The 144,179-nt window shown below is 32.0% G+C and overlaps 3 protein-coding genes and 1 long non-coding RNA gene across 5 annotated transcripts in view; 1 reads left to right on the forward strand and 3 right to left on the reverse strand.

Moving 5' to 3' along the window:
- Nucleotides 1–17,657: 17,657 nt before the first annotated feature.
- LOC139487862 (UPAR/Ly6 domain-containing protein bou-like) lies at nucleotides 17,658–69,052 on the reverse strand. Its single transcript, XM_071273030.1, has 4 exons — nucleotides 68,916–69,052; nucleotides 68,592–68,782; nucleotides 43,672–43,833; nucleotides 17,658–20,587 (listed from the first exon to the last, which is right to left on the reverse strand). The coding sequence occupies exons 2-4, from the start codon at nucleotides 68,647–68,649 to the stop codon at nucleotides 20,364–20,366; spliced, it is 444 nt and encodes a 147-aa protein (XP_071129131.1). The 5' UTR covers nucleotides 68,650–68,782; nucleotides 68,916–69,052; the 3' UTR covers nucleotides 17,658–20,363.
- Nucleotides 69,053–99,789: 30,737 nt separating this feature from the next.
- Nucleotides 99,790–100,296, reverse strand: LOC139489883 (myb/SANT-like DNA-binding domain-containing protein 4). The gene has a single exon (XM_071276727.1). It carries the CDS (start codon nucleotides 100,294–100,296, stop codon nucleotides 99,790–99,792), a length of 507 nt encoding a protein of 168 aa, XP_071132828.1.
- A 13,681-nt stretch (nucleotides 100,297–113,977) lies between these two features.
- LOC139487863 (uncharacterized) overlaps nucleotides 113,978–144,179 on the reverse strand; it is a 39,887-nt gene continuing 9,685 nt past the window's right edge. Inside the window, exons 2-13 of one of the 2 annotated variants that reach the window (XM_071273031.1) lie at nucleotides 141,839–141,924; nucleotides 141,311–141,461; nucleotides 140,115–140,263; nucleotides 137,778–137,878; nucleotides 136,234–136,371; nucleotides 131,408–134,863; nucleotides 130,331–130,366; nucleotides 126,674–127,024; nucleotides 120,640–125,340; nucleotides 119,500–119,738; nucleotides 118,060–118,826; nucleotides 113,978–115,760 (exon numbers count right to left, since the gene is read on the reverse strand). In XM_071273031.1, coding sequence (XP_071129132.1) covers nucleotides 115,753–115,760; nucleotides 118,060–118,826; nucleotides 119,500–119,738; nucleotides 120,640–125,340; nucleotides 126,674–127,024; nucleotides 130,331–130,366; nucleotides 131,408–134,863; nucleotides 136,234–136,371; nucleotides 137,778–137,878; nucleotides 140,115–140,263; nucleotides 141,311–141,461; nucleotides 141,839–141,887 — 10,146 coding nt within the window. In that variant the 5' untranslated portion in view covers nucleotides 141,888–141,924 and the 3' untranslated portion in view covers nucleotides 113,978–115,752. The remainder of the gene's footprint in view (nucleotides 115,761–118,059; nucleotides 118,827–119,499; nucleotides 119,739–120,639; nucleotides 125,341–126,673; nucleotides 127,025–130,330; nucleotides 130,367–131,407; nucleotides 134,864–136,233; nucleotides 136,372–137,777; nucleotides 137,879–140,114; nucleotides 140,264–141,310; nucleotides 141,462–141,838; nucleotides 141,925–144,179) is intronic. The other variant, XM_071273032.1, reaches the window with a different exon arrangement.
- On the forward strand, nucleotides 138,554–140,122 carry LOC139487864 (uncharacterized). Its single transcript, XR_011655890.1, has 2 exons — nucleotides 138,554–138,702; nucleotides 139,349–140,122. It is a non-coding gene; the product is annotated as an uncharacterized lncRNA (long non-coding RNA).

Consider the following 144,179-nt stretch of genomic DNA (forward strand, 5'->3'; position numbering starts at 1 on the left):
ACTCAGATTAGGTGTTTACTTTATATGGTTGTTTAACCTTGTCTGACTGTCTACTCAGATTAGGTGGTTACTTTATTTGGTGGTTTAACCTTGTCTGACAGTCTACTCAGATTAGTTGTTTACTTTATATGGTGGTTTAATCTTGTCTGACTGTCTACTCAGATTAGGTGGTTACTTTAAATGGTGGTTTGACCTTGTCTGACAGTCTACTCAGATTAGTTGTTTACTTTATATGGTTGTTTAACCTTGTCTGACTGTCTACTCAGATTAGTTGTTTACTTTATATGGTGGTTTAACCTTGTTTGACTGTCTACTCAGATTAGGTGGTTACTTTATATGGTGGTTTAACCTTGTCTGACTGTCTACTCAGATTAGGTGTTTTCTTTATATGGTGGTTTAACCTTGTCTGACTGTCTACTCAGATTAGGTGGTTACTTTAGATTGTGGTTTAACCTTTTCTGACTGTCTACTCAGATTAGTTGTTTACATTATATGGTGGTTTAACCTTGTCTGTCTGTCTACTCAGATTAGGTGGTTACTTTATATGGTGGTTTAACCTTGTCTGACTGTCTACTCAGATTAGGTGGTTACTTTATATTGTGGTTTAACCTTTTCTGACTGTCTACTCAGATTAGTTGTTTACATTATATGGTGGTTTAACCTTGTCTTTCTGTCTACTCAGATTAGGTGGTTACTTTAAATGGTTGTTTAACCTTGTCTGACTGTCTACTCAGATTAGGTGGTTACTTTATATGGTGGTTTAACCTTGTCTGACAGTCTACTCAGATTAGTTGTTTACTTTATATGGTGGTTTAATCTTGTCTGATTGTCTACTCAGATTAGGTGGTTACTTTAAATGGTGGTTTGACCTTGTCTGACAGTCTACTCAGATTAGTTGTTTACTTTATATGGTTGTTTAACCTTGTCTGACAGTCTACTCAGATTAGGTGGTTACTTTATATTGTGGTTTAACCTTGTCTGACAGTCTACTCAGATTAGTTGTTTACTTTATATGGTTGTTTAACCTTGTCTGACAGTCTACTCAGATTAGTTGTTTACTTTATATGGTGGTTTAACCTTGTCTGACTGTCTACTCAGATTAGGTGGTTACTTTATATTGTGGTTTAACCTTGTCTGACTGTCTACTCAGATAAGTTGTTTACATTATATGGTGGTTTAACCTTGTCTGTCTGTCTACTCAGATTAGGTGGTTACTTTATATGGTGGTTTAACCTTGTCTGACTGTCTACTCAGATTAGGTGGTTACTTTATATGGTGGTTAAACCTTGTCTGACTGTCTACTCAGATTAGGTGTTTACTTTATATGGTGGTTTAACCTTGTCTGACTGTCTACTCAGATTAGGTGTTTACTTTATTTGGTGGTTTAACCTTGTCTGACTGTCTTCTCAGATTAGGTGGTTACTTTAAATGGTGGTTTGACCTTGTCTGACAGTCTACTCAGATTAGTTGTTTACTTTATATGGTGGTTTAACCTTATCTGACTGTCTACTCAGATTAGGTGGTTACTTCAAATGGTGGTTTGACCTTGTCTGACAGTCTACTCAGATTAGTTGTTTACTTTACATGGTTGTTTTACCTTGTCTGACAGTCTACTCAGATTAGTTGTTTACATTATATGGTGGTTTAACCTTGTCTGACTGTCTACTCAGATTAGGTGGTTATTTTATATGGTGGTTTAACCTTTTCTGACTGTCTACTCAGATTAGTTGTTTACATTATATGGTGGTTTAACCTTGTCTGACTGTCTACTCAGATTAGGTGGTTACTTTATATGGTGGTTTAACCTTGTCTGACTGTCTACTTAGATTAGGTGGTTACTTTATATGGTGGTTTAACCTTGTCTGACTGTCTACTCAGATTAGGTGTTTACTTTATATGGTGGTTTAACCTTGTCTGACTGTCTACTCAGATAAGTTGGTTACTTTATATGGTGGTTTAACCTTGTCTGACTGTCTACTCAGATTATATGTTTACTTTATATGGTTGTTTAACCTTGTCTGACAGTCTACTCAGATTAGTTGTTTACATTATATGGTGGTTTAACCTTGTCTGACTGTCTACTCAGATTATGTGGTTACTTTATATGGTGGGTTAACCTTGTCTGACTGTCTACTCAGATTAGGTGGTTACTTTATATGGTGGTTTAACCTTGTCTAACAGTCTACTCAGATTAGTTGTTTACATTATATGGTGGTTTAACCTTGTCTGACTGTCTACTCAGATTAGGTGGTTACTTTATATGGTGGTTTAACCTTGTCTGAATGTCTACTCAGATTAGGTGTTTACTTTATATGGTGGTTTAACCTTGTCTGACTGTCTACTCAGATAAGTTGGTTACCTTATATGGTGGTTTAACCTTGTCTGACTGTCTACTCAGATTAGGTGGTTACTTTATATGGTGCTTATTGATATCTTTAAATTATGGATTTCATACAATTCTTTTAATGTCAAAACATGTCTTCCTGACAAAACTGACATTTCTACATGATGGATTATATTTCATCAACATTGGTATTTTTAGCCGAATTGCGATCTTGTCCAACGTTTTTTGTACATAAACATTTCAGTTTCCAGACAAATTCTGTTGAGTCATGAAAAGTAGAATAACAAAATTACTGAACCCCAAGGAAAATTCAAACGGAAAATCTCTTTATCAAATGGCAAAATCGAAAGCTCAAACACACCAAACGAATAGATAACAACTGTTGTATTCCTGATTTAGTACTAGCATTTCTTTTTGTAGAAAACGGTGAATTAAACCTGATTTTAAAATATATATATATATATATAACATATTATTCACTGTGTTATACCTCAATCAGTTATAAGAATGTGTACAGGATGTAGTCATACTTTTAATGACAAATTAACTTTGAGTTGTGTCCCTGTTGGACAAATTTTATGCAGTTGTGGATTTTGAAAACATTTACTAGAAAATATGTGATCTTTATCAATCCTCTTCGAATTAATATTGACCTGAAGCAGGGATATTATATATTTTGAGGTCACTTGGTCAGACGAGCAATTGATAGACCGAATTCGTGGTAACTTTTTGGGTTTTTATACGCCCGGGACGGGACGTATTATGGTATACCATTAACCGTCCGTCCGTCCGTCCGTCCGTCTGTCCGTCCGTCGTCCACACTTCGGACAATAACTCAAAAACACTTTTACCAATTTCCAAGAAACTTTGGTGAATTGTTTATATCTATTGACGTAAGCTCCCTTTCGTTTTTTTTTAATTTCAGATTTTAAGTTTTGGATTTATGGGGCTTTATTTATAAAAACGGGGGGAATTTCAACACTTCGGACAATAACTCAAAAAGGCTTTCACCAATGTCCATGAAACTTTGGTGAATTGTTTATATCTATTGACGTAAGCTACCTTTCGTTTTTTTTTAATTTCAGATTTTAAGTTTTGGATTTATGGGGCTTTATTCATAAAAAAGGAGGGATTTTCAACACTTCGGACAATAACTCAAAAAGGCTTTCACCAATGTCCATGAAACTTTGGTGAATTGTTTATATCTATTGATGTAAGCTCCCTTTCGGTTTTTTTTAATTTCAGATTTTAAGTTTTGGATTTATGGGGCTTTATTCATAAAAAAAGGGGGATTTTTAACACTTCGGACAATAACTCAAAAAGGCTTTCACCAATGTCCATGAAACTTTGGTGAATTGTTTATATCTATTGATGTAAGCTCCCTTTCAATTTTTATTAATTTCAGATTTTAAGTTTTGGATTTATGGGGCTTTATTCATAAAACAAGGGGGATTTTTAACACTTCGGACAATAACTCAAAAAGGCTTTCACCAATGTCCATGAAACTTTGGTGAATTGTTTATATCTGTTGATGTAAGCTCCCTTTCAACTTTTATAAATTTCAGATTTTACATTTCCGTGTTATGAATTTTTATGCTTAAAAAAGGGGGGATTTTCCAATTTTGGGACAATACATTTAAAGCATAAAAGACAAGTTAAAAGAGCAACGGGCGTATCATGCGCTAAAGCGCAGCCCTTTATTCAATATTTGGCTGATAGTCTACTCTCTTCATCATCAAAACAAACACAGATACAAAAAAAAACAATCCACTACAAAATCCATTAAGGCTTAGACTCGGATAATGCGCCCATTTTTCGTGCATGTTTGATTACATTGTGACTTGGTTTGAGAGTTTTCTCATTGGTACTCACACCACATATTCTTATTTTTATGTATATTGCTTTTTTATCTGAAATTGTCTTCGAGCTGGGCTAAAAAGATAGTCTATAAATTTCAATTTGTTTTGAGCCCATCTACAGATTATATTACTTTTGTCTGCGTACACGAAGCTTTGAAATAAAAATAGAGAATATTAGAACAAATATGAATTAAGTATGAAGCAAAATAGCTAATATCTAAGGACGTTTCTCATTCCTTTGAACTAGAAATCAATATAAGTTCAGGTACAATTGAAAGATCGAAATATTATATTAGACTACGGTTATTTGAACACACACTGAAATTGATCATTTTTTATGACGAACATAAGACCGATCTGTAAACAGAAGCATGATCAAAGACTTATTTTTTGGAATCAATATCCGACTAAAAGAAAACAAAAGTATCGTTGTATATTACAAAAACCGATAAACACTGGACATAAAATATCCATAAAAAGAAGTGTGTTGCTAAAATTAAACACGATTATAACTCGTTGACATTTCGTTTAATCAATTTTAGAAGTCTAAGCAGGAAAACAAATTATATTTATCCTATTTAAACGTTAAATTAATGTAGGGTTCGTGTTATCTTCCTATTTTCTTAAAAGAAAATATAAAACCGATGGTCTTACATCCTGTCGATACAATTTACTTGTTTTTTTTCAGTAATGACCAAGGTCATGTTTTTCTGTGCCTTTTTTTTTTAAGTCTTTTTAATAAATTCGTTGGATGTGCACTGCTTGAATTGATTCTTTAGACTTGGAGAACATATTGAATTTATTAGTTGAAATTTGATTTTAACTATCTTAAGTAACAGCTAGTACTCTTCGAACGGTATGCTATGTTTTTGCTTTTATTTGTATTTTTGCTAAGAATTATAGTGGTAAAATGTCGTAAGTTAGATTAAACACAGCCACATCGTATAGATTAACCAATTAGTGATGGTGTCCATAAATTTACGGAGTGTCGTGTTTAAGGTAGCACAATACAAAGATTTTTTAACTTCCAATCACTAACCTTTGAAATGCTGTAACTTTCTTATGAATGCATAGAAAATAATAAAAGAGGTATATATAGATAGATAAAAGATTAATCTTTTAAATGAATGCAATATTTTTATTATGTAATCAATTATTATGTAATTAGTGGCAAAATCTGGGTAAGTTCACTTGAATGAATTTAGCTCTATCATCTCTTTAACTATACAGAAAATTTTAACGAAATCTTAATCAACACATTTTGGGCTTCAAAAGGGTGTCTCAGATTGTCTCTATGGTATTCCATTCTCTCATAAATCTCTAATTAGTGTAAACATCCTAACCACATTAAAGAAGATAATGTTTATTAGGTGTAAAATTTGTTCTATACATTCTATCAAAAATCTGAGACATCCTTTTGTAGATAATGGCCATAGGAACAGCATATAATAAAATCAACCCTCTAGGGATACCTATGCAGAAGCTAATTTCATTGAAAGTGGAAATTTGGGGGAAAATATTTTAGACACAGTTAACATTATAATTGGTTACATAATTTTTGCATAATACCAACATTGCATTTATTTGAAAGGTTAATCTGTTAGCTATCCAAAACTACCACTTTTATAAATTTTCAAGCTTTATTAAGAAAGTTACAGCATTTTAAAACTTTGGAGTTGGAGCTATAAAATTTTTGTATTGTGCTACCTTAATCTCTCCTTCTAATAACTCGGTTGGTGCAGTTTCTGTGTAATGAGCACAATTGAGATATGTAAACACCATTATATGGAACAGAATGTGTGTTAATCCTGAGAAATGGAAAAGTGATGATTGAGAATTTGAAATTATCCTTTGTCATATGAAGTGAAATCGAAAATTTGAAATATGAATAGACTGCCTGAAATTGCCTTATAAAATACGCATGGTATTCATCCTAAGGTTGAAAATCCAAATCTCCAGATTGCTTATTTTCGTCTTCTTCATTCACATATAGTCATGCTTTTCATGCTATTACCATATACCTCGATATTGTAACCAATGCAGAATTTAGAGAGTTTGTTCCAGAATGTTAGAAGTATCAAATTCCCAAGTATATTAACTTCAGGTTATTGTGTTGTTTATTCTTTAGTTTTCTATGTTGTGTCATGTTTACTATTGTTTTTCTGTTTGTCTTTTTCATTTTTAGACATGGCGTTGTCAGTTTGTTTTAGATTTATGAGTTTGACTTATATTGATTTACTTTTATAAATAGCTACTTGGATGGAGAGTTGCCTCATTGGTACGCATACCGCATCTTCCTTTATCTATGTAAAACAAATAATCTTCCCAAGTTCTTTAATTACTCTATGAGAAATATTGATGATATCCTGTTACTCAACCACCTACATTATAGGTGTAAAATTTTACTAAAATTTACTAAAATTTGTCCGTTTACTAAAATTTACTAAAATTTGTCCGTTTATAAATTTATAAATTATTTAGAAACTAAGGTTTCAACTCCCTCAGGCAAAGTTGGCTTTAGATGAATTTGGCTATATATTTTAGGTATTTTTGACATACAGCTCTTCAACGGTTTCGGTACTTATACATCTTCGGATTTCAAATGTTTGGCTTTGAGCGTTCCTGATGAAGGTATATCCAGAAAAGCGCTTCGGACGCAAGAAATTAATAACGTGTTGTTTTCAATATTTTACATCACTGGGTCGATACCTCTGCTGGTGGACTATCAGTCCCCGAGGGTATCATCAGCTCAGTAGTCAGTATTTCGGTACTGACATGATATAACAAACTTTACTAAAATTTGTCCGTTTATAAATTTATAAATTATTTAGAAACTAAGGTTTTAACTCCCTCAGGCAAAGTTGGCTTTAGATGAATTTGGCTATATATTTTAGGTATTTTTGACATACAGCTCTTCAACGGTTTCGGTACTTATACATCTTCGGATTTCAAATGTTTGGCTTTGAGCGTTCCTGATGAAGGTATATCCAGAAAAGCGCTTCGGACGCAAGAAATTAATAACGTGTTGTTTTCAATATTGTACATCACTGGGTCGATACCTCTGCTGGTGGACTATCAGTCCCCGAGGGTATCATCAGCTCAGTAGTCAGTATTTCGGTACTGACATGATATAACAAACTTTACTAAAATTTGTCCGTTGATAAATTTATAAATTATTTAGAAACTAAGGTTTCAACTCCCTCAGGCAAAGTTGGCTTTAGATGAATTTGGCTATATATTTTAGGTATTTTTGACATACAGCTCTTCAACGGTTTCGGTACTTATACATCTTCGGATTTCAAATGTTTGGCTTTGAGCGTTCCTGATGAAGGTATATCCAGAAAAGCGCTTCGGACGCAAGAAATTAATAACGTGTTGTTTTCAATATTTTACATCACTGGGTCGATACCTCTGCTGGTGGACTATCAGTCCCCGAGGGTATCATCAGCTCAGTAGTCAGTATTTCGGTACTGACATGATATAACAAAATTTACTAAAATTTGTCCGTTTATAAATTTATAAATTATTTAGAAACTAAGGTTTCAACTCCCTCAGGCAAAGTTGGCTTTAGATGAATTTGGCTATATATTTTAGGTATTTTTGACATACAGCTCTTCAACGGTTTCGGTACTTATACATCTTCGGATTTCAAATGTTTGGCTTTGAGCGTTCCTGATGAAGGTATATCCAGAAAAGCGCTTCGGACGCAAGAAATTAATAACGTGTTGTTTTCAATATTTTACATCACTGGGTCGATACCTCTGCTGGTGGACTATCAGTCCCCGAGGGTATCATCAGCTCAGTAGTCAGTATTTCGGTACTGACATGATATAACAAACTTTACTAAAATTTGTCCGTTTATAAATTTATAAATTATTTAGAAACTAAGGTTTCAACTCCCTCAGGCAAAGTTGGCTTTAGATGAATTTGGCTATATATTTTAGGTATTTTTGACATACAGCTCTTCAACGGTTTCGGTACTTATACATCTTCGGATTTCAAATGTTTGGCTTTGAGCGTTCCTGATGAAGGTATATCCAGAAAAGCGCTTCGGACGCAAGAAATTAATAACGTGTTGTTTTCAATATTTTACATCACTGGGTCGATACCTCTGCTGGTGGACTATCAGTCCCCGAGGGTATCATCAGCTCAGTAGTCAGTATTTCGGTACTGACATGATATAACAAAATTTACTAAAATTTGTCCGTTTATAAATTTATAAATTATTTAGAAACTAAGGTTTCAACTCCCTCAGGCAAAGTTGGCTTTAGATGAATTTGGCTATATATTTTAGGTATTTTTGACATACAGCTCTTCAACGGTTTCGGTACTTATACATCTTCGGATTTCAAATGTTTGGCTTTGAGCGTTCCTGATGAAGGTATATCCAGAAAAGCGCTTCGGACGCAAGAAATTAATAACGTGTTGTTTTCAATATTTTACATCACTGGGTCGATACCTCTGCTGGTGGACTATCAGTCCCCGAGGGTATCATCAGCTCAGTAGTCAGTATTTCGGTACTGACATGATATAACAAACTTTACTAAAATTTGTCCGTTTATAAATTTATAAATTATTTAGAAACTAAGGTTTCAACTCCCTCAGGCAAAGTTGGCTTTAGATGAATTTGGCTATATATTTTAGGTATTTTTGACATACAGCTCTTCAACGGTTTCGGTACTTATACATCTTCGGATTTCAAATGTTTGGCTTTGAGCGTTCCTGATGAAGGTATATCCAGAAAAGCGCTTCGGACGCAAGAAATTAATAACGTGTTGTTTTCAATATTTTATAGTGAGTGATTGCATCTCATATATCCTAGTGAACCGTAAAGATACTTCTAAACTAGCAGGTCTGCTTAATATCGTGTTGTGTATACTGTGATATTGACACATATGACAACAAACCATAACTTATGACAAACCTGATGATTTCACATTATCCACATACCATTTCCCTGTAGTTACACGCCATCTTTGTGGTGTTAACATATCCTGATTGTTACGTTATGTGAATGTAAATAAAGGTTATTCCAGAAAAAGCACTAAGAACGCACAAAAGTTTCATTTTCAGATAGAAAATCTGCATTACTGGTCTGAAGTTTGTATTGCATGGGAGTATAAAAGAAAAGTTATAGATTTTTTTATACTCTGCCAAAATATGGTCAACATTGTGATATTCTCAAAAAGATATGAAAAATAGGGTCACCGTACGTAGGTTTTTCCTGCAACAAAATAGAATTAAAAAAATAGTTTAGATTCTTTTAGTTATTACACTATTTTTTCAGTTACTTCCCCTTTATATCATTATTTTAAAACAAATGAAATCAAACGAATATAATCATCTTTAGTTTATGAATCAAAATTCCCGAATAGTTTTTATTGAAATGAAAAATTACAATACTTAATTGCGTTTCTACAATTAATTTAACTGAGTGTTCGAATATCTGGACCTCTGTGTTCTGCTATTTCACGATCCAAAATAGCGAAACACTACTATACTGCCTTAATTTATAACATGTTAAATTGTGAAAATAACCAGTGTGTGGTAATAAGTATTAAAACATGCCCGTCTTAGTGGGAACAAGTGAATATAAGTTGGCTAAAGAAATATAACTCTATGGTTACAGTCGTGTTTATCTATCTCGCTAGGATGGCTTGACTATATATTACATCCATGGCGTTGTCAGTTTGTTTTAGATTTATGAGTTTGACTGTCCCTTTGGTATCTTTCGTCGTCCCCTTTTAAGGGTAAACAGTTTGCATGTCTACAGTTAACCGAAACAAGAATTCAATAGTTTAAATACCGATAGAAATATTGATCTATACCTCCCCCTCCCCCTAAAAAAATGAAAAATAAAAAACACTCACCTTTTTAATATATTTTTTGTTACAATGTACAACAAAACATTCTGAAGCAAAATATACGAAAAAATTTCTGTTTGCTTAGAAATAAATATATAAATAAGGACCTATATAGTCTGCTATTTGGGATATCATCAAAGTAATAATGTTGAAATTTTTTTTAAGTGATTTCCGATAATAAATGGGAAACCATGTTTTCCAATAAAAATTCTCATCACCAGTCACAAAATTGACAGTTTGCACATTAAAAACCAAACATGAAGACAAAATAATATACGGTTGACCTACTAGAAGATGTCCGATGAAAGTTCAGAACGAAAAGTCCGAAATCAAATGGCAAAATCAAAAGCTCAAATACCTCAAACCAATGTATAACAACTGTTATATTCCTGACTTGGTAAAGGCATTTTCTTATATAGAAAATGATGGATTAAACCTGGTTTTATAACTAGCTTAACTTCTGACTCTAAATTGTATATCTAGAGACCGAAGATAGCACAATCTAATTATGAAAGCTTTTGGCAGGAAGGAACCGCCACACATTGTGAGAAGACTTTTGCAAGATTTAATGCAAGACAAGGAAGAGGAATTTGAAGAAAGAGCTGGCTACAAATAGCTATCCAGACACACCGGATATGTTTGTACAAACTTTGGTTAGAGATGCTTTTCTTCAAGGTTGTGTAGAAAAGCGTGCAGCGTTGACTGTTATGGACAAAAATTCAGATTCTCTAGATTGAGTGGTACAACATGTCCGAAGTGCAGTGGCAAATCAAAAGGTAATAATGGGTACAAGAATAACAGAAGTTAAACAGGTTCCTGTATGGAACAAAATGTTGAAAATGAAGATACACATGAAACATCAGTACGTGCAATGATGAAGTCTGAAGAAGGAACAAATACATGTATGATGATTATTTTCGAGAAAAGATACCAGAAGACGCGCGTTCGTCTATAAAAGACTCATCAGTGACGCTCGAATCCAAAAAAGTTAAGGAGCCAAATAAGGTACGAAGATTGATGACCAAAATTCCTAAAAGTTTTGCCAAGTTCAGCTATGGTAATCTATTCCTGCAGTAGAAACGTCTTAGTATTTCAAAATTTCCCCCAAGAGAATTTGTTCTTTGAGCATGTTGAGACGAAAGTTTTAGGGAATTTTTTTATAGCTGTAGAAGATAGTGTTGCTCACATATCTGTTTTGAGTACTTCAATATTAACATTTTTGCAGTCAGCAATTAATTTTACGAGGAGCCAGAAAGAACACTTAGATTGACGCTAAATATACAGAAGAGATACCTATCAAAATAGGGAAGTGAAAATCAAATGGAGGTTTGTTACTGCTTACATAAATGATATTATTCTGGGTATTGATTTCTGACAGAAATTTTGTGCAGTTATTGATATGGCAAACTACACAGTCTGTTTGGTTGGAACGAAGGAGAAGAAATATATTTATACAGAATTAGTATAAACTTTAAGGTAAAACAGTTGTTCCACCTCATAGTTTAAAAATAGTAGATATGGAAATTGATCACTCCCTAACAGATGATATAACCATTATGGAAATATACAATTTTGTAACTGATCATGATGATTTATCTGAAGATTCCATAATACATAGTGACAGGGTTTCTGTCGATTTCGAAAATCTGTATAAGTACAAAGCACCAAAAATGTAAGGGACAGAATTTCTGTCAATTCGAAATCTTGTTATTTCGAGACATTGTAAAAGGTAGGTCACAGATTTTCTGTAAGTCCGCCCATAGGTGACAGATTTTCTGCCAGTCCGTCCACAAAATATAATGTACATGGTAAAAATATTCTGGAATATTATTTTCAATGGAATAAATATTACAGTAAATGTTCCGCACGGAATAAATGGTATATACTATTTATTCCAACAGGAACAGGTATTATGGCATTGTTTATAACCAAGTTTCCAGTGGAACTTCTGTTCCCCGACGGTATCACCAACCCAGTAGTCAACACCTCGGTGTTCACATCAATATCAATAATATGGTCATTTTTATAAATTCCCTGTTTACAAAACTTTGATTTTTTCGAAAAACTAAGGATTTTCTTATCCTAGGTATAGATTACTTTAGACGTATTTGACACAAGTGTTTTGAATTTTGGATCCTCAATGCTCTTCAACTTTGTACTTGTTTGGCTTTATAAATGTTTTTATATGAGCGTCACTGATGAGTCTTATGTAGACAAAACGCGCGTCTGGCGTACTAAATTATAATCCTGGTACCTTGGATAAATATATACTGTTCGGCGGAACACATAATCGTTGACACCTTCGTGTGCTTTGCAAAATGGAAATTCTGTAAATAAAGTTGAAAAAAAACTCAATTCTAAAGTTCCAGAACACCTACAAGATTTGTCTACTCGAACAATAAAAGATTTTGACATCGATCGTAGTATCAAGATTGTTGGAGTACTAAAACTTATATTGAACTAAAAAACATTTTTGCTAAAGAAGACATGGATCTATGATTGTTTAATGGAGACATCAAACATCAAATACACACAAAAGAAGCAGCAGTAATTAAACAACAAATGCGTAGAACTCCACTGAAATTTGAAAAATAAGAAAAAAACATCTTACTAAAATTCTGGATAAGGGGGTTATCAAACCTTCTATCTCAGATTGGTGTTCCTGTCCTAATTTCGTCAGAAAGAAAGATGACAGTCTGTGATACTGTTGATTTTCGCCCGTTTAATAAAGTACCGACTAAAGACGTTTTTCATTTGTCAAATATTGAGTCCTGCATGGATACATAGACAGGAAGTGCTACCTCGGTAGTATCATTTTTCTCAAATTCATTGAAATATTTGAGATGTAAGCACTTTTTGAAATGTGGGTTATTTAGTGACAGAACATTATCAATTTATATCATAAAGGGAAGTTACAAACCGTTGCAAGATTCTTTTACGGTTTGTCTTTTAGAAACTTCTGTATGGATTCTGGTTTGTCAGAAGGGGTGCACAATTAGTATCCATACAAATACATATTGCCTGCTGATATATCAATTAAAACCAATTTCTGTTAATCTGCGGGTCTTCAAAAAGAAATTTTTACATGACCCAAAACAAGGAATTGTATTTAAGTTTCTCATTTTTGTAGAAATTCCTTTGTTTGATGAAACTATCTGCCATTTTATTTACATGGTCTACTTTTACACATGATCATCTTAAAGGTACTTTTTAATTAGTTGCAGTCAGATACAACTGAGACTAAAAGAAATTATTACCTTGTATCTCCGAAATCAATCAGCCATGGTTGAAGAGGATGGGACTTGGTCGTAACCCTTGGCTAGCAAAGATGAAGGAGACAAGGACTGTTTGTTATTTTACTAAATAACAATTTTAGTGAATGATGTAGGAATATATATGTCTGCCTGGCAGTAAACTAACAGATGGATTGTCGAAAGTGCTAATATTTTTTGAACAACTTATTAACCTTAGATGGTTTGAAGTTGGACGTTGATTTATGATCATTAAGAATTGTGACATTGTTGCAGCATAATGAAACTACAGTTGCCAAATATCCGTTGAGCAAAAAAAGGCAAAAAAAAATTACAATGGGGTTAAAAGTAAGTTGCGTAATCCAATTCAGTCAACATGATAAGTTTATACAATATCCACAAATCAGATAACTTTTTTAAATCTACACCTCCGAAGCTAATAAGTGGTCCGATTGAAATATGTAGCCACAATCATCTTTAGTATATGTAGTTTTAAAAATGATTTAGAATGTCTCCTGCTAGCGCCACAATTTTTGTGTCCGGACTATTTATAAAATATATGTAAAAGCCAGGTTTTATCCCTCGTGGTTTCTATAAATATTCATAAGGTTTTTATCACACTATTGAAATTTGGACGTAAACCAGTATGCAACTTAAGTTATCTTTCTTTTGCCTTAGTGCACTCAGTTGTCTGGATTACATTGCAAAACCAAACAACTTTGAAGTAAGTCGTGGCTGTGGAGACGATAGTGTGCATAGCATGTGTATGGGATTTTCTTTTATTAATGACCATTTGTAAAGAGCAAGAAAAACATTGCAATATTAAATAACACCAAGAACTGCACATGAAAAACATTGCAATATTAAATAAAACCAAGAACTGCAGAGAAAAATATAAAACGAAGACATACAAAGTTGAGAAAACTAATCCTACATAAAAACCAGAGATGAACCCTGAATAGCAGTTCTTGCCCCACTATTGTTAAAAGCCGTGTTGGTAGAGGGGTGTAAAAAAACAGTTTTGAGTCAGGTTGAAAGGTAATTGCCAATATTTGCTTTAAGTAGATGTGATGTTTACCAATTTTTGCCTTATTATAAATTGTAGAAAGTCATTTACTATTTGTCGAAACACCTTGAAATGTAAATTATATATATGACCATAACTGCGTTCAAACTATAACGTTTTTCGTGGCCTCTATAAAACATCATCAACAACAATTTTGTCCTTTCAATCATTCGTTCTGTTGGTTTATAAAGTCTTTCGTTTGCCTTAAATTTTGGTATTTCTGTCATACTCTTGGACATAATATTCAAATACTGAAGTGTTCTTTTTGTATACGCAGATGTTGCGAATATAGTATAGTTAGTTTTGGAATTATTTTGTTATGGTAGGAAAACAAATTTTGGGATCTAACGAAAAGAGTAATGAAATAGTGGAATACATTTGTATTGTTGTTGATGTCTGCTCTCTTTTTCTAGCCAGTATTCTGTTTCACCGATATATTCACACACGCAAAAGTAACATTCTAATTTAACTACGGAAAGGTTGCACTCTAATCTGTAAACAATAAAAGCTAATTACCAAGACAAATGATCGGAACCACTTGTGAAGTGAGACGTTCTTGTATATATCGCTGCAATGATCATTTATAATTAACAGATCTGTTTCGAATCATTTAAAAAGTATCCTGAAACAGAATAGTACACAGTCGCGTCCAATGATTACTATAATAGTGCGTCGGATGAAAATTTGAAATTCGACTTATTTGCATTAACTTTTCCCGCTTCAACAATTGTACAGACACCATATTGTACGTTATTTGATACCTGTTACTTACCAGGATTATGTTATATTTGTCGAAGTTATAATCTTGTCCTTCTTTCTGTTAGTTTTCTTTCCTCAAACTATTTGGAAGGGATATATTTACGATACTGTTGTCAGGTCATTTAAAATTGCATATTTTGGTTTTAATATTGATTCACTTATAGGGTCTTTACATCGGAACTAAACACATTTATTTTAAAATAAACCAGTTGTTGGCATGATACGGGTTTTTTCCTCTCATATATTTTATGAAAGTATGATACTAAACCCCTAACGGGAGGGATTGTGCCTGATATTCATATGATGAAGACATCATCTTTCAATCAGTTTAATTGAGGTCTGGAGCTGGCATGTCAGTTAACTGCTAGTAGTCTGTTGTTAATTTTGTATAATTGTCATTTTATTTATTTTCTTTTGTTACATCTCCTGACATCGGACTCGGACTGAATTTTAATGTGCGTATTGTTATTCGTTTACTTTTCTACATTGGCTAGAGGTAAAGGGGAGGGTTGAGATCTCATAAACATGTTTAAACCCGCCGCAATTTTGCGCCTGTCCCAAGTCAGGAGCCTTTGTCCGTTGTTAATCTTGTATGATTTTTAATTTTAGCTTCTTGTGTATAATTCGAGTTTAGTATGACGTCCATTATCACAGTACTAGTATATATATTATTTAAGGGGCCAGCCGAAGGACGCCTACGGGTGTGGAAGTTTCTCGCTACATTGAAGACCCATTGGTGGCCTTCGGCTGTTGTCTGCTCTATGGTTGGGCTGTTGTCGATTTGACACGTTCCCTATTTCCTTTCATTTACGACGTTTTGTTTGCCATGAAGAGTGGGACAGGGTTCATAAGAAGAGCTTTATTTGCTCACTCTTGCAAAGATCACTGAATTTTACATTTCAGTTTGTTGTTTTTTGCTTTTGATTTCAAATTTCTATTTTCTATGGGCCAGTTCATTTGTATCGGTTTGGATCTTGTTTATATTCCATGCAACAAATATTCGTATTTACCTTTCAAATCTTTTTGTATAATTAGTTACATAATGTGTTAGTTATCTTATACGATATATCTGGCGTCAGTAAATTCCATATGGGGTACGAGAGCAAAGCTTAAATCCCAATATTGAATATACTAACCCCATATATATCGTATAAGGTCACCAGGAACGCTCTTGAAAACCTACCCATTAGCTAGTAGTGATGTGTCAATACGAAGATACATCAGGAGCCGTATGACCGAAAGGAACCTTAAAAAAATAAACAAATTCATCCAAGATCTAGTATATTGCATATTGTATGGTGTTGATAAATAATTCAAATATAGTTAATTGGTACGATATGATAAAGGGGTTTATCTTTTTCAATTTGTGTTTGTCATAACGCAAAAAAATACAAAAATAAGACCACTTATTCCAATAGTCATTGCTACATTTTGAGATCTAATCGAGTTTGGTCTTGTGACGTCACCTGTCATTTAGATACTATCAACACTGAACTATACTGCTAACATCCACTTCATTTGAACTATGGTTGAAAGTTATCTCATTGCAATCATACTACATCTCCTTATTTTCCTATTTATGCTATTTACCACATCATTGCTGATCGCAGAATCGGTGTTGAAAATATGTATTCATACGATAACAAAAAGCAAAGAATGTTAGTTCCTGAAAGCTGAAAAGGTGTTAACACGCGAATTTCTCTCAAGAAGAAATTTATGCACATACATTTTCTGTCAGTATAACGGTGTGTACATTGCACATGTTCATTGAAACTTTGTTTAAAATATATAGATGTTAGGATAAATCAATAATCGTGTATTTTGGTCATAAACCACAACTTTGTAATGCGTTATAATGAGTAACAAATTTTGTTATTGCGGAATTTTTAAAAACTTTCTTTGTGGTCTAGATTTTACTCATTGCTAAAAGTCGTACGATAGCAGGCATATCTATAAATCATTGTGATGGTCTTTTGTGGACAGTTGTCTCATTGGCAGTCATATAACATCCTCGTGTAGATCATACACTGAAAATGTATAAAGGTTTTATTGATGAAACAAAAGAGGACACGTAGTGGATTCACATATTCGACAACAACCGCGTGAAGCACTACTTATATAAAATGATGTTGTCATTAAGAAGCACTGCGACCACAGATCAGACATCAACAGCAATGTTAATGCCATGTCTCTTCGTTAGATCGGTTACCATAACAATATAATACGAAAATTTACAACACTGGCAACTCTTGTGTAGATAAATGGAACAGTCATGTATTTAGGATTTGTAAATTGTGGCTCTGTATGTTTGTGATAACACTGCTGGTGCATCCTGATATGATTTTAACTTACTTTTTACATTCTCAATTGATCAGTTTTGATAGTAATTAGGAACTCAATTTCCAACTCCCTCAAAGCCTTAGATTTTTTTAGTCAAGTTTTATTTTCATTAGTAAATAATCATTGTTTCTGTGTAACAGGTGCGCGTTTGCAATAATAATAAACTGTAACAAATTTAAAACCTTGACGCAATTTAATATCATAATAAGAATAACGGCAAGCAACAAGTGATATTTGACAAACAACTGGTGATAAAATATATTGATGATACATACAAAACAAATCTATCCATTACATATCATAAAGTGTCAACCTTATTCAAGTATGGCACTCCTTTAACATTGTCATAACTTTAAGCATGTAATTCAACAAAAACTAAAATGTAACATATAACAAGATATGCAAACAACAGGAAAACATAGGGGTTACACACAGTGCTATGGCCTATTCAGTAGGAATAAAGTATGTAAATCATTTATTAGACAAAAATGTAAAAACATTCGTATATTCATTACTAACCGTTGGATCACAGTCTCACCTATATGCTGCTTATTCCGTAACTTGGACCCCAAACATATTAACCCATCTGACTTGTATCTCACAATTTCACATAAATGACAAGTATCAGGTTCGGTTGAAAGTAATGAATAATTTCTCAGTGCACCAAGTAAAATATCACTATGAGGAGTGGATTAGTCCTTCAAAATATGCAAGTACTTCGCATTATTGAAGGAAGTACCAGGTGCCATGATTGGACAACCACAGAAAAATGAGCTAAACAATAATGGGGCGCATTTACAATGAATTATACCGACGTTTAAAATCAACCATTGTTTTGATAAGGGTTTGTATGAATATCAAAAGTACATAGATTTCGATTTCGATTTTCGTAGTCATATGTTGTTTGATCGTTGTCTCGTGGATATTTAAGTATTTTCCCTTACATGTGCATGGAGAACAATAACATGAAAAGGTTAGGTAATAACTATTTAACCTCTTTCAAAATTTATTGGAAAATCTTTGACCTTAAAAACAAATACAACAAACATATGTTAGTTGTATGTTTTCTCCCCACGCAAATTGCAGAAGCACATGTCAAAATTGGACTTCAAGAGATTAAAAGATTTTCAGAATTCAACTAGTAAAGAAATAAACAGGCCATGGCCATATATGCATATAAGAATGTGCACATCTTTACTATTCATTGCTTTTGCTTTGAAGAAAAGAACTCAAATAGGCGTCATAAGAACGAAACAGTAGGAGTCATCAATTACCCATTTTACTTTACGTAAGAGTACACGTTAACAGAAAAGCAGCCAAACTACAATCCGATTACAAGACACAGTCTCCAACAAAAGACAGGTGTCCGCATGACGTGGCAAGTTCACTATCGCCTCAATAATATAAATTGTGAATATATTACACAGACACCCGTCAAAGATCTGCAATGAACACACATCCTCCGAAATCAAAACACATCAAGATATGGCGGCATACGACAATAACTGATGAGGTAGTGCAGCATTATGCAGAATAGATTAATATCTAACAGTATACAAAAGTAGATAATCTCAATATAAGCTTCAATCATTCCGCGTCTTATCTCAACTTACATCGGAAACCTGTGTGAACATCAATATTAAAAGAGTTCTGTGTATGCTAGCCCTAGTTTAATCACTCATATTTATTGATTAAAATACCCGGTTCACAGCATTTATCCTTCATAACACAATGTCAAAGCACATTGCTGACAATCCATAATTAAAACAGTTTCAACGAAGTGGTTCAAGTAAATTATAATTTTTATATGTAACAAAGCTCACAAATGCATATCCTTGGACCACTCTTCCGTCTATAAGTCTACGTTCGTGTCTTTCTTTGGGAAATCTTTTTGTATGACAATAGAAGGTTCACGATATCATTGCCGTACAAAAAAAGTCTTGGAAATATCATTGGAATCAAATCTTGTAACCTAAGGTAGCATATCCCTCTAGTTTTTAAGTACCAAAGTCATTGTTTGCAAGAGATTCACTAGAATAATGTAAACCAACATTTTAAGTAGTGGCGTCGTGGTTTAAACACCAAACACCAGATACTGACGCCCTTCATTTGATCAGGCAATTAATGTATTTCTTTTGCTAATAGAAACCTAAAATTATTTGAATTTACAATGTGATAAAGGAGGAACACCGTTTCATTAGGTACTTAAGATGTTTTTTGTCGTTCTGTCAAATTATAAAACATTTGTAGGAGGATTTGCAAATGTTAGAAGTTTGCAGATAGATATGCACTATACACATGCTTTTATAAGCTAAGGGAGAGTTATACAGTATTGAACTTACGTCACATCCCTTACTCTAAGCACAGGGGAAGTAATAAGGCTATTACACATAGAGCGTCATATCCCCTACTCTAAAATGGTGGCCGGTAATAAATATGTTTACACTGAGCTCTCTTTTTAAAGCTAATCGTTAAACAGGCATTATTCAGCTTGCAATCTCTATTAGTAAAGGGAGTAAATAATTACAAATTACAAGGACGACAAATTTGTGTCAATGACAGTACACAACAACAAAATGCATAGATTATAAATATGATACATTTGAAAATTTCGGAAGATAAAAAAGTAAATTTCTCATTCTGTTTCTGGCTTTTGACGTCTCTTCGATGTTTCGTTGTTTTTGCTGTCGACCTTCATCATACTTCGAATGGTAGAATTATTTTTACAAATCTCTTTGTTAATGACATTTTATAGATACTCTAATCCATTTTTATAATACTGAGTTCAATCCTTGGATTATCTCCGAAACGTAAACCTGAAACAATTGTCTTATTGTGACAAGATTCTCCTGTGGTTTTTTTTAAATGCACCAATAATTATCACAACCGAAATATGCCAAACATTAATGAAGGAAGTAAAGTGAATATACATGTTTGAAATGTAAACATTTGGTTTGCAGTATTGCATCCATCATGGTCACATGTTTCTAAACATCCATTAATTCGCTCTGTACCCGAGTCTCCATTTGTATACATGATGTCACCACAATGGCTTCCCCAATCATTGTCACCACACTGCCGAACTAATATTTCTGTTCCATCCTCTACAAAAGAAAATGTAAGATAGATTTACAGATTTATAAGAAAACATTATGAACGAAACAACATACAAGTGAATTTTAATGTGCGTATTGTAATGCGTTTACTTTTCTACATTGGCTAGGGGTATATGGGAGGGTTTATATCTCATAAACATGTTTAACCCCGTCGCATTTTTGTACCTGTCCCAAGTCAGGAGCATCTGGCGTTTGTAAGTCTTGTATTATTTTTAATTTTGGTTTCTTGTGTATAATTTGGAGTTTAGTATGACGTCCATTATCACTGAACTAGTATATATATGTGTTCAATTTCCTTTTTATTGTTTTTAGAATTAATGAAGTTTGTATATAACAGAGAATCTACATTAGAGACATGAAAAGAGCTTCTGCATGTAGATTCATTCGTTTCTATCTATGTTGCATTGTCGTTTTTTTTTGTTGAACTTAAGTGTTCTGTTGTTTCGTTCTTTTCTTCTTATAGTTGATGTATTTCCATCGGTTTTAGTTTGTAAACCGGATTTGTTTTCTCTCAATCGATTTATGACTTTTGAGTAGTGGTATCCTACTGTTGCTTTTAACTAAAAAGAATAACACATGTTTACTTGCTTTTAACACAAGGTAAATTGTTCAAAATAAAGTACACAACTAAATATGTCATGATGGGAAGATTGAGGAATTTTCGAAATATGGTCATTGCGTGAAATGTAAACATGTAAATTTAGGGTGTTATAGCCCTTATTCTTGCCTTAAAGAGTTCTTTTTTCCATTAGTTTTTTTGCAGGATGAACTTAAATCTCTTTGGTTATTAAAAAATATAGAATAAGTGAAACGATACTGGGAATATAACAGTTCATCGTCGATATGGGCAGCAAATAAACTCATCATAAATACCAGGACTAAATTTTGTATGTACGCCAGTTGCGCGTTTCGTCTACAAAAGACTCATCAGTGAAGCTCCAATCCAAAAAAGTTAAAAGGGCCAAATAAAGTACGAACTTGAAGAGCATTTAGGACCAAAATTCCTAAAGGTTTTGCCAAATACAGCTAAGGTAATCTATACCTGTGGAAGAAAAGCCTTAGTATTTCAAAAATTCAAACTTTTGTGAACAGTAAATTTATAAATATAACCATATCAATGATAATTCATGTCAGCACAAAAGTGCTGACTACTGGGCTGGTGGTACCCTCGGGGAAATAAATCTCCACCAGCAGTGGCATCGACCCAGTGGTAGTAAATAAACTCATCATAGATACCAGGACTAAATTAATGATATAACTGAAATGGAATTAAGGTAAATGTGGACAATGATAAGCGCAGAGAAAAATACATTCAGTCATATTCATATATGCATATCTATTTATTTGCCTTTTATGCATATGCATTTACGTCCTTGATAACATGGAAGTAAGTAAAAACAATAAAGAAATCTAGCGGCACAAAATAAACACAGCATACTCAGACTCTGGATAGAATATTGTGTTCACCATACGCGCGTTTCGTCTACCGAAGACTCGTAAGTGACGCTCGAGAAACAAAAAAGTAAAAATACCAAATAATGTACAAAGTTAAAGAGAAATGAGGACCTAAATTTCAGGAAGGTTTACCACATACAGCTAAGGTATTTTACTCCTGGGGTAGAAAGTATTTATACATTTTGTTTACACATATGACAATTTGAATGATAAATCATGTCAACACAGAATTGCTGATTACTGGGCTATTGATAACCTCGGAGTTAAACATCAACCAGCAGTGATATCGGCCCAGTCGTTGTAAATAAACTTATCATATATACCAAACAAACAATGTTGCACCCCAGACGCGCGTTTCGTCAACAAAAGACTGATTAGTGACGCTAGAATCGAAAGTGTAAAAAATGCCAGATGAAGTAAAATAACAAAAATACTACACTCCGAGGAAAATGGAAAGTTCCTTATCAAATGGCAAAAAGAAGTTGAACTTTCATTGGGGATCCACAATTCTGAAAAAAAATAACTTTTCAAATAGGCTTGGGTTTTTTCAGTGTATTTTGTTATATTTTGTTATCTTCTTCTTTGACAAAATTCTTAGTGTCTGCCTATGTCAAATATATTTGAACTATCTTGATAAGAAAATATATCAGCAACATGTTTCAATGCAATGTACTGACACCGAGCCTAACACTATTGTTATTAATGATATATTAGTAAATTGACAATCCATCATTTATATTTTGTGCTCCATATTAGGATTCTAATCGATCAATGGAATTGCCAAATTCTAACAGTAAAACATTGAATTATGTAACATGTATTAATAATATAAGTTCTGACTCAGCTTTTATTCATGCAAAATTAACAGTTTCTGAAAGAGATTTAAAAAATAGATAATCTTTCATTGTCATCGAAATGATCATTTGTTAATGGTGCTGACATGAGAATTATCCTAGGGAAAAGATAGACTGGTGCAAATTGTTTATAAAGATGATCCATTTCCTGGATGAATATCAAAATTTAAGATCCATTATATCAATAACAATAGGTGCTTTTGTTATTCTCTTTCCGATTTTTAGACGCCTACTATATTTATTTCTAGAAAATGACAACTGGAAATTGAGGCCTGTAATTGTCAATTTTCTAAGTAGCTTAAACATAAGAATCAATGGAGTTGACGTTTTAAAATTGAAAGCAGTTGGAGTTAAATTGAGATAAAAATTTAGTTAAAAAGTGTCCTGTGGATGAACGTAATTATTTTTAAAAAGAGGTCGTTGTTCCACACCGTAATTTTCAAAACGAAAGTTGCCATCATAAAATAGATCCAATTTTATCAAAAAGCATTCATTTACTTTAATCACGAGTGTCCCGATATTTTCGCAATAAAATTCATTCAATATAAGGTATTTGTGTATATAGATCTAGACATCCAACTTTTCTAAAGTAAAAAGCGCCATCTGGCCTGCCAAAGTCTTGGACAATACAAAATACTTTCGTCAAAATTAAGTCGTATTAACTACTTCGTGAAACGCACAACAGGTTTTCATAAGATAGTAATTGAATCTCATTTAACAACATATAAAAGTGTAAAGAAAATTATCATAAATTTATTTATGATGCATCGAAACGTTTTGGAATTTATATTTGCTGTAAAAAAAAAAAAATAATTGTCCTTCTACTGTTATCAAGACTTTTGAATACATTAAAGGAATTGTATTTCAAAATGTCGATTTTGGAATCGTAATTTTGCAAAATGGATTATTTTTTTTGTTTCTTTCTTTCCCTTTCGGGGGGAAGGGGTTGATGACAGGTGTTAAACGCACATCTTCCGAGTACACATAATTTATCATCTCGACTACGCTATGCCTTTTCAAGAATATGCCAAACGTGTACACGTACGAATCATTACTACTATCATTTAAAATTTAAGTAAGATTTTGGGACTTTTTAAAAATTACACTGATGATACATTCAACGAAATTAGTCCGACCTATTGATTAAGATATACTGATTTGTTTGCGATATGTTTAATTACTTTGTACTCCGGGATTCCATCAAGCAACTGTAGGTTCAATGTTAATTAAGTGTTAAGATAAAACCCTTTGTATGTACTTTTGGAACATAAAAACCTTATTTCTACTTGACAAACGATTACAAATTTATACCCTTAAGTTCAAGACCAAACATCAAAGCATTCCTAAATACGGAAGCTCAGAATCTGATAATATTTATTGACAACTCTTCCTAATTGAAAGAAAATAACCTAAAATTGGGTTCAGCTCTATAAAAATAGGTTAAGAAAATGTACCAAGTAAATTATTTATGTTCAAAATACAATGTCCAAATTTGACTAGGAACAGTTATTTTCGAAAACTTAAACCTTTTAGAAACAAGACAATTAACAAAATAAAATGTTCCACTCTTGATGACGTATAATTCTTTTGTTCTTGGCTAGATATTTGGTAAAGGTTAAACAATTAAACAATTAGGGCATATTGTTTCCCGGAGCTTTTGTCTGCTATGCTAAAATTCCGTAGCAAATCTTCATTAAAATCTATATCATTGGACTTTTTATCTGTTTATTATTAAGCAACACATTTTTATGATATATAAATAAAATTAAGTAGACATTTCTCTCAATAAGTACATATGTAATGTTTCATCTTATATGTAGATATTGGCAACACAGTGGTCCCCAAAGGAACAGTAGTTACACAATGTTACTGTTAAGTATAAATGTAAACAGCAGAAATACATTTTACGATGCCCAAGGGTCGTCTTAAAAATACTGTATATGTTACGTGCCGAATCTAATAATATTAACAATTAAAGAACACATTAAAAACCATGAATGCATTATATGAGTAAGAATGTTTAAAGAACATATCATATAATCCAAAGGCATTTCGAGTAAAAAAAGGTCAAAAGATTGATTAGTTTGTTTAGCACTTAATCCACCAAAATTTTCATTTCGACCAATGAAATGACCATCAACTGAATAAACAGAAAACAAAGAAAGGTGAGCGATTGGATAAAAAGAAATATATTTTTCGGTAAAAGATATCAGTATTGTCACGATTTTGTTAAACTTGACCGTAATGATAATAGCAAACGATTCTAACATTGTTGTCGACAATTTGTATCAATGATTAGATGATAATGTTTTGCTTAATAATAAATGATGCACAGCAGGTCGAAGAGTTGTAAAGATCATACATAAACATCGGTGGCCAAATTAACTAAGTTGTTCAACTAATGTAATCACTAGCCAGTCAACAATAAGGTTGATTAAGAATCCAAAATTTAATTGACGTTAAAATTTGTGTTATAAATCATCTTCATTCGGATATGCGACGAAAGCGTTTGCGTCTTACCATTACATATAGTTATCAATGGCATGTCATCCCGTTTCTCAACCCGTTTACTTCAAGTTGTTATGATATATAATTGTTGAATATTTTATTTTACATCAATTTCACATGCACTTGTCTGTGAAAGTTTCAGAAACAAGTATATGTGCTCATGTTCAGAATTGATATGATATTACCTCCAGATTATGGGTAATTAAATATTCAATATCAGTAAGTAATAATAATGACGGCTTTATGCATATGCTCTTATCGGAATGCGTCGGTATTTTTTTTTAAAGATAGTACTTGTATATTTCCTCTCTCTCGCACAGCAAATATGCGGTTAAAATATACATCCGTCTGGAGTTCACGTTTGCTTTGGGAAAAAAAGGAATTTTGTTTATTATTAGGAATGACGTTAAGAGTTAATACTGCCAGTATTTATCAGTTATTATTAGCAGTAATTCTTCAATTTAATTAATCGATCTATCTTATTTTCTTTGCAGAAAAAATGTTGGATGTTTGGGGCAGTCATGAAGGCAAAATTAATTCCGGGTTAATGAGAATATCCGTATTCGGTGTAGTTATTACTAGAATAGTTTTTGTCAATACAACGGCATTGATTGACTGATTTAGTTTTGGCTCGCGTGCATATACGCTTAACGTCTATAGAAGGTAATTTGAAGGGCTCGACAAGTGAAGTATTCAAACTAAAGTGCATAGATGCCAACCATTACGATTTTGCCGTAGTTTTTCCGATTTTGCGATACAAACTACGCTATTACGGTCAAAGTCGAATAGTTACGGATTCCCAATCATCGCCGTTCAATTTTGTAAATCGCGGGTTTTTATCATTACTTTTCCGTCCTGGTCCGGTATTTAGAAAACGACAATGTAATGTTTCCGGTTTCTCGGGAGTTATCAACCTATTGATGGGAACTAACTGACTTCCAAAGAGGAAAACTTGCATTTTATGAAGTAGCTTTCCCCCTTTCTCTACTTCTCCTTGACAAAACGAAAATGTACGAGTCGAGAACATCTGAACAATTAATGAATGGAATTCATACTACAGACAACATGTTGAACAACAAATTTTAGTGCACATCATTTTGCAACCACTCGTCAGTAATTTTTATTGGTAAATGCAAGTTTTTGAATGATTACTGAAAACGTTTCAAAAATACGGAAAATTCGATAGTTTGTTACTGATTGTCTCAAAAGGGGTTGGCATCTATGTAAAGTGCCGCGTTCAAATGAATAAGGTCGTCTACAAACTGTTTGTAATGAGCTTTGCTAAATTGAGGAAATGTCGATTCTTTATACTTTATGAATCGCTAAAATGTGATATAAGTAAACGTCTCGTCTTCGTTTTATATAGGAATTACTTTTGTTATTGAATATCAAAAGCAAAATAAAATGAACACTTATTTGACAATAAATTTAAGCGAACAATTACAATATACAGATGAAACTAGTATGGACTGCGAACTTCCTCGTTGGGGTGAAAGGATGTACATCTATCACGAAAGTCATTTCAGTAATGCATTTCATTTTCACCACCTACTAACGATACCCAAGAGGTTTCTGAGTTCCTGTCGAGTCGTATATCTAATTTGACAAATATGAATACGATTACAGACAGATATGAAAGAGAATTCTGGACATGGTTAACAAAGCGTAATTAAGTACAGCCATTGACGAATAACAGCGCATTCTATTTATCTTTACAACATGTATTGACATAGGAGTGTGAAATGAAAGAGGTGATTGGGGATTTGGAATTCATTTAATCGAAATCATAACTCTTGTTACTGCAATAATATAATAAATAATCACCAGCTTGGTGACAGTATTATATTAACCATTATCTATCTGAAAAAAGGATTCCATTTTTCCTTATTACTTTGCGAAAGGAAGACTCATTTTTCACTTTCCTAAGCTATAGAATAAAATAGACAAGAAGAAAGAACTGTCACGCTAGCTATGGAAAATATGGTTGTCTAACATAGAATTGTAGGTTCTAATGAAAATATGTCTTTCTATCATATAACTGTATGATTCAATGAAAATAATATGGCTTTCTATCAAATAAAAACAGGTATAACAAAAATACGGATCTTCAATGCAAATTCAAAAAGGGAAAGTCCCAAAAAAACTGACAAAATCATTCAGCACAGAAAGCATCTGTCTTTCTAGCATAGAACTGTACATTCCAAGAAAGCTTTGGAGAACGAAAGAAGTACGCAAATGTTAATATTCATTCGATATGAAACAGAGAACAAAACTTAATTGTATAAGGTAGATGAAGATAAAGAATCTGTCATATTTTGCAGATTTTTGTGTAGATTTATGATTTCGTCTGAATGTAAAAATGTTTTTGGCGTTCTTCTATTTTAAGAAATATGTATGATTTGTAAATTAATATTAACAAGTAGTTTTAATAGTAGATATATGTATATCTCAATTTGCTTGCCGTGTGGATTTAAGGAAAGCATTTTGTTTCTCTCACTGATCTCTTTGGAAAGATATGATGGAATGGCTTTGTTGTACATCACTAAACTAATTAAAAAACGATGCATTAAGAGGTCAATATATTCATAATTTTCATACACAAAGAAATGTCCATATAATCAACCATAGTCTAGAAAAGTCTTCTATTTAAGGAACTTAACCTTGAGCGTTCATGATGAAAGTTATACTAGCAAAGAACTTCGGAAGCACTCATTTCATTAAGGGTTATTATCGTATTTATTAGCGAATACCACAGATCAAAAATACCAGCGATTATCAAAGATCTGCAATAATAACAAGATTTTAAATGGACTTTTTCACGAAGATATAATAACGACAAAAACTGAACATTGGATATGAATTACCTGTGCTTTGTAAATTTTGCACTGGTCAGAACTATTGTACCGAATGAATGCAAAAAAATGGTGATAATATTCTGACCAAGTTTTTAATTTCATAACTTTTTTTATGAAAGCTTTTATAGCAATGAAATCATAACACTAACCCGGATTTGTTCTTTCAATCAATGTATGTTTTTTGAACAGCAGTATGACGTCATGCAAAAAGTTGACGGCAACTGTTAAATGCGCTTTTAAAAGTAGCTTTATACAACCGTGTTAAACATATATTTTAAATGGGAACTTTTTTTTATGATTAATTGATTAACAAGCCATTTAAATCCTCACAATTAAAAAGGTTATTATAATATTAAAGTATGAAACGAACATGGAGAAAACGACAAAAAATATGTGAAACTTGTAACATTGAATAAGCATAAAATAGATTTTTTTTACCTGCAATTTGTACAAATGAAACGCATTTTCCTGCATTTTCGTACAATAGAATTTTTCGGATTCGGACTATGACATCATACATGTACGAACTTCACCAAAAATAAAATTAAAAACGGACATGGTTGATTCGTTTGGAGTGTTATTCGTTATGTGTATGAATTAGTAAACTAATTTGGAATGTTTAATATCATAAAAGGAAAGAATCGGTAAAAACAATATGTGCTTGCTATTTTCTTATTTCGAAATGACTTGATATTCAAAATGTGCATTACATAAGGTTTTTAAAAATCTGCAAAATATGAATGATTTGATAGTACAGGCTGAACACCTGAATTTGTCCAGCTATTATGTTACAGTTTAAAAAAATGATGTTTTAACGCTATTTTCTGAATAGGGTCCACGATATAGTCGCTTATTATTTCCATTACACTGCTCTTAGCATATATTTTGTTTTGTTTTCCACAATGTGCATTTGCTATGCTTTGTTATTCGCAAAAAAAAATAAGTTGAATGTTTATGTTTAAAATTATATTATAAAGTAAGTGTCAGTGTTTTTGTTACGCTTACGTTTTCTCGGAGGGAATGCCGACGTCGTAAATAATTTTAGTAATTTGAAGACGTTACGTTTGTGGACTCAGCTTTATGCACGCCGTCTATACTACTGTTGCCTTTATTTGATCTTTTGATTTTGCCATTTGATTTGGAAATTTCCGTTTGAAATATTCCTTGTTATTTTTGTTATTTTTCTTTTAAATTTTGTTGTGTTGCTTTTTATAGGTATAGGAAGATGTGGTATGAGTGCCAATGAGACAACTCTCCATCCAAACAACAATTTATAAAAGTAAACAATTATAGGTCAAGGTATGGCCTTCAACACGGAGCCTGGGCTCACATCGAACAACATGCTATAAAGGGTCCCAAAATTACAAGTGTAAAACCATTCAAACGGGAAAACCAACGGTCTTATCTATGTAAAAAAAACGAGAAACGAGAAACATGTATAAATTACATAAGCAAACGATAACTACTGTCTGTCAGATTCCTGACTAAGGACAGGTGCAAACATTTGCAGCGGGATTAAACGTGTTAATGGTAACAAACCTTCTCCCTTTTACTGAGACAATAGTATAACATAACAACATAGCAAAACACACGATAAATATCAATTGGAAGGCTTAACTCATTCAAAAAATATAGATTAACAAATTATCAATCATGTTGTTTTGTCTGACTGTATGTGTAGGATTTAATTTATACTTCCTCGTTAAGTTGAGTTCTGGAGAATGATTTCTTTTTTGGTTGGAGTGTATGATTAAGTATGTCTTAATTTTGTATAGGTAAATTATAGTTATAATCGACAAACAGTTATAGGAAAAAAATGTTTGAGAGTTAAAAAGGTATTGACACAGAGGTTTTACTGTCGAAGTGAAACACTATAGATACTGTACAAGTGAAACAACATTGTGGTTTTCTTTTGTATTTACGATATTTAGCACAGACTAAAATGATAAGTTTACCTTAACTTTATTCTAGTATTCTTTATTATTGCGCATTTTTATTCTGTATTGCATAGCATTGTTACAGTCAAAGCCAATATGTATCGTCTATAGAATCGATATAAAATCGAAATTAAGTGTTTTTTTTCTGCTCTAGGTTTCATTTTCTGTTCTTTTATGTGGCTTTTATTATTCCTCTGATGGAGGTTAAAAAGGAAAATGATTGAATCTCGCGATTGATCGTCTTTGATTATACCTTAGTATCCTTTAACAAATTTGAATTTAAAGACATATATTTGGTAGTCTCTATTAAATTTATTCTCAACATGTGAATCGTACTGATTTAGAACTAAAAATCAAAAACTATACTGTTCTTATGCTGAAACAGTTTTAATTTCTTTGTTACCTTTTAGTGTTTCTGTTGTTTTGTTATTATCCTCTTATAGTTTATGTATTTCCCTCGATTTTAGTTTGTAATCTGAATCTGTTGTTTTTTTTCTCAATCGATTTATGACATTTTAACAACGGTATACTACTGTTGCCTTTAGTTATGGGTTTTTGTTGTTAGGCTTTTAATTGTATAATTGACCTATACCCCGTATCTCTTTTGCTTTATATCCAAATAGTTGAGTGATTAGATTAATACTTGTTTAAGAACTGACATTGAAGCCTGACAGACTTGTCTCATCTTCAATCCTTACCTAAACACTTTGACTGTCCTGTTTTATTAGACGAACAGTAAACCTAAATTATTCTTTTGTCAGCTTTACATATTAATAAAATATCTTTCAGGAAAACAATTGAAGTCGGCAACCACAATCTCGTTTAGATTAGTCTGATTGCTTTATACTGTTAACCTATTCAACTTCTATAAAATAATCTTCTTTTTTCCATATTGGAAAATGTCCATTATACGACTGCAATTCATCAAATGTTTACCATCCTGCCTTAATTCCTACTAAAGGATATTTCCTGAAGATATATAGCAGACCAGTGACACGTGCTACAACCTTTCAATTTCTAATCAACCAATATTTGGCTGCCTTATAATATTGTAAAGAAATCTCATTATTTATGAAGAAAAGCCATTGTTATATGTAATTGCGGTAGATTTAGGAAAAATAAAGCACAAAAATCGATATCAAAATTATTTTCTATCATCTCTGGCACAATGTAGATTTATTATGTGACCCGACAGCGTTAGTAAGCATCAGACCTGAAAGATCGCTACATTTGCAGTGTTATATTGCTTGATGATTTATTTATACAGATATAGCGATGATGCACTTGCATGGACGGTACATGTATTATTCAAATGAAGTGAATGATACATATAAAAAGAATCTACGAGTGCAAAGAAAACACGAATATTTTAAGTTGTTTTTTTCGATTAATATGTAACTAACGTATATCAAATTGTTCATTGTTTTTGTTTTTGTTTTTGTTTGTGTTTCACATTGTTTTTTATCCTGTGCCATTTTGATACCAACTAAACGATACATCATTCAATCAATCAGAGAACCCATTAACTTAGTAATTGTTTAATGGTTCATTTCGGGAAAATGAGCAATACTTAGGTTATCAGGAATACGTGTTTAATGAATATGTGTTAATAATTATATTTTCTTGTGTATATATTTCCCCGGATATTCTGATTATTCGTCAAAGATTTGCCAGAGTAACAACCAAGAAATACGGTACGAGTGTGCTATATGTCGAAGCAGTACGATAAGCTATTGTCGCTTATAGTAGTATATGATGGATAGTTGTTTTATTGGCAAGCAAACCACATCTTCTGTATGTTAAAAAATAAAATAAAAATGAAGATTTGGTATGATTGCCAATGAAAAAACTCTTCACAAGAGGCCAAATGACACAGAAATTAACAACTATAGGTCACCGCATGGCCTTCAACAATGAGCAATGTCCATATCTGATTTTTGGTGTGATTATTTTTGGTGGTTTTAATATTTCGTTGCAATATAACGTTGACTTACCTTTAAATCGATACAAGTAGCAATTACTGTTCTACAGTTAGAGTTACTAACGATGTCTATTCATTCTCGAAATTTAAAGGAACCACTTTTTCTTTTAAGAAGTTATAGATTCAGAGACAATAATTAACCAACTACGTGGCTTCTTGAATATTTTTTTCAAATTAACTCCTATGTACGAATTATCTGCTACTTGAATAGGAAGTGAACAGAGTAATATATATGAAATTTGAAACTTTACCTTTATAAAGATTCTTTAAAAATAAAATGTATCAAATATTATTTTACACTTACACGAAATAAAACGGCAACCTCATAGAACAATGTAATACAATAAAATTTTAGAGCGATCAGTGTTTTGTTTCACAATTCATCAACGTTTCATGTTTCCTCGGATGGTGATTAAATGTTTAATCATTAAAAAATAATAAATGCAAAATTTGTAACAACGTTTTTTAAAAGATCGTTAGAAAACATATTGTCAGTTTTCATCTTATAAATTAGTATTTATAAAGTGAAATGACACTTTTGAGATTTGAAAGCCGTGAAAAGAACGATTTCTATTGCGGATAAAGCTTTTGTATGGTTTCTCGAAACCCACATAAAAATTTTGCAGTGTTTATAACATTATTGAACAGTTTTCTATAGTTAAAATCAATACTATAGTCAGTAACTGATACATTGAAATAAATTGCGTATAAAACATAATTTGGCTCAATTTGCTGATTTATTCCACAGAAGTGAAATTACAGTTGATTGTTTTCCTGATAAAAAATGTCTAAAACTGTTTTAGAATCAATTCTTGGGTATATCTGCCAAAATCTGTTCTAGATTATCTGACAGATCATTCTTCAAGGTAGAAATTTCAAAACTATTTTAGGGCAAAGTTGTCAGATGTTTTTTGAAGGTAAATTTTAATTGTTGATAACTAAAGTACTTGTACGTAGCTTTATTATCCAATTTTCTATCATGAAGATATTATTACAAAGTTTAATAATGCAGATTCTTAAAATAATTGCTTATACGCTACAATTTTCTGTCTTTCGTCAATTTGGGTAACAAGATAAGTGTATACGAAGACTGGATCATTATATCAGACGTCACGTTTGAACTTAATAGAAAGGCTCACTTTAGTTAAAAGGTTTTCCCTATAAACCTATTGCAGTAGGTATATTATAAATGATCTATTAACTAGTGCCATATATATAGACTATTTAGAGAAAGGTCAAAGGTGAAGAAGTAACTCCTACATTCATTAAGAATTTTTAGGATGTTTTTGATAATTCAAATAGTGATTGAGTTTTTAAAAAATATCGTTTAAAAGCATTTCTGTGGTGTATGTTTTATGTCATAGATGAAAAAATCAATCGAGTAACATTTTTATCAAAACCTTATTTTCCTTCTGTAATATAACGTCGAGTTAAGTTTTTCCAAAAGAACAAGTTGAATTTGATCATACATTAGAGTTCTTGGCATATTTTCAAATCTTTTGATATAGTGTTCTATTCCGTTACATGAAGATGTCATTAAAAATAGAAATATGTATATAAACCGTCTATGAACTCGTCATTGCACCAGCACTAAAATATTGTATGCCAGCCGAACGTATTGTCTACAAAAGGCTCATCACCGTCATCAGTAACGTGACACTCGAATCAAAAAAGTTGAAACGGGTTAATAAAGTACAAACTTGAAAAATGTAGAGAACCTACAATTCCGGAAGGATTTGCCAAAAACAATTAAGTTTAACTATTCTAAGGGTAGAAAATCATTAGTATTTTCAAAAAGGTAAATTTTCAGTTAATTCATGATAATGACTATATCAGTTATAATTCATATCAACACAGAAGGGTTGAAACGGGTTAATAAACTACTTGGCTTTATGATACTTTCAGGGATGGACCCTTCGCTAGCAGTGGCATCCACTTGTAAAATAAACTCATCGCAGATATAAGAACTAGAATCGCTTACGCCAGATGCGAGTTTCGTTCACAAAAAAAATCAACAAAGGCCAAAGGTTTTAGAGTTTATGAGAGTGTTAGCCCGATTAGCAACACTTAAAAGAAACCTAGATATTAAGGATAGTTCAATAGGATATCTTTCAATAATAGTCAATTCGGCAATTTAAACTTATTTTATGATAAACGGTGAAAAATGTTGGATATTAAATTTCCTGTAATGACACCTTGGTGTAAATAATAAGATTTGTTTCTTATATACAAAGTTCAACATGTCTAATATGAAAAAAATAAATGTCCATGAATTTGTATAATATTGAATGAAGTACTAAATGCTGATTACACTCAAAGTATCCTTTAACTAAATGTATAGAAAAGTGATACTACTAAAAAATCCATCTGTCATTTCTATTCGAGAAAAGAAGTTATCTATAGCAGCTATATTGCATCTGGAGTATAAATTGTTTTAGTAATTTCAGTAATTTTGCATTGGACTTTAAAACCGTTACACTAGTGTGCAAGAACGAAATTCAAACACATGTTATCTTGTTGTATATTTTATTTTTTATCAAGTCATGATAAAATTTTCCTTTATATATTTTTGACTGCGGTACATTATGTTATATAATAGTTATAATAGCTGTATTTGTCCCACTGTATAAAAGCAACTTCTTTCCATACCCGTGACAATAATTATATTTTTAATATGCTTTATCAGGCTTAGACAGAATGCATCGCTGAGGCATAATTGTTTATTTCTAAACTAGTGAAGCAGTCTTAAAAGTAAGTTCCAAAGTTTCAATTCAAGTTAATTGTGAAAAACGACTGCACACGACTAATTAATATTGCACATTTAAAAATCGTTCATTCCAACCTTATTAGGTATAGAAAGTTTCCTATGGCAGTCAGACTACTACAACAATTACCTTTTTAGTTATTTTAGTTTGTTATTTTGGATTACTTTATTATCCGAGTTAAAACAGTTATACTTTTAATGACAAGGTCAATGCTAATAGTATTACCACACATCAAAATGATTGCACCATCTTAATATGAAATAAGTTGATAGCTTCATGTCTCTTTCATTCAGATTACTTCCTAGAAATCGCGTTTACTGTTGCTAACAATTACTAAAGTTATTTGTTTGGTCAGTATAATCCATGAAATAAGAACAATGTAAAAAGTATATAAAAATACTGAAAGATAAAAAAACAAAAAACAAGAGGAAGTCCATAAAAACTCCAATCAACTATCAGAATGGATGTAATACAACTGTTATGTTCCTAACTCAGTACAAGCGTGAATTAATATATAATGTTAAAGGATAATCATTTAGTACAATCAATTTGGAGTTCAGTAGAGTTTTTTTTACCAAGATTTTCTAATTTTAGATTACAATAAATAACATATTTATAGTATCTCGGATCTCGTCACCACTTTTGACAGCAGAAATAATTCTGATTTTAAACAACCACTCCTCGTTATATTTATTAGAGTGTTAGGTCACATTAATTTACTGATCCATACAAATGGGAGGTCAGCTTATAAAATAAGATTTTTCTAAGTCTCTATGGAAGCGTTTCGGGAAAAATGAGGACAAATATACCGTCAGCCACTTACTGAAACACTTAAATGTATTTCAATTATAGAAGACGGCAGCAATAGTATAATCTAATTGATAAAACCCAACAAACAGTTCATACGTCGAAAATATCGTTATTCTTAACTAGAAGAATGAGGACACATCTGAAAAAAACTAAATTTGCACAGAATAGCTTCAAAATTTAGTCAGACTACTTTAGCGCATTCATTTGCTCTCAATCAAATATTTGTTATTATCATTTTCAATTTTAGCATTGCTAATAAAATTACTGTTATTGTGTTTGTCTTTTAGAATATGAACAACGGATGTATGAATTACGTATATTAAAAGCTAAAGATAAAAAACTGCAATTGGGAGATATATTCTTAACATCCAGGCGCTGCGGCAATGTTGCTACACAGAAATGTTAATTTCACATTGTGGGTCTTCAATGCTCTACAACTTCGCGTATTACTAGTATGTTTAGCCTTTTGAACCCTTTTGCGAGCGTCACTTGTGAGTCTTTTGTTCACGAAACACCCGACTGGCGTATAAAACGTCGAGTCTGGTATCTATGGTGAGTTTATCATAAAGTGTATTATTTGTCAGTAAACCCACCAAAATGTTAGCGGCTGTAATCTCAGTTTTAAACCATATGAATGACAAACGACGATAATGTGTTGCAAATATAAAACATTCGAGTTTTTTCTGAAAATTTTCAATTGTCAGGATTCGACGTCATTTCCCCTACGTACAATTTTATCGCATGTTCGTAAATCAAGTTCACCTTGATTATGCCCCAAGCCCGACTAGATCTCAAAATATAATATTGGTAGACTGAAGACATTTATATACAAATATATGTTTGCAATAGACTCTCCAGTATTAATTATTTGACCACTTGACAACCGAGACCTTTCACTTGATTAGGATTGGGCAATTTTATAGATTATTACTTTTGACGTGTTCATTCTAGTGATCAGTCTTTTTTTTTTGTATTATAATCTCAACAAATGAATTGAATTACAGAAAGTTGGGATAAAATTTTAATCTGCCTAAAAACTGTTTTAATGAAAACCTACACTTTCACAATTCTTTTGCACCCCCTATCCAATGTATCATTGACTGACATTTAACGGTATTTTTGAAGCTTTAAAAAATCGGCACAAGTGTGACTGACAACGCTAAAGGGATTTTTCAAAAGTGTTGACTTTAAATCCAGAAAAATAATTATATTCTAAAACCTAAAGATTCTACGAATCCATACTTCAAACAGGATAACCGTTTATACTTCTCAACTGAAAAAGAAGATTTCATGTGTGCATGACTTAATTCAAAATGTTTGGCTGAAAGTATCATACTTAAAAGTGCATAAATGTACAATTAGCAACAGGTGATTATGAAATATCTTAACAAAAATGTGAACTCAGTAAAATCAAAGAGAATGAAATGGGCAAAATGTCATCTACAAGTAATGTAGCGGACACACTATAGAGACGTTTTAAACCGCTTAAACAAGTAAACCATAAGCTCATGTTTTGGACAAATTAAGTTAGGAATAACAGGTCATTGACAATTTATATGAAACCCTGCAACTACTACAATGACACTAAACAAAGCAAAATCCATATCAATCAAAGGTCTGATTTCAGTTCCCCCACGATTTCATACACATATGAATAACATAGTATGTCTTTGTTCCACTGGATACCATAAACTGTCCTTACAAGCAACGTTGTACTGCTTGTTTTGCTAATCTCTCTTAGAAACCTCTATTTGATATACTAACACATATTTAATAAGCATTTTAACGTTGAAAGTTAAGAAGATACTATAGTGGTGTCTACAAAATTGATGTGATTAGAACACATAAAATCTTTTATGTCCTGAATCTTGTGTATCTTCGAGCTTTTTCATCGTTGATATAAATATTCTGCATCCAAATTATGTAGTATTTTTTTATTATTAGAGCTGCTGGGTTGCTGTCTCATTGACGTTTATCCGACATCCATCTGTTATTCATTTTAAAAACTGATTGAGAAATGAATTCTTATTTTGTTAAGGGCATACGATTCAGTTTCGATCCAATATTGAATTTTGTAAGAAAATATGCATACAAGCTATTTTTTACCTAAGCAATTAATCAGATTATGTAATAAAAAATATACCTTCATGTACACCTTTAAGAGATAAAAATGGGTCGACTTTGAAATATTTATTCAAAATTTGTTGATTAGATAAGAAAATAGTGGTTCGTTTAAAATTTACGTTCCTGCGTTCTACTGATGACGTCACAAACAGTACTTATTTCTACTTTCTACGAAAAATCAATGAAAATTGGTATATTTTGCATAGATTATTTGACAGGAAACATAGAGTGTATATGTCGACAAAAAAAATCTTTTAACACAATGTTTGTAATGACATTTGACATATTTTGCTCGAATATTTAGTTTGTCGACGCCTGCGCTCTATGTTACCTGGTCCTAAGTTTGGTTGAAATCCTGTCAATTTTGTATATTTTTGTTAAAATCTCGTATTTTAACCTATTTTGGATGTAGAAATTAACGCTTTAGAATAACACTTTGACAAACATTGTTCAATTTTACTTTTTAACATGTCTTTTAGACAACTTAAAACATACTTCATCTTGTACCATTCAATTCTATAGTCGGGGCCAAAAATGACCCTTACCGAACTTACTCCTTTCCAATGTTGACTTTTTCATTAAAATTGGTACTAATAATCTACATGTGTAATCAACTCTAATGATATTTAAAAAAGAAGGGTCAATGTACTCGTTTTATCAATTAAATCAGTTAAAATCATGAAAAATAGCCGAAACATGCATCTTTTCCAGATATGTCACAGTTTGACGTCGCAAAATTAACATCTAACGTTAGCAACCTCATAACCTTCCCTGTAACTGTATCGTATGCCCTTTGAGTAGAGGCTTTTTCAACTTTAAATTGTCATTGGAAAGGGACACATCTTACTAGTACTTTTTTTAAAAATTGACTAGAACAATTAATACTCTCACGCCGTTATCATCAAAGTTTCTTGATTTTTTTTTGTTTATCATATACATGTTCTGTTTAGAGAACGTGTTTTCAGTATCCATTAGACGAGATTATGGGTAAACATTCTTCGTCTGCTCAATGATGTTCCCTATTCTTATGACTCATACTTTGTACAAGGAAAGCCCACAGAAAGTTAAAAATAATCAGTTGTTTTACTTAAATAATCATTCACAATATAGTGGAAGCCCTCTCACTTAATAATTCAGAGTATTGTACTTTGTTGTTAGCATGTTTAACTATACTTCAAATAAATAAATACCAAAGATACACTGAAATATATTATTCAAGATATCGAATACATTGCCATATGCTGTTAAAACATTAAAAAAAAGATGAGTTCTGACAGGCTACGAGAGAGTTGGTGTATTTATATGAAGAATGAATACCTTAAGGGGGTTAAGCTGATAAAAAAAGACTTTCGTTTTTCATGTAAAGTAAAAATTATGGAAATGTTTAAATGGAGATTAATTGCACGAAATCAATCTTTGTATAAAACAACAAGCCTATTGCAATTCAAAAACTACCTCATTGCATAACATCTAGTTCAAATATATCGGATATAGAATAATCTGTTCTAATGGAGTGGTATATATCATGCATACTGGAAATAATCAAATTACTAGATCTCATAAACATGTTTAACCCCGCCGCAATTTTGCGCCTGTCCCAAGTCAGGAGCCTCTGGCCTTTGTTCGTCTGTATGATTTTTAATTTTAGTTTCTTGTGTATAATTCGGAGGCGTCCATTATCACTGTACTAGTATACATATTTTTAGGGGCCAGCTGATGGACACCGACGGGTGCGGGAATTCTCGCTACATTGAACACCCATTGGTGGCCTTCGGCTGTTGTCTGCTCTATGGTCGGGTTGTTGTCGCTTTGACACATTCCCCATTTCCTTTCTCAATTCTATTTAGTTTTTCACCGAGATATCAAAACAGATATATTTGATAAGACATTTAACACATTTTTTGGCATTACTGATTAATCTTATACCAATGAAAATTATGACATCAATTAATTCACAATTTATTAATCAAATGTCAAAAGTTTTTAGACTCTAAATAAGTAAGACTGTCGTTCCCTTTTTCGCAAAAGACTGCTTTTATATGGGTGGATGTCTTTATCATGCATGCACGAAAGTCAAGATGATAATTTTGGTATATTCCATCTTCTTTTTGGTTCCCGAGCTCTGTCAATATGGAGATCATGGCAAGAGTCTATCTGATTTGAGTGTTAAAATATGATATTAAATATAAGATCTGTTTCTGAACCTACACAAGGAATCTTATTAAACGCTATTAAAAGCTCAACAGGCATTTACCCGTTTACCAAATAAGGCCCTAATACAGCGAAAAATATTTTTTTTTACCACAGTTTGTAAAAGCAATTATTTAATATTTGGGAAAACAAAATAATTGTATAACAGTACCCTTACATTGACTGTAGCTTTACACATACTCATACATGTACATTTTGTGTTATATATTTGGTCTTATTCTATTTAAATGTTAAGGTCTTACTTTAAACCAAATGTTTATATCATTTAAATGGAAACCTGTAGAGATTTTTTCTCAATCTGATAATGCACCTGTATGACAACATCTGTGAATCAATATTTCTGGATTAACCATTTTTCCTGACACTGAACGGTGATGCGATATAACAGCACACCGCTTCATTGAAATCAAGTGATCGGATTCAAATTAAATGAGATTACTTTAACATACAGGCTGCCGTAAGACGTAATGCTCTAATGAATTGCTTTAGTAGAACAATCGATAAACCTGCACAGAAAATCTCCAGGAAAAAAGATCTAGCTATACATTGATTGTCAATCGTACTTGTTAGCTTAAAAGTTTATTTGCATCGGTTGTTTTTGGGAAATAATGAAAAACCCAAATGTCCGGAAAAATGCAATGCTTAAAGAAGCATTCATTTATACCAATGAAATGAGTAGATGATCATTCCTGTACACTTAAAAACTGCTTTATATGTTATTGTAATCGTCGTCTTTGTTCAATACCTACGAGAAGGTAATATCTTTAGAAACAACAGCTGATTCTCATCAGCTGAAGGTGGCTTTGTCATTAAGTTAGGGGTAAAAGTACAGGTTCTAGTCCCATTGGAAACAAAAATTAAAAGAGGGACGAAAGATACCAAAGGGACAATCAAACTCATAAATTGAAAATAAAGTGACAACGCCATGGCTAAAAATGAAAAAGACAAACAGACAAACAATAGTAAACATGACACAACATAGAAACTAGGGGTGATCTCAGGTGTTCCGGAAGGGTAAGCATATCCTGCATGTGGCACCCGTCGTAGTCAGACCTTCTCCAACATTGTTAGGTTGATTTTCTAGGCGCTATATATATATATATATATAGATGGGTGTTTTATATTAACCTCCTTATAAATTTGGTTGTTCGTGTGGCTGTTTCCTTGACGTATACTGCATGTTATTTATTCTTATATATATATTTTTTCTGAATATAGCACAACAAAGTAAAATCTGTAAATTTGCTGAAGCTTAGTTTTTTCTTCCTTCGCCGGGATAGGAACTCATTTTATTGCTATCCAGCGCTTTAGGCCACTTGGCCAACTGAACTGAAATATATCTCATCATTGTAACGATTTGGTATTAATACGTTGTCTATCTTGTTTCTTTTTCTAAAGAAACTCTTAACAATAAATGAGAGATTACTATTGGTGAACATGCTGCATGTTTATTCATTAGACCTGTTATAAAATGTGAAATTTCGATCAAATACTTAAGAGCAAAACAGACCTCTGATGTTATTTGACAACTTTTTCATTTGTATTCATGATCTCTACTGACGTGACATACCTTTTGTTTTCCAAACTTGTTGAAGATAAAAGTTTGGTTGTGTGGATACACATGATTTATGTTTAATTGTAACTCAATCTAGTGCGATTATTCTGGAATACCGTCCATCAACAAATGATATTGGTATTGTTTTCATTTGTATTTCAGTAATTAAGAGAGCCAATTAAGTATTACCATACTGTAACAATATTAACGTTTCAAAGTTTAAGTTTTAGAACTCATTTAATTGCTTTTGTGACCACTGTTTGCGATTGGGTATAACGACAACATCAATTCAGACTTGAATGACTTCTTCCTTCGTTAAGAAAAGTTACTTTGCAAATCATAAAATCTTTCAGTGAACACATGTCTAATTAGTTCATTAAAGTGAAGTTTTGTTTGGTATATCCCTTCTTCTTGAAGAAGTTATATAACAGACATGAATCAGCTAAACAAGATGTTGATACCAGTGTGCCTGATACGGATTAAATAATATCATTCTCTATATTTCATAAATCATTAACTTTCTTATTAATTATTTGACATTAATTTTTGTTACTGTAAATGACAACATGATATCTTGATCGACAATATTATGAGTTATTAACCAAACAACTACACTGTATACAATCTATAAGGAAAATGAAATAATTGGTTGGATTGCATAGATTTGCAAAGGAATTACAGTTCATTTGTTCTTTTCATAACTATTCTCTACAATTATTGGTCATGGTGAAATGCAAAATACCAAACTCTCATTCGTCGGTTTATTGAGTGGGGTGAAATGGAGGATCATTTTGGGAGGGGTTTTTTTTGTTGTTTTTTTTTAAATAAATTACACTGTGAATGAATGAAATCAAATAAAATGAGTAGCATGTATTAAAATTACAAAACGTATAATCAGTGTGAATGCTTTCATTAGGTGGCAGTATTATTTGTAACGAAATATTATTTTGGTTTTGATTGTATTGTTATTTTTTGTTTTGTAATTATCTATTATTCTGCTATTATTGAATCAATGAAATTTTTGCACATATACATTTTGAACTCATCTATGAATCCTTTGTTAATTCACTTATCGAGATTAAAAATAAGTGAGAGCAACTAACTAGCTCAACCGCAAAATAAATCATATGTGTGTCCCCAGTCAGGAACATTATCAATTGATCCCTCACATGAATTTTGGTATGTTGTGCCATTAATTGTTGTCTCATGAACGTAGTGTATGTATTTGACATTTCTTTTATCTATACCAAGTCTGCAAGTTGTGTTTCTCCTGCAGTAACGTAATATGTCTATTAAAAGAAGTTAAAAAAAACGTCCATATTTGTGTTTACGATATTTTATTCAGGCTTAGAAACTTCAGGGGGAAAAAATAAGATGAATAATAACGCGGATGTTTGTATGCAAATCAAAGTAGTGTTGTTTTCAGTGAAATGCAAAGATGTAATACATACACTTTCTGCTGTTATATAACAGACCAAAAGCTTTCTCGTACAATGAATAAAACCAGATTTATTCAATAGCGTGGTCATTTACCATTAAATCAAATACTTTTTTATATTTGTTTATATTCTTAATTCAGTTTCGCTATGCAAATGTTTAGCCATTAAAATATATAATGTCAAACCTTCATTTATCCCACGCTGTTTCCTCTTATTGTAGAATAATTAGAGGTACCGTGATGCATTGCTGTTATGTCAATTCCTTACGGATATAATTTTGTTTTTATAATCATAAAGTCAGTTTAGTAAATGGGTTGTAATGTTATATGTCTTAATAAAGGAAGAAGTGGACGTTATACGCCTTAGACAGAAATGCAAGTCTTCAAAACTGGACTTTTATAACGTCAATTCTCTTTCGCTTGATGTGCATTAGTTCAATTTGATCATGAAACATATAATTCATTACAATTTCAATTATTTCAGATTTGCGTCAATTATTTAGAAAAAAATAGTTTGTACTTGACAGTATTATAACATGGACATAATGATCGTTAAGGTTTAAAAAAAAAGTAAAATACCTCTCACTCCTTTGAGCTTTATACAATGAGTAGCCTTGAAAAAATCGAAGTCACATTTTCGAGATATATAGATCGATGTTGCTAGGTTCTTTTTAAATCCGTCCATGCATAGTTTGTTATCTTTATCTAGAGATGTGCACACATAGCAGTCTATAGCATCAACTGAAAAAGATAAATAAAAAATATGTTGAATCACATTACAGAAACTCATAATCGGAATGCATTACTTAACCGAATGTCTTCGTGTACAGATAGTTTTTCTTAAAGCTCTTCATCAACACTTTTGATTTTGAATGAATCGGAAATGTATTATATGGTTTATGAAAATATGAGTTTAAAGTCCAAACTCTGTCCTCAATTTTTATCCAGAAAGTGTAGAAAAATTATCAGAAAATATAAAAAACTTAACTGAATTTTGCTATTATTTTATTTTTCATTCCTGCAAAAACAAAATGAATGGACTGATGAAAATGCCCATCAAAATCCAGGGCAGCTTCTAATTTTCTGAAACATAAACTACATTTAACTATAATCTAGGTTCAGCCATGCCTTATAACTTTCCTAGTTGCTTTCGTTTGTCTGAATTCAGAGTGGAATTTGTTAACACGGCCCTTTTCCTTTAGATGAATCCTAAATAGCATTGGTTAAAAGAAAACACAAATCTTCCAAACAACGCACCTCAGGAGAAATTCAAGAAGGTTCAGACCAGCAAATCAACACATGACAAACGGAATGACATCATTGAACCTATTTAAACTACTTTCAACATTAACAATTTTTATACATGTAGTTTAGCAATTGGCAATAAGCATAATAATAACATGCATGTGCGGATTTTTCGTTCGAGAGTATTTTAGTTTAATGAGAACATCAAGTGAAAACATGAAGACATAAACAAATCAGTATACGGCATTTGTTTCCTTAATTAACCATCACACAAATGTTTAATTTTTTTCCCATTTCATTTAACAGCGAATAGACCCCACAAATCAAAAGATTTATAAGCGGAAATCGAAGATATGTCTGTATTGGTCTATGAATCATAGATGTACAGTTTTGCACTTAAAAGGCCCATAAAAGTATTGTTTTAAGAACATTGTCAACTGTCGAATCAAGTACCTTCATTTTAAGCCTATTCAGAAAACTCTTTGATGTTGATACTTATTACCATAAAAGTTATTAAACGGTGCGAATATAAACAACAGGTCGATTTGTAAAACCTTTCAGATGTCTTTGTGTTTGAAATAAACTGTGGAAGCGTTTTAACTTATGATCCCAGACTTAAATAATAAATACCTATAATAACCTGCAAAGAATAGCATAGAATAAAATACGGGTTTCTATAATATGATAACATTTTATCCAGGTTTATTATAGGTGATTGAATTGATAATCTATCGACAATCAAAATTATGACAAAGCTGCATCTCAAATTGCATATTTCTCATTTCAGCTGACTTAAAAGTCTATTTGCGTCCTTCGTGTGATGTAAAGATTCACTTAGCTTTCTTTTTCAATGGTAGCAACCATACAATTTTAAACTAAACCTTGTATAAATAAAACTTTTGGTGTCTCTTATCAATGATAGAAATTATTCTATAATTTTCATTTTGGTTACTTTGTGATCATTTTTCTCCCTGTTTCATGCAGCCAATGTTTGTTTGATTAATCTTGATGCTTGATAGGTTTGCGATATTAAATGATGTTATATAATTATAATCCTTTTGAAGATGATTTTACTAATATTTACATTCAACTACATTTATAGTAGAGACATTTAAATAAAGACTCCATTACACTTTAAAAAGGATTTCAAATAAAGGCAATAGTAGTAAACCGCTGTTCAATTGTCATAACTCGATTAAAATGAAACGCATCAACTATAAGAAGAAACAATACGGAACAACAGAAATAGTGAACTGCTACAAAAACAATCGCCGACATACATAGAAAAGGACTATGTGATTACAACTGCCATATTCATGACTTGGAACAGGACATTTTAGGACAAAATGGTGGCAACAATTTTTCTCCTAGACAACATAACATTTTTGCTCTTGAAATAAAATTTTACATTATACTACTGCCTGAAATTCTTACTAAGTTGGTAGCATGTATTCCTTTATTAAGTAAGATTTATGGCAAATGCTGTTTAAAATTGATTGTTTATTCTTTCTGTTTGCAAACAAATAGTAACTTTCCTAAATTCCATCCGTACGTTTTCTGAAAACAGCTTCCTTCGTTGTGTCATTTAATAATACCTTACTTATTAATCATACAACGAACTCTTTCATTAAAAATACGCGGTTAACGTCTTCCGAAAATGTCCAACAACCCCGATGAAATTGAATTATATGTTGTTTAAAACACTTATTAATTAATAAGATCGCTTGTCATGATTCAAAACCAAAATAAAATGACTGCCGCTCTACATATACCGTGTTTGATTTTCAAATCGATTTGAAAAGAAAGGACATATGATGTGTTGCCAGACAATATGCTGGATTAATCTATAGAGTAACATAGAAATACAAAAGATGTGGGGTTTTCATCAATGACACAAAATCAGTATATGCACACTAAAAAAAATATCATTGGCTCCTAGTATTCGACGTCTTCATAAATAACATACTTCTACTTAAAAAATGTGATGTACATATATATCAAAGGGTATGTAAATAAAAGACAAATAAACTCTTCAAAAATAACAGGATTGAACTTTTGTGTTTGTGTTAGACGCGCATTTTGTCTACAAAAGACTAATCAGTGCCACTCGAATAAAAAAAAAGAAATCAAAAGGCCAAACAAAATACAAGCTTAAAGAGAACTGATGACTAAAGATCCCTAAAAGTTTTTCCCAAATGCAATCCTGATGTAGAAAAGCCTAAGTATTTCAAAAATTCAAAATTTTGTAAACAATCAATTTATAACATGACCACATGAATGATAATTCATGTCAACACAGAAGTGATAACTAATGGGCTGGTGATACCCTCGGGAAGTAAAAACACCAGCAGTGTCGTCGACCAATTGGTTGTAAATAAACTAATCATGAATACCAGGATTGAAATTTTGTATTTGCGCCAGATGTGCGTTTCGTCTACAAAAGACTCATCAGTGAATCTCGAATTCAAAAAGTTAAAAACAAAAAAAGGCCAAATAAAAAACGTAGTTGAAGAGAATTGAGGACTTAAAAGTCCTTACAGTTTTACCAAATACAGCTAAGGTTATCTATTCCTGAGGTAGAAAAGCCCTAGTATTTAAAAAATTTAAAGCAATGTAAACAGTTTATTCTTAATAATACCATATCAATGATAATTCATATCAACACAGAAATGATGGACCTAGTTCCGAAAATAGTGTAAGCAAACAGTACAATATGAAAAAATTATCTTAAAATTACGATACTACACTGTATTTAAGTATACCTTTGCAAAGGCAAAGTACAAATATAATCACACGGTTGAATGATACAATTAGTCTAATTTAACATTAAAGGTTGGCACTCAAGCAGCGTAAAAAACTTGGTTACCAAGAGGAGTAGGTTAGTTACGCCAAGCCGGCCTCCAGGTGCAAGTGAAATTTAGTTATGTTACAAACGCGGAAAAGAGCAAAAGTCTTTAGCTAAGACAAAGATTTTCCAGATACTAAGCTATGACAGCAAAAGAATTTGTTTACTTTATGGTAGCACCTTAACATTAAATGTAAATATAGGAAACAGTAGTATACCGCTGTTCGAAAGTCATGAATCGATTGAGATAAAACAAATCCGGGTTACAAACTATAACTGAGGTAAACACAACATCTATAAGAGAAAGAAAACGAAACATCAGACACACTGAAGTGCAAAAAGTGTAAAGAAAGACAATAGATTATTTGTGTTAAGGTTGCACTATAGAAAACTGTTGTCATATTCCTGATTAGGTAAATGCGTTTTTCGAAGGAATTGATTGGTTAAACTTAGTTTTGTAGAAAGCTAAACCTTGTATAACAGTTGTGTGTTTGTTTATTTGCAAACAAGTCGTTTCAAGCAAGGAAGAAACTTACTTTACACTGACAACATATGTTTCTCTTTGTCTTATTATTGTTTAAGTGCTGTCCGTGATAAACATTGATCTTTGCCAATATAGTGCCGGCTTTAGCGTAGCCATGAGAATACTTTGTACGAAAAACCCTAAAATGTTGTAACAAAATCTCAGATGAAAATAAACTTCGATTGCATAGGTGTTGCTTGTCCCATTTGTTACTTTAAACTAATACTTCGATGCGACAACTACTGTTTAAATACACTTAAAATAGTTACGTGATCTCCGAATAATTGTTTAAAGTTGTTAGGTATCGTCCATTAGGTTAAACTTGACACCTCCCTAGCATTAACCAATATAATATAATGCCTTGACGCTACCACAATTTATCTAATGTTCCGGATATAAATTAGTCTGGGTTCATTTGATAGTAAATTGTCTATGAACAGAATGGAAATATCCAATGTACATTTATCTTGTCCTGTCATCAGGCTAATGTTCCATATTTATCATAATTAAAGTATTTGTAAAGTTAAACCGATCCAATCCTCTTGGGATAAGTTGTAAAAGCAGATATGATTTTAAGTTCAGTTATTTCTAGACAGAAGATGTCAAATGTTGTCTGCTGTTTACACTGGTGCATGACTTTGTTATCAGCTTGTCCGTTTTCTTGTTTTGTGTTGATTCCGTCTTGTTTTGTCCATTGTATCTTGACATTTTGATTTTTAATTGAGACGCACCTGCTGATTAAATAATGATATCATGTAGCATGGCAATCCGTTGTTGAAACAACATAACATGACCTATCCGGTCAGATCATACAGGTTGCAAGATATCATTACTTACTTCAACTAGTTGCATTTCTTATTTAGTTCTTTAACCGTTTAACAGTTTAACTACAAAACATGTTGTACCAAAACGTGTGTATGAAAAATATTTGTCAGAAAATATATTACTCATATGGGCATTGTCTTATTGACACTCATACCACATCTTCCTATATTTATTAATATTCCTTCGTCATATAAGTTGATTATGTAACATTATTTTCAACGTGCGCCGTTAAATAGTTTATCAGGTAATTCTATGGGTAAGATTTCGAGAAATCGCGATGGAAAATATTGATTTCCAATAACCAGACTAAAGCATTTTTGGTTTTGTTTGGGAATAGGTGACTTCAATCATTACCATGTATCCTACATGACTTTATATTACTAGGAACAAGTTATTTTAATAACCGTAAAGCCATCAGCAGTGGGTGATTGTGTTAACAAGTTATATAAATAAAATTTATTAATGAAGCTAGCGGTTCCGTTTTCAGTGTTTTCTAATTACCTCCATCGATAATGATTTCATCATTTACCTTCATAATGATCCAATAAATTTTACTTTTAAGCTAAAAAAATATATGAAAATACCGTGTCTTATTTCCGCTGACGTCAATAGGTGGACTATCTTTAGTAAGTCAGCTTTACTTGTGCTTAATAGGATATTTTTTTAATATTTAACAATAGGTTCAGATTATTGTCTGTCACGAAACATAGTCTGTTTACAGAAATGAAGTATGAAGATGGCCTATTGGAATGCCCAGTATGAGATGAATGAAATGAGATGTGTTAACCAGACAGAATTCCAACAACAAAATACAACTAGAGAACAACTTACAGTTTTCAACAACTGACAGCTGTCTTATCAATATGACGATATCTTAATAGTCCCGTGTCCATATATTATGAGAAATTAAGCAGAAACAATAAAAGCTCTGTTAAGATGGCCAAATTCTCCAAGTATCGAAACCATTAAGACTGACAAGGTTTCTGACTTGGAAACAGAAACGGGAATACATGGCAGGATAGCACGGAGCATTGGCTCACACGAAGCTATTAAGGGCCCAAAAAATGACTAGTGTAAAACCATTCAAACAGGGAAACCAACGGTCTAATCTATAAGAAAACCAGAAACACTTGTGAACAATATCAACAAACGATAATCACTGAACAACAGGTTCCTTAATTAGACGGGTGGAAAAAAATGCAGCGTGTATAAAAGTTTAAACAGGCGCCAACCTTCACCCTTATTTGAATTAGGATCACAATATTACAACATAGAAAGACACTATAAAATATGAAAACATGAATAGCAAGATATTTGATAGACGTTTGAAGATTTTTGATTTGGGGAATTCAAGGGGACCTTAAGATTTTTCATGCGTTCTTTGTCACAAAGATACAAAGAAAGTCTGACATAAGCGTTAATTGTTGACGATATAAAAAGTATGCCTACAAGTTTAACTAAATTGAATATGTGCTGATTTGTCTTTAGTTTTAATGTTTGTCAGCATATAGTAGGATCGTATAGATCATAGACGATTCCGGAAGTGTCTAATCATATTCTCTTAGCTTGATTTCACATCATACTTAATACCCTTGTCACATGAACTGTAATTGAATTGTAACGTTTCTGTCTGTTCTGATTTTATCAATTTATTCCGCTAATTTTCGACGATTCTGTGACGTTTATTTTGTACGTATGAGGATAATGCTCCTGTATGCTATTGGTATAAACCTATAATTTGTTTTTCAGCATACATGTTTAAAGTCTCAATATTCTGGGTAGTTCGTCCTTCAACAGACCTTCTTCTTTTACATGATTCTTTTTAAAATAAATTCTTATATTTTCTACATAAAAAAATGCCTGTACCAAGTCAGGAATGTGACAGTTATTATTCATTCGTTTGATGTGTTTTGTCATTTGATTTTGCCATGTGATTAGGGACTACCAATTGAATTTTTCTCCGGGTTTAGTATTTTTGTGATTTTACTTTGCACTGAAATTTTGGTAAAAATCTATCAAATGTCTTTCTGTAGCCATATTAGACGTTTAGGTCATATACGATAATAAACAAAAGAGTTAACCCACCAAGTAAACATAAAGTCAAAGAGTCAAAGATTTTATTAATATAAAATCCAAAATCGGGATTGTCATCAGCACACAAACAAATAACGATACAATTATATGTATACAAAACTATAGTATATATGTTTAATATATCAATACAAACATAAAAGGAAATACAAAAAGATGTACAGAATTTTTCAATTTATTATTCTTTGTTTTCCCTTATATCGATTTAACTCAGGGGGTATGGTTTTACATAATAGTAATACAAATTGAATCTACGATACTGTAAGTTCTAGTAAAGATTGAATTTTTTGGGGGGAATGTATCTATATAGCTGTTGATTATGACTAACTTTTTGTAACAATGAACATCAATTTTTATTTTCAATTTGTATTGTTTTTAATCAAACAAGTGTTCAAAGAATGTATAGTTTGAAAAGTAAAATAAAAAAAAAACTGAACTCTGAGAAAAATTAAAACGGAAAGTCCCTAATCAAATGGCAAAATCAAATGATAAAACACATCAAACGAATGGACAACAACTGTGATATTACTGACTTGGTACAGGCATTTTCAAATGTAGAAAATGATGCATGAAAAGTATTTACACGTCAATATTAAATATATTAGAATTATTTTGGAACATCTAGATATCTAGCAGATGAAAAACTGCCGGCCTGAATTGTTACAAAACACTGTGCAAACGTATATATGAAATTGGGGACCAGGCAGATGTACAATTATCACCACCACTTCCCCCGTCCAAGAACAACAAATAAGCAGACTTCAAAAGACATGTCCACAATTCTATAACATAACTGTTCGTTGAATCACTCTCTCGAATACAAATACTGAATTTAAAAGATTTAACGAGATTTTCCAAACATACACGATGAGGCATATTGGGATTATTAGCGTGCAGAACACTATAAGTCAGTTTGTTCTGCTCACAAGGTAATAGTCGGGGGAAATCAGAAGAGCAAAATTCATGTCTAATTGATTAAGTTGTATATAAAAAAGAAACTACGGTAAAAAGATTTTTACTCGAAATGTTCGGCTTGTGGGTAATTTCATTATTTGCATTCTAAAATAATAATTGGTAAACTATCAATGCTTCAGATTGGAATATTACCTAGAGTGAATCTATAATGAAGTAGTGAATTGACTATACATTATGATACAATGGTAGAAGGGTTTTATTTGTACAGTGTATTTTTAGAGACAATATACACGGATTGTCGAAACCTTTACGTCTTTAATTTTCGCAAAATATCCAATAATATATATTGGATCATATAGTCATCAGAAAATTCCTTCACCTGTATACTTTGTAATACATGCAGTATAACTATTGAGTATGTAAAGTTCTGCAAAAGTTAGGGAACATATAGTTATTTAATGTGACATTTTTATACAATACATTTTATCAAACATTTTTTTGTCGTCTGAAGAGCAGATTGTAGATTCCAGAGAGAAAGGGTTAAGAGAGAAAAAGTAAAATCACAAAAATACCGAACGCCGAGGAAAATTTAAAACGGAAGGTCCCTAATCGAATATCAAATTCAAAAGCTCAAACACATCAAACGAATGGTAGCAACTGTCATATTCCTGACCTAAAATTTTGTCTTCTTTTATAGAAACCGAATTGTTCGTATTGGAGGTGTCTAATAGCCTTTTAACTGATTAATCAGAATGGGAAAACATAAATGTGCTTTATATACTCTAAGGTAGATATGATCAATAATTAATATCTTCAAATTTATTCTCCTTATAGCAAACAATTTCATATAACTTAATCTCTTATTTTTATTGTTTTACTAGAAGTTGATTTTTTAGGCGACACTGATCAACACATATGTATAAAAATGCAGATGCAGACAGCAAGTACTGAAAAAATACACCAAACAAACAAAAATTATACAGATGAACAACAAACAATAAAACTATTAGGAAAACTAATATAACAACTTTGAAATAAACAACATCAATACAAACGCCTTAATACGTTGTTTTTTTTCAAATGTGTGTGTAGTGATTTTGTGTCATGATTTAATAAGCCATGTGTTTTCATTTCTTTTCTATTATAATATTACTAGAAGTTTGCCTCTCGCGCTGTGTGGAGATAAAAAAGAATCAGAGCTTGTGGTGTAAACTTTTATATCTTTGCGCTAATGCATATTTATTCGTGAGATAACTTCTGGGGTTTCTTGTTTGTTACTCTGTTAAAAATTTGCAAACAATTGATCCGTACTGTATGTCTTATTGATACTATTTTCCTTCAAATGTATCTTACAAATGTCTCGATGTTGTCCAAATTTTTGTACAGTTTTTTACAGGGAACTGTCGGACACTTGATGAAAAAAATATGTGTTTAAATTCTTTACCAGATATAATCTATAATTGTTCATGTTATCCTGAAGCTATGGTCATCAAGAAAACATATGTAGCGTGGTCGACATCTAGCAAACAGCCTTACTGGTTATTGCAGTTTGATCAACGTTTTTAGTGTTTGTTGAAGACTTCTTAGTTACTTTGAGATGAAAAAACAGGAATGATAGCTCTTCCATATCTTCAGATATATTCACCTTGAGGATGTATTGATTTTTCGTCATAAATTGATCTACACATATACGCTGTTTTCCATTGAAATAGTTTCACAATGAAAAAGAAAAAACATTCAGCTAGTCATTTTGAAAACAACCAACAAACAAACAAAAAACTTTTAACTACCCAACAAATCATTCTATTATTTAATCACAAAGCCATGATCAACAGACTAAAAATCAAGTGACAGTGACTTACCATTGAAACTACAATGAAAAGCCATATTAAAAACACAAACAGGAAACTATTGTACACAAAAAAACTATACTTCAAAAACTGAACAAACATCAAACATTACTGAAAATTATAGATAAACGACAAAACCATAATAAAGAAAGTACAAAATACTGACTATAAAACAATAAACTCGACAGAGTTATGTTTCTGCACGTGTCAGTTGAATATTTTTGAAATGTTTTTCATTTACAGTAAATATTTAAATGTTCTGTCATTCAATTTGCATTATTAGGCAAATGATATCATAATCAAATATGTCTAGACGCGTAATGAGAACTTTCGGACAATATATCCATGACATCTCTGAAGAAATTTGACGAATGATTCGTGAAATGATGTTGACAAACACTGTATGTAGTCTGTAAAAGTGTTATCATTTCCAGTAAAATATAAATTGTACTTTTATAATTGGCTTTTCACATTATGAAAGTTGAAGGCCAAATTTAGAAAATTGCTAAGGGATTATTGGTACGTAAACATCAAATTGAAAAACAGAATAAGCACTTCCGGAAATTACAAATTAGAATTGCTAGTTGTATACAATACCGCTATTGGTTGTAAAAGATAAAGATACAGGTAGAAAGCTTAACCTTAAAAACCAATGGCTTTTTATATCAATAAGGAGATGTGGTATGATTACCGATGAGACAATTATACACCGGAGAGGATGTAAACAGCTATAGGGCACTACACAGCCTTTTAGTCCACTTTAGTTAACGAATTGCTGAAACATTAAATGTAGACACTGATCATTATTTTATTGCTCATTTAATTATCATCGCATTCTTTTTTTTTTAATTAAAAACCAGAATATACCGATTTAGCAATAAAAAAACGTATGTCCAATAAAAACAAACAACATCATTTCCAAAAGGAAAAACGACAAAGATACAAACAAAACTTAAAGAGGTTAGATAATATCTTATCAAGTTACTGGTGCAATTAGTCAATTAACGATATGTGTGTTATGCTTAAGTACAGGAATATAAGTGAACCTTAAAACCATTTGGGGGGGGGGGGGGGTCGTGTTGTTTATTCTTTAGTTTTCTATGTTGTGTCATGTGTACTATTGTTTGTCTGTTTGTCTTTTTCATTTTAACCATGGCGTTGTCAGTGTATTTTCGATTTATGAGTTTGACTGTCCCTTTGGTATATTTCGTCCCTCTTTTAAGGGAATATTACATTAACGGTATGTCCCTCTTTTAAAGGAATATTACATTAACGGTACCAATTTAACTATACAATATGCATATTTTGACAATTTTAAATGTCTCTTCAGTAATCAATCCTCGATGACAAAACATTTGAAAATTCAAAACCTAAAACAAACGTAGACGAGCTGAAATAGCAAAAACACAACATAGGAAAGCCAAACCAGGACAGGAAATCAGAGCTATGTATGAGGGGGATACATTCTTTAGTTGAAAATGAGAAGTGTTACGTAATACAAAAAATGGCACTTAAATGTCCAAAATAATTGAGATTGCAATAACCATAACAACAAACAACACCCGGCCTATCCGACAAAATACGAGTACAAACAAAACACAGCGTCCATAAAATAAGACACGAAGTCCATGTTTGCTACAGATGTTTTGACTTTGGTAAATGAAATAATATGCAACCAATAAATTCTTTTCAATGATAAAAAAAAAAACACGTTCACTACCAAATCTAATATAGCTTGTCTGCGATGTTTATCTTTTCTGAAAATGATTAAATTACGGTTTGTTGTTTATTCTATTGTCGCATCTGGTACATTTACACAATTATAAGGAATCAAAAAAGAGAAACCATTAGAACGAACGTCAAATATTTTTTAACCGTTAAGATATTTCATTATCTCTCAACTTGGAATTTTGCCCAATCGCTAGTATATACAATATGCAATACGTTGAAACTTTAATAAATTTTGCATGTACAAAATCTCCATACAAACAATAAATATCTTTAGGTTATTCTTTTTCTACAGTCAGTGAAAAAATAATCAATAATGAATAAATAATTGAAAGCAGCATGACAAAGCTGCTGACTCGCAGCAACTCTTGCACTAGATATCAAGAAAATTTTAATTTCAGATCACAATACATACTATAGAGTTTTATTATTGAAGTGTGAATAAGTTTAGAAAAAAAATTGTGTGAAAAATTTGCTAAAAATGAATAGCTCTTCAATTTAAAACTGTTGCAGATTGTTATTAACTGCAGAAACAAATTTAAATAACCAATACGAAACAAACTGTCAGTGTGGATATTATGTCTCATATTAATAACTTTCTTTGACTATCATTTATACTATAGTTATTTGTTCAATATAGAACAGGGTGTAAGCAGGATTTAAATATGATATTAGAAAACAACGTCAAAGAAACATGTATCACCAGCTAGAAGAATTTGCTTCGGCATAGACATGATTTGTAACATAATATACCTGTCTGATAGGAAGAAGAGGAGCAGGAGATACCAGGGGGACATCCAAACTCATTAATCGATAATAAACAGACAACACCATGAATAAAAAAAGAAAAAAAAGATTAATTAATTAACACTAATACTACTTTTGTTTATTTGCATAATACCAAAAATAAAATTCTTTACAAACAAGTTCATTTATTCACACAAATTGGCAATTCTTATCTTAAATTAATTAAATAGTTTGAGAGTTGTCTCATTGGCACTCACACCACATCTTCCTATATCTAATTAGTATGAAGCATTATCAATTATTGACAATGAGGGTAAGCTGAAAACAAAACTTTACGACAAAAGAGATGATTTCAGCTTTCCAATTGTGAACTTTCCATTTCTAAGTAGCAACATTCCAGCAGCACCTACATACGGGATATATATCTCCCAATTGATACAATATTCCCGTGCTTGCATTTCCTATCATGATTTTTTTGATAGAGGGTTGCTGCTCACAAGGAAACTATTAAACCAAGAGTTCCAAATGGTGCAGTTGAAATCATCCCTTTGTAAATTGTACGGACGCCATCACGAGTTGGTTGACCGTTATGGAATAACCGTCTCCCAAATGATATCGGATATGTTCCTTACGTCGTAACTACAATCCCCTTCCCGTTCATGAATGTGACCTACCGAATTAGGCTATTTACCGGATTTATTATCACATAAGCTACACGACGGGTGCCACATGTGGAGCAGGATCTGCTTACCCTTCCGGAACACCTGAGATCACCCCTAGTTTTTGGTGGGTTTCGTGTTGTTTATTCTTTAGTTTTCTATGTTGTGTCATGTGTACTATTATTTGTCTGTTTGTCTTTTTCATTTTTAGCAATGGCGTTGTCAGTTTATTTAAGATTTATGAGTTTGACTGTCCCTTTGGTATCTTTCGTCCCTCTTTTATGTTATGACTATTTTTGTTATTGTGCATTTGTTTTACAGATATGATAAAAAATGAATAAAAAATAACGTGTGATAATTTTCTATTTGATTTTTCTCATGGAAATAGATCAAAACAATGTGAGGGTAAAATCTTATTACGCAAATATATGACGGAGGTGCGAAAACAAATATAACAAAAGTGGCAATTCATTGCTATATTGCCAATATTTAAAACCTTGGTGGTAATTTTCGAATGTATTTTTCTTATGAAAATAATTTTTAAAATGTGAGGGTTTTCGTCAATAAAATTATAAGTAAACAACATGAATGTCATTTGTTTTTCTCAGTTTGATTTTTATACACGTGTTGGTAGCCGAGGCATAGGTTTAATAAACAAAAACAGTTTGTAAGTGTTTCATGCTTTACAGTAAAACTACAGGATTGGCATAACATAACATTATGAAAGTTAAAGGCGAAATTGAGGAAATAGCTTAAGATTATCGGTACGTTAACATCAAATTAAAAAAAAAACCAGAATAAGCACTTACGGAAGTCACAAATTAGAATTCCTAGTTGTATATAATAAAGCTTTCGGTTGTGAAAGATAAAGATATAGATAGAAATTAACTTTTTATCCAATAGCTATTTATTTAAATATAAGGAGATATGGTACGATTGCAAGACAACTGTTCGACAGAATTCAAATGAAGAAGATGTAAACAGCTATAGGGTACTGTACGGCCTTCAAGTCAACTTATGTTCAAGAATTGCCGAAACATTAAATGTTGAACGATTTTTTTCCTTGATTCATATAAAAAAAGATTGACAATGACATAACTCTCCACAAGAGACCAAATGACATATGCTCATTCAATTATTTAACGTTCTTAATTTAAAACTAGCAGATACCGATAGAGCAATAATGAAACGTATGTCTGATAAAACAAACATCATCATTACCAAAAGGGAAAAGGATAAACATGCAAATAAAACTTTAAGGGGTTAGAGCATATCTTATAACATCAAGCTACTGGAGCAATTATTCAATTACTGATATATGTGTTGTGCATACGTGCTGGAATTGGTGACTCGTCAAACAATATAAGTAAATCTTAACTTTAACGGTACAAAATTGCTACAAAAGATGCACAATTTTAAATGTCTCTTCAGTGATCGACGCTCGATGCCAAATATTTGAGAAATCAAAATCCTTATACAAACGTTGAGGAGCTTCGAAAACACAACAAAATCTCACAGGAAAGCCAACTCAGTAAAAGATATCAGAGCTATGCATGAGGGGGATACATTCCTTTATTAGAAATCAGAAGTTTGATCAAAATACTGGACTGTTCAATAACCATTACAACCGACTACACCCGGCTTATCCAAAAAATATACGTACAAACAAAAACACAGGATCTAGAAATTAAGACACAAAATACATGTTTGCAACAAGTGTTTTGACTTTGGTAAACGAAATAATGTGTAAAGAAATAAAGCCATTTTAAGCAAAAAGGAAGGAAACGTTCATCTCGTTATCTAATATAGCTTGTCTGCGATGTTTATCTTTTCTGAAAATGATTAAATTACGGTTTGTTGTTTATTCTATTGTCTCATATGGTACATTTACACAATTATAAGGAATCAAAAGAGAGAAACCATTGGAACGAACGTCAAATATTTTTAACCGTTTTGATATTTCATTATCTCTCAATTTTGAATTTTGCCCAATGGCTGGTATACAATATGCAATACGTTGAAACTTTATTAAGTTTGTACAAAATCTCTATACAGGCAAAAAAATATATTTCAGTTATTCTTTTTATAAAGTCAGTGAAAAACAAATCAATAATGAATAAATAATTGAAAGCAAGCAGCATGACAAAGATGATGACTCGCAGCAACTCTTGTATACTAGATATCATGAAAGTTTTCATTTCAGATCACAATACAATATGTTATAATGAAGAGTATAATTGCTGAAGTTTGTAGACAATAACCAGGATAGTTTCTGCTTGAAAAGAGTACATATTTATTTTAAAACTGTTGAAGACTTTTGTTAACTGTAGTGAAAATAGAGGTTACCAATATGAGCAGATTTGTGTTGTTTTGGTTTTAAATCCCTTTTGGTCATATATAGCGCTATACATATTCATGTAATTCTGTTTTTTGAGAATTGAGAATGGTAATGAGGAATATGTCAAACAGCATAAATAAAGGCAACAGTAGTATACCGCTGTTCAAAACTCATAAATCCATGGACAAAAAACAAAATCGGGGTAACAAACCAAAACCGAGCGAAACGCATTAAATATAAGAGGAGAACAACGACACAACACCGAAACGCAACACACACAGAAACAGACCAATCATCAGACAAAACACCACGAGAATAACAAATGTAACATGAAAACCAAATACATGAATTTGGGATAGACAAGTACCGTGCCACGTCTTATCTCAATATCTCAAAAATAAGAGAAAACACAAACGACTGAACGTTAAAATGCAACACAAAGAGAAACGAACAATATTATAACAATGACCATCTTCCTGACTTGGTACAGGACACTTTTAAAAGGGGAATAAAAGTGGTGGGTTGAACCTGGTTTTAAGGCATGCCAAACCTCGCACTTTAATGGCAAAGTTAAACATAACATCGAAATGACAACATAATATTACAGGACTACAATACAAAACAGCCGAAGGCCATCAGTGGGTCTTTAAAGCAGCTAGAAAATTGCGCACCCGGAGGTGGGCCTCAGCTGGTCCTTAATTAGTTTTCCACACTTTTTTACCAAACAATAATATATTATATTAAAAATATATAAATTGATTTATGCACGTGAAAATATGATAAAACAAATATTTAGTTAACAATAATACTTCTTTTATTTATTTGCATAAAACCAGATATTAGATTCTATATAAACAAGTTCATTTATTCACACAAATTTGCAATTCTTGTTTTTTAAATTAATGAATAAATTTCAGTATAACAGCTTTATCTGTTATTTTATGAATCTAGGCGCTACATTTTCCCGAAGATATTTTATTTTTCACTTAATGATAGAAGTGTAAAAAATTGAGAAAAAAAACCATTACAGAGGTGTGGTTCTCACTTCTTTATTGTCAACATTCATAATCTTAGTGGTCATTTTCCATTTTATTTTTGTCATAAAAATAAATAAAAACAATGTTAGGGTATAACATCAAAGGAGTCTTAGTATGCTTATATATATATATGACGGAAATGTCAACAAAAATATGACACAAAGGGGTTATCCTTATTGCCATAGTGTAAACATTTAAATATATATAACCTTGGTGTTAATGTTCCATTGGATTTTGCAAATATATGACGGAGGTGCAAAAAGTAATATGTCACAAGATGTGACTCTCATTGTCAACATTTATAAACTTGGTGGTAATTTTCCTGTGAATTTTTATCATGAAAATATTTTTTGAAAATGAGAGGGTTTACGTCAATGAAACTCGGCAACTAAACAACTTGCATGTCATTTGTTTTGCTCAGTTTGATTTTTACACGTGCTGGTAGATCGTTGCTTTATGTTTTTTTTCTCTGAAAATACAGTTTTCAATAGTATCCTGATGTAAACTAAAATTAAAGGATTGTCATAACATCAGTTGATCAAAATTGAAATATATCACAAATACATTGAGATAGCATGGGAAGTATATGATAAAATTGAAAACGAAAATGGGGAAAATGTTAAAACAGAAGAAAACAGCCGAAGATCACCAATGGGTCTTTAACACAGCTAGAAAAACACACACCCGGAGACGGGTCTCATGTGGCTCCTGAACAAAAATGTTTACTAGTTCAGGAAAAATGGACGTCACTATAAACTCCAAAACATATAAATGAACTAAAGTTTTTAAAAAAACCCATAAAAGACTAATTAAGGCCAGAGTCTCCTGACTTGTAACAGGTCAAAAAATTCTTCACATGTTTTATGAAATCTCAACCGTCCCCTATACCTCTATTCAATGTAGAATAAACAAACACACGGCAATACGCACTGTAAAACTCAGTTTAAAAGAAGTCCGAGTCCGATGTCAGAATAGGTAACAAAAGATACTAAGCAAAAGGATACTGATAGACAAACTAACAACGGACTTTTAGCAGTTGCTGACATGCCAGATCCAGACCTCAATAAAACTAATTAGAAGATTGAAAGATCCTCTTTAAGAATCGGATAACAAAAACTGTATCCCACATCCAGTTCTTACAAAATCTTAGAATAAGCAAACAAATTGAAGAATAAGTACTGATTCGCTTAATATTGTTAAAATTACTTATATTTGTGCAATGTTATTTTCATTTCCTTTGTCATTACATTACTATAACATTTATCAAAACCTATATTTATAGAAAGCTATAAAAAAGTCATTGAAATAACAAATGTAAACCACTTCAAACGAGTAAACTAACGGCCAGATTTATATACGAAAATCAAATATGTTATATAGTTACAAACAACAACCACTGAAATACAGGTCCCTGACGTTGTACAAGCACTAACAGAATGTTGCGGGGTTTAAAATGATTGCAGAAAAGTGGTGTTACAGCACAACATAAGAACAAGCTGTAAAAACATTTGAAAAAACGCATCAAATCGACACACAGCACAAAAACAAACTCGCTGAAGACACAAAGTATTAACCTTCACACCTTAACTTGCAGGTTTGAGCATTTGTGAATCTCAGTAGTGATCCTTTGTTTCTTAATTCTTTTGTTTCTCTTAATATTCGTTTGATGCGTTTGAGCTTTTTTAATATTGCCATTTGATTAGTGACTTTCCGTTTTGAATTTTCCTCGGAGTTCAGTATTTTTTGTGATTTTACGCACACATTAATCAACACGAGTAGAATGCATTTTGTGTGGTGATTCAAAATTGTTTTCATGATAAAAATAATAGAGTAGAATGCTTTTTGTGTGGTGATTCAAAATTGTTTTCATGATAAAAATAATCCTAGTATGATAACATTTTTATTTTTCAAAAAATATATCAGATTCGAGGTCCTGAGATAATTCCATTCAATCATGTCAACTCTTGTCACGATATAGAAAGTGTAAAATGAAAATGCAACCTGAATCTGTAACGGAAATTACCACACGAACAAGAAAATTGATTTTGTAAATATTTTCCCTACATAATAGTTAACAAAAATAATTCAATATATAAACTAGATGGCTTATGGGTATTTATGTCGATGATTTGATGCCTCATTGACCTTTACCCTACATCTACTTGTAGTCATAGTACTTCCTGGTATTAAAAGTTTGAATATATGAATTATTAGACTTTTATGATCGGGTCTTAATTTTACTAGCATTTGAAACTACAGTCAAATTAGACTTATGATAATGTTTTATAATAATTATATCAATATGTATAAAATATAATCCTCATTCATATTTAATTTACCATGGTGTTTACCTTGATAATGTGGATTAAATGTTATGTATGAAATTCTAGAGTCTTTGATACACATTTGACATACGTTAGCTGTAAAACCAGGTTTAATCAATCATTTTCTACATAAGGAAATGCCTGTACAAAGTTAGGAATATGACGGTTGTTATCCATTCGTTTGATGCGTTTGAGCTTTTTTAATGTTGCCATTTGATTAGTGACTTTCCGTTTTGAATTTTCCTCGGAGTTCAGTATTTTTTGTGATTTTACGCACACATTAATCAACACGAGTAGAATGCATTAAACGAAGAAATCATACAGTTAAAATAAAGTTATATGTTTCTAAAGTATGCTAAAAATCTTCGTCACACGATAGTAACCGTTGTCATTTTTAACAAGAAGATTGTTCTGTTGTTTAATTAAAAATGTTTTGAAGTGGTCAATTTTTAATTTCTCACTCTTCATGTTACTTGATTGAACAATCTTTATTGTCATAGAAACTAAGCATACTATTTATGTAATATGTGCTAATATAGTTGACTGTAACCATGGATAAGGCGCTATATACATGATGTTGTTACAGTTTTTGCGTTATTTCTTTATCTAAGGATAAGTGTTAAGTGACCACATGGGTTTACTTCCGATTATTTTTGTAGTGGTCCTTCTGTAAAAAAATACTTAGGAAGGAAGCGAATATTCAATAGTCATTAGTTCAAGAATAATATTCATCTCACATTTAGACTGGGTTACTATACAGCTAGAATAAACAGACTCTTCTTTTTGTATCATGTTTGACCAGTATATTAGTCCAGTCAATCTAGCATAAATTTGACCCTAACTAAAAGTAATTAAGTATGTATTATTCTTTTTGTGGTTTAAAGTTTCTTTAGACAAATTAGATGCTGAAAAAATATAATATACAGACATAAACAATACCAAATTTTCACATTTTTTTTTCAAAATGGTCACAAAGCTTCAAATTTGCAATTTCTTTCTTGGAAAATTCGAACTCATAAATCGAAGATAAACCGTCATTACAATAAAAAAAAATATTCCGCAAACTATCATGTAAAAAACTAAATTTTAAGCAAGAGGAACCCCGCAAAATATGGGTGGGGGCCTCATGTGCTTCTACGGGGTAAGCAGTTCCTGTAAATGCGACTTCTATTAGGGCTTACATTTCATTTCAAATATAACACATAAAGCCAGATATATGTCTGAAACACAGATTTGTACATTTCTGAAATACCAATGAAGTTAATTCCTTGTTTATTTTCTATAATTGAATTTTAAGTTGATCTTTATGACTGACACTGATTTGAGTCCGATCAATAAACATCCACAGAAAAAAGTCAAAATACCTACTTTCAACTGTGCAAAATATACATTTTAGTATTTAAATTCAATTATGTAATTTTTTTATCAATCATTTCGTTAGCCCTTGATCATTTTATCTGATGTAAAAGTTGTTTATTTCTAATGCAACAGATGATTAAATATACATCTTGTTTCTGGAATCTGCATCGCCAACATGAAACATTCTGGTGGTAAAGATAAAACTTTCGTTCTGGTGTATCAAGTAAATTAGACATGCTTTACGGCTTCATTTACATAGATTTTCTTTCGAGTTGTTTTTGTAGGCCAGTGTAACTATGTCAACATATTTTTTTAACAATGATGAAACGAATTTTGTATAGAAATTATAACTTGAAAAAAAGTCAAAGCTGAATTCAACAAGGCATACAGTTTCTCAGATTATCAATGGAAAATCGATACGTATATGAACTTTTCACAGTCTACAGGCTTTGGAAATTCTGACATTTAACAATTTAAAAGATCATGTTCTTCACAGAATAATAAATATGAAAACTGCATACATATAAACTATTGAATTGTTGATGATTTACCAAACTATATACTGCATAATTCTATAGAATCAATAGTATCTTGTTTTAGAGTTTATTGTTCATTCAAAATGGTGATGAATAGTCATCATAAGATATAATTTTGAATAGGTTCAATTCAGTGTTTAAAATAAAGACTTTTTCTGAACATTTATTTGTTATTTATATTCAATAAACACCTTGATATCTTTATGCTATTATAGATATCTAGGGATGGTTTCTAAATATAAAAAGGTGATTTTCATGTTCAATTAATACTAAATCAGTAACATACAATATCGTAATGTCTATGGTATTATCTTTCATAGATGGCGGTACCTCTAAAAGGGGAACACTTGATTTTTCATGTATAAATAGAGCAAACAAAATTAGCACTGCGCTTTGAAACATATCTTATAATATTTGCTTAAGCACAAATATAAAGGTATCTGAAATACACACTTTTTATATATTTGTATAAATACATTGGCAAGATACCATGCAGAATTAAACGCACAGTGTTTTAAGAAATTGGTGATTAAATGAAATATATGATGAAAGAGTTAATAACAAAAATGTATGTACTTGGGGTAACACATGAAGAAATGAAGACTATACATTTTAAAGTAAAAAAATAATTCAAAGAAATCTGATACGGAGGTTTTTTTTTTTCCATATAATCATCTTATTCTAAACAAGTCTTTGATTAAGAATATAGAAAATGTATCTTTAGAAAAAAAATTAAGCATAAAAGGGTGTGATACAATTATTTGAAATCATACAAAAATACGTACATTTAGAATGCAGATAACCGTATTATTATTCTTAATCATGGTGTTCGTTAAGGTGTGTTGTTTTTTGGCATACGCCTGGTGATGAAAAGTTAATTTTATAAATTCTGTCAAAATCCGCAATGTATATTATTAAAGCGGAAATGCATTTTATACGATGGTGACATATATTTGTGTTATATACAATTGTGTTACAGTCTCATAACTCTTTATAGACTGATCTTTCACTATATCGTATATCTTATCTATTAAACAGTGGTCATCCTTAAATAATTCTCGACTCTTTCTATAAAGATAAAACAGAGTATTTTTCTAGTCTAATAAGAATTGTACTTTAGTGAAAGTCATTTTAAATATCATGAAAAAGTGTAAACGACAAATGACATAAAAGAAACCTGTTAGACCTTTCAGAATACTTGTTATTGTTTTCTTTTAAGATTCATTTCGTTGCCTGGAAGATGTGTTAATGGACAATTCGTTCACCAATTAAAATATAAATGATATATTATCTATCTTCTTGAATAATTTATCAAAATAGTTCATCAAACTTTGGGCACATTATCAGCATAAATAGTAATTTCGATCTTTTTATTTTTTGTTACTGGTCAAATATTAAGAATTTGTCAGGGGTCTTTTAAAATCATAATCAAGGAGATACAGACTTTGCTTTGATTGAAAACTGAATGAACTTTGATATACAAAAACCTGCACAAAAGAGAGCCAGCTTCTTTGGAGTTTCAAGTTCAAACGGAAAAGAATCTAGGTCAAACTTGCCACACAGTATTGTATGCCCTTAGTTCTATATTTGATAACCTTGAGGTAAACCCTAGTGATGTTCAAGATAAAATGACAAATGCTAAGGAGATTTGTGGGTAAAAAAATACTTATATTTGTCACGATGTGGAATGGAAGACTATTATGTTATTTCAAGATGAATCGGAAGTCAGGAGTATGTGTCAAAATGTTGTAGACCGAACTGTGATATAGCTTAAGTGATCTCAATATGAAAAAAACTCGATAACGCAGTTTTCCATGTTGTGTCATGTGTACTATAATATTGTTTGTCTGTTTGTCTTTTTCAATTTTAGCCATGGCGTGAGATTGTCGCTCTGATCGCTCTTCTCTTGTTATTTGATTCGTTGATCATCAGATGTATAGGGTGTTCATCTTGCAGCCACAGTTTCAAATGACGAACTAAAATGTCTTGTCTTTTAAACAAATGTATTCGTGTTCGCCTGTCATGATTGTTTATATTGTTATTATGTTTTTTGAAAAGCTGAATATTAGCCAGCTTCTTTGGAGTTTCAAGTTCAAACGGAAAAGAATCTAGGTCAAACTTGCCACACAGTATTGTATGCCCTTAGTTCTATATTTGATAACCTTGAGGTAAACCCTAGTGATGTTCAAGATAAAATGACAAATGCTAAGGAGATTTGTGGGTAAAAAAATACTTATATTTGTCACGATGTGGAATGGAAGACCATTATGTTATTTCACGATGAATCGGAAGTCAGGAGTCTGTGTCAAAATGTTGTAGACCGAACTGTGATATAGCTTAAGTGATCTCAATATGAAAAAAACTCGATAACGCAGTTTTCCATGTTGTGTCAAAAAGTTGGTCACCATGAGCCTTTGTGTTTGCTTTGTGGTGAACATGCCTTTGGCTGCTGCTCATACATTTTTTAACAGAATTTCATACAGCATCTTATGAAATTTTATGAATGAGTTATCGTTTCTATGGGTTTCCATTTCATTAAATGCCATTTAGCTTAAACTTCGTATTTTCATAGTCACCGGATTTACATAGCAAAGCAATATAATTCGCTTTTAACATTTAAATTCAGCTATTCAACTGTATATGCAAAGCATGATCAACAAATTTTGAGTGAAAAAAAAAGTTTGCATAATTCAATTGTTTAAAATGAATCATCCTGGGAAAACACATCTAGACCTTTGTCATAAATATATATCTCAACTAATGATTGGAGTACTGACTAACGATGCATTACAAAAAGGATTATCGAATGTCTATTCACTTCTTAATTATATCAATAAAAACGTTCTAAGATTTGAAATATTGATCTATATCTTACTGTGTGTTGGAGTATGTACTGTATAAAATCAAGAAGATGTGGTCTGATTATTCATGCGTCAAAATGAACAGGTACATAAAGAATGTTGCGAAGTTTAACGTGTTTTGTAACAGCAGAATATAGGGGTAAACTATAAGAATCAGCTGGAAACTGCTCCACTCATTAGAAGAGCACGAAGCACCCAAAAATATTATAAAAAATATTGTATACACAAAGTATCGATCTAATAGTTCTTTTAGCTTCTCCAAAATGTTTAAAGTCATTTTTTTTTAAATATTTTTCAAATTGGTTCATTTGTATATTTCTGAGTTTAGTGTGGCGTCCATTACGCTGAACTAGTATACATTATTGTTTAAGGGCAAGTTAAAGCCGGCCTCTGGGTGTATAATTTTCTCGATGTACTAAAGATCCGTTGAGGACCTTGAGCTGTTTTCTGCTCTTTGGTGTGGTTGTCTTTGTGAAACATTCCACGTTTCTATTAAACTATTCTAAACATCTTAAACAATGATAGAAAAGCTAGACATTGCGCAATTTCAAAATAAAAGTATCGACAGGATGTAGCAGAACCATAACAAGTCTTCATTACTGTATAACAATGCGTGTGCATTGGATCATATTTTGCTGTAAGAAGTGCTCACTATATTTGTGTTTTTAAATATATTTTTTAATTTTGAATTATTATCTGTAATCTTAACTTTTCATGCACTCAATTAATAGCACGATCGTTATCGAAATAAGCAATTTGCTTTTCTCTGCAAATGGCCCTTACTCTTGTATCATTTTGTCATGACGACTCATTATTGCTACCCGTATTGTAGAGTATCTTTTCGTATCATTAATTATGAAAAATATTCTAACAACAATCACAAGGATGTTCGAAACAAAATAAAACATAGAAAATAAATACAAAATTCAAACAAATTTCAGGCGTTCGAAACGGTTTTCTGGATTTACCTTCAACAGCAACGCTCAAAGCCGAATATTCGAAAGCCAATGATGTATAAGGACCGAAAACGTTTAGGTCTATAAATCAAAAAGGACCTAAAAAATATCCAAATCCATCGAAGTCCATTTTTGCCAATAGTACAATTCGAAATAAAGCCGTTTTATACAGGAATAACGTAGTAAAGTGACTCTTCATCAAAACATTGTTTTCCTTTAAGCTAGAACTATAAGTTGTGATAGAGTACACAAAATTAAATGTAGTTTTAAAGGTTTTGTTTTGAAGAATCATAACAAAAAAGAACAAAAAAGAAAATGCATACCATGAAGGGAAAAAAATAGGGTTTCGCTATATTGGTTCAACAGTGAAGCACATAATATAAAAACGATACAGATTTGTGACCATAATGTTAATATTATCTATATATGCACAACTATAAACAATTTTATCTAATTCCAGTGTTAATTCAAAATGGGAAGTTCATAAAACCAAACAAAATCAAACGCGAGACAACTTGTATATCATTTATCAACCAACGACATGAATAAAAACAACTGTCATATTCCTGATATAATATTCATAATTCTCGATTGGAGGCTCACATTTTCTTTACAAAAGTAGACATTATAATTATATGTTTTAACTTATTAAGAACTTACCGGTGTCATAGAATAAAAATAATAAAATCTGAGCTAAGTAGCAGGAGTAGACATTCATTCTGCATTGTCTAAGTAACGAACAATTATCCAATAGTCATAATACAGTTAGTATGTACTAAACATAGTTCGTAATCTGTTTAATCCATATCACTATCATCTAAATTCAGATACCAATTCCAGCACAGCAAGATCTAAAACAACACAAAAATTCAATTTATAGAACAGCATTAAAAACTTGTCACATGACCAGAGACAATCAATCTCAGTTAAGAAATAACCCCGCGTTATTGATCCCTTTCTTGTCTTACTGTATCCACATCATACCTGAACTGATGTTGCTTTTCACAATTTGCGTTTTATAATCAGAGTTATCGAAATAAATAATAAATCTTATCGAACCGAATCATTCATCAATGATAATTATATAACAATGAATTTGTCAGCTTGGTAACGAGAATATCACGAGACTTCATCAATGCACATTTAATCAATTGCAACCTACTAATAATGGTTGTCGCATGTCCTTAAATAAATTTATTGATATGAGTTCTATGATAATGTAACTCAAATGTCAGTATTTCATTTATTCCTATATCAAAATATCATTTTCGGTAGAAAACAGGCATTAGTTTTTAATATATTGAACAATAATTACGTTTGTCAATATTAGCCTGACAGCGGAAAGGTCAACAGGATGAACTTATCTACATGCTTGCATGTTATTATCAAACATTAATCAGAAGCTGAACAAATGAGAATATTATAGAAGTCATTTCAATAGAAGAATCAGCAGGTGCAATAATTAGTTTCTACTTTATATTAAGACATGCCACTATTGTTTGCTTAGAAATGTCACATCGTGCTTTGGTCTCGAATTTGCAACATATGATATTATAACAAACATTGCACTAATTATGTGTTTCAAAGGAAAGCCCACAATTAAAAAGTCAAAAATTGAAATAAAACAGAGCGTTTATTACGTAATAGTTTGTTTATACAAATATGAAGATGTGGTATGATAGCCAATGAGACAACAATCAAACAGAGACGAAATGACGTAAATTATAGCAACTATAGGTTACCCTACGTCCTTCAACAGGTAGAAAATTACATACCACATAGCAAGCTATTAAAGGTCACGGCATGACAGAATGCAAAACAAAATAGTCAAACGAATGTTTGTTAAGAACTAGTTTCAAATTCTTATTTAGCAGTGTAAAAATTTTTAAAGGAGTAATTACATTGCTAATTGAAACTAATTTACTCATTACAACAAAAGAAAAAAAAGGACAATCAGGAACATAGGTCTTAGAAAATCACAGACAACATTTTCGCCAAAACAATCAAACAACAGTCCTCAAAACATTACACACCTTTATTTATTTAAATGTCTTACATAAATCAGGTGACAATGTCCTCCGGTAATGTTGACTTTTACAGGATTTGGCTGTTTTGTGACTGTTTTGTTAAGGTAACATAGGTCTCATGAAAAGTTGGCTTTGAAAAATTTTGATGTTCTGTTCTGGCAAGAACGTTTTTCAGAAAAAATACTTTCTGCAGGATTTTTCTGTTTTTTAAGGTTACAACGTCCTAAAAAAAGGTGTGCTTTGGTTTAGTTTGATTGTTCTATGTATGTTGGCGTTTGTTTTTGTTGCACGTCAGTGTTCCTGTTCACAGTTCCTTTGTTTTCTTCTCATAGTTGATGTTTTAGTATTTGACGCCGATTTGTTTTCTCTAAATCGATTTATGACTTTTGAACAACGGTAAATTACTGTTGCCTTTATTTGTTAAGATTACAACGTTCTTAATAAAAGTTGACTTTGGAAGAATTTCAAATTTGCAGTTTTATTGAGCGCTTTTGTTTTGATGATCACAAAGGTTTTATGAATTATAATCACACATATACAATTATCTGGGGCGTACCTAGTGATTATTTAATTGCATACAAATGTCAAATTATTCAAAAATATTATGGTTAGCTACTTCTATGAATAGTTTCCCTTCGCGATAATAACGGCTTTGAAAGCCCTCCAACTTCGTATTTGATGTGTCCTTCAACTTGTTTTAATTCTAGCACCACTTATGAGTCATATGTAGACGAAAAACGAATCCCTCCAAAAACAAGCGGCGAAACTTAGTTTCTCCTGATTGCTAGCTGCAATCGTCATGCCAGTCGCATAAATCTCCAGTTACAAATACCATTTGATATTATTGTCATAAACGATGAAAGAAGTGCTAAACTGGGGTTATTGTTAAACCCATAACCATCTGTTACATAATGCGTTTCCCTCAGTTTTAGTTTGTTACCCCGATTTAGTTTTTTGTCCATGGATTTATGAGTTTGAACATCGGTATACTACTGTTGCCTTTATTTACATAGACATTCCAAAAAGGTTAACCCAATCATGATGGCGTCCTATAACTTTCAAAGACATGACGTCAGTTTCACCAAGGTTAGGTTTTACCATTTAGAAACCCTGGTTCAGTAGTTTCCTCCTTAAAAACAGAAACATTAAATCAGGATTTGCCTGTTAATATGCAGACACCAACCTATCAAAAGACGATTGTATAACGTTGTAACAATATCCTCAGGTAACGTTGACTTTTGCAGAATTTTGATGTTTTGTGAATGTTGCAACATCCTCCTGGTAAGTTTGCTTTGGCAGGATGTTACTAGTTTGTTTAGGTTACAACGTTATCATAATTAGAGTTCATAGTAAACGATATATAGATTTAAGAAGATGTGGTATGAGTGCCAGTGAGACAACTCTCAATCCAAGTCACAATTTATAAAACTCAACTATTATAGGTCAAGGTACGGTTTTCAATACGGTGGCTTGGATCACAACGAACAGCAAGCTATAAAGGGCCTCACAAATGAATAGTGTAAAACCATTCAAACGAGAAATCCAACGGTCTTCTCGATATAAAAAAAAACGAGAAACGAGAAACAATTATGAACCACATCAACAAACGACAACTTCTGAACATCAGATACCTGACTTAGGACAGGAGCAAACAAATGAAACGAGTATTACGTAGTTGTTTGCACATCTAGTCCATCTATTTATACTTGAAATTTTAGTATCTTCTTATATTCAAATATAAGTCATAACCTAAACAGCAGTCAACCTGACTAATAACTTCTTTAATGTAGTTTTAACAGGTTATAATTAATTGTAAATATGATGCTGCATTATCATTTGACAAAAATAAGTAAAATAGAAACTCAAACTAGCGTTATCTAAAGATTATAAGATTGCCATAGTCTTTTCCTTTTTAAACCATCATGGAAGCTTGTGGAAATTGACTTTTAAACAAGACATCAGATATTGGCGACAATAAACGTTTGATTCCTTTGAATCGTAGATATATTTTCTGAAATATTATCCAAATTTGCAGCAATTGATAAATTGAAAACAAAGTTTAAGCTTTAAAAGGAGAGGCGAAAGATACCATAAAGACATCCAAAAGTCGAAAATAAAATGATAACGCCATTGCTAAAAAAGAAAAGGACAAACAGACAAACAATAGTACACAAAACACAACAAAGAAACAAAAGACTTATCAACATGAACCCCACTTAATTAAAACTTGGGTTGCTCTCGATCAGGTGCTCCAGGAGGGTAAGCAGATGTTACATCCGTCGATTTTTTCATGTTATTACAAACCCGCTAACAACTCTTCATAAGAGCCAAATGACACAAACAAGTGGGTTTTTTGGGGTAATATTTGTCTTAAACTTTAATTTCTATTCAGAAAAATCCTACTATAGAATATATTCTTTATATTGGAGAAGTATATAGTTCCAAATTGAACCTTACAATCACCTTTCTCAATTAGTTATGTCTGAGAGATAAACAATCAGTGGCAAAAATATAACACAGAATATAAATGTTTCACAAAATTACCAAAGGTTGCTTGTTGACATCTACCAGACGTATCCAGGGGGTAGAAACGTAAATACCAAATGATAACAAATATCCCACTCACAAAATAAACTTACAGTAATTGTTGATACAGATGACCTGCAATATAAACATATAAAACACAACTGTTACCTACAATAACTCTGGCTATAGATATTGATATAACACAATATCTGTTAGCTAACGTTAATATAAAGTTTACAGTTTGTAGTAGTATCTGTTTCTGTTAGCTTTCGTTAATATAAAGTTTACAGTGTGTAGTGCGCATTATCTATATAGAACGTCTTATAGGATCATTATCAAGTAAAGTTTTAACCTACTGCAAATAAATAGCACTGCTTATACACTGTAGAAACTAGGATGTTATTTGAAAAGAGAGGGATAAGATACGAAAAGGGCAAACAAAAGTCAATTTGAAGAATAGCTGACAATAACTTGGCAAAAACGATGAAAGACAATCAAACCAACAAAACTCTTCACAGGAAGCTAATTGAAAAGACTAAGAAACAAGAGCAATATCTTTTTGTATAAACTAAAGTAAGAAATTTACATTTGAAGAATCAGATACATACATAGACTTCTAGTTGCCAACTTCTACGTCATTGTGGTCACTAATAGAGTTATCCCATAGACAATCATACCACATCTTCTTATCTTTATATTCCATTAAAGATTTAGTTAAAATCTGATTGACAACAGGTAGTCTGAAATGCCAAAAAAAAATCTTTTTGATGAAAATAAATGGATTTCAACCGAGACATCACCGAAGGACATAGTATGATATGTAGAGAAGGACATACGTCTTTTATCATTAGATATGTGTTTATTCGGGCTCTAAATGAATGCGAAGGTAAAAACGATGTAAATAAACTCATCACAGATATCAGGATTAAATTTTGTATTAACGCCAGACGCGCGTTTCGTCTACAAAAGACTCATCAGTGACGCTCGAATCCAAAAAAGTTTAAAAGGGCCAAATAAAGTAAGAAGTTGAAGAGTATTGAGGACCGTAATTCCTACAAGTTTTGTCAAAAACAGCTAAGGTGATCTATGCCTGAGGTAGAAAAGCCTTAGTATTTCAAATATTTAAAAAAAAAATTGAAAACAGAAAATTTATAAATATGACCATATCAATGATAATTCATGTCAGAACAGAAGTGCTGACTACTGGGCTGGTGATACCCTCGGTGAATTAAAAATTTTGTTGCACGTCAATGTTCCTGTTCACGGTTCCTTTGTTTTCTTCTCATAGTAGATGTTTAAGTATTTGACCCCGATTTGTTTTCTCTAAATCGATTTATGACTTTTGAACAACGGTAAATTACTGTTGCCTTTATTTGTTAAGATTACAACGTTCTTAATGAAAGTTGACTTTGGAAGGATTTCAAATTTGCAGTTTTATTGAGCGCTATCGTTTTGATGATCACAAAGATTTTATAAATTATAATCACACATATACTAGTGTATGGGGCGTACCTAATGATTGTTTAACTGCATACAAATGTCAAATTATTCAAAAATATTAAGGTTAGCTACTTCCAGGAATAGTTTCCCTTGGCGATAATAACGGCTTTGAAAGCCCTCCAAATTCGTATTTGATGTGTCCTTCAACTTGTTTTAATTCTAGCACCACTTATGAGTCATGTGTAGACGAAAAATGAATCCCTCCAAAAACAAGCGGCGAAACTCAGTTTCTCCTGATTGCTAGCTGCAATCGTCATGCCAGTCGAATAAATCTCCAGTTACAAATACAATTCGATATTATTGTCATAAACGATGAAAGAAGTACTAAACTGGAGTTATTGTTAAACCCATAACCATCTGTTACATAGACATTCCAAAAAGGTTAACCCAATCATGATGGCGTCCGATAACTTTCAAAGAGATGACGTCAGTTTTACCTAGGTTAGGTTTTACCATTTAGAAACCCTGGTTCAGTAGTTTCCTCCTTAAAACCAGAAACATTAAATCAGGATTTGCCTATAAATATTCAGACACCAACCTATCAAAAGACCATTGTATAACGTTATAACAATATCCTCAGGTAACCTTGACTTTTGCAGAATTTGGCTGTTTTGTGAATGTTGCAACATCTTCCTGGTAAGTTTGCTTTGGCAGGATGTTACTAGTTTGTTTAGGTTACAACGTTATAATAATTAGAGCTCATAGTAAACGATATATAGATTTAAGAAGATGTGGTGTGAGTGCAAGTGAGACAACTCTCCACCCAAGTCACAATTTATAAAAGTAAACTATTATAGGTCAAGGTACGGTTTTCAATACGAATGCTTGGATCACACCGAACAGCAAGCTATAAAGGGCCCCACAAATGACTAGTGTAAAACCATTCAAACGGGAAAACCAACAGTCTAATCGATATAAAAAAAAAACGAGAAACGAGAAACAATTATGAACCACATCAACAAACGACAACTTCTGAACATCAGATTCCTGACTTAGGACAGGAGCAAACAAATGAAACGAGTATTACGTAGTAGTTGTGTGCACATCTAGTCCAGCTAGTTGTACTCGAAATTTTAGTATCTTCTAATATTCAAAAATAAGTCATAACCTAAACAGCAGTCAACCTGACTAATAACTTCTTTAATGTAGTTAAGGTTATAATTAATTGTAAATATGATGCTGCATTATCATTTGACAAAACTAAGTAAAATGGAAACTCAAATTACCGTTATCTAACGATTATAAGATTGCCATATAGTCTTTTCCTTTTTAAACCATCATGGAAGCTTGTGGAAATTAACCTTCAAACAAAACTTCAGATATTGGCGACAATAAACGTTTGATTCCTTTGAATCGTAGATATATTTTCTGAAATATTATCCCAATTTGCAGCAATAGAAAAATTAAAAACAAAGTTTAAGCTTTAAAATGAGAGGCGAAAGATACCATAAAGACATCCAAAAAGAAGTCGAAAATAAACTGATAACGCCATTGCTAAAAAAGAAAAAGACAAACAGACAAACAAAAGTACACAAAACACAAGAAGAAAAAACCAAAAGACTTATCAACATGAACCCCACTTAATTAAAACTTGGGTTGCTCTCGATCAGGTGCTTCAGGAGGGTAAGCAGATGTTGCATCCGTCTATTCGTTCATGTTAGTACAAACCCGCTAACAACTCTTCATAAGAGCCAAATGACACAAACAAGTGGTTTTTTTTTTTGTGGTAATATTTGTCTTAAAATTTAATTTCTATTCAGAAAAATCCTACTATAGAATATATTCTTTATATTGGAAAAGTATATAGTTCCAAATTGAACCTTACAATCACCTTTCTCATTAAGCTATGTCCGAAAGATAAACAATCAGTGCCCAAAATATAACACAGAAAATAAATGTTTCACAAAATTACCAAAGGTTGCTTGTTGACATCTACCAGACGTATCCAGGGGGTAGAAACGTAAATACCAAATGATAACAAATATCCCACTCACAAAATAAACTTACAGTAATTGTTGATACAGATGACCTGCTACATAAACATATAAAATACAACTGTTACCTACTCTGACTAAAGATATTGATATAACACAATATCTGTTAGCTTTCGTTAATATAAAGTTTACAGTTTGTATTAGTATTTGTTAGGTTTCTTTAATATAAAGTTTACAGTTTGTAGTGCGCATTATCTATATAGAACGTCTTATAGGATCATTATCAAGTAAAGTTTTAACCTACTGCCAAAAAATAGCACTGCTTATACACTGCAGAAACTAGGTTGTTATTTGAAAAGAGAGGGATAAGATACGTAGAGGGCAAACAAAAGTCAATTTGAAGAATAGCTGACAATAACTTGGCAAAAACGATGAAAGACAATCAAACCAACAAAACTCTTCACAGGAAGCTAATTGAAAAGACTAAGAAACAAGAGCAATATCTTTTTGTGTAAACTGAAGTAAGAAATATACTTTTGAAGCGTTCAGATACATATATAGACTTACATTTGCCTACTTCTACGTCATTGTGGCCTCTGGTGGAGAGTTGTCTCATATGCACTCATACTCTTATTTTTTTCCATAAAAGATATAGTAAAAATCTAATAACAGGTAGACTGAAATGCAAAATGGATAAAAAAGAAAAATGCTATTCCAAAAACATCCTTGTGATAAAAATAAAAGGTATTTCGACTGAGACATCACCGAATGACACAAAACTCAAAAATTGGTATGCTCTGATTTTTGGCTATGCAAGTACTGTAAGAGAAGACTAGTCAGATAATATATTCGGATAGTGTGACATGTCTTACTGTGAACTACCCTTTAAGCTAACACGTTAACATCCGTCTCAGTGTGTTGTCTGTCTTGTAGAAAGCAGTGCTTCATTTCTGTACAATAGTGACCAAAAGACATTTAAAATCATAGTATCAGTTATCAAAAATAAACGATTAGTTTAAATTGAAGGAAGTATAGTCTTTTGACTGTTTGTTTGTAATTTAAGGGACCAAATCATAACCTCCACTTCAGCAAATTACTAGTATTCAGTTAGATAATAGTTTTTTTGCACGATTTTAAAATTTTCATTCATGGTGTCAAAAAAAAATACGTGGAAGTAATTTCAAAATGTGTGTTTTCCATAAGAAAATTCTAAGTGATTGACTTACTGACAAAAACTGTCTAATTATTCCAACATTTGAACTTTAGAAATGGAAAAACACATCACACAAGTTGATGTGTAAAGACAGTAACATGATTGAGGCGTAGAAGTATCGAATTTAAGTGAATCGTTTTACGGAATTAGAATGGTTGAGTTCGAAACATAGGCTGAGCTGATTGTTACAAAGTATAGAAGAGCAATTTTGTTTAGAATTATTTCCAAGCGAACAAACATTAACGAATGCACTACATTAATGGCCTTAAAATGATTATGATATAACATTCTTCAATGTCGAGTTTTGCATTTATTCTTGTTTCTAAAAAAAAATCAAAAGTTGGACTGGAATCTCATTCCCTGAAATTGTGAGAAAATAGTAAAACATTCGACTTCTCTGAATGTTCACATTTATTTTAACTCTATGACTCGTCTTCACTCCCTCAATAATATGATTGTGTAGATGAATGGCAAATGTTGAATACATTACTATGCATGCTTGTCGAGGTCGGGAACAAATCTTTGTTATGTGCTACATTGATACTGAGCAATAGCAAATATGTGGAGAAACGAAAGTTACCAGAGGGACATTCAAACTCATAAGTCGAAAATAAACTGACAACGCCATGACTAAAAAAGAAAAAAAAAAAAACAAACAATATAATAGCACACAAAGCACAACATAGAAAAACAAATACCAAGCAACACGAACCACACCAAAAACTGGGGGTGATCTCAGGAGTAGGCAGATATCTTTTAAACCAAAAAAAAAACATCTAAATCTGTAACATATTTTTGGATCAAGGAAGATAAATAATCCAACAAACAGTTTGTATTTCAATAGTTACTAAAACAATTTGTTCTCGTGTACATATAAAGCAGAATCAATCTTCTAACATTTACTAGCCCTTGGTCAATAATACTTCTGGAGGACTAAGAGCCCCTATTGGTATGTTCAGCATGGAAAAAAAAAACACAAGAAAAACCCATTGAATATAAATTAGAAAGAAACTAACGTTGCAACTGCCTTAGGCAAAGTTGACATTATTTGGCTTTTATTTTTCGGTCCCTTTTGTTCTTATTGTTCTTTATCATCGGTTTCTACTTTTTTTTAAATCCCTGGTTTTCAAATGATCCTGTTTGAATACTTCGTTTACATTTGTTTATCCAATTGAACTTAAACTTTTGGATATCACATAGACAACAATGCTTGATATGATACACAAAGCAAAACTCTAATTAGAATATGCACAGTTTTTCAGTTTTTTCCTTTTTAACTTAAAAAAGTGTCTAGGTTAAAAAAAAAAGATACCCAAAATATACTCTTGCAAATATCGTGAATGTAACGGACAAGAACACGTTTTACAATAACTACAATTGGTAAGTCATGAAATAGAGTTGCAGCGTACTTGTACATCCTGCACAGCCAAACGAACGCCCTACTTTGGTTAGGGTTTTCTGACGGTTAGACGGACACCTTAGTGACTATATTTCTATAAATTTACGTCACGAGTAAAAGAAGATGTGGATAAATATCAATGAGACAGAATCCCAACAATGCAGTTATCCAAAAGATATCGCCTTCATTTAAAGATAGAAAGAAAAAACAATAAATGAAAACATTACACAAGGACGATCTACAGTTCAGTTGAAATTCATGGTTTTTGACTATTTTGATTTTGGTCCCCTTTTTAGTCAGAGGGATCATCAAGAATACATTTTTTCGCAGGTTCCTGGTGTATGTCAATCCAGAACAACGCTTTGTACGTGCTTAATTTCTATTTATTTTTATTATCTCGTTCACTTTGATATCTCCAGTTCAGTTGGTATTTGTATGACTCGAATTATGCAATCTTCATTGCATGCAAACTCTCCTTACACACAAATATAGTTACCGACCTATTCAGCAGTCATCAGGATAATATTAGTTATCGCCCAGTAATGTCTGATAATAAATGTATCATACGTTGTCCACTATTCCTCTATGTTTACCGTCACAATGCTACAAACGAACCATATGTGTCTCATTTATTGTTTAATTAGAAATAATACACGCAAAATGTCCATTCCGATAACCGTAATTGTCAGTGAACGAACAATCTTAACACGTCTTCTGCTGTAAACATATAAATATTAAAACAATTCTACTAATACTCGACAAAAAGCAAATGTCCTTGAAAATATCGTTGATAATTATGGTTTTTTTTTCAAGCATCACCCTTCACCTTTGTACTTAATTTTGCACTTTTAATTTTTTGTTTTTTTGTTCGAGTGTCATCGATGAGTCTTGTGTAGAGGAAACGCTTGTCTAGCATACACAATTGTAATCCTGGTATCTATGATGAGTTTATCACTTAATAGCCCACCTTCAATGGAAAATTTAGCAGTTCGTAATAATACGAATATATTCAGATATTGAAAATGGACCTTACATAACCTGATCTTCTCCCCTTTTGAATAAAATATCGGGTACGTTACAGCTGAATCACATACAGCAACATCGAAATAATATAAGAAACAAAATATAAATACGTTTTTCTCCTTTACAATAAATTTATTATGAAAACTGTGAATCGTTGCTAGCTAGCTACAATACAAGTCCATAAATAAACTAATGAAAGTTTTAGAGAAAAAGGCTTTAACGGAAACCAGATACGTCTGCAGGACAAGTATCTTATGTCAAGTTTGGCCTCGAGCATCACTGAATAGACATTAATTCTCGAAAAGCGCATCTTTGTAGTAAAATTCGTACAGTTAATGTGATTATACAACCTATTTTGCTATCACAATATCATATAAATGTTAAGTGCCAATTAAAAAAACATGGCAAGCCGGCTATGTCTAGATGCCTTTAAGCTTTGTGTAGTTGATTTGCTTACTTCATCGTGACACATCACTTGTACAATAACTGACAAAGAACACTGAAATGAGTATGTAGAAATTGACGCGGAGATAATGTCTTCGGTAAAAATGACAATCAACTTATAGCTGTGGGTGTAACAAGTGTTTCTAGAAAATCCTTAATTCACCGAAAGTCTGTACAGGAGCTTAAGATCTTCAAGCTGCAACACTGTGCCTTTTAGTAATGCATTGCTGATTACCTTATAACGTTATCATTTAGACTCACTTCATAGAGTACTGAGTAATTATTTAGGGTTACCTTTAAGAGTAACTATTTAGAATCACCTGAAAGAGCAACCATTTAGACTTACCTTTTAGAGGAATCATTTAGACTTAACGTATAGAGTAATCTCTTAGACTTACCTTTAAGAGTAATCATTTAAACTTAATTTTAAGAGTGATAGTTTAGACTTACCATTTAGAGTAATCATTTAGACTTACCTTTTAGAGTAATCATTTAGACTTCATTTAGACTTAACTTTTAGCGTAATCATTTAGACTTAACTTATTGAATAATTATTAAGACTTACCGTCAAAAGTAATTATTTAGACTTACCTTCAAAAGTAATTATTTAGACTTACGATTAAGAGTTATCATTTAAACTTACATTTAAGAGTAATTATTTAGACTTCATTTTGACTTAACTTTTAGAGCGATCATTTAGATTTAACTTATAGAGTAATCATCTAGACTCACCATAATGAGAAATCTTTTAAACGTTCCATAAAGAGAAATCATTTTAACTTACCATAAAGAGTAATCATTTAGAGTTACCTGATATAGTAATCGTTTTGACTTTTTTCTAGGAGTAATTATTTATTTACCTTTAAAAATAATTATTTAGACTTGACTTACAAAACAATCATTTAGACTTCCATAAAAGAGTTATCATTTAGAATTAATTTTAGAGTTATCATTTAGACTACACTTATAGAGCAATGATTTAGACTTCACTTGTAGAGTAATCGTTTAGACTTAAATTAAAGAGATATCATTTGGCCTTAACTTATAAGCAATCATTTAAACTTAACTTAAATAGTAATCATTTAGAATTAACTTCAAGAGTAAACATTTAGACTTACTTTTAAGAGTAATCATTCAAATTTAACTGATAATGTAGTCATTGAGATTTATCTTAAAGAGTTATCATTTTGACTTACCTTACACTGGCATCATTTTGACTTATCTTTAAGAGTAATCATATGACTTAACTTATCTTCAACTTATAGCGTAATCATTTAGACTTAACTTATAGAGAAGTTATTTATACTTAACTCAAAGAGTAGTCATTTAAACTTAACATAAAGAATAATCATTAAGCCCTACCTTTAAAAGTTATCATTTAGATTTAACTTATAAAATAATCATTTAAAACTAACTTATAGAGTTATCTTTCAGACTTAACTTATAGAGTATTCATTTAGACTTAACTCATAAAGTAATCATCTAGACTTAACTTATATAGTAATCATTTAGACTTTACTTATAGAGTAAACATTTGGACTTATCTTAAAGAGTAATCAATTGGACTTATCTTAAAGAGTAATGATGTTGACTTTAAAAAGTAATCTTTAAAGAGGAATGAATTTGACTTACCTTAAAGTGTTATTATTTTGACTTATCTTTAAGAGTCATCATTTAGACTTAACTTATAGAGTAGTCATTTAGACTTAACTTACAGAGTAGTAATTTAGACTTAACGTAAAGAGTAATCATTTAGACTTAACGTAAAGAGTAATCATTTCGACCTACCATTAAGAGTAATCATTTACATTTAACTTATAGAGTAATCATTTGAATCTTACTTATAGAGTTATCATTTTGACTTAAGGGTTATCATGATAGAGTATTCATTCAGACTTAACTCATATAGTAATCATTTAGACTTAACTTATAGAGTAATCATGTAGACCTTACTTATATAGGAATCAAATGGACTCAACTTCTTATAGAGTAAACATTTGGACTTATCTTAAAGAGTAATTATTTTGAACTTACTTAAAAAAGTAATGATGTTGACTTACTATAAAAAATATTTTTTTATGCTTACCTTAAAGAGTTATCATTTAGACAATGTCTTTTTATTACAACAATGTGAATTGATATTTAGGTAGATTTTTATTAAATAACGAGTATTGAGTATTAGCTTAAACAAATCATATCAGTTGATAAACGCAGACACCAAGGAAATTATAACAGATTATATATTTATACTCGAGAGAAAAAATGAAAGGAGCGCGAAAACAATCAACGCGCGTTTGATAACTTTTAGTGTTGATATAAGGAAAAAGACTTGAAAAGATTTTCTAAAATACGCTGACTCTTGGTTAATTTCAATTTCATGTTGTCTTTAGATATATAAGAAGTATATGATTACTTCAACTTGAATTAAAAGAGGTCTGCAAGATATCTGATACTGAAATTTAAAAAAAAAACATAGATTGGCAATGGATTGCTGATTTGTACCTTAAACAGCTAGAACACTGGAGAATACTTACAGGTAAGTAAACGCTTTGAAACAGTCTAATGGGAATCGGAAAATATATTCATTAACCAAAACAAATCAACGAAAGCAACAACACAGACGTACAGACAAACACAAATAACTATCATACAAAAAAACTAACACAAACAATATGCTTTGAACAATGGAACTGAAAACGGATCTGACAGTTGATAGTAGTATCAGGATCTTCACAGGGGTGAGGATATTCTCCTTTTCTTACTTTGTCAGCCAATACAATCAAAGGCGGAAATAAACAAATATATAATGGTCAAAATCTATAACAGAACATGAAGTATTCGGGTCCAAATCTTTGCAAGTAATCATGACACGCTGATCTGATAACTAACAAGCGAAAAGTTCGTGCTTTTTGGAGTGATGATATTGATTTAGGATGAACATAACCTGGCGAAGCAGTTTTCATAACAGTGATCACTTTCTTTTAATGAAGATTTTTTTTTGTGGACGAGCTTGCCAGCTTTAACATCTATACAACAAAAGTGTTCAGGTATAATGATCAATCATAATGATATTTTGATTATTACTTACAGATGGTGATATTCTGCTTTTCTGCTTTCATATTCTCTTGACTGCTATCTTCTTTCATCTCTGAATCTATGTCGCTCTCTGCTGGTGCTTTGATGTCTTAAATGGTTTCAACCTTTACCAGATGTTTCGATCCTATAGCCTTACATCCTCCGATTGGGGTGTCAGTAGAGGTGGTTAAATCTCTACTCATCAGTACTCGCCTTCCAGCTCAGATCATCTCAGTGATACCATAACCTGCATGATGAACGATCTGCTGCTTCCCCTAGCTGACTTACTGCTGTCTTCCTTGCCTTTCCAACTATTCCCATTGCCTGTAACATCCTCCATACCGACTATACAGGCAACCATCTACTGCCTACTTCTAATGGGAACAGCCACGCTTTCCAACCTCTCTCTCTTCATGTTGTAATCAGCTCTGTGTACTTTTCCTTTTCCCGCTGGTATGCCTCTTCACATCTCTCTTTCCAAGGAACTGTCAGTTCTATTGCTACTATCATCTTTAACGACTGTGACCAAACTACAATGTTTGTGTGTAAGGTTGTCTGTACGCATTCAGGGAACACAAATTTCTTTCCAATGTCAACTCTCATGTTCCATTCACTGACCTTGTCCAATATTAAGTGCTGTTGCGATTTTGTTGCATGGCCAGTATCTCCCTCTCTGGTGAATCTCATCTGCCTCTTTGTTGTTGATGAACTCTTCTTCCATCTCTTAATATCAAGAAGGATCTCTGCCAGATGTTTTAGGACCTTGTCGTGCCGTCGTCGATATCTTCCCTGTGTCAGCGCTACCTTACAGCCTGAAAGTATATGTGCCATAGAGCCTCTTTCACCACGTAACTGCATCTTTGTTCTTCTATCAGTCCCCACTGGTGTAAGTTTGAAGGGGAAGGAAGTGTATTGAAGACTAAGCATGAATGAAATTCTGAATGGTTCCATCCTCCATAACTCTGCCCATGTGATCGTTCTTTCTTCGTGTTTCACTTCGTCCATGCTCCTTGACGGCTGAGCTCTACTGCTTTTGCCCTTCTGTATTCTTCGTCTACTTGTCTTATTTCTGACTGCACCATGCTGCTCTTCTCTTTTTGGTGTTGCCTTTGACCATTGTTGGAAATGTGTCATTCCTAATCCTTGTCTACCAGTACATGTAATGACAACTATGTCTTTATAATGAAGAATACTTTCTGCTTGATCTACTGACCATTTTCGCCCAGTACGTGTCTTAATTCCAGTCTTACTGATCTTGCTATCCTTTGAGTCTCTGAGAGTTATACGAAGTCTGCTCTTTGATACCTTGTATTCCTATTAGGATTACTTACTATTTTTTGTATTTCGTCCCGTTAGATCTTAAGCTGAAACTTCGTTGTTATCTGACCCTTTTTCAGTATCATTGATCTTGACTTCCTTGCCTTAAATTTCATCCAGGCCCGAGTTACTAACTCCTCAAGTGCTAACTGTATCCACTTTACTTGAATATGGGATGATGTTGTCACTGTAAGGTAATCCATGAACCCTCTTGTTGATGGTAGATAAATCCCTGAGTCTGTCTTTGGACCTCTTGATTCTCTTTCTGATGCCTCCATGATGATATTCATACTCACAATGAAAAGTATCGGTGAAATGGTAAAAACCGTAACTATTCCTTTCTCTAACTTCTGCCAAACTGATGTCTTGTTATCTACAGTAAATCGCAGCTGTATTCCACCAAAATACCTTTGGACTATATTCTTGAAGTGATCTGGAAAGTGGTAGTGATCCATTGCCATTTTTATCAATTTGTGTGGTTTGTCAGGTCTAACCATACAACTGCCATGTTCTTCTTTTAACTCTTCGCCATCTGAGCTAGCTAAGAACACCAGTATGTTCTACACACCATGAAAACCCTGCAATACCTCCTTTCTGCATAGATGTATTAATGTACTAGTAACTATGCTCTACTGTACATTTTCGTCATCCTGTTCGCCAATACAGAGAAGTAGATGGGTCCGCTATGCTCAACAATGAAATTGTCATAAACTGTGAATGTATTTTGATTTTTTTTCCTTTGACAAAAAGCACCCTTCTGCCCTCTGCCAGCTTTCAGAAATGCTTCCTTTTTTCCATAGTGTTCGGAATAGTTGTCATAGTTTTCTAAGTATTTTTAGGCATTTCTTCTGGATTTTGTATGGTACACCACTGTACCCATTTGCTGGTCCTTTTTTTCACCACCTTACAACTGCCTTCCCTGTTGGTTCCTTTGTTTCAAACACTATTGTTGATTGTTCTTCTATTTCAACTCTTGGGCCTCATCCGAAAGGTGTCTCTTTTCTTTGTTTGAGTGTGTTTCATGCAGTACTTTCCTACTTCTTCCTTACTACAATGCAGATATCCTGTTCTTTCTCCACCCAAACATGTTTTGTGTAGTTGTATGGATTCTTGACAAAGTTTGCTCTATTTTTCGCTTTCTTCTTATCACCATTTTGGAGTTGTTCTGCCCTTATAGTTCTTCTCAACTCCTCTCTAAAACTGTCTGTAAGGCAGGCTATTCCTAACTTTTCAATCTCATTGCTTTTCTTGTATCGCCTGTTTTGGTCTTTGAGCACCTTCCTTAGGTGTTTAATTTTCTGTTCTCTCCTTTTTGGCGTCTGCTTGATGTTACTCCTTTTTTCCTCTCCTCAACACCAAATTTCCTGCCTGTTGTTATATAGTAGCGTGGTCAGTGTTTCTATCCTCCTCTCAATACATCCTTGAAGTGGATGTTTCTAAAATTACATTACCCGTAAATCATCGCTCAGATCTCTCCATTGGGTTTCTTTGTTAATCTTTAGCTATGTGCTCCTCGCCATTCAAGCTTTGACTGGTGTCGTGGGATGAAACAAATGCTGAGAGATTCCTTGCGCTATGGTTTGTGTCCTGGCTAGGATTCTCCTGTGTCTCACCAGATGCATCTGTGTGCTGCTCTGGAACAGTTCCTCGACTGCATCCAGACTTGGATGGTGAATCTGTACGCCTCTTTGATTCCTGCAGATTTTTTTCATAATGGCATAATTCTTCTACTTTCTCTCCAGTCAAAGTTGTTTGCACCATCTATGTCGTTGTCCGTTTCCATTTCCGTTTCCAAGTCGTTACCGTTTGAGCCTTCCATCCTCTCTCCCTCCCAGGAGACTCTGTGGGTATACTTTTTCGTTGAGGTGTTTATATGTCTGGATTGCAGCTGTTTAGTATCTGTCTTTGGTGTTCCATCACGGAAACAACACTTAGGGTAGCTGACCCCGAGTGTCCACATCAGTCTTTTCCCGGCTCTCAACTGTCTCTCCAGCGTCACTGGTCTTCCTCAGTCTCCATTAAGCCATTCCTGACGGTCATTGGTTTTCCAGAAGAAATGATTATTACTTACAGATGGAGGTATTCTGCTTTTCTGCTGTCATTTTCTCTTGACTGCTCATCAATCTCTGTCGCTCTCTGTCGGTGCTTCGAGTGTTTAAGATAATCTGTAATTCTTTCCGTCACATAGATACACTTTTAATGTTTGGTGTTAAACATTATTTTCAGCACTCTTGGCTATATCGATGTGGTCAGTTAGTTTTGTTAAAGGAAGCTTTTATTGACAGAGGAAGCTTTAATTGGTAGAGTACGCCGGAGTGCACTGAGATAACCTACGACATTTGGTTGGAAAACTGTCAATCCTTGTGATAAAGATCAAAGTAGTTGAAAGCACCTGTGCCATACGCTGTTCAACTTATAACCTTTAAATAAAAATACGTCATCTTCATAGAATCTTTAAAAACAAGAGCACTATTCAAACATTTTTTTCATATTTATTCTGATTTTTTTTTTTTTTCATAAAATGTACTTTGGAAAAGTACTGTCTTCTACGACAAAAGGAATAAATGAACAATATTATAGGATGTCCAATTAGTTTCTCGTTGGCGTGCCATTATTCCTTTTCATGAAATATGTACCAGTTTTAAAAAGATTCAATTAATTAAAATACTTTCTCTTGCTCAGTAGTATTTAGTTGGAATTAGGTTGAATGACAATAAAGGTAATACTATTGTGTTTACAATATAGCATGTCGAAGCAAAGCGTTTGTAAAATTGAATGTTTTTGTGTAAACCGGGCTGTATAAATGTGCAATAACCTCAAAAACAATTTATTACACTAACATTGATCATATGATTTGCCTAAAATATGTTTAACTTCTCTATAACCTTTTACAGATCATAGGGTGCTGGCTTCAAATAAATTTAATATAAACAGCAAAACAGTTAAAATAACATTTAATGAATGTGATGCGCCTAAAGGACTTTTGATGATACCTCCCCCTTCCAAAAAAAAATGAAAACCAATGATGCAAAAATTCTTAAATACTTGGGGATATATATGACCTAAGAAATAAAAATGGTTCTTCCTGTCGATGTTAATGTTTAGAAATTGCACTATGTAAGGCTTTTCTCAGACTGTTTATCACGTCTTTATCTGGATTGTATAGTCTGGGAATATACGGTTTATCATCTAATTGAAACTATTTTAGAACTAGCTTTCAGTAAGTCCGAGTACTCTTAGGTCAAAACTTGGTAGTTTCGTTACTTTGTTAGTTTGTTTGTTGTGCATCGTACTGATCTGATGAGTCCATCCCTTTTTAACAGTTTGACCAGTCATCTCTTTACCTGATGTAACAGCACAAACTGTAAAACTATATTTGGATTTTTTTTCTCATTTTCGAAGGCCATACGTACGTTGACTTTTAGTAGTAAATATCCGCGTACTTTGGTCTCAAGTGGACAGTTGTGTCATATAGGCAACCCCATCCCTTTATTTTTATATTGAAGACATCTCAAGGCAGCATAAGGTCAAATCTATATTAACTCACGTGTTCGTATGAGGATATCGTAATCAGAAGTCTATACTTTAATTAGGGTTGACATAACAATAGGCATGCAGTCTATCTAATATATAAAGCTCGAAATCGTTTTGAGTCTAAAACAGTAAATGAAACAATCAAAGATCAACCATAAAACCCAACTGCAAATAACAATAAATATTAAGATATGACATAAGAAAACCGTTGGTCAGGTTCCTTACTTGGGACATAGTGAACAATTATAGTTTAATTTGATATCAAACATTGTAAATGTTCTATTAAGTCTTGAGGGAATCTACGTCTGATTCGAACCAAAGGTTATTACAATATATAGATGGTCTGAATTCAGAAAGAAACCACAGGGCACTTTAGTTCACCAGCTACAATGTATATACTTTTTTTCCAGAAACCTGTGTGTCTTTATAGCCTTGTTACTGATGTCGAATGAATTTTTATCAGTGAAAACAACCGTACGAAACTTATCATAAACGTCTATGTGGTTGTCGAATGCTGAACTTCCCCTCAGTGCATGCAATGCTCGTCGACATTTTCATTGTTCCTTTTGACACAGTCGGTTCTATTTTATTGTGAAGTTGGTTAATTAAGGTGTTTATATGTCTGGATTACAGAACTACAATAATGATGTTCTCTGGCTTCTGACAAGTCATTTTTAGACTCGGGTGAGTTAATGGAAGCCTTATCACGCTCTAGATTTCTTATTACTAGTGATACAATAACAATAACGTGCCCATAAAAAGACTTTAATGAGGGAAATATGTTCGTTAATAATGAACGCTGCAGCTGCTGAAATTCATTTACCTTGTAGGTTTTTAATGACTATCTTTTCGATATCTTTGTACCTTATTATAGAATTTGGTTAATTGTAATTCATTTCTGTAATGTTAGTGCTTACCAAAATAAAAAAGAAGTTAGAATAAAACTTCTTCTTGATTAAATTTACATATTCTATCTTCAGAAAACGCAAGGATGTTCCGTGACAGTACGATGTAAACCTCACTCATTGATTACGAACGTTCGTCTATACAGCAATAAAGATTATTTAGAGTTCAATCAAATTACCACTTTTGGTTGGGATGATAAATATTTGATTAAGAAACAATGCATGTTTAACGTTGGTCTTTAGTATAGTTGTACATCTTTCATTTAACCTTTATATGTTACTCAAACGAACTTTTGTGCTAGTCCTGATGTTTTAACGACTGAGCTATTACTGGAAGAAGAATAATGATTATTGCAAACGTCAAAGTGTCAGCTATTCGTTAATTATAATTTCAAGAATGTACGACTTTTTTCCAGCTAAATGACAAAAAAAAATATTTGATTAACGCACATTATGAATTGTTATCAACCAATCACGTGTTCACATTATAGAAGAAAAGACAGCATGTTGCATGGTGTGGTGCGTTGAAAATTCCAGTGCTAGAGTAATGTAGGCCTATAGAAAATTATACATAACAACCTTCCTCCATCTTTGATCAAATTAAACCTTCGTATCACATAAAACATTGTTTGGCAAATGTTAACGTGTGTTTGTTACATTGACTGTTTTAATGACATAATGTCTTATTGTCAGTACTAAAAGATTATAACATCTGAATCATCGGTAACAACATTTAAGAGGAATTAGAATTTTTAAGCAAGTAAACGTCAAAAAGAAAATAAGACAAAAGAAAAAATAATGGTACATATGCTTTAATTGGTCATTTAAGGTCATTGTAGAAGCGGAAATACCAGCATTTAAAAGCATTACAAACTTATTATCTTTATTTCAAATGGATTTTTAATGTACATAAAATGCAATCCCGTAAATATGGCAACATATAGATTCTACACAACTTTAGAAAACTCCTTCGAGATATGATTCTTCGCTGTAACACGAGAAATTGACAATACATTACTTTTGAAGTAATTATAAATCCATCTAAATCACAGAATGGGTGAGATCAAGCATACAAGTCGGTACATCCCTTTTCAATCCTGGACGGATATTGTGTATCGATTCTCATTCCATAAAATATTTAAAAATACCGATGATTAAGTCAAAATAAGTATGTCTCTGGTTTAACGACCAAATAAAAACTTTTGTCGGGCATAACGAAGTAAAAATTATACCATGCAACTCAAATTATTCATGAAAAAACCAGAATTATATTGTGTAGTCTTTAACAATTAATCGTATACAATGATATGTACTGTTTTACAAAGATAACAATACCACCTCCTCAATTTTTAAGTTTTAGTTTGAATTCTTAAATTCAGTGTTTCTGTCACGTAGTGTTGTCATTTTAGCAATATTTTTTAAACATTGCCATATAAGCGGGCGGTTTGGCTAGCCATCAAACCAGCAACATGCAAATGACCAATGTTCAACCTACCATTTTTTCTTAATTTCGACTGCACCAAGGTAGGAATATGGCAGTTGTTATCAAATAGTTTGTTTCTATGGTTGTTTGTTTTGTTGCACTTTGAACAGTGTTTCTGATGTTCCTTTAGTTTCCTCTTATAGTTGATGTGTTTCCTTCAGTTTTAGTTTGTATACCGGATTCATGTTCTCTCAAACGTTTCATGATACTACTGTTGCCTTTATCAAATATAAAATCACTTTTATCATGCAATCCCTTCAACAACCCACCATGTTAACTGAAAAAGATACATCACTAAAAATATTGAAATAATAGGTAAACTACTGACGACACTGCCATTAACATTTTATAAATGGAAATTTATCAAAGATAACAAGCTTGTAATTTTGTAATGCTCTTCAGCTTCGTTATTTAATTGGTCTTAACAAAAATTATTCGAGCTGCCGAGTCTTTTGTAGACTCTTTTGGCGTTTTAAATTTTAAACCAGCTCTTCTGTCGTTCTTAATTTTAAACAAGCTCTTCTGGCGTTCATAATTTTAAACCAGCTCTTCTGATGTTCTTAATTTTAAGCAAGCTCTTCTGGCGTTCTTAATTTACACCAGCTCTTCTGGCGTTCTTAATTTTACACCAGCTCTTCTGATGTTCTTAATTTTAAACCAGCTCTTCTGCCGTTCTTAATTTTAAACCAGCTCTTCTGGCGTTCTTAATTTTAAACCAGCTCTTCTGCCGTTTTTAATTTTAAACAAGCTCCTCTGGCGTTCTTAATTTTAAACCAGCTCTTCTGATGTTCTTAATTTTAAGTAAGCTCTTCTGGCGTTCTTAATTTTACACCAGCTCTTCTGATGTTCTTAATTTTAAACCAGCTCTTCTGGCGTTCTTAATTTTAAACCAGCTCTTCTGCCGTTCTTAATTTTAAGCAAGCTCTTCTGGCGTTCTTAATTTTAAACCAGCTCTTCTGACGTTCTTAATTTTAAACCAGCTCTTCTGACGTTCTTAATTTTAAACCAGCTCTTCTGACGTTCTTAATTTTAAACCAGCTCTTCTGACGTTCTTAATTTTAAACCAGCTCTTCTGACGTTCTTAATTTTAAACCAGCTCTTCTGACGTTGTTAATTTTACACCAGCTCTTCTGGGGTTCTTAACTTTACACCAGCTCTTCTGGCGTTCTTAATTTTAAACCAGCTCTTCTGGCGTTCTTAATTTTAAGCAAGCTCTTCTGGCGTTCTTAATTTTAAGCAAGCTCTTCTGACGTTCTTAATTTTAAACCAGCTCTTCTGACGTTCTTAATTTTAAACCAGCTCTTCTGGCGTTCTTAATTTTAAACCAGCTCTTTTGACGTTGTTAATTTTAAACCAGCTCTTGTGACGTTGTTAATTTTACACCATCTCTTCTGACGTTCTTAATTTTAAACCAGGTCTTCTGGCGTTCTTAATTTTAAGTAAGCTCTTCTGGCGTTCTTAATTTTACACCAGCTCTTCTGATGTTCTTAATTTTAAACCAGCTCTTCTGGCGTTCTTAATTTTAAACCAGCTCTTCTGGCGTTCTTAATTTTAAACCAGCTCTTCTGTCGTTCTTAATTTTAAGCAAGCTCTTCTGGCGTTCTTAATTTTACACCAGCTCTTCTGACGTTCTTAATTTTAAACCAGCTCTTCTGACGTTCTTAATTTTAAACCAGCTCTTCTGACGTTGTTAATTTTACACCAGCTCTTCTGGGGTTCTTAACTTTACACCAGCTCTTCTGGCGTTCTTAATTCTAAACCAGCTCTTCTGGCGTTCTTAATTTTAAGCAAGCTCTTCTGGCGTTCTTAATTTTACACCATCTCTTCTGACGTTCTTAAATTTAAACCAGCTCTTCTGGCGTTCTTAATTTTAAGTAAGCTCTTCTGGCGTTCTTAATTTTACACCAGCTCTTCTGATGTTCTTAATTTTAAACCAGCTCTTCTGGCGTTCTTAATTTTAAACCAGCTCTTCTGGCGTTCTTAATTTTAAACCAGCTCTTCTGCCGTTCTTAATTTTAAGCAAGCTCTTCTGGCGTTCTTAATTTTACACCAGCTCTTCTGACGTTCTTAATTTTAAACCAGCTCTTCTGCCGTTTTTAATTTTAAGCAAGCTCTTCTGGCGTTCTTAATTTTAAGCAAGCTCTTCTGACGTTCTTAATTTTAAACCAGCTCTTCTGACGTTCTTAATTTTAAACCAGCTCTTCTGGCGTTCTTAATTTTAAACCAGCTCTTTTGACGTTGTTAATTTTAAACCAGCTCTTGTGACGTTGTTAATTTTAAACCAGCTCTTCTGACGTTCTTAATTTTAAACCAGCTCTTCTGGCATACTAGATTTAAAAAAAAGACTCTACTACGTATTAAATTTTGAACCAGGTATCTATGGTGTATTTGTTGTACGCCAGAGGTCCTTCATCCACAATCTACAATAGACTCATCAGTGACCAAAACTACACTATACTTTAACCAGATTTTAACCTAATTAATTCGCACGAAACAACCATAAAATTAAACAATTTCGGATAATTCAATATCCAAAACCATTACTTAAAAGTAAGAATTAACACTTTAATGACGCTGAAGTCAGTTAAACGACATATTTATACGTTCCATCCCATAAGAGAGTGCTATAAATCTAGTATTTCAATCATTTGAAAATTACATCACAAGAAATCAGATGTCTTTGTAGAAAATATTTGAAGGAAAACATTAAATTGATTGTTTTCTTTGACAAAAAAGTACTATTTAAAATTTGATGCGATGCATTTTGTAATAGTTATTTATTTTGTACTTGTTTTTTTGTTTTTGTCACGACATTGTCAGTTTGTTCTCGACTTATGAGTTTGAATATCCCTTTGGTAATCGTAAGCCTCTCCTTTTTAAAGTTAAACTTTTTATGCTAGCTTAAAATATTGTGCTGACACGTTTTTAAAGGAGGTAAAATACATAATTATATTTGAAAGGGTTGTTTGTAAACAGCTTATCGCTTTGATATATACGGTATACATGGCTTTAAATGAGAGACGAAATCTACCACAGGGACTTGCAAAGTCATGTCAGTCGAAAATACACTGTAAACGCCATGTCTACAAAACACCAACAGACAAACAACATATTAACACAAATCACAACATAGAAAACGTAAAGGGGAACTAGCAACAAGATATATAAAACTTAAAATATGATTTTTTTTTCAATCATTAATGAAAGTGAGATTGTGAAGAACTTATTCGCGTTTATCAGCCAATATGGTTCAATTTTGTCAAAATAAGCTAAGAAACATTGATGACCAATTATCCACGTACAAATGCTACATTTGCAAGACTTCATATAATCTGGAAGTCCAACCAGTACATTTTAAGAACCAAACTGCAAATATACCACAGCAATGTTAAATCTGTCCTACTGTATGGTTCAGAAACTTGGCGTATCTAAGTTAGTGAACTTCAAAAGGAAGTTGTATTCCATACTAACGGCCTTAGAAAGATAAACAGAATATTCTGGCCAAATAAGATCAGCAACAAAAGCATTTTGGAGAAATTGAATGCTAAGAGTATAACAGCAGAAATAGACGATTTAGATGGTTAGGTTATGTATTGAGAATGCCACAACACCGCACACGCAAAACAGCTTTATATTGGACACCACCAGGAATAAGGAAAGTAGAGAGACCTAGAATCACCTGGCGAAGAACTGTTACAGTTGAATTGGAAGCTATGGGTTACACTTAGGGCCAAGCCCAGTACATGGCTAAGGACAGAGAGATGTGGAGGCAGTTCGTTGTGGCCTTATGTCCCACTGTGGATGAAGAGGAAAAGTAAAGTAAGTAGACTTAAATACACACGAAACAATGCTACATATTTTCAAGTCTAATGACCATGCCCTGTAAATTGTTTATTTTAGACATTTTATATTTTTGATAAATGTTTTACATGGTTATAAATCAAATATAAGAATTAAAGTCAAATTGGTTAACATGAATCTGACCGTTATATTGCCCCCTTAAAAACTTCGCAACACGAACCCCACCAAAAACTTGTAAATTTTAAAAAGATTATTTTAAAACTGTATCAACCAATATCGATTAATGTTTTTTTCTATATACTCCTGCTCAGTAGAAGAGGTATACTGTATTTCCCTTGCCTGTCCATCTGTCCGATCCATGAGAATTTTCCGTAGGAAATCAAAATCAGAGATTCATGAAATTTTCCATCCGGCCAGAAGTGAAAAATTAGATACTGTGTTATTTTCACATTTATTGCTTATAAAATTCTATTCTATCATGAATATTCTTAAACTTTTATACTTTAAAAGAGGCGGATTACAAAAATTTCAGGATCCGCCACTGTTAACACGTGTTATCGGTAGATATGCGTCCAAGGCCATCACCATCTCCTGTTTACCGATAACTTATAGCGGGAATAGAGAACAGTAACTGTAGATGTGTTTGAGCTTTTGTAATTTGTTAAGCAACTTTCCGTTTTGAATTTTCTTGGAGAGGTTTTTGTAATTCTACTTTTTTTCAGTTAGACGTGTTCTTTTCAATTTTTTACATCACTGGGTCGATACCTCTGCTGGTGGACTATCAGTCCCCGAGGGTATTATCAGCTCAGTAGTCAGTGCTTCGGTACTGACATGATTTAACAAACTTTACTAAAATTGTCGAAATTATTAAGAAACCGAGGTTTCGGAGTCTCAGGCAAAGTTGGCTTTAGATGAATTTGGCTGTTTATTTTAGGTATTTTTGACATATAGCTCTTCAACGGTTTCGGTACTTATACAGCTTCGGATTTCAAATGTTTGGCTTTGAGCGTTCCTGATGAAGGTAAATCCAGAAAAGAGCTTCGGACGCAAAAAATTATTTAACGTGATTTTTTCAATTTTTTTTCGATATATGGTATCATTTTTTACATCTACCTGCCCTGGTATAATGTAGGTTTATTTAATCTAATCAATGTTTAAATATTTGTGTGAATGATTAAATTCAAATCGGCCCCATTATTATTTGTTTGATATGACATCAAAAATTTCATTTCATAGATTGAAACTGCGTGGAAGGTATATTTGATAGTTTGCTCTAAAGCATTTAGTTTAGAGTTGTGCGATATACTTGTTTCCGCTTCCTTCGCTGATGCAACCATTAGGTATATGAAAAACTTGTATTTTCTCGGTTAAATTAAGTACTGATCGATAGAACTACATTTAAATTGTCCTTACTTTTTCCATTGCAGTACATTACACTGATGCTATTTGCGTTTATTACTTGGATTATATTTTGCATTTTACGTGTGAAGAATACATAGTTAATTATGGATTCTAGTTTCTCATTGCTGATACAATCTAAGCAGAACATAAAAATATATGTGACACGACAAAGTAAAGTACTTCCTGTGTTTTTTCCAAAGAAAACAGCGATTCATTCGTGCATTGTTAGCAAATTTTTGAAGTTAGTGACTGGATCGACGTTATCATACTGTTTTCCTAAGTCTAACTAAAATTCGGAAATAAAGATAAAAGATAAAAGATAACATTGGTGGACACAATCATTCGCCTCTCATCATTTTACCTATATATCTTTTTATAAAATGGAATAAAATCAAAGAGACATTTTGATAAGAAAATGGAATAACCAATATACTACATTTCAATGCAAATTCTACATAAAATCTCTACGCATAATAGCTATAGACTTATGAAAAACCCCTCTTTAAACTATTTCTAGTAATTAGGCGAGTAAGTAAGGGGTAAATGTTATTAGGAGTCAGAAATATATGTAAATGATAACAGATCTAATCACCAGCTTTGTGAGCTCTTTGGACGACTTTACACATGCAAACTAATTCTATTTCCAACCAATTTATAAACATTACCGAGCCATACACATACGCACACACACACACACACGTGTACGACATTATTTCAGTTCTGCATATATCTTAGGAAATATGGTCAACGTAAGAACAAATATCGTGTTACATAATAATTTCATAATAATGAAAAAATCAACGATATAAGATATGCTCTTTGAAAGTGACATCATCAGAATTGTTGAATTTTAGATTTGCAACATTTTAATACTGTCTCATTTAGGTAAAGTTCTCATAGTTTACTGATTATGGATACTTCAGAATCATATATTGAACGGCATCATAGACTAGAAGTACAGCTGTTTGCTCATTCAAATCATTCAAAGTAAACTTATTGTGCTGCAAATTGTACGAACAAGTTGAATGCAACAAAGGTACAACTAACTACCTGTAATGTACTATAAGAAAAATGAATGTTAAATTACTATAATCATTTTAATCTGAATTGCGCACTTCCAGACGCTCCTGAAGTGGGAAGTTTTGTCTCATCTGTCTTTAGTTATGTCTGGAGAAGAATTAGATTGAAACACCATACTGGAAAATCTTATAGGCATAGATTATATAGTTAGAGGGTCTAATTGAGGGAGGAGTTTTAAAATAAAATGTATTACTGTGGTGATTAAAAAAAGCCCTTAGATTTTGAACTATAATATTAAAAAGAATAGAAGCTTTTGTAGTGGTTTTACCATAAGATAACTTTATAATAAATGTGTGCAAGAAAAAGTACATTGTATTATGTGCTACCGATTTAGTACAGCTAATGGCCACATTAATTTGCTAGTTTAATCTAAACGCTGCGTATATATATATATATCATGAAACTACCGGCATGTTAGTAAACCACGGCGGTCCAATTTTATAGTGTTGTCATTTAAAAAATAAACAAAGTGCCTTTAAATTGAAATTGCAAAAAATGAAATCCAACTTGTCCAACATAAATATTCAGTCTCAAACATTAAACCTTTCTTTGAATCTCATCATTAGATTTATATATTCCTGTATGAGACGTTCAACCCTTAATGTGCCATCAGCCAATCTACAAATCAAACTCCTGGCATTGGTGTATCGTGCATTGTCAAAATTGTATACCGCTAAAGAGTAATAACATCGTTGTCTATATAACGGAATTAGATACGACTGTCATACAATTGAAAGGCTTTATTAGCTTGCTTTAAACCCAGCTTGAATCCACCATTTTCTACATAATACAATGCCTGTACCAAGTCAGGAATATGCCATTTGTTATCCAATCGTTTGATGTGTTTGAGCTTTTGGTTTTGCCATTTGGTTAGGGTCTTTTCTTTTTGAATTTTCCTCGGAGTTCAGTATTTTTGTGATTTTACTTTTTTGTATACAAGAACCATATAGTTTGGTACCCAAGGTTATGAGTTTCAGGTTACAATGTGTAATCTATTTTTTTCTTGTAACAAACCAAGGACATCATTTCTAAAATAATAAACATTCACCATATTCGATTATTGTTTTAAATATAGCAGCTGGGGAAATGACTTTTGTTACATTTTCACTTCGCCAACTTTAAGTAGTAGAACATTTAGAAATCAATATAAGTTCATGAAGCACATTACATATGTTATTGTGATAATTACAAAGTTACAACCGAGTACATATGTTTAAATCGTCTTTAATTTGTTTGCCAACTAAAATACAACCCATTGAAATTGCTTAAGAAGATATTTTTTTACAAATACGTCCATACATTCGATTGAAGCGAACATTTCTTCTCTTTCGAACAAAAATAAAAGACCGTGTCGACTGCTTCCATCAAACCACCAGTCATGTTTCTTAAGTTGAAAAACTTATCATATTTTTTAGGTTTTAAATCTTATTACTTTTAAAGTTTTATAATTTGTACAAAAAAGATGATTTTAAGTTGACTTTAATGTTTTTTGCTGTTTAAGGGACCTTTCTAAGTTATGTTGCTTGTAAGAGAGTTTTGATCGTAAACAGATTTCAGGCATCTTTCACTAAATTCCGTTGTCATGTCTACCACAGAGTATATGGAGCGATAGTGGGAGACCCGTACATATCTACCAACAAGCTTGGAAGACCGTAACATTTATATCAGGAAAAATCGTCAATAGATTGATGTGACTCTTATATGGTAGCCAAACTGGCAATTCAAGAAGTCCAAGTAAGACACTCAACCCAAAAGTCTATAATTTATACTGGCACAGTGGCACAGTGGCTGAGAAGCTAGTTTCTGCTATCGAATCAGACAATTTTCTCAAGAAAGCCCGTTATAAATGAATAATAATATTACTGTGAATATGTTATAAAATCAATACCCATGATATTGTGAAAGTAACAAGTGAAGAACAATACAAAGTTTTTTGACATTCCAACAATCAGCACCTCAATTCCGAACGTTTGTGAAAGCACAGATTTGAATAGTATAACTATACAAATCCTTGGCGAAAGTGGTCGACTGTGGCCATCTAGACGACACTAGTGCAAACTCCGAGGACTGCGATCTTTTAAACTTCTTATACGCACCGCACCGTCAATAAACCGATGGCACTCTCTGTCCTTGCCTCAAGTATTATCAACAACGTTTTCGTCAGTACAGATACAGATAAATATTCTCCTCTATAGTGTTCTAAACGTACCCTTTTCATCGTATCTAAATGAATATCCTAGCATTGCGGGTTTTTGTTAGCTATGACTCATCATCCACGAAGCTCATTGGTATTCTTGAAAATTGCATTGAAATTGTAGATGTGACCAAGTATAAAAAACGATGTTTGCAACGATACTGGTAAATGATTTATACGAATACGTTGATATTATATCGTGTTGAAAGGCAATTATTTCTGAATCAACACTATAAATAACCTTCGTCAGTTTCAATCTTCTTTTATCATCAACCTTTTTTGTGGGGTTCGTGTTGCTCAGTCTTTTCTTTTCTTTTTTGTTTGTTTACTGTTCGTCTTTTCTTTTCTTTTTTGTATGTTTACTGTTCGTTTTTTCTTTTCTTTTTTGTATGTTTACTGTTCGTGTTTTCTTTTCTTTTTTGTATGTTTACTGTTCGTCTTTTCTTTTCTTTTTTTGTATGTTTACTGTTGTTCGTCTTTTCTTTTCTTTTTTGTCTGTTTACTGTTCGTCTTTTCTTTTCTTTTTTGTATGTTTACTGTTCGTCTTTTCTTTTCTTTTTTGTATGTTTACTGTTCGTCTTTTCTTATCTTTTTTGTATTTTTACTGTTCGTCTTTTCTTTTCTTTTTTTTTGTATGTTTACTGTTCGTCTTTTCTTTTCTTTTTTGTCTGTTTACTGTTCGTCTTTTCTTTTCTTTTTTGTATGTTTACTGTTCGTCTTTTCTTTTCTTTTTTGTCTGTATATCGATCGTCAATTCGTCGTTTTTCTTTTGCCATGACTTTGTCTATCATTTCTCTGACCCATGTTTTCGACTTATGATTTTGAATATGCTTTTTGTATCTTACGGCTATCTTTTTGTATCTTACGCCTCTCTTTTTGTATCTTACGCCTCTCTTTTTGAATCTTACGCCTCTCTTTTTGTATCTTACGCCTCTCTTTTTGTATCTTACGCCTCTCTTTTTGTATCTTACGCCTCTCTTTTTGTATCTTACGCCTCTCTGTTTATATCTTACGCCTCTCTGTTTGTATCTTACGCCTCTCTTTTTGTATCTGACGCCTCTCTTTTTGTATCTTACGCCTCTCTTTTTGTATCTTACGCCTCTCTTTTTGTATCTTACGCCTCTCTGTTTGTATCTTACGCCTCTCTTTTTGTATCTGACGCTTCTCTTTTTGTATCTTACGCCTCTCTGTTTGTATCTTACGCCTCTCTTTTTGTATCTTACGCCTCTCTTTTTGTATCTTACGCCTCTCTGTTTGTATCTTACGCCTCTCTTTTTGTATCTGACGCTTCTCTTTTTGTATCTTACGCCTCTCTGTTTGTATCTTACGCCTCTCTTTTTGTATCTGACGCCTCTCTTTTTGTATCTTACGCCTCTCTTTTTGTATCTTACGCCTCTCTTTTTGTATCTTACGCCTCTCTTTTTGTATCTTACGCCTCTCTTTTTGTATCTTACGCCTCTCTTTTTCGAGTACTGAATGTTGAAAAGACCTTAATGTTGACGTGAACATATCATAAGATTTTCTGTTGACTTTTGTAGCGTCATCTTCCAATTGTAATCTACATGTTCATCATGTCCTTTCATGTTTACATAATATTCTCCTCATGTACAACCTATCTTTTTAGTGCAACTGACGAGTATAAATGTAATATAGAAATTAATTCATAAAGACAAAATCCTAATCAAGTATTAATAGAGTGGAATTTGCAGCATTTGAGCAGCAACATTAAAGTAAAGAATCGATTGATTAGCGTAAAAAATATTTTTTTCAATTTAACGCTTATTTCATACAAAGGAAATTTTGCTTATTTTATACAAAGTAAATGTTATTGATTTTACCGATTTCTCTTCGTTAACATATATGACGATAGACTTGTTCCTTTAAAAACTCTGGAATTTAACGTTTGCCTACGTTTGCCTATTATTTTTAAGTTGTTAAAACAACTCCTATTAAAATCCTAAGTTGGCTTTTACATGATATCTTTTTTTATTAATAAAACAAATAATGCTCATTTATATTTTATCGACAGTTCGTGTCAATTGTGCTTCTGTTAGAATGCAGAAACATTTCTTGAATAAACACAGAAAAGATATTTTTTTTGGTTGAAGATGTTTGCTTAAAAGGTCTATAATTAATTTAGAATTAATGGTTTGGGGAATTCTGTGCTTTTGAATGTTTGCTTTTCATTTCAATTTAACCCTGGTAATATGTTGAAAGTACGGTATACAATATATCAACCGAATGAGGGTTTTTTTAAGAGAAGAAAAGAAACAAACAAAAACAAAGCTTGTTTCGAGTTACTGTCGACATCTTTTGAACAATTTTATGAAAAAACTAGAATCAAATTGATTGTAAGCCCAGAAGGGTAAAGATTACGTTAATGTATCAGTGGGAAGTAAAATTCAATATTGCATTGTCAATAAAGCATTTGTTGTAGTTGATTCAACTACAATTCTGGACAATGGGAGATAACTCCAATTTTTAAAGATAACTTTAACAATGATATCATTTATATTTTTAGAACAGATATTATATTCCTGCACTTTGCAAAAGTAATGTTATTTTCATGACAGGTATCACATCGTTTTATGACTTGAATATCTGAGAAAATATTACATTGATAAATTTCTGGAAATGTCCATGGATATGTTGTATAGAATGATATAATCAATACACTATATGTAGTAAATAAAAAAGGTAGTGATTTGGAAATGAAGTCAGAAACGTGTGGTTTTGATTGCATTTCATGCAATCTTTACCCAAAACTGGATTTAATATGTTCGAATGTCCTATATCATGTTTGATTTCTGATTTGACGCCGTGTCAGGAAGATGACCTTTAATTAGGCATGACTGCTGTATATGTTAGACGAAACCAAATCGTATTGTAAATTGTTACGGTCAGTTATTGGACTAGCACGTCCAGAGGTCTGTTTATGGTATAGGACAGGTCAAAGTAATAGCAGAAATAACTCTCGATAGATAGTGTTGTGGAATCCATCATCTGTATAACATTGTTTGTGTATGATACAATATTCTATAATCAATAAGGACAAGTTCTCTGTTATCTGTATAGTTTTCCAATAGAATAGCATTTATTAGGTGCCCACGAGAGAGATGGTGGAATTAATATATTTAAAAGGAATATCATCACATCACATAAGACTGCCATGTGCAAGCTAACATTAATTTAACTTGTTGATTTAAAGCTGTCTTGGAGCAACGGGTTAATTTGTTGATGACAGAGACATGTAATGTATATTTGTCCCTGGCGATGTGAAAATTGGTGATGAATACAAATAAAAGATAATTGAATTACTAATGTAACACTTATCAATTCAAAGTTTTAAAAAGTTTTGAAATTTTAGATTTTTGGAATTTTGATCAAAGTTTCAAAATATCAAAATTTCAAATTGTGTTAAAGTTTTGAAATTTTGAAATTTTAACCAAATTATTAAAATATCAAAATTCTAAATATCGTTTATAAATTTGATATTTTAGAAACTTGATCAAACTTTTAAAATACTAAACCTAATGTGCAATTTTGATTATTTCACTTTTTGAAAGTTTAATTTTTTAAATGTTTGCTTAAAATATCAAAAATATAAAGGGGCGACAAGAGGGGTACCTGTAATCACTGCTCTGATAAGAACTATTCTTAGTTATAAATAGATAGCATGAAATATATCAAATCATTCTTAATAACAAAATAAATAATGAAAAGAAGAAGTCGGGTTTTTTTTTATGAAACATATTAGACATCACATGGGATAACAGTATCCTGAAATTTTAAGGTTGTGCATCTATCAAAAAAAAATATAATTAAACCTATTTAAACCGGAATCGACTACGTTGATTTGAATCTCTTATATAAGGTTAGCGTTTGAGATAAATAATTCAAAGCTGTTTTGTGTTCCCAGTGCCCAACATTTAGAAGTATCAGTGAAAAATGACCAACTCGCAGTAAACCATGTAGTATAATTCGCCTTTTTGACGTTCCTGATGAAGGTAGATCCAGAAAAAGCGCCTCGGTGGGCTGGCATACAACTTAAAACGTTTTCCTTTCTTGTTTATCGATTGCATGATGATAATATATTGCCTTTTATGATGTATTTCAGTTCCAAGAAATGATACGGAAGGAATACTTAAATATAGCGTCGCAATAAAAGTTGTGCTAGGCGTATTTCAGCGGGCCCCTAGAGAAAAAAGTGTACTGGTTCAGCGATTATAGACGTAATACTAAACTCCGAAACATAACAATGAACTAAAATCAAAATCATACAAGACTTAGAAGGACAGAGGCTCCTGGATTGGTACAGGCGAACAAATGCGGCGGGGTTTAACATGTTTCGTGAGATCACAACCCTCCCCTATACCTCTAGCCAATAAAGAATAAAAAAAAACACAGTAATACGAACAGTAAAACGCACTTCAATAGGAAATACAAGTGCTATGTCAGAATAGGAAACAAACTAAGAAACTAATTAACATGCATGACAATGATAATAAAATGACAAAGGACTACTATACATAAGGCTAGCAGTTACTGTCATACGCCAGCTCCAGACCTCAATTAAACTAATTGAAAGGTTTTATATGTCCTCATTATGCACACTCTCTCCCTGTTGCATTTATTGCTAATTTGTTCCAGAACATTCATGAAATATTTGTCACTGGCAACAACAAAAAATCGATAATTTAAAATAGGTTGTTTACATACAAATTACGAAGAAACGTAAGATTCAACTTCCGAGGACAAAGTTGCCCTTATAGATGGATTTAAATATGTTTTAACTTCACTTTGGTCAAACACCTCTTTAATTGTTTCGTTCTTATTTTGCTTGAATTTCAAATTTCAGTTTCAGCGTTCCATATGTGAATTCTTTACTTCAAATTCTGCGTTTAACATTGTACTGGTTTTTCGAGAGTGACATTGGTGTACGGCCAAAAATGGAAAAAATCCATCATGCAGCTGGCAGTGTGGCTTCTCTTTGCACGCCCCATTCTGACTGGGTGTACATGTGAACGTTTAGTTTGCTAAAAGTCGATTGTCGTACGATAACTTCAAATATAAATACCCAAATAACAAAATGCAAATACGGGACAGTAATATCCTTTAATACAAAAAAATCTATTCCTTTTGTTTACTATAATAAAACAGTGGTTGATTTAGAACCTATAATGGAGCTACGTGTATGATAACCAGTCCAAACGTTGTCTTTAAGGTAGCAACCATGTAACTTTAAAAGTGGGATGAGGTTGTGTTGTCGAAGCGCTAACAATTTTATTAAGTTTTTCATCGCCATTAATCAACTTGTCTGGTTCAAAATTTAACACTAAAAGGCATGGATAATTTTCTTTTGTCCTCTTCTGGCACAGAATATTATATCATCGAATTAGGGATCAGAATATTTTAATGTATCATTATCGAAGCCCCTAGTGGTAGTATCAAGTAAAAAACAGGGACTATCTAAATGTTGGTTCCCCAGACGATTACCATTTATCGCTGATAAAAACTTTTGAACACAGTTTTCAACTTTCAAAATGCCGACACCTACAACTGGATAGATGGGTGCTTAATGTAGTACAGCGGCAACTATTACATAAACATGAATGCAAGTTGGGTGCTTAATGTAGTACAGCGGTAATTATTACATAAATATGAATGCTCGTGAAAATAATGTTTATGGTATACGTTTATATATGATATGAAAGGTTTCAACTTTTACAAAACCAGAGCTATACGTTGGATTTAAAAGTTTACTTTATTTGGCCTTTTCAATTTTATTTGACTTTATTTGCCTTTTTAACTTTATTTGGTTCGAGTGTCAATGATAAGTCTTTTGTAAACGAAACGCGCGTCTGGCGCGAAAAAACCGGCAAAATTTATATTCCGGTATCCATCTATGATGAGTTTTTGTAGATACCTTGTAACAGTATCTTGGCTCCAATTTGCTGATATTGGATCCTATTTCCGTCTTAATTAAAGCGAAAAAAAATTATATTAAAAACCTCCCATACTGTGGACTAGCACAACCTTAAACCATGCATTCAGTATCATGAAGCGCTTTTCTTGATCGACCTCCTTACGGAACGCTTAAAGCTGAATATTTAGGGCAAACAACTTACAAAGAACAGATAAAAACGTTTAAGATGATCTTTCATTCTGTACATGAAATGATATATTCTTTAGCCAACATGATTGCAGAAAGTAAGAAGTCGTAAAGCAAAACAGAAAAAAAATGAAATCAAAAGAGATAATACATCGTGTATTGGGCCTTTTTATGGCTTAGAGTTTAGTAGAAAATGTATATACATGCTCAACATAACCATACTATTTGAACTACTGCGAGTTGTTCAGTTTTTACTGTTACTCCTATTTCTCCTAAAATATGGGTGCTAGAAAAACCAACAGGTAAAATGGTCAATATCAGCGCCGTACGTCTGGTTTTTAAATAATTATCTTCTTTTAAGAAATATTAATTTTGTCATCCAATTTTTCACCGCTTTCAACTGTCCGTTTTATTTCATACATAAACTTTTAAGTATCAGTATGTTTTTAATTCATATTGTTTCGTTTCGTTCCGCTTTTATTTCGTTTCGCTTTTTCAGGTATCCCTCTTATTGCCCCTTTTCTATTTTGATATTTTAAGCAAACATTTAAAAAATCAAACTTTCAAAAAGTGAAATAATCAAAATTGCGCGTTAGGTTTAGTATTTTAAAAGTTTGGTCAAATTTCTAAACTATCAAATTTATAAACGATATTTAGAATTTTGATATTTTAATAATTTGGTTAAAATTTCAAAATTTCAAAACTTTAACACAATTTGAAATTTTGATATTTTAAAACTTTGATCAAAATTCCAAAAATCTAAAATTTCAAAACTTTTTAAAACTTTGAATTGATAAGTGTTACACGGACCAATTCATAGTATGCAAGAATTTCATATATTGATAAAAAAAAATTATGCATGAAATAGACACAAGCACGACCCCATACGTACACTAATTCAAGAATATAACATTCAGTTATCTTTAATCTTTCTAGACCTCAATCAGATTCAAAACATTACTTGTACATTTATTTTTCTTTTAAATTGTGCTGTATTATACTTGGTAATTTGGATGCGCAGTTTTGTTTTGTTGAAATTATGCAAAGTACAGTGAATTTTTTTAATAAAAAAGTGTTTGAAGTTGAAAGCATTGTTGAAAAGGACAACATTTAAGTATCGTTTAGACTTGAAAGAACGTAACACTGTTGCAGTGGAATTCAGAGATAATGAAATCATGTCAGAGGAAAACAAAGATATTTGTTATAAGCGGGGTTTTTTTTGTTTTTTTTTTGTTTTGTATTCTATATTTTATTTATGAATCACTCTGTAACACACAATGCACTAAGCGGTAGCGCTTCAGACTGAATTGCGCGGAAGGTTGACATTTAAAGAGTATTGTAAATAATTGCTAAAAGCGGCTTATTAGTATTATCACCGGAACTAACATTTGTCACTTTCAACGTTCTTCGGACAATAACCCCGAAATCTTTAAGTTACCAGGATAAGCAAAAACATTTTTCGTACGCTGTAAATGTGTTTACAGTGAATTACGACTAATTAGAAACTATGACTTCAAATGTCAGTGAAATGTCATCTATGATCTAGTAATTAGTATCACACAAGAATTCCCTACTGAACAATTTTGTGCTAAGTTTATGTCAAATTACTTAGTATATTGGCAATAGGGATTACGTTTTAACGCGTTTTTAGCAATAACTAGAACTAGTTGCTTTTTAAACGAGGCAATCTACTTTGTCCCATATTAAACCACATTCTTTCGGTACAACATATTTCTACATATAAAATCATAGTATCAAAACAAAAGCAATGATGTTTAGTAGAAACAACCAATTATAGTTAAACTATATTTGAGTTTTTCATTGTCTTCTTGGTTTACTTTGCTCTATTCGTTCTCTTACTCATGTATATATAGAATCATTCGAACCGACATATACAGAAACTCGTCTGCAGATGCGAGCACCTGCGTGGTGTGCATAAATAAGCAGTCATATATCCGATCTGATTGCATCATGAGCGCTTTGTTAACTTTCTATTCTTTTCAAATTATTCAAAATCTCCAAATATATATTCCAAGGAATGCCGATTAAGACGATGAGGATCTTGAACTCAGATCAGCTTAGTTGGATTATAGATCGATTTATATATGCAACACTTATATGTCGGCATTTTTTGTTTATCATCTTTTGTATTTATTATCTTATTTCTTCAAGGTTTAATTGTTTCTCTGTTCAATCTTTATCCATTGTGTACGAAGTCATGCAGTCAATGATAAAAATTAGCCCTTTTTGAGAAGTATACCAGAAATCAAATATATTGCATGACATGTACGTTGTCAATAGAAAAATAAGTTTGTCATGTGACACAGACATCTTCTTAAGTAAACTTTTAGATTGCCGATTGAAGTAATGTAGTGAAACTATCTTTATAGAACTTTCCAATTTAAACAATGTTTATTATCTGTTTCTATAAAGTTCGTTCATCCAATTGCCATATAATCAAAAGATAGTTCCACAAATACTCCTGTAAGGTTTTTCTAAAAGGACGTACTATCGATAATATCAGAATGATCGTTTTGTCACGTGGAGTTAGTCAAAGGTATCAATATCATTAATGAAAAAAGGAGTTAGTTCCTGCAGGACTTTGTTATGTGAATTTGCTCTTAGTTTATTTGACATCTCATCACACTATGACACAAACTATTGCTGACATTTAAGCCAGACTCGATAATTGACATCGTGAACAATATTTTTTCACCTTGTATAATCTCAGAGGAACTAATATATTTTGTCTTAAAATACAAAAAATGATGTCCCTGGTGATTATGCTGCAGCAATATAACAAGCTAAAACGATTACATTTTGTCTAGTTTGACGAATGTCATCGTAAGTTACTGGAAATATAATATTTTAAGGAGAACGATAACACGCCTATGTATTACCGGCTATCTATACACTGGACACAATAGCCTCTATGATCTATGTTCTCGACTGCTATTGAAAACAATTGCACTATCGTGTACAGCCCAGATTGTTGTCTGTGTTTCCGATTTCTATTGCAACACAATGGAATTTGCAGTCGTGTATAGCAGATTTTGACATTACATCCGCCGTAGTGATCGCCAGTTATAGTGTTACATTTTTTTTTTATAGAAAGGAGCAATATAAAATGGGCGATATGTGATTGTGATATGCCGAATGTAGTAATCTGCTAGAATACACTGTCAAGAGAGAAACAATAAAACATTTACAATAGTTCTTGCGTCACCAAATTTATTTATAGTAACCTTCTATAAACATTTCAATGTGCAGAATGAAAGTGCTCTTAGGCCGACATGTTAGTCTTATTTGTATTATCTTATATCGTGACTAACGATCTTTAGAAATGTAATTAGCGATGACTGGTTAGTTTTATGGTGTTCTTCCGTAAATAGCTTCGTTTTTAGAACAAAATACATTTAATTATCTTATTAGTAGAAATTAATTCTTCAGATTTAAAACAGTTTTATCATAATTGGTCCTTTATAGAATAACATAGCTATTATATCATGTAGGGCTATATAATGATATGGGTTGCTTTGACTAAATCCTCCACATAAACTATGTACCATATCTTTATTAAACTATAAGAATTACATTTTTGTTTTTATTTACAACGGTCACACCCTCAGAGACATATAATATTTATTATCTGTCTTTAATACAATATACCAAGGATTTGTATTACCAATTTTATGTAATCGTCCAGATTATAAAAATCTTAATAAAATATTACATTTAACACAGCGTAAATACTAATTTGAAGGTTTTTTTTTTTAATTCACTTCAAAATGCCATGTGTATTTCTTTTTCATAAAAATTGAGTCAAATGTGATTCTCAAAAAATTGGAAATTATATAAACCCTGAAGCATAAGTACACGTAAAACATAGTGGTGACTGATTTGACTGCTGTTCTATAACTGAACTAGAGGCTATCAACAGCCTGTGTCGCTCATCTGTATCTACTGTGGTTTAAATTGGAAATCGTGTTTAATAAGGTTAAAATCTCAATAAATTAAATGTATACAGTACTATATACCCTTATAATGAGTAAGACCAATTGTTTTTAGTTTAATTTCGTCCAGTAATTAAGTCAAAAGCAGGTTATTAAAAAGAGTTTACACAGTTTAATTACCAAAAATAAATGCACAAAATGACATTAAAGAACAATATCTCCAATAAGATGTCATTGACAATTTTAGTGATGTTGACTTATTTTCATTATTGTTGTTTACATACTTACAGTTTATCTCTATTTGTAATAATATTCAAGATAACCAAAAACTGCAAAATTTTCTTAAAATTACCAATGCAGGGGTAGCAACCCAACAATGGGTTTCCTGTTGCAGAAAGATCTTAACCTGATGAACATTTTTACCACATGTCAGATTTGCTGTGAGTGCTTTAGTTACAGAGATAAAAGATAAACACTGTATTTTACACCTATGTATGGCAAGCCGTTTTGCTATTTATTCTTACTTCAAGATATCTCATAAACTTTATAAGATATCTTATAAACTATATGAGATATCTTATAAACTATATAAGATATCTTATAAATTATATAAGATATCTTATATACAAAATGTTTATAAGATATCTCATATACTTTATAAGATATCTTATAAACTTTTGAAGATATCTTATAAAGTATATAAGATATCTTATAAACTTTTGAAGATATCTTATAAAGTATATAAGACATCTTATAAATTTTAGGAAATATCTTATATAACATTAAAGATATCTTATATAATATATAAGATATCTCATATAATATATTAGATATCTCATATAATATATAAGATATCTCATAAAAATGAAATTATATAAGATATCTTATATATTATAGGAGATATCTTATTTAGTTTATAAGATATCTCCTAAAGTTTATAAGATATCTTATATTATTGTCTTTATAAGATATCTCATAAACTATATAAGAGTAAGTAAGTAAGTAAGTAAATAGTTTATTATAGTGTCACGATCCAATATACATCATCATATACAATATAAAAATCTTTAAAACCATATTAGATCCCTGCCTTTAAGACATATGAGACACATTCATCCTTTTCAAACTAAAAAATATATACTATAATGTAAAAGAAATATTTAAATAATAAAACTTTTCATGATACTAAAAATTCTAAGAAATCTCTTTTAAGTTCATTTATACAATCAATAATGATTAAAAATTTACAAATTAATTTTCCTACGTTTAAACATAAGATGTAATGTCTTGGCTAATAAAACCTGAGCATGATCACAGTTCATAATAAAATCAAATTTTTCATCAGAGTTAAAAGCATTAAAAGTATTATTCAAAGCATTAATATAATTAAAAAGTTCTTCTCTTATATCTGAATAAAAATTACAGTCTATTAAAAAATGTTGTTCTGTCTCTATAAAATTGTTATTGCAGAAAAGACAAAGTCTATCACATAATGGAGTGGTCGGCTTGGTGTAACGTCCGGTCTCAACCGCAAGCGGCAGCGATCCACATCGAAAGTTTGATAAAATGCGTCGATGGTCACGAAAGTTGATTGTTTTAACAAATAAACTAGTTTTGCAATTGTTTTTAAACCTTCTGAATGTTCTAAGCTTGTTTCCATTTACAGAATTTTTATCGTCAAAAACATCAATTAACCATTTCTCTTGATCTATAGCTGTTAATTTGTCTTGAGCCATTCGTAGCTTTTGTTTGGTTGTTATGTTGAGATTGATTAAAAAGTTTAATTCAGATTTTCTCAGTAAAGCTAATACACGTGAATGCCAAGATCGTTGTTTTGTCTTACTAGTTTCATGGATAGTCCGAACTATTCTATCATCCTCTAAATTAGAAAGTTTGAAAAATAATCTCATAACTTCAATGTTCTGTTTTGTTTTAACTGTTGTCCATCCCATATCTCCACGAACGGCTAGATTGGTGGAGTTTTTAAAGGCCCCTAAAAAGTATCTACATGCCCTATTTTGCACAGTTTCTAGTTGCTTATGTTCCGATATACCCCAGATACTTGATCCATACAACAATACAGGTTGAACAAGGTTTTCATATAATTTTTCATATATATCAAAGTCCATTCCACCACAGGCTATAAATTTGGTATACAGTGCCGACAAAGCTCGACTGGCCGATTTTCTTACTTCTCTAACCGTAAACTTCCAGTCTAGGTGTTCATCTATCCACATTCCAAGATATCTATATTTGCTGTCGTACTTTAAAACGGTATTTCCACACGAAAAATCAAAGTTAGATCGAGGTGAGGATCCACTTCTGAAATGCACTACACCAGTTTTGTCAAAATTTATACATAATCTCCATTTCAAACACCATATATGAACAATATTTAACATTTGCTGAAGTGATTCTTCGTTGGGCGCCAATAGAACAATGTCATCTGCGTATAATAATATCGAAATCATACTATCTGCATTAATTTGTATACCCAAATTCAAAGAGTTGATTTCATCTGCCAGATCGTTTACATAAACTGAGAACAAAGTCGGAGATAATTTACATCCTTGTTTCACACCCAAATTAACGTTAAACATATCTGTCATGTACCCATTGATTTTATATAAGATATCTTAAATAAAAAATGTTTATAAGATATCTCATATACTTTATAAGATATCTTATAAACTTTAGAAGATATCTTATAAAGTATATAAGATATCATATAAACTTTATGAGATATCTTATAAAACATTACAGATATCTTATATAACATTAAAGATATCTCATATAACATTAAAGATATCTTATGTAATATATGAGATATCTTATAAAAATGAAATTATATAAGATACTTTTATATATTAAAGGAGATATCTTATATATTATAGGAGATATTTTGAAATTCGAATAAATAGTAAAACGGCTTGCCATACCTATTTTCTATTTTTAAGCTATGTTGGTTTGCAGGCATCGGACACATTTTAAAACTAGATACCCTAATGACTGTGGCCAAGTCTGGTTAAATTTGAGTCAGTTGTTTCAGAGAAGAAGTTTTTGTAACAGTTTACGACAGACGATGACAGACACCAAGTGATGAGAAAAGCTCACTTGGTCCTTTGACCCAGTTGAGCTACAAAAAAACAATTAAAAAAAAACCACAAATGAAACCTTTTACTATAAATCTTCAATCCTACTATAAATTAAAACAAGAGTGTACAGGCTGAAATATTTCACCTGCTTTACTGACCATGATTGATTTTTGTTGTTGTTGAAACTCTTAAAGGTTAAGTATTACATAAGCTTAACTATCAATGAACTATGCCAATGAGGTCAAGGTCAGGACATGTTCACCTGACAATCATTCCATACACCAAATATAGTTGATCTTTGCTTATAGTATCTTGAGAAAAAGACTAAACTACAGAATTCAACAATGACCAATGGAGCATGAAAATGAGGTCAATGACAAATGATAACTACCAGAAAGTCATTTACACTAAACTATCATTCCGTACACTAACTTAAGTTGACACATTGGTTATAGAAGTTGAAAAACATTCTTAAACACAAAAAAATATCACATTTACCAATGATCAATGAAAATGAGATCATGGTCAAAAGAAACCTGTCAGCCTGATATAAATACCTTACAATCATTCCATACACCACATATAGTTGACCTCCTGCTTCCAGTATCTGAGAAAGTTCCAATGGACCTAATCACGTAAATGTAACCTTGATCACTGATGCATGAAATGAGTTTGAGGTCAGGGGAAATTCACATGATAGAAGAACTTATATTTTTTTTAACACTGAAAGGCAAAGATTGTATTCATTATGCACTGGTCCAAAATTGTGTAAAGCATTGAAATGGAACACTATGCAATTGTTCAACAATAATTATAGGCAAAGAAAGATAACTCCATTCTTTAGATAAGATTCATGTACCATGCACAATTTCTGGAATTTTCTAGACCAGTATGATTATACATATACACATCATCTTGTAATTTGAATATGTGTGTATATATTTCATTGGATAGGTTGTATATAATATTAATTGTGCATAATGCAATATATTTTGTTTAACTTAAAAGTAGTGATACAAGTCTCGAAGATCCTTGAAAGTTGACATGAACACAATCTTTTTTTATTTTTTGGGGAATTACCAAACAAAATTTGGTTAACATGGGATATATTTTATTATGTTCACAAGATAAAAAGGGTAATTGATATTCTGACTAAATTTCATGCTACAAATAGCTACTGTGGCCTAGATCTATTAACACAAGGGTATTCTCCAGCCCATGCAGCATCTACAAGTGTAATTTGATAAAAGTTGGATAAATATTAAAAGATATCAATCAGAAACCAAAACGTTTCTCTAATTTCAGGCTATTCTTATCTGCTAGCCTAGTCTTTTGAACCAAAACATCAATTGTTCTTTCCAACCCTTTGGAGCTATATCGAATCAAGTTTGGTATAAGAACATGATGCTCAAAGTCAGAAACAAAATTTAAGTCTATAAATAGCTTATGTGAACATAACCTTTAATCAATAGATCCCTAAATCAAATGAGTCTTCCTCAAATTGGCTTTTATCAAACTAAGTATAGTAAAGATATTTCTTGAAGTGTTAAGATTTTGTCCAGAAATCAACATTTCATTAGCCCAAAGTACAGCCTTCAACACAGAGCCTTGGCTCACACCAAACAGCAAGCTATAAAGGGCCCCAAAAATGACTAGTGTAAAACCATACAAACAGGAAAACCAACAGTCTAATCTATATGAAAACGAGAAACGAGAAACGTTTAACCACATCAATAAACGACATCCACTGAACATCAGGTTCCTAACTTAGGACAGATGCAAACAAATACAGCAGGTTTGAATGTTTTATCTGGTGCCAACCTTCACACTAACCGAGACATCTAATGTTGTCTTGCTACAAGGTTGTAATTCCTTTGTCTGGTATTCTATGACATTTGTCCCAGGTAAATTAATCATGAGTCTGCTCATCTTATTATATCACCAGCTAATGATATCACCTCAATTTACAGATAGTGTTTTATAGACTGTTTCTTTCTTTATTATAATGGGTGTAGTAAGAAATTCAAAAATGTGTTATACTGGCTGTATTCTTTATAAGAAATTTACAACAAACAGCTTAAAATAACAATATATGCTTAAAAATAACAAATAATAATGTAATTCAATGAAATGATTCAAATATGATAATATGGGAGGTAACTCTTCTTATACCAGCAAGAGATACAATTTTAAAAATTAATCATTAAAATGTCTGCTATCTCCAAAGTAACACTTTTTCAAGTAAAAGTCAGTTTATATTAAAGAGGAAACAAACTAAACTTACAGTCATCTTTTCCCATTTAATTTCAGCAGTAATATTTCATCTTTGCAGAAACTCATTAACAACAGAAATTCTGACATAACACAAAATACTTAAAGCAAAATGCTCATCACTGTTACTTTAACCTTTTAACCTATGACTTGTTTTTAAACTTTGGATAACTGTTTTATGGTACTAATCTTTAGTAATCTTCAGCTGAATTGCAGCAGTCAACTACAATCAAACCCAAATCACAAAACTACTTTTACAATAATAAAATGGATTTCATTTTCTATTTTAATTTTTATTCATTTATCTATTGAATCAGTTTAACAGTAAAAACTGAAATAAGAAAACTTGTAGTTAGAAAGGACCCTGCTTGCACATTTTTGTGTTCGGCACAGTTACAGAGAATTAATAGCAAAGCAAACAAAGCAGCAGTTCCTAGGGTATCAATTGTCTGTGTTACCAGCTGATAGTTCCTAGGGTATCAATTGTCTGTGTTACCAGCTGATAGTTCCTAGTGTATCAATTGTCTGTGTTACCAGCCAAACATAATAAATTTAGTGCCGCATGAAATGCATTTTACCATTAAATCCTAATGTATTACATAAATCTGTAAAGCCTGTCATTTTTGGAAATGGAAGCTGACAGATATTTTAAAAATGATTGTCGATGAATAAACTTTGACAACAAGAACTTATTCAAGATTGGATGTTTTATATCAAATTTCTTTGAAATCCAAACACTGTACATGTGTTGATGTGTATTTTGAAGAAAATATAAAAATATAACTTCCAGCTTTAAATATGATATGGATGATTGTCTATTGAGGTAAATCTATGGTGGCCTTTAAATGTATTTTTTTGGTAAATATAGTTGTAGATATCTCGTTGACATTTACCACAAATCTCTAGTCATTTTATGATTATTCCTGTTTATCACAATAGATATATTCATATGAAACAGCAGAGAAATTCTTGAAAAATATCAATTAATGTTCAAATATGATGTAAAGAAGGGACTGATAATTCAAATGTTTTACAATATATCATCATTTGTATGCAATATGTACCACAGAGACAATTAGCACTAATGTTTAAAGTAAAATAAACAAAGGAAAAAGCACCATTACAAAAATTTACAACCCATTGTCATGTAGTTTCACTAAGTAAGATGCAAGTTTTGTCATGTTTGATATAGAAGTATCATCCAGCAATAAATGATGTGTCAAAGGAAAAAAATACCACTTGCATCAACTCTTACTTAAACTATTAAAAAACCCATCTCACATACATATTTTTCTCACATAAACACTTGACTGAAAACTTAAATGAACACAAGCATATCACAATTTTGACTCGCGTAAACTCTTTACACCTTTAGGATTTCATATTTCCTAATATAACGCCGCATACAGACAATAACAATCACATTACACTTTTCGAAACAAATGCACATCTAGAAAATCTATACAAATAACACAATGTAACAAAATAATGCCAGCATGTTTTCTTTTTCTCTGCATCATCCTTTGAAAAGTCTTCAGCCTTCTGTAAGAATAAAAAAAAAGTTTTTTGTTAATGCCTATCAATACTGATTAGTATCCTAATTATCAATAAAATGACGTCTTAAATTCAATCTACTCTAGTAAATAGTACAGCAATCCGTTACATTAAGGGCATACGATACAGTTACAGGGGAGGTAATGACGTTGCTAACGTAAAATGTTATTTTCGCGACGTCAAACTGTGACATATCGGGAAAAGATGCATTTTCCGACCGATTTTTATTCATTCAAACTGATTTAATTTGAAAACGAGTGCATGGACCCCTATTTTTCAAAACGACATTTTGTTTCATTTTGCAGGGAGATTATGTGAACCAAATTTTATAAAACTGTGAATAGTGCAATTTTTTTAATGTTGATAAATATACAGCAAAAAATTACGTTTTTTTCTCAATTCATGACCATTTGATAAATATGAGTTATTTCTGAATAAAAAATGCATAAATGTTTAGGATACTTATAAAATACAGAAATTACAAATTATTTAACAAAAAACAGTTTGTGTTTATCTTTTAAAACAAAAAAGTTACCGGTTTCTTTCGAATGGGAAAATACGGCCACAAATCCGAATTTTGAGCAAATATACAAAATTTCGACCTCATTTAACTCAAAAAGTAGCACATGAAGGTATATTTTTTATTACATATTTGATTTAATCAGGCAAAAAATAGCCTACATGGAAATTTTCATCAAACTGTAAATACGGGATCAAAACTGTATCGTATGCCCTTAATCTGAATCAAAAGTGAGGCATCTATACTTTTTTTTGAAAGTACGACAATATAGTTTGCATAAAGAATCAGTTGAACACATACAGATTAAAAAATTCTCTCTTCAAACATCCACTTTATTACATTTTGAATGTAAGAAAGGAGTAAGGACCGATTTTGGCCTCAAATTTCAGGTTCATCTGACGAAAGATTTTGACCACTTTTTAAACACTTAAGTAACTATTTCATTTGAAACAATTAATTTATGTGAAAGATTTTAACTGATTTAGTCATTAAAAACGATCCGATTCAAACTCAAATATGAAAAATCTACCTTATATGCCGAAAAATGTCACTTTTCAGATGGTTTTTGTCAAAAATGACAATGGCCGCATCCGTGTTCATCTTAAACCTTTATATATGTTATGTATTATCATAAAATACAACTTATATTTCAATATTAAGGATGAACATGAATGCGGCCACTTTCGTTTTACACGAAAACCGTCTAAAATTTAACTAAAATGATAGAATTGTGAAGATTTCAATAATTTAGCATGACTAAATGGTGCTAGTTCCCGATACATGTGCATTGTATTGTCAAAAACAACCCATATTTATGTAGCAGAAGCATTCTACTGTCCAATAAATAACTGAAAGTTTACATTTTGACAATTTTGTAAAACTGGTATATTTTGGGGCTAAAATATGGTCTTACTGGACCTACTCCTTTTCTGCCTCATTTTTCAAGTTTTCAGCAGTTTTAGAGTTTCAGATTTATATTTGTTTAATCCATGAGACACTGTCATTTTTATTTTTTTTTAAGATATACTCACTGTATATTTTGAAAATCCAATTTTGTATTTTTGAAGGGATTGTTAAAGCACAAAAATGTTTTGTATAAATATTCATTCTGTTGATAGAAATCAAACTCTTGAAATTCTCTAATTAAAAGATGAAAATCAGACTCTTGAAATTCTCTAATTAAAAGATGAAACTATCTATTGAAACTCTTTGCTACCAGTAAATTTAATTAAGTTTACTTGGACAGGTTTTGTTTACAATAAAGTACAATCAGACAGTCCTAATTGAAAACGGTTGAATTTGTATTACAGGAGTCCCTCTATTTGTATTCTTAATTAAATTTCATTTAAAAGCAATATGGGATTCTTTTTTTGAAAATGAAAATGATATTCCTGTTAATGTAAAATATCACTTAGTAAAATGATTTCATCCTGCAGTATATAAAATGTGACTGTTGATAGAATACGATGAAACTAGTTCTGTATTTTTAAATTATGTCAGAGATTAAATCTGATTTTTATGTTAAACATATTTCCTCTTAAAGAGCTACATATATGATCAACATATAGACTTTTGACAAGTATCAATATGTACTGGTAAATACAAACCAAAAGTTAGATCAATAATTGAAATAACTCATTGCATTAACCTTATAAAATAGAAATGTTTGCAGACTCCCCAAAAAATGGTTTTCAACAAGAGAATGACAATTCAGATTGCTAAATTAATTTACAAGTATTGTGACAAATATCTGTTGATCTTACTTACCCATTAATTCTTTGACAGCATTATATCTTGCTAAACATTCCAGAATGATGTCTTTAACTTTAGGTAGATTGCTCGACTCCTCTCTCAGAAGATCTAAAGCTTCTGTCACAGACAGTAAGACCGACTGTACACTCATTCTTACACTCTGATCATGGTTTAACTGTTGTGACAGACGTAGAAGTTTATTTTTGACAGTCAATAAGTCTGATTCTAATTTTTGATCATTTTGTGATCTTGATTGATTTGTGTCTCTGGGGCCCCATGTAGGGGGTTTCTGTACTGGTTGTTGTAAGTATCTGGCAGGAGGTAATGTATAAGGTGATGATACGGCAGCGGATTCTCCTTTGGGATCCCCTTTTTCAACTGATCCATATCTAGGATTATATTGCACATTCCTCCCCTGTTCAGAATTGTCTTGAGTGTTCTGTCCTCGTGACAGCTGTGGTTGCTCTCCAGTAAGTTTAGCCGACTGATCAACAGTTCTTGGACTATTTACATATTCATTAGAGTTCTGTCTCTGAAACCTAGGATTTGGCTGATCACTGACTTTTTCATTTGAATTTTGTCTTTTAAATCTAGGATCCACAAGTTTGGACTCTTGATATGTTTGTTTGGTAGTTGGAATAGGAATCTGTTGTAAATTTATGGACGATTCTTTATTTGTTTGGTTTTGTTTTGCCGTAGCTAGTGGAACCTGTCGTAAATTTCCAGAAGAAAATCCAGAATGAATTGGCGTTGGTAAAGTCTGAGTAGAAGTGACTGGAATCCTATTTAAAAAACAAATATTTCAAAACATATTTTATTAACATGATTACAACATGGAAAATATCAAACTTTTTAAATTATATCTTATTATTATATAGTATGGCAGTTCAAGCAAAAACAGTAGTGTTTATGATGCTTTTTCAAAACTACTATAAATAAAGTGCTTGTTTTCAAGCTAGAGTCTCATTTTTGTATGTACAACATGTATTATACATGTATGCAAATTCACTTTTATGTGACAAGAATAACAAAATAATCAATTAAACATCCTGTTTTTGTTAGCAAAACGTTACTACCATAAATTAGGATTATATGAATTTAATCATAAAATGAAATGTCCCCTACTCTCTACAGTGTGGAAAGAAACAGAAGTGTATTTTACTAAAAACCTTTATAGTAGCGAGAAAAAAAAATCTTCATTCTGACATATCTGGTTTGAATGGTTTTTAAAAGAAAGCTTGGCAGTTAATAGAATTCAGCAATAAAGTATTAAATAACATAACTATCTATGTATTTTCCAGTAAACTTGTCCTAAAGATGCATGAATAATTTGCCTATGTATATGTGCAAGCAACGATCGATTATTCAGTATATTTGAAAAATATTACTGCGCAATAAAAGATGGACAAGAAATTTGTATTATACTTTCTTTAGTTTTTCTATAAATATAATTACCTTGGTGTATTCTGGCTAGAAGTATGTGATGGTATATTTTTGGGTGGTTCTGATCCTTTTACCTCCACATTCCTATTAACATGAGATATGGTGGCTGGTATATTGGTTGATGTTCTTTGTGTTACATTGGTCTGCCCAGCAGACAATAGACCTGAAGCTTGGCTAGAAACAGGTGATTGTGTCAGTAATGATGAAAAACGAGATGCCATTGATTTAGGTTTCCCACCTTCTTGTTCTTGCTGAAAAACATAGATTTCATCATTACAATTGGATTAAAACTTCTAGAAATTTCTTCAGAGCAAAATAATTTCCCTCCTGCTTCCACATTTTGCTAGCTAGCACAAAACATTTATTTATTATCAAAAATGTGGGTTTTTGGGGGGTAAAAATATGCTAATGACGTGTTCTATTTTTATCAATTCATTGATACTGAATACATTTTCATGTTTGTTGTTTGATTATGACAACATATATCTATAGTATATGTTGAAATTACAACTTTTTTAGAGTCTTGCAATTTTGAGCTTGATATACTGTGTATATGTAGACACTTGTCTGTTACTAAAGACTATATGTTTAAATACTTTTTAAAATTTTATGTCTTTTGAATTTTGTGTTGCTTTGTTGCTGAAATTGACGTATTTAATACCTACATTCCTTTTTATTCATTAATAGTGCCATAAATAAACCACAGCTTATCTCCTTTCCCATTCTACTAAAATCTTGGATCTCAGTTATTTAACTTGACTCAGTACTCTGGGTACACAATTTGTATTTAAAACATCAAATTCAGTATTTTGATTGGTTTATTTCTGAGTCTTAAGTACGATAATCGTTCTTGAAAGTTTGGTTCTTTGTAACATGCCTTACCAAGAAAAAGAATTTTTAAAGGTCACTCTTTACAGCATGATATTGCTTAGGTATTCAGCTAAATTTTAGCTATTGGAACAGATGAATCAAGTATTACAACCACTTGCTAACTAGATTAAGATATTACTTTTATGACACTGTAATTTTATATATAATATAATGATTATTACATAAAAAATTTCTTTATTTGATGATGATTTTCATATTTTAGATGTTGTTTTTTTTCTTAAATGTAACCTATCTATTTCAATATATAGTACTAAATCTTACCAGAAGTCTTTCACCAAGTTTCAAATGAACTTCAACATCAGCAACAGTAGTCTTCAAATACACCAGTTCTGGTTTCCTCAAGTCACTGAAGTAGTGAATACATCTCTTGTAGTACTTAAGTCTGGTTGATAGTTTGGAAAAACGCTTCTTTGTAAGGTATCCTGCTATAGTCAGCATGACAGCCTTCCTTGACTGATGTAAAACTTCTATTTCTTGTAAATGTTTAAGAATTCGTTCATGATGGGTAGCAGGATTCAGTTGTGCTACAGCTTCTTCTGTTTGTTCCAACTTTTTCTTTAGAGACAGTAAATTCTGAAATGCCTTGTGAGAGATTGATGCTGTCATAACTAAAAATAGGCCCTCCTCTGAAAAATGTATGCTCTTTTCTTTTGTGGTGAGAAGAATTTCCGGTACTCTTCTGTTTGGTACACCATGGAACTCAAAATGATTGATTCTCATTAAAATTTCTGCTTCTAACTGCTGAAGATCATGTCTCATTAAAAACTCATGGTCGTAATCTCCTTCTCCAAAACCAAGAGATTCATTTTTGACAACATCAGGTACTTTGCCTTTAGGTGTTTTCCATGACATTTTTAATGCTGATCGAACCATTTCAAGTTCTGACACAAGCTGCTGACGAGTTATATCAAATGGCTGATGAAGATGTTCAATTTCAGATAACTGATGAACTCCACTGTCACAAACGATACGTTTATCACCTTCTTTTACATTTTCGAGTCTTTCTTTAACGCCACTAACAACAATATTACGGGACGGTTTATCCATTCTTTGTGGGTTTAATTTCTCCTGTTCCTCAATTTTTAAAGATTCTTGTGCAGATGCCATTTCTGCACGTAATCTTTTTTTCAGTGTTTTTCTTTTGTTTTTACTATTTTCATCAATTCTGGAATCTAAATGGACACAACTAATATATGTCTGGTATTTACCGATTTCTTCATCACTTATTTCATACTCCATCTTCAACCAATCAGCAAAGGTTATCAATTCTTGCCTAGTTTTCAGGACAGGTCGTTGTGTGTCTGGATTCAAATCATAGGCTGTAATAAGTTCATTACATCTGATCTTCTGAGCAAGGGATTTAGGCTTGGGCATTTCATCTTCTATTTCCTTAGACTCAGGTGTCTTTTTTGAAAACGGTATTGGATCACCTTTGACACGTTCCACCCTAGTATCTTTGTGAGAAATCATAGCACCCCATACATTTCCAATCTCCTTGGCATGTTGCCTTTTAATTTTGTCAGAGTGTTCCAAGGATTGTCTATGTTTATCATCTGAAGGACGTCCATTGTAATCATCATAATAATCTGATCCAATTGAGTTTGTTCTTCTCCTTTCCCTGGACCGTGATCTTCTTCTATCAGTTGAAGGTGACCTTCTTTTATAGGGTGGAGACCTTCTGTAATCTCTTCTTTCACTTGAAGATTCTCGTCTCTCCCTTGAAGGAGACCTTTTTAAATCCTTTGGCAATGATCTTTTATCTCTTGAAGGTGGTCTGTCAGTTAAATCTATTACTGAGTTTATTCTTATAGGATTGTGTTTATCCTCTCCAGGTTTAGACTCATCTTTCTTTTCCTCATCTTCAGAATCATCCTCGATTTCTCCGTCCTCCAAACCTGATGAATCAATTTCACAGACATCAGAATCTTTGTCTATATTTTCCAGGGCAGCTAATGCCTTTTGAAGCTTCTCTTTCTGTTGAGCCAGCTCATCTAATTCATCTGATATCATCTTATCATCGTCAATTGACACATCCATCTTTTCTTCTGCCAATATATCTACCATTGTTGATTTCTCTACTTCTTTTTCTAATTGTTGTTTTCTTTTATTTAGTTCTTCAATTTCTTCAGCTGTTTTTTTCTTCTTCTCTAATTCTACAAGTTCCTCAGCAATTTTTCTTTGTTTTTCTAACTCTATTAATTCTTCTGCAAGTTTTTTCTGCCTTTCTAATTCAACTAATTCTTCTGCAAATTCTCTCTGCCTTTGTAATTCAAGCAGTTCTTCTGCTATTTTTTTCTGTTTTTCTAATTCAATCAATTCTTTCCTAATTCTTGCATCTTCCTTTTTCATCATTTCCTCTTTCATTTTTTTATCTTCTTGTTCTAGAACTTTCTTCTGTTCCTCGAGGCTTTCAAGTTCTTCTTGCAATTTCTGGTCTTCTTCTGTAATTTGATCAATAGTGTATTCTGTAAAGTTTGATTTGGTCCATTTATTATCTTCTGCTGATAACTGTACACGTTGACTGGCCAGTGTTAACGGAGCTTTCAAAAATGGTATTAAAAGTGCTTCATTTGGTATGATAACCTCATTATTTGTATCTGCAGGACTCTCAACCTCTTTTTCATTAGATACTTTATCAGTATTTCCTGATGATTTTGATTCTGTAGTATTATTTTGTTTTGGCAAAGAATATCTTTTTGGAGAAATGCTTTTACGTTTTGGTGATATATTCTTACTCTTAGGCAACTTACTTCTGACTTGAGGTGAAATACTTCTACGCCTAGGTGATTTACTTCTAACTTGAGGTGAAATACTTCTACGCCTAGGGGATTTGCTTTTGACTTGAGGTGAAATACGATTAGATTCAAATGTTCTCCTTTTTGGCGATATACTTTTGCGTCTAGGCGAGACACTTCTTCTTGGTGAATTAGTGTATCTTATTCTGTTTCTAAATCTATTATATTCTGGAGATCGTTTCCCTTGTCTGCTATCAGGAGAACTACTCGACCTCTTCAGTGGTGACCTTCCTCTCTTCCACCTTTCTGGAGAATTACTTGATCTTCTTGATCTGTATGATTCTGGAGTTCTCCTTCTCCTAGAGTGATCAGGTGATGTACTAGATCTCCTTTTTGCTTTAATAGAATCAGTTCTATTCATTTCTCCTGCAGTAGAATTATTATTTGAAACATTTTTTTCAAGATCCTTAGATTTTCCATCTATTGAATTACTTCTTCTAGGAGATTTTCGTACCTTACTTCCAGTTTTGTTTATTGAGCCTGATCTAGATCTTGATCTTCTATAATATGACCTTGACCTAGATCCTGATCTTGACCTAGAACGTGACCTTGAATTGGACTTTGTGCGGGACCTTCTCCTTCTTGGTGAATAATTGTATTTTCTTCTAATATCTGGAGAATCATATGGCCACCTACGTCTATATTCTGGAGATCTTTTTCTACTACTTCCTCTACTACTTGGGGAGTAACTAGACAAGCTTCGTTTTGAATCATTTTCTGAATCTTCAAATATGTCACTATTATTATCACTGCTTTGATTTCTTTTTTTCTTTTTAGTTTTTAGCTGAGGTGATTTTTCTTTAGATTTAGATCTAGATTTTCTTTTTTTGGGGTCTTCTTTTTCTTCAAGCTTGTTCTTCCTCAATTTTTCAAGTTCTTCCCTCAAGGTTCCTTCTTTTGGCTTAATAATAGTACTACCTTCTAGTTTTGTAATTGGATCATTAACAGTATCTTGAGATGCTTTAGGATTCAATTTATCTGCAAACCAATCTGCTAAATCTGATGGTCTCTTTGAACCTGTTGGTGTTGACAACTCTACAAGATTTGATGATACTGAGGTAGTAACTACTGTTGTTGTCTGTGGTTCATTTGATCCCGCCAAAGATTGTGGTGTGTACAGTGACAATCTTGGACGATTAAGAAAATTTGCCTGTGCAACAATTGGACGGATGCCGGGAGAGAGTATACGAGGTTGTCCTGGATGATTTTGCAATGGATTTCTAATTTCTGCAGGATGAGTAATGCTCAAATGACTAGGAGTTGTTTGTGGATGAATTGGTTGATGCTGACTAGCAGGATGTTGTATTTGTTGATTTGTTGTCAATGATGTATGACTTGGAGGTGCTGATGAATGAAGTGTGGATTGTGGAGTTGTACTACTCACATGTGTCCCTATGATAGGTTTTGGTGGATATGGTGTAGAAGGCAATCGAGGGGGCGGCTGACTAAAATCTGTTTGTCCAAAGGCTGAATGTGGATGCTGAAGATTACCCATGGATGACTTTGGATACTGAAATGGTGGCGCCACAGGCATAGGGGGATTCAATTGTCCTTGACCTTGCAGTCTGTGACTTTGATTTGAATATGATGGCACTGGATAAGAAGATAGTGGAGGATATGATGTACTATAAACAACTGGTGGCGGAACAGAAATATCAGTTGCTATTGGATATGGTGGTACTGCTCTTTGAACTTGACCTTGAGATGACTGCAGATAAACTTGATCCTGACTTCTTGGTATTGTACCTGACAATGAATCACTAACTGGTTGTGTGGGTAAAACCTTTCTCTTACTGAGAACTGGTATTGACTGATGAGCCGGTGATGGTTTTTTGCTACACTTTGGTCCAGGTTTGTGATAAATGATATCACTAGATGAAGAGATTGACATGGCATCATCACTTTTAGCCATGTCTTGAGCTATCTGTTTCTCCACTAAACCATCGATATCTATAACATCCTCCAGAATAGTAGGCTTTTCACTCTTTGCTGTTTCTTCCTCTTTAGTTCGTTTCAATGTAATAAGTTTAATTTTCTTGTGAGACGTTTCTACCCATTGTCTAACCATAGTATTCTTTTGTTCTGGTTGAGAATCTAAAGCTTCTTTTTCAGATTTCAGTTCATTGCTTTCTGCAATCTTTGCTGCACCAATTTCTGCTTCTTTTTCCTGAAATAGACGTTAAAAAAATTTCATGCACACATATTCATTTTTTTTAAGGTCATTTTTTCTGTTTTTCATGTTTTTAGACAGCCATAGACTCTTAAGCAACAATAAGTCTGTAATTCAAAGGAGGGCAATATAATTCTTTTCCAAATCAATTTTTTTTTGTGAATATGTCTTATTGATACAGTTTAGCCATTTCAATTGATATTTGTAGTGAGTCTTTCTATAATGTTATACTACTGTTTCAGGTTAGGGTGAAGGTTGGCACCTGTTAAATTGTTTAAACCCTCTGCATTTGTTTGCACCTGTCTTAAGATATGAGTCTGTTGTTCAGTGGTAGTTGTTTGTTGGTGTGATTCATAAAGTGTTTCTTGTTTCTCATTTTTTATATAGATTAAGCCCTTGGTTTTCCTGTTTAATTTGTTTTACACAAGTTTGTCATTCTGGGGCCCTTTATACATGTAGCTTGTTTTTCAGTGTGAGCCAAGACTCTGTAATTTGACTTATAATTGTTCACTTTTTACACATTGCGTCATGGATGGAAAGTTTTTCATTGGCAATTACACCACATCTTCTTATTTCTATTAAATGTAATGCTTATACAATCTATGATGTTTATAATTGTGTCTTGAAGTTCCTTAAATATGATAGAAAACAAAGATTGAGGAGCAAATATAGCATTGAAAATGAGGCTCCTAACAGAAGTTCCTCTAAAATTGTTTGTTATCCTCTAGGAATAATGCTATATCTGTTCCTTTAGGAACAAAAATCTATACTTTTTATTTCATTGTATCTATTCAAAAGAAAATAATATTCCAGAATATTTTTTCCATTTGGTACTACATTGTAATATAATAAATAAACTTCTACTCCTGAAGATACTGCAAACCAATTCATTTTTGTGGATATTTTATTTCCCAATTAGCCCTTTCTAGCCCTTTTTGCACCTATTTGATTTCACGATTTTCTAATTTACCTGATGCAGTAAAATAATCCAAGCTTTACATATTTGTGACGAATTATATTCACGATATTTTTCTTCTCACAAAAATTGTGAAAATAAGACCCTTGCAAAAATTAGTTGGGTTTACAGTATACAGGGAGAAGATTTTAAATTGGACATATTACTAAAAAATAGATGTTTTTTTTAAATTCCTTTGGAACAGCTTGTTTTGTGGTGTCAATTTCAATAAGATACAGAAAATGTGGACACTTTAACTGTTGTAATGCAATTTCTTTTTCCTTAACTAGTCTTGTATTGTGTTCAAATTTTCTAGTAACCAGTCATTTTTAAAGATTAATTTAACAGTACAACTAAGCTTAAATAAGTTTTTACCCTTTTTAAAACTACTCTAGGTTGAAAAGATGGGTGGTTAATGGCATCAGTCCAATGGTTTAGACCAACTTCTTCTAGGGACATGACTCGAACTCGTCCTAAATCTTCTATACTACTTCGCAAGTCAGATGAGGCAACACTCCCAGTTTCACCTGTTATATCAGATACATTATCAAACAAATTTTTCTTCTTCTTTCTCTTTTTTCTCTTCACATATCCCATCATTCCTGACTTCACTTTTCTCTTCTTTCCTCCCCTCGGTGATGAACAGCTGGATGGAGGTGTCATTTTACCAGAAGTTGTGCTAACTGGTGAAGGATCATTCTCTGTATCATGAGCTGGTGAAGGTACCTGTCAAAGAGATATGAGGGTTTAGTGTTCATCATAAAGGAGTATCTTGTGCAGAGTGGTTGGTGTATTTTAAAGGGGGTGGTTATGTAAGAATTGCAGTGCATTCATGCATAATGAAAATTCAAACTAAAACCAAATTAAAACAAATGAGAACGAATGAAATATATGCTATATTGACTAAAATGAATAAATAAGTACTATGAAGCTTGAACTAAATGATCCTGTATGAATCTACTGGTACCTAATTATCTTATGTTACATTAACGATATTTAAAGCAAATACTAATACTTAGAAAACTATTTCTCATAAAAAAAAATCTATTCTAAAGTAATTTTAATATTTTATTCAACTATATTATTTCTAAGTTAAAAGATAAATGTTTCCTGTGACTAGCTTAACTATACTGCATAATATAAATATGACAAAGCATTAGAAAAACAAGGAGAAGTATCTAGCTAGTATATACAGAAGGATGCCAGTCATTTTAGTTATTTAAATCATGTGTAAAAAAATTATTTGTATAGAAATACTTGCAATTTTAGGATATACTTTAGGACTTAAATTATTGAAATTTATATTTTTTCATTCAAGTTTAATATTAATAATATTCTAAGTAAAGATTTAAATAAAAAATCTTGACTTTATTCATTAGGATGCTCAATTTTAATTGAACTCAATGCCCTTTGTCCCTTTCAAAATTTTCTTGGTCCAAGTTTTAAATTGATTAATTTATAATGCATGTAATGACAACCCTTTGATGAACTTGGATGGAATAGAATCTAATCCTACTTTTCTTGAAAATGGATGTTCTTGGACGGGATTTATCCAATTACAGTGCAATTTTTTCTTTGATCAAGCTTTGATGAAAATCTTTGAAAATGACAACCAATGACTTGGACAAAGTTTACCTGGCCATGGCCAAAGTTTACCATGACCAAATAAAATTTGATAGAGACAACCAGGCTTTTATAGAGATATTATATTTTCTATATTATGATATTAAAAGACATTAGTAACAAGAATGTGTCCATAGTACACGGATGCCCCACTCGCACTATCATTTTCTATGTTCAGTGGACCGTGAAATTGGGGTCAAAATTATAATTTGGAATTATAATTAGAAAGATCATATCATAGGGAACATGTGCACTAAGTTTCAAGTTGATGTAACTTTAACTTCATCAAAAACTACCTTGACCAAAAACTTTAACCTGAACTTCGCACTATCATTTTCTATGTTCAGTGGACCATGAAATTGGGGTCAAAACTATAATTTGGCATTAAAATTAAAAAGATCATATCATGGGGAACATGTGTACTAAGTATCAAGTTGATTGGACTTCAACTTCTTCAAAAACTACCTTGACCAAAAACTTTAACCTGAAGCGAACGGACGGACGGACGCACAGACGGACGCACAGACCAGAAAACATAAAATAAAAATAGACCCTTGACTTTTTTTTTAAACCAAATTGACTGAATTTAGGATAGCAATAGTAATTAAGAATTGAAAAAAACAACGAACATCATTCATATATAATTAGGGAGAAGAAGAATGCAAAAGAAATATAACAAAATGTCATTCTTGAATGAGATTTATGGAGACTGAAATGGTACTGAATCGTTTGTACCATGCAATGCTATATTTCATACTACCTTTTGATATAAACATGAATTAAAGAATTGAACTAAAAAGAAAAGACAGACATATGCTGATTTAATGAGTAAGTACATTGTGTTAATGGTAAAAGACCAGTATTTGAAGAATAAACAGACTAACAATGTATTTCAAAAACTTCCACCCTTGATTTAAAACCCAACTTTCAAGTCACACATTTATAATCACAAACACAAAATCAACAAAACCTCAGACTAAGTAATCACTATGACCCTTTAGTCATATTTGCTGAAAATAATATGGTATTAGTCAAAGCGCTGTTGATGCTGTGAGCCAGCCAATCTTAAAAATGAGAATATATAGACAATATTAAATTAAAGAACAATTGTTTAATTGAAAGAACTTGTTGGAAGCCCTCTTACTAAGTTTCAAAACGGATCAAGATGGAATTTGTTTCAAAAGTTTCTTACTTTTGAAGATTTTATTCTGGCAGAATTTTGTTATTCCAAAAAAGAGCATAATGTTCTTGTAAAATACTAAATGTAAACTATTCTTTTTTTTAATTTTTTACTGAATTATATTCAACTGCTTCCACAAGTATTACAATCATATTTCTAACCAAAATGTTATAACAGATGGAACTTTATGCAGTTTAATAGAATTGAAATTGAGCCAGTCAGCTTCACTTCAAGGGCAAATTACAAGTGAATAATTATACCCTCTTCTGATAATTTACCCAACTATGATTTAACGGCATGCCTTTATTCAGTATCCTGTCCCATCTTGATATCTAGAGTGGTGACATAGCATCAAATTGGCTGGCTCAAAAACAAAAATCAAAATGATAAAGTATTAATGAATTTTACCTCTTAACCTAACCTCTCTTACTTATTTTACTCTTCCATGTTTCACTAGCATGTCACTCGTTTGTATGGTTCAAGATTTAATAAGGTAATCTTTATAAATTAAATTCAAGAAATATGCTTTTTGGCCACGAGCATCACTGAAGAGACATGTATTGTCGAAATGCGCATCTGGTGCAGGAAAGTTGGTAAGGTTAATGTTATTATTCCCTTAACTATGCAATCCAAAATTAATATTTCCACTTTCCCTAAAAAATTAATAATAATATACAGGCTGTAAATTTCCATTTTAAATTTTACCACTCACAAAACTATCATTTCAGGAAATGTTTTAAATCAATTTAGTTCAAGAATACCATTGGAATTCAATTTCTATATAGATGCAATTTTAACAATTCTCCACTTTGCCTTTAGAATTTTAAAGCAAAATGGCCTTTTCTAAACAGAATGCTAAAACTTCTATCTTACTTAGTTTCTATTTGAATTTTAGAAGCGTCATCAATGAAAGGAAATATCACACAGTTTAATTACTTACTAACAGATGAGGTAACCTAAATCCATATATTCATATATAAAAATTTTAGGCACAGGTTCAAATTAAGAAAAAAATGTAAAAAAAATAAATTTTACCAATAATTTTAAATTTATGAAAAACATTATGCGATTTAAATGATTTCCTCATCTTCTTTAGCAATGGTGTTAAAATCATAGCTCTAGATTATACTATAAAATGAGTAAGAGAAACATTAGATATATATAGAGTGAGTGTCCTCAGCCCAGATATGTATTAGTAGTGAATGGTGTAGTGGTTCCCATGTACATACATGCAATTCTTCCCATGGATATTTGCCGTAATATTTCTGAAATGCAATAATATCAATAATACAAAAAAAACACTGCAATATACTGACATTTATGATAATATCTCTTTGGATTTTTCATTAAACACACTGTAAATTCAGAAATTAATGTTTTGTTCATTCTACAAAAATCACAATAATTTCTTATTTACAGTACGTTTAAGCTTAATACATATATAGCGCATGCATATGATTTGATTTGATTGCAAGTTTGTGGTTTGTCAAAATTCAAGTGAATTAATTGCTATTTTCTTGTTAATGAAAGTCTCTGTGACTGTTAACTAACACATTAATGTTTGAGGTTTCCAGAGGTCCTATTTATTAACCTTGCATCTATATACATAATACTGATGAAATGTGAGAAGAACAAATGTAAATCTATGATCTCTAATAATATTGCAATGATCAATTCCATTTTTGGTTTAAATTGACCGTTAGATTTCACAGGAAAAGCTATTTTAGTTTAGTTTATTCATTTGTTATGTGCAAATTTAAGATGCCAGAGGGCATCATATGATTATTTCCCAACAATTTGGTGCTGGACTGTGTTACTGCAAAGAAAATTATTAAGTTTTGTTAGTTTTTTGTGTCTTATATCCAAATGTTCTATTTATTGTCATGTCAAAATGTCAAGCTTCAAAACTCTAGTATTGAAGATCAGTTTTGACTCAAACATATTTTGTGTATCTATTATTATTTCTTTTTTAAATTGGTTAAGTCTGTCATTTCTGGGATATAATTCATATAAAGGGTCATATGATAATATTGATAGTAATTGAGAAAGATCTACACATACCAAATATTTTTACTCTGTCAGATTATTTTTAAATTTTGTTTTTCAAGATATGAGACGATTTCCTGCCTTTTACCAGTATATTCTTCTTAATCCACTGTGGTAGTGTTTTTGATGGACCACCACATGGCTGTGTTTTTTGATGGACCACAATATAATTTAAAACTAATACAATAAACATACACAAAAAGCATATATAATTTGTACAACACTGAATATAAAATAGACTACCTGTACATTAATCATACCTTTAAAGGAGTTCCTTGAGCATCCAGGATATCAGGTCTTTGGTCAGGTCTTTGGTCCTGCCTCATATCAACATCAAATTTCTTCATGTCAACATTGGTACCAAGTATAGATGAAATACTTATTGGTCCTGAAGTTATATTTTGAGGAGATATTCCTGGTATCTTCTCCCCACCGTAACAATTAAATAGTCCATCATCATCTTGAACGTCATTTAAAAAAGCCAGTTTTCCTGTATGTTTAATGTTTGACGGACTAACTTTTGTAACATCATCAATATATCTTTGTGCTCTTCCGTCAATGGGATCTCCACTCTCAGATTCACCAAAGTCTTTCTTGAGAGCAGAAACAACATTTACTGTTTTTAAGATGTTTTTCAGGTTATTCACATCCAAATCAAAGGTTGGAAATTGACCTTCAAAACTACCATCTCTGATTGGACTTTTCCTCCTTGCTTTATAGGCTGTTAATGAAATCTTTTTCTCTTTGGAAGGTGAGGTTAAACCAATAGTTTCTGTTTTACCCCAGCTAGATGTACGTGGAGGACTCAGCATGCCCTGATTATTAGGATTAAACTGTTGAGTGGCTCCCTCTGGACTATAATGCTGAGGTGAAGGATGAGGAGGCATATTTACATGTAATGGTGGTGAATTAAATGGCATATTAGGATTAGGTGGAAACTGGTTCCTGGTGTCCGGAGTATTTGGTGGTTGGCTCTGTGGTTGTTTTACTGGATTCAGTCTACGATAATCAACATCACCAGTTTCAGGATTCACATCAATGAGTGACTGTTGCCTATGATCCATGTCTGGAACATTTAAAAAGTTCATATTTGGTTGTTGTCTGTAGTCTGTATCCTGCATAAAAGCACTTGGAAGATGACCTTGTGGATGACCTTGAGAATGCTGTTGATGGTGTGGTGGATACACCATGTCAGTGTCTGATCTAGATTTGAAGGGAAACTGTGATGAATAATTTCTAGGATCATCATGTCTCCTGGGTTGATAGGACTGTCCTTCAAAGTGCTGAAAATCCATTAGTGGCCTTATCATCTGTTGGTTAGGTCCAGAAAGCGCCTGGTTGGGTATTGGAGGCCTAATCATCTGTTGGTTAGGTCCAGAAGGCGACTGGTTGGGCATTGGAGGCCTTATCATCTGTTGGTGAGGTGCAGAAGGTGACTGGTTTGGCATAGGGGGCCTTATCATCTGTTGGTTAGGTACAGGAGACAGGTTGGGCATTGGAGGCCTTATCATTTGTTGACCTGGAAAAGGTTGTTGGTTTTGCTGGCCATGCATTGGTGGCCTATTCATTTGTTGCCCGGGTGGCAAATTTTGATGACCAGTAAAATGTGGTTGATTTTGTTGACCTGGTATAAATGGCTGATTTTGTTGACTGTAAATTGGTGTTTGATGCTGGCCTGTTGTGGGTGGCTGATGATGACTTGAAACCGGTGTTTGATAATGATGATGGCTTGGATGTGGTAGCTGATTTTGGGGTCTGTTTATTGGTGGTTGACTCTGATGTTCAGGTAGGGGTGGCTGATTCATCTGTTCTCTATGCATTGGTTGTGACCAATTCTGATTTCTATCTTCTGGTCTATTATCTAATCCTGGTTGTTGGACTCGGTCAGGATAAGCATTATATAAATCTCTGCTAACCCATGAGTCCGATTTGGATTGCATTTTATATGGACTTGTTTGCACATTGTATGGACCTCTTTGGTCTACTTTCATTGGGCTGTCATCATAAATTGGTGATCTTGAATAGGTTTGAGGCATAGAGTGACTTGATTTACTATCATCAGATCTAACACTTTCATTATCAGAATCAGAACTAAAGGTACTTAAATCATAGTCTATATATTCACTTGATAAATTTCCTACTTCATTTTTTGAAGTACTATCTTTTTTGTCTTCAGTCTGTAGCTCTGCTTCAGTCCCCTTTTCTACCTCTTTACTTGAATCTTTTTGCAATGTTTCATTATCCTTTTTTATATCATCATCTGTTTTATCAACAGATTTTTCTTTGGTCTTTTCCAACATACTCTGAACTTCTTTGAGTACTTTCGCTCTTTGCATCTTCATCTGCTCCTCTTTACTCATAGTTTCTTCTTTTACAACAACTATATTTATATTCTTGTCTTTTTCTTCTTTTTTCTTTAATTTACTTTGCTCTTCTTGTAATTTTAAATTATCTGAGCCTGAATCTTTTTTCTTAATGTCTTCTCGACTGACAAAAGTAAGTAGATCTTTCTCAAGAGATCCTTCATGGCTTTTTCTTTTTTCAAGCACTTCCTGTTTTTTACTTTCAACATCCATATCAGCAATAATTAACTTTTCATCATCATCATCTTCCTCTACAGTTGAAGTATCTATAGTCTTAGCTTTTGGCCTTTTCAATGTTGGCAATTCATCATCTGAATCATCCAAAGGCTTTTCATTTCCACTTTCTTTGACTTCCTGTTGGGTCTTTATTTCAACATTTTCAATGGGTTTCAAACTAGCTTCATTTAAAAGTTCTGAAATTTTACTGTCAAATTCTAACATATCATTTTTATCCTGTTTACTGTCCTCCAGAGATTCAGAACTCTCAATTTCCATTGGCTGGGGTGTGTAGTCCTCCTCCATTGCTGTTTTAGGTACATCAATAGGACCAGTCATTTGTAAATGCTTTTGAATTTCTTCTGCAAACTTTTGATTTATAGCTTGCATTTTTTCCTCTTCAGATTTTACAGGGCTAGGTATTGCCAAAACAGGTCTACCAAATGCATCTACTTTTACTTGATTTTTGACAATAAGATCTGTTAAAGCATCACTTATATCCCCCTCAGGAGATGGGCTGCCACCAGACATGTGGCGTTGTCGTGGAATATTGACAGATAATTGTTTCTGGTATCCCATACTTCTAATGGGTCTCTCATTTGATAACCTTCTTGGGTCCATGGTATTTGTTGATTGTTGTTGTTTTACAATGTTTGCAGGCTGTGGAGGAACAAATGGTAAATTCTTCATTCTTGGATCTTGACGTGTTTGAGTTTTTGAATAATCAGTATTTGTATAATAGATTTTGTTTGTTTCATAAGATTCAGTCGAAGGCCTTGGTTCCTGAGATTGTCGTCTTAGTGAATCAGCATGTTGTCTTTCAAATAATTCCCTCCTCTCTTGTTTACTTAATTGGTGTTTTGGATTTTTAATGAATGACGGAGCAGACGTTATTTTTAACGGAGGTGCTTCACTCATATTACGATTAAGGAGAACAGGGATTGAGGTCAGCTCACTTGTTTCTGTGACCTTGACTTCTGTAGGTTTGTAGGGTCTGTTGTATTTGCTAGCACTTGCTCCACTGATTGGAGTCTGAGGGACATCTTTTATCTTTGTATATGTGATCAGAGCATATGGAAGACATTGTCTTGGTCTTTGTACTGGTTCACAGTCATCATCATACTCATATAGGTATATCTAAAAGATCAGGTGTAAAAATATATGTAAAACATATAATCATAAAATGAATGAAGTTTTTGTTTACATTAAAAGTACTTTGAAACTGACATTTATGGTCACCACAAATATTATGCCACACATTCCTGAAAGATGGATTTATGAAGATAAATTCTCATAAACATTAAAAAAATAACTTTTTAAACAAAAAACAGAAAATGAAGTTGCAGAAGGTCAGGTCACATGCTACCATTTTTATCCCTCCAATTATGTATGTGTCTGTTCCAAGTCAGGAGCCTTAACTTATTTTAACACTTTCAACGCTGCACAAAAAAATGAAAAATGGCTGCTGCTGCATTCTTTTTGTGTTCATTCATTAGAAAAGTATATTCCTTTTCAAACTGCTGTATCTTTTTTATTATAAAAGATACAGACAAAGTTACTGCATGAAAAATGCTCAGGAGAGCATGAACTGTTATGCAATAATTTTATTAAAATTTTCATCAGGCTACCTGAATTTTCAGGTAATTATCAGGTAAAAGGTGTAATTGTATTTGTGTTAAATTTTGAATAAAAATGAATTTTGCTCTTCATTTAAGTTGTTGTTTTATCTTCCATATAATAAAGAAGACACCAGTTGCTCAATTCCGTAGGGTAGTGCACCATACACAACGTGTAATGTAATCGTGGCGCAAATTAGTGGCTTCGTCCTCATAATTTTTAGTCGACCTCTGTTTCCCCCCTTTTTCTATCTCGATAAAATCAATCAAATCATATTTCCCACACGAACTGAATGTAATAAACATGTTGAGATAACAGGAATGCTTCTAACTAATCCTCGTTGTCAGTTTTGCAATAGATATGATGAAATATTTTCATATTTACAGCGGCTTTTCCGATTTCCGCCATTTGCATTTGTCAGAATATTTGTTTTTATTTTCCTTCTACTGCATAATTTTACAATAAAAATAACTGGGATTTCAAGTGCAAACTGGACCTTGTATATCCTCGATTCATACGAGGAAAAATTAGAGAGGACCCGAATGAAAACCGAATGGTTTGAGAGTCTGGATGAAAAAACTCTTGTCATCGCGACATTATGCCGCGAATAACAGTGGCGGACAACGAACGTCATCGCGGCATATGCAGTGTATACCGTTGAAAGGGTTAATGGCTATCAATTTTTTCGTGGATTGACAAAATTTAAAAAAAAATTGTGGCTTATTAATGTTATGGTTTTTCAAAAGTCTGTTTTACAAACCTGTACAAAATTGTTACATTGTTTTACATTTAAATTAGTTGTTCACCTAGTCAGCCTTTATTCATAAAATCCATGAAAATGTGTATCCTGTGAATAATAATGACTCCTGCACAGTATAAAAGTATCATACCTGTGACCTGTGATTCTGTATACTAAGTACATCCATAGGAGATGGTTTAAGTTGGTTGATATGTGAGTCATAGTTTGGAGTTGGTTCTACACTCATTGTAGGTTGTAAGTTCATCACTTTACTCTTCCCAAGGGTGACCTAATGTATTACAATGTAAATACTGATTTTATATAAAATAAACAATTAAAATGATATTTTATATATTGTTCCCAATACAGAAGATGTGGTAAATTCATTTCAAATTAACCATAACTAATTTTATGAAAGCCAAATTTGATTTCAATACTTTACACATATTTGTTAGGTTTTAATAAATTCAAACTGATACTAGTTCCAAAAAATCCACTTTAACATCAGTACTGCTTGCACTGAAAATCATTGATTTAAATATTGTTTTGATTTAGTAACTTAAAGAAAGATATAACTATTGGAAAATCAACTATTTGTTATCTACTATCATTTATTCACGGTAAGTAAAATTAAAATTACTGGGTAGGTACAAGTCGCATATATACACAAGTTTGCTTTCCACTCTAATGATGTTATTATTAACCCAACTGGATAAACAAAAGGTGAAATTTTGATTAATTGGTGTTGTTTAAGGTCCAGTGTCATATAGTTCATCAGTTTTTAAGACAGTACTTTGACCTATAATGGTTTGCTTTTACAAATTTGTGACTTGGATGAAGAGTTGTCTCATTGGCACTCATACCACATCTTTTTATATCTCTGGTCAGGTAAAAACAGTTGTACTATCAGTTTATTATAGGCTTCTATATTCTGTGTGTATGAATTTATTCTATATTGTTTTTAAACTGTTCTTAAGTTTTGGAATATTAAATTCTAATATTTTGTAGTATACCTATTTATATGAATAGAATAACATATATAATGGGAGATAACTCAAACATTCTATTCATATCTCAAATGTATATGTTATATGTTATTCAGGTCTCAGACAGAGTATATACTGTGACATTCCCGGCTTACAGTTTATATCCCCTGAGCTGAAGGCGAAGCGGATATAAGCCCTAAGCCGGGAATGTCACAGTATATACCCTTTCTGAGACCTGAATTACACATATATTGCGGATTACCCCTGACTTAATGTTATTTTCCAGTGCAAGTATTTGTTGACAACACATATTGAAAAACCCAACCTGATATGTTCGGCATACCTGAAGGATATTCTTATTTGCTGTGAACATAATTTTATTGTGTATGTAATAATTTATAATAACACTTTTAACATTAAATTAAAGTATTTAAAGTGTAAATTGCGTGATTTTGTATCAAAAATGTATTATTGACTGAAGCACGTCATTATTTTTCCTCTGTGAGCCTCTGACAGTCTGATAGCTTATGACTACGTCACATAGTAACCGGTGTTATGATGAGTTTTTTGAGGTTCCAATTGGGGATAAAAACATTTGTATATACCCTGGCAGTTTCCTGAATATATACTGACATCTCTGTGTTGTTATCCAATCACAAACCTCAACACAATTGTAATCAGTAATATATATAGGTAATAAGAATCTTACCTTAAAAATCATCAGCTGACAAGTTTCTTGACCAGAAGTGTCAAACAGACCAAGCTGGACATCAGCATGCTTACACAGATACACACCAAACTTACTGTTACCTGAAAAATATATTGTTGATCAAATATTACACATTAAACCTTATACAGAAAAGTCAATTTACTAGTTCAGAACTCAAAGTAAATAAATGTACAAGATACATATTTGATTTGTGACTTGGTGAGTTGATAAAGCATTCTATTGACATTTTTAGTATTTATGATATGTAGCATTAGAAAATTTTAATATAAATAAAATAGTCAAAAAGCCTTTTATAGCTGACTGATGCAGGTGCACATTGCTCAATTTTGAAGGCAGTTCGGTGACCAACAGTTGTTAATTTCTGGGTCATTTGGTCTCTTGTGGAGAGTTGTCTCACTAGCAATCATACCAAATATTCTTATTTTCAAAATAACATTGGGTACATATAAAAACTCTTATAACTGTTTGAATTCCATTTGTAATCTGTAAGTTTTAATAATTCTTTATTTTCATTTTTCTAGGTATGGCTCTTGTTATGATCAAATGAAAATTAATAACTAGAAATATCTTATTTTACAAATCTATAATAAGATTTGGATGCAACCCAAATATAATTGCTATCTAATATATCACAAGTTTCCTAATTAAAATAATTATGTAGGACACAACTTCCTGAACTAAATGTAACCTCAAACTGATAAAAAAAGTATTTTTTAATTCAATTAACAAAGCCAAGTTATAATCTATATATGAACACTTCCTTTTATGTACTTCAAAAGTTGAGTAAACAACACAACATTACAAGTGTTGAAATCCTGTGAATCAGATCTACACTCAATTATACATGTACAATCTAGGTGTTTTCTCTATAGATTTATACATGACTTTATTTTCCAAAAACAATGTAAGTCTTACTTTTCTTATTATGTTCAATGGGTAAAAAGACTGATTTGTTTTATAAATATAGACCTCTTCAACTATATTTTGTAAGTTTGATATAATTTTGTCCATTTTTGTTCTTTTCAAGTACTGTTCATAGGGTGAAAATGAATTTATTTTCCATGTAGTGTGGATTTTATTTATTTTTCATGGATATCAATTTTCATGGATTGAGGAAAACTTAAATTTTCTTAGATATTTATTTTTGTGCTTAAGCTAAAGTCTGCACACAAGCCTATAGAAAATTCATATTTTGTTGAAAATTTAACTTTGTGGTTTTCCTATAGAGTTGATTCCAAGTAACTATCTACACCACTCAACGGCTCTTTATAATTTCTGATCAGGAACAGAAAGTTTAATATTAAACTTTTACCAACTATTATGTCATGTATGTAGCTAATTATTATAGTTGCCATAAACACCTATCAATCAATATCTGGAGCTTTTAAAAACAGTTTATTCCCGGAGTGAAAATACATTTTTCAAAGTAGAAGATGGTATTTCATGAGTGCAACAAAATTTAACCAAGTGGTTGGAAATTAACCTTGTTTTTCAAATTATTTTGGTTAACATATAGTGCTTTCATTTACAATTTTTTATTCATTTTTTAGGTCTGATGATAATGTTGTACATGATTCACACAATGGATGCTTCCACAGACTATGGCATAGATTAGGACGTTGTCCAGGCTACTGCCAACAGTTAGGCAGATATGTGTGTAGTTGTGTGTTTTGTTTACCATGCAGCGACTGCATATTCAACATGTGCTATAAATACAACTGTAAAAACTGCTGTACTTCTAAAAAGGACTCAAAACATGAAATTGAAATTGAAGCAGGTACAAAAACTGAAAGTGAAAATTCTGATGTAGAATCAATTAAAAGTAAAGAGGACAATAAAACAGCCAAAAGTGATCCAAATATTATATGGACAGTAGAAGACTTTTCAACTTCAACTCCAGAAACACAAATATCAAGACATGCAAGAACAAAATCAATGCCAATGTCAAAATCATTAAGTGACTTGAAGCGTAACAATTTTAAAAACATGACAATAAGTTCAGATAGAAATTTGAGTGCACATTCACTTTCAATAGGAAGATTAAATGCTACAACTAGTGTTACATCTCTAGAAAATATATTTGTAACTGAAGGATTTCGTCAAACTGCAGTGTAAAACTGTTCATTGTGAAAGAATATATAATTCATGACTAATATCTATTTTTTGTTGATCACGTCTTGCTGATTATTCAACTGTTTACAATAGACCTTGACTGAGGGGGCGGGGACAAATAATCTCCATGGTAATTAATCTATATCATCTATCTCTGAAAAAATATTCCTGCTTGTTTCATGTTGATGAATATTAAAACCTTACCCAATGAATTGTTATTTAATTCTCTTGTTTTCAATCCATCTTGTGCCACTTTTTGTGAAATCTTTGGATCTTTCATACTAACATATGCATACTGTTCAGCCAACTCCCTGGAATGTCGTCCATCTTCTTTCATTTCATTTCTCTTGGTTCTGAAATATATCTTTCTGATTTATAACAATATAAAACGGTTCTGAACTGGGGCATTCAAGGAAAGTTCCATCAGTCTTTTACATGACTCATACTGAAAATAGGATTTGCAATATCAAACATGTATCTGTCAAAAAGACAGTGCCTTTAAAGATCCTTAGAAATATGAAGTTACTGTGACAAAATGTTAAATGTTTTGGTGCAACCCCTCCCCCACTTCTTGACTACAGCTGTGAAAGGAATGAAACTAGTTGTAATTCTATGCTATTAAGGACAGAGTTGATTTAAAATGAATACCGAAAAAGGACAAAAGTATTTGTGACCACAACTAATTGGTGTTCTATGAAACTGTGTGTCAACAATTTAGTTTTAAAACTAAGGGTTAGTCAGAGAGCTAAATATCCTGCAATCAACCTTTTTACTATACTGATACAGTTGTACAGACAACAAGGAGTGATAAAAGTATACTAGATGTTTTCATTCTTCTGGTATTCTGCTTTTGTTGTGGGCAAAAGGTTACCGGTATGTCTTTTAATGTTTACAATATCAATTGCAGGATAAAGACAATAACTGTTTTGCTAAAACTGGCATTACACCAGTTTTTTAGCCTCATACAAATACAAATAATATTAAAAGAAACTAAAAATTTATTGTCTATATATAGTGTCTACTCAAAACGGAAAATGAGCTGGTAATATATGTATATTCACTGTAATAGGTAGGTTTTCTCTACACACTTGACACCTATATTCATATAAATAAACCAAAAGCTTATTGATTAGATAAAATCATCAAGTTAGCAGTATCATAAAGTTTAAATTTATTCCATTGTGTAAAAGTCAATCTTTACCAGCATTATACTCTTTCCTTTAAGCATTAAACTCCCTGACAAATTTTCCTAAAAAGTTATTTCAAACAGAACTAACACACTAATGTGAAGAAAACATTCTTCTGCATTTTGTGTACTGGAAGTTCTACACAACAGAATGAAACATGCTTACAATATTTGCAGAATCACAAACCATAAAAGTGTTGTACATCTTTTATACCTATAAGCATCCTCTAAGGTTTTATTTTCCACCAAACAGACGGATGTAACCTCCCAGTTTGCTTTGAAATTCCTGTCCAGGAATGATCTCTGTAAATTATCCAACACATCTTGTGCATCTCTACCTTTTACTGCTACACTCCTTAAATTATCTGAAATAAAAAAAAACATCCCATTAAAAAAATGGCAATATTACAGAACCTTCAATATCCATCAAGCCAATTTTAGATTTATCCATCTATTAAGGTTTTTGAAAACTATATATAAAACAGCCCGTAATTTGCAGTTTTAAGCGAAACAAAAGTTTCCCCAGTTTGTCTTAAGCTATATTAAGCTGATTGTTTTGTCCTCCAGTTATTTTATGACAAACAAATGGCAATAATTTCTGTGATCTCTTATTGTGAATAGTGTTTTGGTACATGTATTTGAATTTCAATAATGAAAACATACATCACAATACAATGACACAATCAAACAATCAAACACACCTTTTTAGTACAGCAAAACGTGTGTATCTCAACAAACATACCTTTTGTGGCCTGTCTTTTGATTTTTGGAATATTGAAGTTGAAATCCATCTTTTTTTCATGTTACAAAAGATTCCCATACCATTTTCTGAAAAGAGAAACAAATTACAAATGAATTATACCACATCCTTCAATTAATATGATAACAGAAATATCAAAACTGGTACATAGTCTGGTAACCATGCTTTTTAACTAACCTATTAAGTAAAAAATAAATGTTGAATAATTAACTTCTGTGCCACTGCTACCTGTTTTCTCTTACATGCATGTACATGATGCTAATTTTGTTAAGGTTAAGAATAGTCTTTACATAAAAATGAGGTACACATGTATACAAGATGGAGTGCTCCAAACTTCCATATTTGTCTTACACAATTTTTAAAGGTCTTTCAAGTCTGTCAAACAGTCATGACAAGAATATTTTTTAAATCAAAAGGAGTAATTTCTGCTGTATAAAACAGACTATGTAAAAACTACCAAAATATCCATTATATCAATTCATAGCTGTACCACAAGAGTAGAAGTGATCACATGCAGATGGACTCATATACAGGCATACCACTTTATATTCTAACCCAGATAATGATAAATCAAATTTGTCTTGAAATTTTATTTATATTTCAAATGACAAGCCAATTGCCAAACAGACAGAACACCGAGAAAAACATGGAATAGAAATGGCAGTTATTAACATTTAATCAAAGTGACCCCTGAACCACACCAAAAAATAGAATTATTTAATAAAAGTGAATTGTGAAGAGCCTAAATAAAAAATTCTTGTAAAACTTACAAATGTTTGGTGGATTATCTCCCCTTTCTTGACACCAGGAAAGTGATTAATACATGTAATATGATTTATTCATTAATGATGTGTTATAAATCACCATTTACTAGCAAAACAAATCTGACAGAACATCAGTAAGTTACAATTGAAGTCTATCTTTCACAAAAATCAAATTTTAGTTTTCCAATCTATTGGGTTTAATATATAAGATTTCCAATGTGTTCCTTTTCAAATCAAAATTTTCCAATATGTTCCTTTTCAACTCAAATATTTCCAATACTAGTATGTTCCTTTTCAAATCAAATATTTCCACTGTGATCCTTTTCAAATCAAATATTTATTTTTTTTTGGTCTCGAGCATGCATTTTTAACAACAAAAATCATGAAACATAATCAGTTATGAAAAATGTAAGCTCTTAGGATAAATTTGTTAAATTTGGTTTACATAATAAACAAATTTATAGTAATTTATTTTAAAGTTATTAATTTCATATGGAAATATATAAGAAAATTTCATTTTTGGGATCATCTTTATAGCTAGATAATGCAGCTATCTATAACTAAACCAGATAATTTATAGCTCAATGCAAATAAGCCAGATGCAGATCCAAGATTTTGAAAAAGTGGCACTTCTACCAACAAGACAATATTAGAAGTCAGACTTATATTAACAAAGAATATAGCTCCATAAACGGTGGGTTGTGGTTTGGTCAAATTTCATCAGGGAACCTAAAATTCTGAATTAGAAATTGACAGAAATTTTGCTAGTTCCCACAAGATAGAAAATAGAAAATAAATTATCATGAGTTATCTCCCATACATCAACTAAATGATCATTAGGATTCTTAAAAAATGTTTGCTAAAGAATTCCAAACTATGGAGACAGTTCAATATTTAAAGAAATGTTTTATTGAATTTAATTACTGGATTAAGAAATTATTGAACGGGTAAATAATATATCTGATATTTTCTTATAAAAGAGAGGCAAAGATATACCAAAGCCTCATTCAAACTCATTAGTTGAAAATAAACTGACAGCACCGTGGCCAAAAAAAAAGAAAAAGACCCAAGACAAGCAAGTTAAAAAGGTCCTCATAGTAAAAGGTCCATTCAAAATGTTAGGTTATCTGAAGCACCAAACATTTATTCATCTTATGTGTGTTGTCAGTTTGGGGATGTTTTTATAATTGTGCACAAGTATGTATTTATAAGAAAAGAAAGAAAAACATGTTTTTTTATCATAAAGCCACAAAACAATGTCTAAATGAAAACACTCTTTTCTAGTTGGGAAAACTGTAAGTAGGAGTTTGTTATTCTGTCAACATTTAATTTTCACCCTTTTTTTTTTAATCTTCAAAAAATTCACCCTGTTCTTCTCTATTAAATCTTCAAAAAATAAACCCCTTTTTTCTCTAATCTTCATTTTTTTAGCCAGTTATTCTCTAATCTTCATTTTTTAAGGGCATTATTCTTTAATCATTTAACCCCATCCAAAACCCTCATCTATAATATCTGAGAAACTGGCATCAGAAAAAAGTGTCTTAACATAGAAAGGTAAA

This window comes from Mytilus edulis, chromosome 9 (assembly GCF_963676685.1).
Source record: "Mytilus edulis chromosome 9, xbMytEdul2.2, whole genome shotgun sequence".
Classification (NCBI taxonomy): domain Eukaryota; kingdom Metazoa; phylum Mollusca; class Bivalvia; order Mytilida; family Mytilidae; genus Mytilus; species Mytilus edulis.

Excerpts from the sequence above, each read along its gene's own strand:
- LOC139487862 (XM_071273030.1), bottom strand. The coding sequence starts at position 68,649 with ATGAATGTCTACTCCTGCTACTTAGCTCAGATTTTATTATTTTTATTC. Across the intron at positions 43,834-68,591 it reads ATTTTTATTCTATGACACCG|TTGATGCTATAGACTGCTAT; the intron begins GTAAGTTCTTAA and ends TATCTTTTTCAG. Across the intron at positions 20,588-43,671 it reads AAAGCTCAAAGGAGTGAGAG|AGGATGGAACAGAAATATTA; the intron begins GTATTTTACTTT and ends TTTCTTTTGTAG.
- LOC139489883 (XM_071276727.1), bottom strand. The coding sequence starts at position 100,296 with ATGTTCACGTCAACATTAAGGTCTTTTCAACATTCAGTACTCGAAAAA.